Source organism: Microcebus murinus, chromosome 15 (genome assembly GCF_040939455.1).
Source record: "Microcebus murinus isolate Inina chromosome 15, M.murinus_Inina_mat1.0, whole genome shotgun sequence".
Taxonomy (NCBI): Eukaryota; Metazoa; Chordata; class Mammalia; order Primates; family Cheirogaleidae; genus Microcebus; species Microcebus murinus.
The window spans coordinates 70,124,938-70,269,116 of record NC_134118.1 but is presented as its reverse complement, the minus strand read 5'-3'; the positions used below and the strand labels follow the sequence as shown (position 1 = coordinate 70,269,116).

The 144,179-nt window shown below is 34.0% G+C and overlaps 3 protein-coding genes and 1 long non-coding RNA gene across 6 annotated transcripts in view; 2 read left to right on the top strand and 2 right to left on the bottom strand.

The window, feature by feature from the left end:
- GPM6A (glycoprotein M6A) overlaps positions 1-2,730 on the bottom strand; it is a 313,639-nt gene extending 310,909 nt beyond the window's left edge. Inside the window, exon 1 of one of the 2 annotated variants that reach the window (XM_012770713.2) lies at positions 2,589-2,730. In XM_012770713.2, coding sequence (XP_012626167.1) covers positions 2,589-2,592 — 4 coding nt within the window. In that variant the 5' untranslated portion in view covers positions 2,593-2,730. Of the gene's footprint in view, positions 1-419; positions 2,563-2,588 lie in introns of those variants that run through there. The other variant, XM_012770717.3, reaches the window with a different exon arrangement.
- Positions 2,731-42,134: 39,404 nt separating this feature from the next.
- Positions 42,135-43,434, top strand: LOC142876412 (uncharacterized). Its single transcript, XR_012923313.1, has 2 exons — positions 42,135-42,262; positions 43,242-43,434. It is a non-coding gene; the product is annotated as an uncharacterized LOC142876412 (long non-coding RNA).
- A 14,873-nt stretch (positions 43,435-58,307) lies between these two features.
- WDR17 (WD repeat domain 17) lies at positions 58,308-134,328 on the top strand. 2 transcript variants are annotated; one of them, XM_012770707.3, is made up of 29 exons: positions 58,308-59,232; positions 66,720-66,848; positions 71,028-71,211; positions 75,398-75,628; positions 83,748-83,999; positions 86,681-86,803; positions 89,577-89,761; positions 92,537-92,705; positions 94,645-94,736; positions 97,037-97,119; positions 98,794-98,880; positions 102,640-102,804; positions 105,107-105,309; positions 106,393-106,542; positions 106,630-106,757; positions 107,064-107,189; positions 108,181-108,336; positions 110,302-110,366; positions 114,097-114,229; positions 114,721-114,812; positions 115,914-116,013; positions 116,980-117,119; positions 122,548-122,659; positions 126,795-126,936; positions 127,270-127,372; positions 128,314-128,415; positions 130,358-130,456; positions 130,802-130,985; positions 133,379-134,328. In XM_012770707.3, the coding sequence occupies exons 1-29, from the start codon at positions 59,167-59,169 to the stop codon at positions 133,496-133,498; spliced, it is 3,921 nt and encodes a 1,306-aa protein (XP_012626161.2). In that variant the 5' UTR covers positions 58,308-59,166; the 3' UTR covers positions 133,499-134,328. The 2 variants fall into 2 exon arrangements, with proteins under 2 accessions (XP_012626161.2, XP_012626160.2); XM_012770706.3 differs by having other exon boundaries at positions 106,393-106,551.
- Positions 134,329-137,977: 3,649 nt separating this feature from the next.
- The window catches only part of SPATA4 (spermatogenesis associated 4), an 8,526-nt gene continuing 2,324 nt past the window's right edge, over positions 137,978-144,179 (bottom strand). Inside the window, exons 3-6 of the mRNA XM_012770719.3 lie at positions 144,138-144,179; positions 143,810-144,030; positions 141,275-141,382; positions 137,978-138,212 (exon numbers count right to left, since the gene is read on the bottom strand). The exon at positions 144,138-144,179 is cut by the window's right edge and continues 77 nt beyond it. Of these exons, the coding sequence (XP_012626173.2) occupies positions 138,112-138,212; positions 141,275-141,382; positions 143,810-144,030; positions 144,138-144,179 (472 nt within the window). The 3' untranslated portion in view covers positions 137,978-138,111. The remainder of the gene's footprint in view (positions 138,213-141,274; positions 141,383-143,809; positions 144,031-144,137) is intronic.

The window sequence follows — 144,179 nt, the reverse complement described above, 5'->3', positions numbered from 1 at the left end:
ATTATAGATCTGAGAACTATAAATTATTCAGAATATTTGATTAACCAATTACTCTTCCACAATGCTAGAGTTCAGACTTGTTCTGAGAAAAACAAGAACTAATTGCTACATTCACTCCCATAGCACTATCTTCCTTTCTTTAAATGATAAATTTCATTTGTTATGATACCAGGCAAAAGATAGATTCAGTTTGCTGGCAAAGTCCAGCATCCCCCTACACTCTTTTTCCCTCTTATCCTAGCAATTTGGACTCTAAACTTCTTACTATCCATACTACCACTAAATAAGAGCTTCTAAGTAATGAAGTTCTGTTTTTCACAAGTTAATTAAAAGGAAGAAGAGAAATATGACCTTAAGTGACCAAATGTTTTTGTTTTTCATACATCTTTCCTTCCTTCTTTCCCTCATTTGCCACCCACCTGTTCATTGGCTCTTCCTAACTCATTTCGGGACTGCATTTCTGAATCTCTGTCCGGAGTTCTGACTTCATGCTCTCACTCTCCATTGCTACATCATCTGTTCTTTCTCTACTTCCTTGACCTCTGGTTTTTCACTTGTGTCCTCTACCCACTTGCTCCCACTAGCTACCCAACACTTACATGAGTTTTTGTTGACCTCAATTGCAATGGCAATAATGTAATTCATTCCTGGCAGAAGAATTCACTAGTTTTAGGTATCTATCAGATTACAGATAGGAAAGAGAGCTTTGAAGATTTACAGACCACACTTGTGATTATCCTAACTACTCAGTTGTTAACTCCATCCCATCTCCCACAAGGACACCTCCTTATAATTTGGGATGACAGACAATGTATGCATGGACATTGAAGTAAAATCCAGGAGCAATTGTTTCCATTTTAATATGGAAATGTAAGTTAGAGAAATAAGTAACTTTGAAATTATGAATACCTTACCCTTTGATAGTTCTCTCAAATTTAAGGTTACAACAGTATACTATGTAATTCTTTCTAGATATTTTATTACGTTGGCTCCAAATAGCATCTTAATGCTTTTAATAGAGTTAATGAGTAGATTACATCAAGTCAATTATTTAGGCTTTCCATTTATGAGAGCTTTTCTCCCATGTGGTATTCTAACTAGAGTTTATATGCTCAACCAAATAAATTTTAAGAAGAGCCTGAAATACTCTGTGCCACAGCTGGAAAATTGTTTTATCTTCCTTTTTTAACCTGAAAATATTCCTTCCGTTTCAGAAAACATTTAAAGGCAGTCCATTCTTAAGATCATTTCCAACAGTGCTTTATACAAAGGCCCTAAAATGAGTCTTTCTAACTCTCTTCCAGGGTCAAGCAAGAAGAGACTGTGAATGTCTTGATCACAGCTAACATTCATAGGCAAAAATGTCCCCAGCTTTCTCTTTTTTCCTTTCTTCCAAATTGGCCGGTGTCTATAAACTCCAATGATTAGTAGTCAAATCACCCCCTAACCCTTGAGCCTGTGGGAATATAGGAATTTCAACCCGAGCACGTCGGTCCCAAAGTCCTCCTTTACTCTTGAAGAAATCCTTCACAACAAAGGACAAGGGAACGGCAAGGGGGAGGGGCCCCTGATGGCCTTGGACCGGAAGAAGCCAGTCTGCCGGGGTTTGAATAGCCACCCCCGCTGCGGGCGACGGCTAATCAGTGACCGTGGAAAAGCAGCGCTGCCCCGCGCGGTGTGGACGCGCAGGGCGAACACGGGTCCCGGGAGGCTGGGTCGTTCCTCCCCGCCCCTCCAACTTTTCTCGTGGGACTCCACGTCCCGGTGCCGGGTTTGAATAGGCTATTTCACACCCGGTCCTTCCACCCCTCCACCCCACCCAGTCACATTCCTGGGGCTGTTCCGAGCCGCCGCCGCTAAACTCTAAAGAAGTGGACTCTGTCTAGAAACTCACGCGGAGCTGACCTGCGCCGACCGCCACCGTCCAGAGACCCGAGCCGGTCCGGACGCCCTTGTAACCAGGCCATTTACCCAGGTCGAATTTAGAGTCAGCCTCCAGCGTCAATTTTAAACCTTTTGTGCAAACGGGCACTCGGTTCGGACAGGGGCTAGAAACTGTCCCCAATCTCGCCCTGCCCCTGCACCTTCTTCTACTCAAACCTGTACGAACTGGAAGTTTTATGAAGTTTCCATTTCTCGTACCCCGTCTCAGCTTGCTCCCCAGAAGGCACGCTAAGACGTAGGAACACACGAGGACGGCGATTCCCCCAGGAATTCACTCGCTATTTCCGAATCCTGGGTCTCCTAGCCTTTATTCCTCAAATACCGCCCCAAGCACGGCATCCCGGACTCCCGGGCTTCGGTCCCGGAGCGCTCGCTAGGACTGGCACCCGGGCGCAGCCTCCCGCCCTTCTCGCGCACTGTAAAGAGCCCGGCACCCTCCCCGGCCTCCAGGTGCCACGGGAGCCCCATCGCCTTGCTCCCAGAAGAAGTCCGGAGAAAGGCTGTGGCGCAGGGCAAGGGGGCGGAGAGCCGGGAGGGATGCAATGGGAGGCCCACGAACATTCACTTTCTTTCTGTTGACACCCATTTCCCGTCCCCGCGGCCGAGCCTTCGGACGACGTGTCCGCGCCCGCCTGGGCACTCACCCATGGCCTGAAGTCTCGCTTCTCTGCGGTCCCCAGGGGAATGCGAGTGACCAGGCGCCGCGCGGGGCCAAGCTCTCCAAGCTGCGCTCGGGCTCCTCGCGCCCTGGCAAGTGACAGCCTCGCCCCTCCCAGCCGAGACAACTTGCCAGGCGCCTGGAAACTCTGCGGGCGCACAGACCCCTCCCTCTTTCCACCTGCCTCCCCTGGTCGAAGCCTATTTCTCTCGCGTTCATGGTCGCCTTCCTCCCCTAGAGCCCCCTTTCACTTTCAGGCAAGCCACAGGCAAACGTGTCCTTCCTGAATACCTTAAATACACACCACATACACACACGGTATCTCAGCACCCCACGTATGGCTCGGTATCCAAGACAATGATCCCTGAAGTCTAGTCTAGAAAAAGATTGTTCCAGAAGCAAAGGCAGATTTTATATGATGATTTTATATTCCCTAAGATGCCCTTTTGTCTTTGGTATACGATTTTTCTTAATGCGTTAAGAAAGACAGGAGGAAAAAAAAACAATCATCCTTTAATTTATACTTTGTCATCTCTTCCTTCTTCTATGTTAAATGTGTGTGTTTCTGTAATCTGGCAAAGTTATGAAGTCCTAAAAACAACACATCATAATATGCAGGAATCACCAGGAAAATAAACAACTCAATTCAAGAGGGAGCTGATAAAAAGGATGAAAGAGCAAAGGGCTTTTCAGATGAGAGGTCGAAGTTGTAACCCTGGCTCATTTCCTAATTTGTAAAATGAAGGATCTGGAAAAAGTGATCTCTAAGGTCCCTTCACTCTAAAAACAAATTTAAAAATTATATAATTCTATGGGCCATTGACCTAGTTCTTTCAAGATTTATACTGGAGAATTTATTTTGGTAAGTCAGTCCCCAAAGTGTCTGAAGCTTCTTTTTCATGCAGAGCACACCTTAAAGTGTACAAATCTATGTTGCGAGCAAGTGGAAGAATAAAATAAGGTGGACATGGTTACTAACCTTGAGGAACATTGCTATCTAATGGGGAAGACATGATATGAAAAGCAAGTAAGAATATCTTTAGTAGAATACATAGAGAAATGCAGAGCATATCATTAAATTGGCACAGAAACATTTCCACAGCTATTTCTCACGTAATGGAAGAGGAATACTCCTGGCAGGGATGTTGTAAATGCATTTCAGTTAAATGGGGATAGAAATTTATTCTTGTGGGAGGGTAACAGAAGTAGTCGATAAAACTTAAAAGTGTTCAACATATCATTCAGAAATACATTACCATTCTGGAAATTGACTAACATGAACTGTGATTGCAGCAAAGTATAGCACTGATCCATTGGTTCAATAAAGATAAGTGATGAGTTTTGGAGATTAATTTATAAGCTCCTCTTCAGGATCACTATAGACAACTTACAACCTATTTCCTGAAGACCTATTCTAATACAATATTCTAATTCTAAAAAATTAGAACTATTCTTGGTTTTTTTTTTGTAATTGTACCATGATTCTGAAATATAAAATTATAACATAAACTGAGTACAATTTGCTGTCAGGCACTGTTCTAAGAGCTTTGTATTATCTCATATAATTCTTACTACAAAAGGGAGATCTTGTTATTCTCCTTTTACAGGTGAAGAAATGAAGCCACAAAGAGATTAAGCACTTGCCAAAATTCACATAGATAATAAATGGGAAGGTAAGATTCATACCATAGAAGAAATACTCCCAAGCCCATGATCTCAGTTGACAATACTGTCTCTTAAGCAAGTAGATTGCCTGCTTAATTGGATTTCCACCTGCTTATGAAGGATGGTGGTATTTTTCAACACTGAATATAATTCATAAATATTTTAAACATTATCTGTAAAGTATAAGAATTTCAAAATACACCAAAGAAACAAATTATCATATACTGCCATTTAATAATCAAAATCATAATGTCTCTCTTTTGGCTTATTATATTATTATATAATATATAATATAAGTGAATATATCAAATTTTTGATGTTTACGTAATCTACCTTATAGTGACTATATAAATGGTATCAGTATCCTAAATCTTAGGATCTCAGGTATAGAGAAGCCATTATCTCACCTAAAATTTAATAATTTATATACTTTTATATGAGCATTCAATTAAAATACATCAATTAATATATTATCTCAGTTATTACATTCCATTCATGACTCTAATTCTCCAGTATTTCTGCTTTTTCATTCCTGTCACCTAACTGTCCATCAAGTCCTGAGGTTCTGGCCTCCAAAATTTCTCCTCTCTCATCCCTCGTCTTCAGGCCCATTGCCTAGATCACCTTTTAGCAAGTCCTGTGGAGATGTGATTAGTACATATTTTTTTAAAATATGGAAGTTCTTACCAAACATTGGATACAAAATTGAGACTTTGGCTATAATTCTAAAATCTGAGATGAATAGGAAATTTTCACTACAAAACCTGATCAGGGCCAAGGGAAAACTACTCCTTCACCCTCTCTGAGGGTTCAGTGTAAATCAACTGATGAAAAGCAGATTAATAGGAGAAATGCACACAAATTTATTAACATGCACAGAGGAGAATCATAGGGTGATTACTTCAAAACCCCCAGTAGGGTATGGAAGCTAATATTCCATCTTGAGTTTACAGAAAAAAACAGGGCTTTGATCATAGCAAAAGAGACATGGCAAAACAGCTATGGCAAGGGGAGAAGAGGAGGTCTGGCTTGCAAAGGTGATCTTATAAAGGAGACGGAACCTCACAGGTAGCAGCCCTCAGAGAATATAGATGGTAAATGTTTCTTAAAGACTAGAGATGTCAGACTTTCTAATCTCTCCCAGATTCCAGACAAGGGAAGGCTCTGAGAGAAATCTTGGCTGCATCAATGTAGATTTTATCTACAGATGCAAATCTTCCTAACAAAAGACAGCTTTTCAGCTATATTATGGATAGCCATCTTGAAATATGTCAAGGAAATATATTTTGGGGTAAAATATTTTTGTTTCTTCAGTCTGCCCTTTGGAACTTTTCATTCAAAAGGTGTTGCATACTAAAAGCCAAGTTAATAGCTTAGGAAAGGTTTGAGTTAGAGACTGTTAGGTAAGAGATAAGCAAAGGAGAGAAAAACATATTAGGATAAGCAGAAAAGGATATATTTAAATATGTCATCCCATATCATCTTGAATCAGTCTCTTAGTCCTGTGAATAGGTCAGTTTGGTTAAGCAGTGTGTCCCATTCCAGCATGTGGCAGTGCAGATGGGCTCGGCCTCTACATATGACGCAGACAAACAGATCTTTGGTAAGAGGGATGTCTATGGAAACTGAAGAAAAACAAAGGTTAATGTCTGGAGTAGTCTATAAACTAGTTTTTCTAGAATCTCCAAAGCATCTATTTATTGCAGTAGCAAACTGGCAGATTTTTCTAGATTGTAGTTGAAATCAGATGTTCAGCTGAGCTTTCTGAGTATTCCATACATCAATGGACATAAAGGGTGTTTTTATATATAGGTTGCTATAGTGATTTCTCCTGAAGTGTATATCAAGTTGTCTAGCTTCAGTTTTCAAGGCCTCAAGAAAAGCACAATTTTAATTTCTAGTGATTCCAACTCAGAAAAATAGGAGAAAAAATTGAGAACATTAGTTTGGAGACTTATAGTCAGGAAAGAATTCAGGATTCAGTCCAAATCACAGACAAATAATAAAAACTTAAAATCAATGGACAGGGCTAGATCATAATAACAGGTGCATTATAGTTTTCTTCTGAAACATAATTTTTCTCTCTCTAGTCCTCCTTCTCTACCAAAGACAAATCATAGTAAGACTAACTTATTTGCAAAATAAGTTTTAGTCTTATTATAATTGGCCAGATTAATTGCATAAAATGCAACAAGAATAGTGTTTGGCTATATAGGCTCTTTTGAAGTTGGTTTTGCTGAAAATTTTTTGTAGGAAATCTTTCGATTAGACTTTTAAAAGCCTCTCAGGGTGAGGAAGCCAAGCCAAGGATTCACCTGCAGACTGTGCCTGTAATACCTGTAAGAAATGGGTGAATTCCTCTCTTTACAGAGTTCTCAAAATATCTTAAGGTTCCTGAGCCTGTCAGAAAGTGACATTCTTTACTTACTAGAAGGTCAAGAACCTTGTTAGGGAAGTAGGTAAAAAAGTACCCCATGGCAGGAAGCACAGCAGGCCAGGGAGAATACTGCCCAGGAACTGCAGGCACATATATGTCTCCAGGCCTCACCATGGCCACTTATCTAGACCCCAGAAGCTAAAGGCTCAAAACCAAAGACATAAGCTCACAAACAAATAAAGCAAGTATCAAAAATATTGCAGAAACAGCAGTGTCATAACTTTTAAAACATCTGGAAGATTTGACAAGTAGACCCAAGCAAAAATGTCTGGATTACATTTAATACTGACAATTTTGAAGATATTCTAATTTTATTTTACCAACAATTTTAAAACTAGCTTTATTTACCAAAGACTACTAAAATCACCTGAACTTGAAAAGCACCGGGATTTGCTCTAGGCATAGAGTGACTATGGGTCATTGAGCATTTTATGTCCCAGGCAGATATCATTTCAACATTGCCAATGATTTGCTTCATTGAGGGAGAATGTTGAATGAGAAGAAGAATAAGAAGGAACACCAATAGTGGGAAATTTGAACATACAACTATTTAGTAACTATGGACAAGAACTCATGCAGAGGGGTGCAAATAAATAGTATTAGGCAGGGGGAAAAACTCAGAGAAACTCCTGTGAGGAAAGTTTCAAGAAGAAAAAAGTGGTCAACTGCCTTAGAAGCCACAGAGAGAGAAAAGATGTTAAGTACAGATAAGTCCCCTTTGGATTGGGAGTTATGAAGTCACAGATGGACTGTAGCAAGCATATTGTCACAAGTTAAGGAGCAGAGACATTCCAATAATAAGGAATCAGGAAATGGGGGTAGGAAAAGAGTGTAGACAACCTATTTACAGCTCATCAGGGAAGGACAGTAAAGAGTGTTTAGAAGTATAGAATCAGGGGAAGTTTATTCAGTCAAGGAGAAAAGAAATGTGAAGATATTTAATATGTTAGTGAATATAAAGATAATGATCTTAGAGAGCTACTTCTGAGAGTAGAAAGAAGAGATGTCATCTGCAACATAACAGGAGGAATAAGCTAGAGAGTGAAAGAAAAATTTCCTAATTCTTTAAGACAGCAAAAGAGGTTGGGAAAGAGTGAAAATAAAAAAGAAGAAAGATTTTGTTTCAATATGGAGCATTGGCGCACAGGAAGACTGACTGGAGGCCTGATAACCTCAGTATTCTGTAGGCACTAGGAATGACATACACTGAGAAAGAACAAATCAGGGCTGCAGCCCCACTTAAGGAAAGTAATGAGTCTTGTTACAGCTGCTGTAGTAAATAGGAGAGGGAGTTTACCATGGTATATAAAAGAAATATCAACCAGCATTGGGGTCTCAGATGGGAATAAGCATAAATTTATAGAGAAACCAATCTATACCTTTATGATTATGCTAACAGTGCTTAGTAACCTGGCTATAGGAGAGGATAAGACAGGTGCCTGGATTAAAACAAAACTGAGAGCTTTTGTGAAGTTTAGGATAGAGAGATAGGAAGAAAAAGGAGTTAATGCTGCAGGCAAAAAAAGTAGTTATATCACTTTGGGTTTAAACTAGAACAGGAAAAAAGAGGACTTCAGGACAATATCAGTGCACTGGGATAAAAGAAGGAGTCAAGATGCTGAAAGTATACATAAAGTTTAAAAGCATATTCAGTGGAAATAAAACTTGAAAGATGAGGATAGAGAGAAGTTGATATTCAGCTGTTGCTGTTTTGCACTCTAAGATTAAAGTGGTTGAAAAATTTGGAGTGACAATGAGACCCATGGTAAGACCAAAGGAGCAGATATATAATGTTAGTAGAGTTGATGGTTTCTTGTGTTAAGACAAGACTTTGAAGACAGGTGCTGGATGAATCATCAATAGGCATACTAATGTACACCACAGTGAAAACTGCACAAATACATGGAAATTATACAATCTGCTGCTGAATGTTCCTTGGGTTAATGAGGAAATTAAGATGGAAATAAAAGATTTTTCAAATTGAACTACAGATAACACAAGCTTCCAAAATCTCTAGGACACAACAAAAGCAGTGCTAAGAGGGAAGTTCACAGCCTTAAATGACTACACCAGAAAGACAGAAAGATCACAAATTAAGAATCTGATGTCACACCCCAAAGAACTAGAAAAAGAAGAACAAACCCAACCCAAATTTAGCAGAAGAAAGAAATAACACCTCCTTAGTTAAGTATATCCCTAGGTTTTTTATTTTCTTTATACCTATTGTGAATGATATTGAGTCTTTGATTTGACTGTCAACTTGACTGTAATTGATGTATAGGAATGTACTGACTTATGTACCTTGATTTTGTAACCTGAGACTTTGTTGAATTTATTTATCAATTCCAGGAGTCTCTTGGTGAAGTGTTTGGGGTTTTATAGATACAGGCTCAAGTCATCAGCAAAAAGTGATAGTTTGATCTCCTGTTTCCCGATTTGGATACTCTTTATTTTTTTTTCTTCCCTGGTTGCTCTGGCTAGAACTTCTAGAACTATGTTGAATACAAGTGGTGACATTGGAAGCCTTGCCTTATTCCAGATCTTAAGGAGATTGCTTTTAACTTTTCCCCATTCAGTATGATGTTGGCTATGGATTTATCATATATGGCTTTTATAACCTTCAGATATGTTACTTCTATGCCTAGTTTGTTGAGGGATTTTTGTCACAAAAGGGTGCTGAATTTTGTCAAATGCTTTTTCTGCATCTATTGAGATAATCATACGGTCTTTGGTTTTGCTTCTGTTTATGTGGGGAATCACATTTATTGATTTACTTCTGCACAGCTAAAGAAATAATCAACAGAGTGAATAGAAAACATACAGAATGGAGGAAAATATTTTTAAGCTATACATCTAATAAAGGGCTAATATACAGAATTTACAAAGCACTCAAGCAAATAATCAAGGAAAAAACAAACAATCCAATTAAAAAGTGGGAAAAAACATGAACTGAAGCTTTTCAAAGGGAGATAGACAAATGACCAATAAACATATGAAAAATGTGCTCAGTGCTCAGTGTCACCACTTATCAGTGAAATGAAAATTAAAACCACAATGAGATATCACTTAACTCTAGTGAGAATGGCTTTTATCAAAAAGTTCCAAAATAACAAATCCTGGCATGTCATGGATGCAGAGAAAAAGGAACATTTATACACTGCTGGTGGGACTGCAAATTAGTATAACCTCTAGGGAAAACAGTATGAAAATTTCTCAAAGAACTAAACATAGACTTACCATTTGATCCAGTAATACTACTATTGAGTATTTACCCAAAGGAAAAGAAGTAATTTTATCAAAAATATGCCTGCACTTGAATGTCTGTAGCAGCACAATTCACAATTGCAAAGAAGTGGAATCATTCCAAGTGCCCATCGTGGATTAACAAAATGTGGCATATCTATATTATGGAATACTACTCAGCCATAAAGAAAGATGAATTAAGACCTTTTGCAACAATTTGGATGCAACTGGAGACCACTATCCTAAGTTAAGTATCTAAAGAATGGAAAAACACATGTACTCACTATTAAACTGGAACTAACTGATAAGCACACCTGTGCACAGAGGGAAATAACACTCAGTGGAAAGCACAGAGGGGAAACGGAGGAGGAGGGGATGGGCAAAAACATACCTAATGTGTACAATAAACACTATTCTGGTGGTGGGCACACTTATAACACTAACTCAAGCATAACAAAATCAATATATATATTACCAAGAACATTCACACCTCTATAATATCTTCAAATAAATTCAAAAAATCAATAGTAATATAAAAATGGAAAAGAAATAACAAAGCTCAGAGCAGAACTAAATGAAATGGAAGCCAAAAAAAGACCAATACAAAGGATCAACAAAATTAAAAGTTGGTTCTTTGAAAATGTAAAAAAAACTATAGACCACTAATTAGATTTACCAGAAATAGAAGAGAAAGAACTCAAATCGGCTCAATTGGAAATGAAAAAAGAGACATTACACTGATACAACATAAACACAAAAGATCATCTATGACTACTGTGAAAACCTCTACACACACAAACTAGAAAATACAGAGGAAATAGATACATTTTCAAAAACATACAATCTCCTAAGCTTGAATCAGGAAGAAATAGAAATCCTGATCAGACCAATAATGAGTAGTGAGATTGAAATAATAACAAAAGATCTCCCAGCAAATGAAAGCCCCAGACTAGATAGATGCACAGTCAAATTCTACCAGACCTCTGGTACCCATCTTACTGAAACTGTTCCATAACATCAAGAAGGAGAGAATCCTTCCTACCTCATTCTATGAAGCCAATATCATACTAATATTAAATTCAGGATAGGACACACCAAAAAAGAAAAACTACAGACCAATATCTTTCATTAACGTAGATGTAAAAATCCTCAAGAAAATACTAGCAAACCAAATTCAACAGCACAACAGAAAGATAATTCAAAATGTTTGAGTTGATTTCATCCCAGGGCTGCAAGGATGGTTCAATATATGCAAATCAATAAATATGATTCACCACATAGAATTAAAAGCAAAAACCATATGATCATCTCAATAGATGCAGAAAACTAATTCAATAAAATCTAGCACCCCTTCATGATAAACAAACAAAAAATAACCTCAACAAACTAGGCCTAGAAGGAACATACCTCAAAATAATAAAAGCCATATATGACAACATACAGCCAACATCATACTTAATGGGGAAAAGTTGACAGTATTCCCCCTAAGAACTGGAACAAGACAAGGATGCCCACTGCCACCACTTGTATTCAACCTAGCACTGGAAGTCCTAGCCAAAGCAATCGGGGAAGAGAAAGAAATAAAGAGCATCCAAACTGGGAAAGAGGAAGTCAAACTATTCCTGTTTGTTGATGATCAGATCTTATATCTAGAAAACTCTAAATGCTTCACTGGAAAACTACTATAATCAATAAATTCAGTAAAGTCTCAGTTTACAAAACTAATGTGCACAAATCAGGAGCATTTCTATGTGCTAATAATAGTCAAGCTGAGACTGAAATAAAAAAACTCAAAAATACCTAGGAATATACTTACCCATAGAGGTGAAAGATCTCAACAAGGAGTACAAAACACTGATGAAAGAAATCATACACATACACAAATGGAAACCATGACACAAACAAATGGAAAAACATCCCATCCCCATGGATTTGAAGAATCAAGATTGTTAATATGTCTATACTACCCAAAGTGATTCACAGATTAAACACAATTCCCATCAAAATAACAATGTCATTTCTCACAGACATAGAAAAAAAAAAGTCCTAAAACTCACATAGAACCAAAAAAGAGCCTGCATAGCCAAAGCAATCCTAAGCAAAAAGAACAAACTCGGAGTTATCAGTCTACCAGACTTCAAGCTGTACTGCAAGGCTATGGTAACTAAAACAGCATGCGACAGGCACAAGAACAGAGACATAGGCCTTTGGAACAGGACTGAGAATCCAAAGATGAAACCATCCGCATATGGTAATCTAACCTTTGACAAAGCAGACAAAACTATACACTGGGGAAAAGAATCTTTTTTCAATAAATGGTGCTGGGAAAACTGGATAGCTACATGCAGAAGATTGAAACTGCATCCCCGCCTCTCACCTCTCACAAAAATCAATTCAAGATGGATAACAGATTTAATCTGAAGGCATGAAACCTTAAGAATTCTAGAAGAAGATGTCAGGAAGACCCTTTCAGACATTGGCCTAGACAAAGAATTTTTGAAGAATACCCCCAAAGCAATCACAACAGCAACAAAAATAAATAAATGGGATTTAATAAAATTAAAAAGTGTATGCACAGCCAAGGAAACTATCATTAGAGAAAATAGCCTACAGAATGGGAGAAAATATTTACTGTCTACACATCCGATAAAGGGCTGATAATAAGAATCTACCTAGAACTTAAAAAAATCAACAAGAAAAAAAATCAAACAACCCCATCAATAAATGGGCAAAGGAAATGAACAGAAACTTTTCAAAAGAAGACAGAATAATGGTCAGCAAAGATATAAAAAAAAATGCTCAACATCTCTAATCTTTAGAGAAATGCAAATAAAAACCACAATGAGATATCATCTATCAGTGATATTGGCCTGAGTGAGATTGGCCTCTATCAAAAAATCCCAAAACAACAAATGCTGGCGAGGATGTGGAGAGACAGGAACACTCTTACACTGTTGGTGGGACTGCAAATTAGTGCAACCTCTGTGGAAAAGAATTTGGAGATACCTCAAACAGCTAAAAATAGAAATACCATTGGATCCAGCAATAGCACTATTAGGCATCTACCCAAAAGAGCAAAAGACATTCTATGATAAAGACATCTGCACCTGAATGTTTATGGAAGCACAATTCACTATTGCAAAGATGTGGAAACAACCCTAGTGCCCATCAATTCATGAGTGGATTATTAAAATTTGGTATATGTATACAATGGAATATTACTCAATTATAAGAAATGATGGTGATCTAGGACCTCTTTTATTTTCCTGGATACAGCTTGAGCCCATCCTCCGAAGTGAGGTATCACAAAAACAGAAGAATAGGCTCCACATGTACTCGACATCAAACCGGCGCTAACTGATCAACACTATGGTGCTTACAAGGTAGTAATATTCTCCAGGGATTAGGGGGTGGGGGTGGGGCGGTTAAACTCACAACTAGTGGATGCGGTGAGTGTTGTAAAGGGGAAGGGCATGCCTCTAATCCTCGATTGGGCAGGGCAAAGTCATAAAATGTAACCCAAATATTTGTACCCTCATAATATCCTGAAATAAAAGTTTTTAAAAAATAAAAATAAAAAGTCAAAAACAAAGTAGATATGGCATGAATGTGATGAAAAGGAAGTGCTTATATATTGTTGGTAGGAATATAAACTAGTATAACTGCTATGGAAACAGTGTGGAGATTCCTCAAAGAACTAAAAGCAGACCTACCTTGCAATCCAGCAATCCCACTACTAGGTATCTACCCAAAGGAAAACAAATTGTTTTATCAAAAAGACACCTGCACCGAAAGGTTATCGCAGCACAATTCACAATTGAGAAGATATGGAATCAATCTAAATGCCCATCAACTGATGAATAGATAAAGAAAATGCAGTGTGTTTATACACACACACCCACCCTCCACACACAAACCATAGAGTTCTACTCAGCCATAAAAAAGAATGAAAGAATGCCTTTTGCAGTAACTTAGATGGAACTGGAGACAGTTATTCTAATTGAAGTATCTCGGGAATGGAAAGACATAAACCATAGGTCCTCACTTATAAGTGGGAGCTAAACAAAGGATATATAATCATAAAGCAGTATAATGGACATTGAAAACTAAGAAATTGGAGGGTATGAGTGGGGTAAGGGATAAATATCTACCAGCTATAATGTACACTATTCAGGTGACAGTTATATTGTATGCCCTGACCTTCAGCATGCTATAATTCGCCCATGTAACAAAAAACAAGTCCTCTCTCCCTCCCTCCCTCCTTCCTCCCTCCTTCCCTCCCTCCCTCCTTCCTTTCTTCCTTCCTTCCTTCCTTCCTTCCTTCCTTCCTTCCTTCCTTCCTTCCTTCCTTCCTTCCTTCCTTCCTTCCTTCCTTCCTTCCTTCCTTCCTTCCTTTCTTTTTCTCTCTTTCTCTCTTTCTTTCTCACTCAACAGACTTTATTATTTACAGCAGTTTTATGTTCACAGCAAAATTGAAGGATGTTAGGGAGAGTTCTCATATACCCCTGCCCACACATGCATAGGCTCCTTTACTATCAACATATCCCAAAAGAGTGGTGCATTTGTTACAATCAATGAACCTACACTGACACATTGTTATCTTCCAAAGTCCATAGTTTTCATTAGGGCTCACTCTTGGTGTTGTACATTCTATGTGTTTGGGCAAATATATAATAACATGTTATCTACCATTACAGTATCACGCAGAGTAGTTTCACTACCCTAAAAAGGCTCTGTGCTCAATTTATTCATCCCTCTCTTTCAGAACTCTTGGCAACCACTAAACCTTTTGCTGTCTCCATCGCCTTTTCCAGAATATCAAGTAGTTGAAATCATACAGTGATTTCAGAAGGACTAAAAGTGCATGCCACCATGCCCAGATAATTTTTTTTTATTTTTTGTAGTGACAGGGTCTTGTTATTGCCTAGGCTGGTCTTGAACTCCTGGCCTCAAGTGATTCTCCTACCTCAATCTCCCTGAGTGCTAGGAGTACAGTCATGAGCCACCATGCCCAATCTCTTAATGTAGAGTTTTAAGAGTTCTTGGTGTATTTTGGATAGCAGTCCTTTACTAGGTATGTTTTTTCAAATATTTTCTCCTAGTCTATGGTTTCAGAATCATATTTTAATGACTATTATTTAGCATATTTTGGTGATTAAATGTTAAATACGAGTGTACATTAAACTACACCACATAGAAATTGTATCTATAAGTACTCTTTTGCTATTAATAAAAGCAATTGTCACTGAAGTTTCTGTGATGGTAAAAATTAGTATTCACTGATCTCCTTAATAGAAAGGGAATTGGCATGAATCTGTAAAGGTGTATGCATGATACATAGGTCTATCAGTTTTACAGTTTCTGCATTTTGGCAAGATGTTATGATATATAATCATAAACGTAGCCAAAATATACATGTGCCAAGATTGAGGACTTTACGATAATTCTACCAGTAGCTTTGCATTTAATTAATTGAGTTAAAGACTGGGTTCAAATATATGTTCAATAATTGAACGCAATCCCCAGTAGAGTTGTAGGAAATCCTGTATTTCTTCCTCAAGAACCTTGGCTCCTTTTCAGATACATTAATTACAGCATTCAGATATCTAACTGGGGAAAAGAGTTTTCCAACATCTGTACCCATGAAGATATTTTTAGACAGATGTAAAAGCAGATTGATGATTTCACTGGATTTGTCATATATATTTTTTTTACCACAGAGGGATTTATAGTCTTCCTCTTTGTTAAACAGTGTTAATAAAACCATCTCTGAGTTAATGGATTTCTTATGATTTTCATTAATGATATTAGCTTCTCCTTGAGATTTTCACAATTGCTTTTAAAATAAAATTTTTATTATTCTTCACTCTTCATACATCTATTCTAGAAAGCAAATCTCTAATTGGAAAAGTAAGGGCATTAACAAAAGCTAATGAAAAAATAGCCTTGTATGTTTTGAAAATAAGTGGTTGAAAATTTAAGTAGCCTCCCTAACACTCCTTTCATGCTACCACTCACCGTTCTTTCATGTATTGTGCCCCATAAATTACAGACCACTTTTTTCATGCACTAATATGTTTATGAAATGAGTACTGTAGCTAAACATAAATGTGTTGGTAGAAACTTATTTAATCTGGGCTTTTGTCTAATATTATAAAATATGTCTGAGAATCTTAACTTTCATATAAAGCCTCACTGCAGAAATGTTACTCCTCATGCACCATTGGCTGTGCCAATGGTTCTCAACCCTGGCTATCACCCCACCCTGGAACTTTTGAAATTATACCTGGTTCCCACCACAACTTAAACGTATTAAAATGTATGGTGATGGGAAGGTAAACTGTCAGGGCTGAACTCTGTCATTGGCTTCCAGTCTCTTTCTTCATCTCTTCTTTTGTTTTCCCTTGCATATTGTATTCATCTGCGGAAAGTCTCCATTTTCTACAGGTGATAGGGAAGAAGGCACTAACATTCCATTATCATCCTTTCCTAACATAGCAACCCCGTAGCAAAGAAACTTCTCACTCCAGATTTCTGTATTTCAGTGTATTGGGGAATCTGATTGACCCTGCTTGCGGTCATGTGACCACCTGTTACCAATCACTATTGTCAAGACCGCAGCACACTATGACTGGTTTGGATGGTTCATGTACTTCATGTACCACTCCTGAGCTATGATTTGAAAGACAGAGGAAAGGGTAACACATAAAGTTTTATATTTGACAATCCCATCGAGACAAAATGGATTAAGAGAGACAGTTCCCCTAAAAAATTAAAATAGCAGTGTTGGGAAGATGTATCCTATGGCTTATTGATAATTATTTAGAAGAAGAGATGGAAAAGACAAACGTATGTTTATGGGTAATATTAGTACATTTCAATTGTCCTTAAAATAAAAAATAACACCTTCCAAATTTAGTGTCTTTCTTCACAGACTGTGAGAAACATTTTTTTAAAACATCTTTCTTGAGTGCTTGCTGTTGACTGACAAGAAAAGTTGGGAAATAAGATCATGATCTGTAATTTTATCAAAAGTGTTAGGTTACACAGTCCATTATAAATTTTCACATGTTCCTAGTATAAATAAGCACAACCAACATCATTTTTCAAAGTCACATAAAAATGTTTAAGAAATCACAGAGGCCCTCTGGATAATAAAAGGAAAATGTGAAAGGCAGGAGTTAGAATGATTTGTTAGAGAAGAACTGTAGGTTCTGCATATAAAATAGGCTCATTTAACAGTATGCCATTCTGTATGCCCCAAAGGATATACAGAAAAGTTAAGAAACTTCACTTTAAGTGAAATGTGGTCTAACTACCACACACAAATGAGACATATTTTTTCCACCAATAAAGAAGTTTTAAATGTTGTTCATTTTATTTTAGATATTGTAAGGATAAAAATGATTTGATAATGCCAGAAAAAATTTTTGAAGAGTTTCCTGAATTTAAACATATTTACACTATAATAAATTATTTCAAGGATATCAGAAACACAATAGCTAAAATATAATTCAAATGAGATTTGCATTTCATGTATAAGAAGCAGACATCCCTTATCTATACCAATTCTAATATCACTGCTACAAACTATAAAGTAATGAGCCTCATTTTGTGTGTGTGGCCATGGAGCCAGGCTTCAAAGCCCCATGTAAGCCACATCACTTCAGTCACACCTCATATATTTCTTTAATGAAGATAACCATTTTCAATTCTCTTTATTCAACTGCATCTTTTAAATTGCTGGATATTACATTTTTACTGCACCATTTGAGTTATGATTCTGTCTTTCATGTTGATAGACCTAAATATGGTTTAAAGTTGTTTTGATCCCATTTATATATTTACTTTAGGCACGTAGGGGAAGAAGTTATACTTACATGAGGAATTCTTTCTCCTCAATCTCTTCTCATTAAGGGACTTAGACGTTAGGCCACAACAGCCAAAAAAAATTGAATTGTGGACAATTTTATTAATTGGAACTCTCTGGTTGCAAGTCAATATACCCCCAGCCTTGTGCATAAGATAAATGAATTGGTCACAGCACTGAGAAAACCAAGATGTAGTTTTGGCTTCCAGCAAGCTGGATTTTAGGGCTCAAATTATGTCATAAGGGTCTAGATTTCCTCTACTTAGCTTTCAGCTCCATTTCTGTCATTGAATTTTTTCCTCTGACCAATTCTCTACTCATTATCTCTGGTTGGCCCCACCATCTTAGCTCCAAGTCCATTAAGGAAGAGAATTAGGGTCTCTTTCTCAGAATGATCAGAAGAATAAACTTTACTGTGCCCATTTGACTTTGATTAGATCACATTTTCACTCCTCAACTCAATGACTAGGGTAATATGATACACTGAGTGACTTAACTTCACATCCCATATTTTTTTTTTTTTTTTTTTTGAGACAGAGTCTCACTTTGTTGTCCAGGCTAGAGTGAGTGCCGTGGCGTCAGCCTAGCTCACAGCAACCTCAAACTCCTGGGCTTGAGTGATCCTTCTGCCTCAGCCTCCCGAGTAGCTGGGACTACAGGCATGCGCCACCATGCCCGGCTAATTTTTTATATATATCAGTTGGCCAATTAATTTCTTTCTATTTATAGTAGAGACGGGGTCTCGCTCTTGCTCAGGCTGGTTTTGAACTCCTGACCTTGAGCAATCCGCCCGCCTCGGCCTCCCAAGAGCTAGGATTACAGGCGTGAGCCACAGCGCCCGGCCAACATCCCATATTTTTTACTTGAGCTAGGAACAGGACTTCACTCAAAGCCTGTGAGCTGAAAGCAGGAGGAATAATTTCCTCAAGGAAAATGGATATATTAATAATTACTCGAAAATGGGGAAAATTAATCAGGTTAGCATAATAAATATGCTTTTTTTGTATATAGTATCAATAATCAGCTGCCAACTATTCCCCTCCTCCCTAAGTGCACATGCTCAAGAGGTGCACATGCACAAGTCCATTTCCCTCCCCTTGGATCAGACGAGCCTTGTGACTTCCTTCGCCCAACAGAGTGAGACAGAAGTAGCACTCTGCCAGTTTGGGAACTAGCCCATAACAGGCCAAGAAACTCCCACTTGTGCTCTCTTAGATCCTTGAGACACTAGGTGAAATATCCAGGAAGTCCTGACAGAGAGAGGAGTTAGGTGGAACTGGACACCCTGTGGAGGATGAGGTGCCTCAGCACTAAGGCCCCATACATGTGCGAGAGGCCTGCTGAGACCTCCTAGCTCAGTAGAGTGATCGACTGAATGCTGTCATATTACAGATCCCAGCCAGCACCACGTGGAGGGAAGAACCACCCAGCCAATCAGTAATCAGAAAGAGTAAATCATTGCTTCAAGCCACCAAGTTTTGGGGTGGTTGGTTATACATCAAAAGGTAACTGATAGACTTCTTTTTACCCTCCGCATGAAAACCCCTCAGACAAAGAAGCACAGCATGTCGCCTCATAAAATGTGAAGGAGAACGAGAAAACCAATGGGTCAGTGTTATTTATCAATCCACAATACTTAGAAGCTCCTGAGCTGACACCTGGATCCTAATTTAGTGCTCTTTCCATTACGGGACCACACGATTGTCCGTTCCCTAACATTCAGACAAGCATACAGAGTTGCTATGTGTGAATCAAATTGGATAAAAAGGTACATGGGCAATTTACATTCTGACCAAAGAATAAATTGGAGAGCTAATAGGAGAAAGAAATAATTCAAGACAAAAAATCCTGACCGTAGTGTGATAAACATTGTAAAACTGAGTTGATTGTTTGTGCTGACCACAGCAAACTGCTAAAATTATATGCTGGCTTATCCTACAGCAAATAAATAAAATCAAAACACAGTTGAGAAGTTATAGAGCCTTGTCATCATCAGTATTTTTCTTCTGCTCCCATTGATCCTTAAATTATATGAAAATAGCTTCAAGCTTTACTAATGTATCATTTAATCAAAATGAGAGATGTTTTACTTATCTGTTGGCTGTGGGCATGTTAAAATTACATTGACTGAAGAACAGCACCTAATTTATTAAATAACTTACATGTTTATTTCAGGGTCAGTATTATACTTTAAGACGAAGATTGTCTAGAGTTTGCAAAATGTGATTGTAAAAATAGACATTTTGAATCCTTACACCTAAATGTATTTAAGTTTTTTGGTCAATTTTGAAAAGTCCTTGATGATTAGAATAAAGATTCAGTATTCTACTCCATAATTATATCCAATCTATGAAAATTACATACTTTAAACATCCATTTCTAAAAATAAAGCTAGTTCTGGTTAATTAACAGAGTAAAAAGGCAACCTACAGAATGGGAGAAAATATTTGCATTTCACATATCTGATAATGGATTAACATCCTGAATATAGAAGACTCTTAAGACTCAAGAACAAAAAACCAAACAACCTGATTCAGAAATGAGCAAAGGACTTGAATAGACATTTCTACAAAGAAGACATATTAATGGCCAAAGAGCACAAGAAAAGATGCTCAACATCACTATTCAATAGAGAAATTCAAGTCAAAACAGCAACGAGGTAACAACTCATACCTATTAGGATGGCTGCCATAAAAACAAAAACAGAAAAATCACAAGTGAGCGAGGATATGGAGTCACAGGGACCCTTGTGCACTGTTGGCAGGAATGTAAAATGGTACAGCTGCTGTGGGAAACAGTATGGCAATTCCTCAAAAAATTAAAAATAGAATTATCATATGATCCAGAAATTCCACTTCTGGGTATATACCCAAAAGAATTAAAAGCGGGGTGTGGAAGAGATATTTGCATAGCAGCATTATTAGCAATAGCTAAACCATGGAAGCAACCCAGGTGCCCATTGATGAATGAATGGATAAGCAAAATGTGGTATGTACACACGATAAAATATTATTCAGCCTTAAAAAAGAAGGAGTGGCTGACATATGCTACAACATGGATGAAACTTGACGATATTATGCTAAGTGCCAGTCACAAAAAGACAAATACTGCATGATTCCACCGATATGAGGTACTTAGAATAGTCAAAATCATAGAGATGAAAAGTAGAATGGTGTTCTCCAGGGGCTGGGGGAGGGAGTAATGGGGGAACATTGTTTAATGATTATAGAGTTTCTGTTATAAGATGAAAAGGGAGGAAAATCGTGGTGATGGTTACGCAACATCATAAATGTATTTAATATCACTGAAATGTATACTTAAAGATGGCTAAGATGGTAAATTTTATGTCGTGTGTACTTTACCACAATAAAAAAGTTGGAGAAAGGGGAACTAGTTCTAGTTCAGCTCTATAAGAAGAGCAGGTGAGTAGGTCAAGAATGGTTAGGGGTTGAGGGCATGGGAACAGAGTGAATGAGGAGCTGAGATGAGACGGGGCAGGGAAAGGAGTAAAGGTTAGTAAAAAGATAAAGCTATAAAGGAAGGAAGAGAATGTATGCATGATTTGTATCTCCCAAAATTATGATTCTTTCTCTTTGCTACAAATTTTATTACTTAATTGCAATGTAATCCAATCTCATCTTGGATAAAAAAGATTGCTAACATCATTTCAATAAATTTATTTCCTCAATCTTTGCAAAGCAAAGTAAAAGAAAATAAAAAGTAAGTTAAATTTGAATTGTCATAAACCACAGAATGTATATAGAAGGTCTTATTAATTTAAATCATTATCTGGCCGGATTCGGTGGCTCACACCTATAATCCTAGCACTTTGGGAGGCTGAGGCGGGCAGATCGCTGGACGCCAGGAGTTCTAAACCAGCCTGAGCAAGAGCAAGACACCGTCTCTACTAAAAAATAGAAAGAAATTAATTGGCCAACCAAAAATATATATAGAAAAAATTAGCCGAGCATGGTGGCGCATTCCTGTAGTCCCATCTACTTGGGAGACTGAGGCAGGAGGATCTCTTGAGCCCAGAAGTTTGAGGTTGCTGTGAGCTAGGCTGATGCCACAGCACTCTAGCCGGGGCAACAGAGTGATACTCTGTCTCAAAAAAAAAAAAATCATTATCTGATGAGTTTATATGAAGCACACATTTATGGTAACAACAAGGTATAGATACAAAAGTACAATAGTTAGTTACAGATCTCTGAATTACAGATTCAAAACGTATAGGTCTGAAAGTGCTAATCAAACATTCATATGGGCATTATTTAATGATAGTGTTAATAATAAAATGGTTGTTATACTTGATTAACAGCAAACCACCAAGAAATATCACTCAAGAGTTCCACAGTAGAATTTTTCCCAATTTTATCAAAAATAATTTTCAAATTCTCTTTGTACTATCACCAATTTATATAATTTTTAAAAGATGAAAACCTTTTCAATTTCTTTTAACTGGGTCACTAAAATTTAAGCAATTCTCACATTTTAATATCCAGAGATAAAGTATATATAAATTTAAAGGTAATGTTTGTGAATTGGTAAACATTATCTTCACCCATCATATTCCCATATTATATGTCTATGTAAAGAAAAATCTCTAGGATAAAAGCAGAATAGCATTTTAGTTTGTATGTCTACTCAGGTTGGTAAATTTAAAAGCTGCCATTGTGAAGACTACCCAATAATATATAATTTTAAAATTATTTTGCATAGTAGTATTGCTGTTAAAGTGACATTTTCTTTAAACTAAGATTCATAATATGCAAGTTACAGAAAACTCTTTGCTGTATCACATAATACCACCCATGTGGTGCCATATAATTAAGAAAAAGAGGTGAGTTAAAATGAACATCATTTATGATTTTTAAAAGTCTTTCTTTAGCTACTGCTCTCTGCTGCTGATATAAGAGTACTGCCAAAAAATTGTCCCATACCTGGTGAATTTAAGCTTTTGTGAAGATTCTAACCCCAAGTCAGTGAATGTAAAACATTCATCTGTCTTAAGAATATCTCATTCCACATATAAAAAAAAAAGTCATACTCTTAAAAGGTTCAGCATCATTACTTTTAAAATTATCGAAATACTATGACTAATGCAAATAATTACTTATTATAAGAAGGAAATGAACTATAAAATCAGTAGCTTTTTACCAAATGACCAATGCAAATTTTAGAGAACTTTTAGATAAAAGTAGTAATTGGAAAAAAAATGGTAACATAAAAATCCATTAAGAAAATAATTAAGCTATGAAAGATAAAAAGAATTATAGAATATATTTTACTTCTGATTAAAGCAGAATTACTATCAAATTAGATAATCACCATTTGGCAACCATCATATTAATAATGGATTCCAAAAGAATCATCAGCAGATGCTAAAACTAGTGGATGAAAGTCTAATAAGTATTTACATACCTTAGTTTCAAATGATCTCTCATAATGTTCTTACTAATTACAAAGGAAATATAGCTTTACATGAGGACAATGGCAGATATCACCTTAATAAAGTGATTAGAGTTAATATCACTATTTAACAGACAAACTGACATCACCTGCCTCCTGCTATGATGCATGTGGAATACAACATGCTTCTGCAATATGCCTGTCCAAAATGCATAAACCGAATCATGTCGAAGTGCCTCCTGCATGCAAGTTTAAGGACATTCTTCAAATAACTGGCCTACTGTATATTCTTCAAAAAGTTTGAAGGTTATGAAAACAACAACAACAAAAAACCCTTGATGAATGTTCCAGACATATACTGGTAGACCAAAAAGACATACAACTGAGAGCAATGTGTGATCCATGACATTTTTTTGCTATAAACGATATTACTGGGACAACTGGAAAAATTTGAATGTTTGTAGATTAGATGATATTATCAATGTTAATTTCCTGATTTTGATAATTGTACTTTAGTTATAAAGAGAATGTCTTTGTTTTTATGTAATAGTCATTGAAATGTTTAGGAGTAAAGATGCATCATGTCTGCTACTTAGCCTCAACAGATGAAAAAATATGTAAAAGAAAATTTTATACGCTGTGTGTATATGTAATGTATATGAGAAAGAGCAATAAAGTATAACAAAGGTGACAAATGTTAATATTTGGGGAATCTGGATAAAAGTATATACAAGTTCCTTTTAATATTCTTGCAACTTGCCCATCAATCTGAAATTATGTCAAAGTAAAAAGTTGAAAAAATTTTAAGCACTATTTTTATCTTTTTTTCAAGTGCTATCAGATGTTATGATCTTCTCAGATGTGGTTTCAATCAATCCAAAATTCTATAGCTCCGGTCTGCGTAATCAAAGCATATTGACAAGAAAAATCGTTCTGTCCAATATTGAAAGCATGTGCCATGGATTACTCTAAATTCTGTTTGCATGTCCTCATGTCTAACCACCAGGTAGTTTTTGATATGGGTAGTGGCAAATAGCTAGAATAAAAAAGAGCATTATTGTTAATCTCTGTGAGATAAATATATATATATATATATATATATATATATATATATATATATACATTTTTTTTTTCAGACAGAGTCTCACTCTGTTGCCTGAGCTAGAGTGCCATGGTGATAGCCTAGATCACAGCAACCTGAAACTCCTGGGCTCAAGCGATCCTTCTGCCTCAGCCTCCCAAGTAGCTAGGACTACAGGCAGGTGCCACCATGCCAGGCTAATTTTTTCTGTATATTTTTAGTTGGCCAATTAATTTCTTTCTATTTTTAGTAGAGACAGGGTCTCGCTCTTGCTCAGGCTGGTTTCGAACTCCTGACCTTGAGCGATCTGCCTGCCTCGGCCTCTCGAGTGCTAGGATTACAGGTGTGAGCCACTGAGCCTGGCCAAGATAAATATATTTTGAATGGCAAAACATATGTGCCTATTAATATTTTAGGCTACTAAAACGTTTTAAAATTGATTTAGTATCAATGGATGAAAGAGAAAAGAATCTTTTACTGCTCTGCAATTATGCTACAACTTGATTTGTAAAAGAAAAATAAAAACAACACTGAAAAATACAACAACAAAAACCCACTTTTATCAACAAAGTTAAATTCAGAGCCCTGATAGTACAAAAGAAGACTGACCTTTGTCATTGTTCTTAACGAACTTTCCAATTGAGTGAGGTAAAATGTATTCCTAAAACATAACAACAGCAAGTATTAATACAAATCTGTACACAAACATTTAAAAAATAGTATGAAAAAATAAATATTGCCTCATTTACACATCTTTATTAAAATATGAGATTTTCTATTATGCTGATAGTCAAGCTTGTTCCATTAAAATAAGTTCTAACAATTGTTGATTAAAATATCTCCAAGAGACATTATTTGGCTTAATAGCAGATTTAGGACCAACCATTATTTCTTGTTCTCTGCAGTCCTATAGGAGGTTTGGTTCCTGTGATTTTTCTTATATATGATGTACAATTTACTGATTCTTCCAGCTTTCCCCATTTCTGAGTACTTCAAATGAGCCAGAGTTTGATAATTAAAATGATTGTTAGAATTGCTGATAATTTGGAATTAGTATGCTCTAAATGGGTCTACAGTCTTTTGATTCAAAATAAAATTGTGCCAGCTTTAGTGCTTATAACTTCAAATGACACAGAACCATTTAAAAGTTATTTTATGATTCTTGGTTAAAGTCTTAGCTATACATAAATTTTATATTACTATGATTCACATCACATTTAAAAAAGATAAAATGTCAGTGGACTGAAAAGCAGTTTTTTCTTCATGAGTGTGGCACTAAACAATCAACATAATTGGTGGTGAGGAATATAGAGGATAGTTCTATAAAGAGAAATTTCATTCAAATGACAAAAAACATATCTATGGATTATGAGATAGGGAAAAAATCTATTTAACTTTATTATGGTGTTTTGATTTTGAATAATTGAAAGACAGGAAATACACATTGATTTCCTACTCTTTTTAAAGAGATTCAGTAAGAGGTAGTAAGATGATGAAGTCCCTGTATTTCAAAGTCTGTCTCTGCCTTTCTATTCTTGTGAGAAGAGTGGCAAATAGATACTAAGGTAGATGACTGATAGATGTATGGATAGATAGATAGATGACAGATACACAGATGGATGGATACCAGATGTTGCTGACTACTCTACGTGGGATTGAAGCAGGATAAGGATAACAAACTATCAGGGAAAGGGTTGCTATTCTATTGATAAATAGTGTGTCCAGGAAGGACACTTTGATAAGGTAACATGTGATCAGAGATCTGAAGGAAGCAAAGGAAAAACATACATGGAAGCCTGGGAGAAAAGGTATGTTAAAGCCAAGGACACACCAGATGAGAAGATTAGTGCTTAAAGACTCAATTTTAAATTACCTGTCTGCTTACAGATTTCATAGTAAAGAAGATTCTCCTTACTAATAACTGAAAATGTGGGTGCCGGTAGCACCAGTGGGTGATAGTTTCTCTACTATGTGATTACATAGCACGGGCCCATAGCATGCATGATAAAGTACATCTACAACATAATTACAGAAAGCCTCCTCCATAGGTTTAATATCAAAGGAGAAGCACATTTCATTCCTAATAGAAAAGGAAATTTAAAAAATGAAAAAGAAAAAAAAAAGAAAAAATCCAATTCCCTTGAACTGTTTTCAGATCATTGTAGTTAAAAGCACATTCCCACCAGAGGTCAGCCTAACCACAGGAATGGATTAATTGACACAGCAAACTGGCCTTAATTCCCTACAAACATATTAGTCAAATTGTTACTTAAATCTATTTCTTTCTTGTTTACCAAAATGCTTAATTAAAATGCTAAGGCCTTGCAAACATTATGTTGTTTTGTTAAGTAGCTAGATCATGGTAATGTATTTTACTTGTAGGATGACTAACCATCCTGGTTTTCCTGGGACTGAGGGAATTCCAAGGATAGGGAGGTGGATCTTTTCAGAACTGGAACCTGGAAAGTGCTGGGCTAACCAAGAGCAGTTGTTCACTCTATTGCAGTGACTCCTACACTTTTGTGTTTAGCGAGATTTTTTTTTTTTTTAATTTAGACATCTGGGCAACACAGATTTCTGATTCAGAAGACATAGGAAGCTGAATTTTTAACAAGTTTCTTGTTAATTTGATACAAGTAGCCCTTGCTTCAGAAACATTGGTTATAAGATTTTCTATTTAAATTCTCTGAAAAGGGTGTACGTGATATTAGCTTAAGAATAAAAACACACACAGTATTGAACAGAACAATATATTACTGTGACCTTATTTTACTTTTTTCTCAAAAAATTTGCTCTTACTTGGTAACAAAGAAATTATTTATCCCTTACTAAACTTGAGTTACATACAAAAGGTATTTCGTCCACCCTTTAGAAGTAAAAGTCAGTTTTAGAAAGTATATACTATTAAGTTATAATCATAATATTGATTATTTATTTTTTAATTTTTAATTTTTAATGATTATGGGTACATAATAGTTGTACATATTTATGGGGTACATGTGACATTGTGACACAAGCATGTAATGTGTAATGATAAAATTAGGGTAATCGGGATACCATCATCTCAAGCACCTATCATTTCTTTGTATTAGAAACATTCTAGCCGGGCGCAGTGGCTCACACCTGTAATCCTAGCTCTCTGGGAGGCCAAGGCGGGCGGATTGTTTGAGCACAGGAGTTTGAAACCAACTTGAGCAAGATCGAGACCCCGTCTCTACTATAAATAGAAAGAAATTAATTGGCCAACTAATATATATAGAGAAAAAATTCACTGGGCATGGTGGCGCATACCTGTAGTCCCAGCTACTCGGGAGGCTGAGGCAGGAGGATCGCTTGAGCCCAGGAGTTTGAAGTTGCTGTGAGCTAAGCTGACGCCACGGCACTTACTCTAGCCTGGGCAACAAAGTGAGACTCTGTCTCAAAAAAAAAAAAAAAGAAAGAAAGAAAAGAAACATTCTAATACCACTCATTTATTTTGAAATACATAATAAATTATTGTTAATTATAGTCACTTGTGATTATTTTTTTATTGCCTTTTATATACTAGTCATATTCTAGCACTTGTACATCCTTTTCTCATTTAATCCTTAAAATAATTCTGTAACGTAGGTTCTATTTTCATACTTTACAAATTAAGATACTTTAGCTCAAAGAAATTAAGTAAGTTTCTTGTATCACAAGACTAGAAAGTGGCAACCTGGAAACTAAACATAGGTCTATGACCTGAAGACCATTTTCTTTTTTCTAAAACAACCATGTCACTCCAGACTTTAACCTTTTCACACTTTTCAATTCATCCCTCTCCAGGTGTTGGTGGAGAAGTTAAAGAGGCCATATTTATTACTTACAAAATGAATCTCTGAAAATATTTTTCCCTTTGGAAATAATTAACCAGATGTAGATTCTGTACCTTTGAGCAAGAGCCTCAATCCAAACTCTCAAACTTGCTCATTATTTGTTTCCATTGATCTAAGTCCAAGTGCTATCACCTTTGAGATTTCAGTCTTGAGGTATAAATTATCTCATTATTAGGCCTGCAAAGGAAAAGTTAAGACTAAAACTGAGCTGAGTGAGCTCTAAGTCAGCTTTGGATCTTTACAGAGACTGTTGTCTAATTAGGATTGACCCATCTACTGAAGTTCCTCAGTACCACGGAGAAGTGTGACTAAACTAGGAGGCAAGTGCAAGTGGATCCTCCCTGGATTCTGTCCTCATAGGTGGCCACTTTATCTATGATATCTCTTTCCTTTTTTAGGTCGCAATTCTCCTAGCACCCCACTTCTTCATTTGCTGCTGCTACACTCTCTGAGTCTGACTTCATCTGTGGTCTATTTTCACTACATGGGAGCTCTACTCCACCCACTCTGGGACTTGACAGTTTACCTTAGTCTTGTTCAGTTATGTTGTGGCTAGGGGGAGTCACCATACGCTGTATTGTATACGGGTATATGTCTCCATGAAAAGGAAATCTGGAGACATAGTGTTTTATCCATTCTAACCATGCAACTAGCCTCTGCACCTACCTTGAGACTTCTTCAAACTCACAGAGAAGAGCTGAAGAAGTAATATTTTGTATTCCCTACCTCTGCAGGCCTTCCATTGGAAGTGGGCAGGAATTTGGTGGCCCATTCTGGGGATCAGGTCTAAGAGTTGGGTTGACAGTGGTGATGGGATGAGTCTACAACAGGGTGGTGAACCTGCAGCCTTAAGGCCATGTGTGGCCTTCTAAGTCCTTAAGTGCAGACTTTTGACTAAATCCAAATTTTACAGAACAAATTATTTTTCTTAATATATTTTTGTTCATCTTTTATATTTTTTAAATGGATGTTTTTAAAATATCAAAGAATAAAATAAGTTTGAAGAAAATAATTCTCTCAGATTGACTGGCACAATTAAAGCATTAGTAAAGCATAAGGGTTAAATTGAAGGCTGCTAAACTCATGATTTAGTTCTAACTTCCCCTGCCTGACTGACACCACTACTGCATGAGGCTGGTTGGCAAGAGTTTATGGGGTGGAGTATGCCAGTCTGTTATCAGTTTTTGACAACAGTGCACTGTGTTTCTGTTTGAAGTGGAATTTATGAATAATTGAACAGCTCAACGGTATTTTTTTAATTCTGTCTAACAGCCCATCATTTCAAAAAAGACCAAGAGAACACTGAAGACTTTTTAGTGAGGATTGGGAATTGCAATATTATCTTGCTTCTGCTAAAGTTAAGATGATTTGCTTGCTTTCTGATACTACAATATTAACATGAAAGAAATTCAATGATCATCAGCATTATAACACTCTTAAGGACCACAAATATTTTAAATTAGAGGGATAGGCTCAAAAGGTTGTAATGCAGAAATTAAAAGATGAAAAGCAAAAGCAAATACAATTCTTTCAAGCAGCAATAAGGCCTGGAAATAATGCCACTGAAGCAACTTATAAAGTAGCTAATATACTCAGGGGGAAAAAGGGATGCCATTCAGTGATGTTGAAATTGTGAAAGAATGCATTGTTGAAGTTGTAGGATGCTTAGACCCCGATAATGTTCCAAAGTATAAACAACTGCCTCTTTCAAGGAGAACCATAACTGATAGGCAGCATGGATTAGCCTTCAATTTCACAGAACAACTTCATTCAATACTTCAAAAGGAAAACATATATTATTCAATCACTTTGGATGAATCAACTGATACTGCTGACTCGGCACATGTTTTATACTTCATTGGGGTATTAACAGAAGATTTTCTTTGCTACAAAGACTTGCTTGCTTTCGGCACTCTTGTGAATAGAACACGGGAACTAAATGTCTTCAACTTTCAAGATAAATGTCGAGAAGTTAGACCAAATTTGGTAAATTTAGTCTAATTTACCAGGAAGGAGACGGTGCACCTTCCATGGCAGGAAAACATAAAGGGTTTATTGCACAGATAAAAAAAAAAAACTATTAACAAATCCCTATGCTCTCATTTCCTTTCATTGTATCTTGCATCAGCAAAATCTCTGTGCTAAAGCTACTATTACAAATGACACTTTGCAACAAGTTATAAGCATTGTTAATTGTATTCCTGCAAATGCAAATGCAACATGGCATGGTCAGTTTCGTAGCATGCTAAAGTTGAACAATGAAGTATTCAGTGTGGATTTGCCTTGTAATTCTAACGTGTATTGACTATTGCAGGGACAGGCGTTGCCCAAAATTTTATCTCTTTGAGAACAGATAGTTAAATTTTATGAAGAACAGATTCAGCAATGTGAATTATTGAAAGAAGATTTCTATAGGAATGCAGCATTTCTGTGTAATATCATGTCAAATCAAAATGACTTTAATATTTATTTGTAAGGTAAAACTAAGTCTATATAGGATATGTGGCCAAAAAAATCCAAGCATTTCAAAAAAAGCTATCTTTTTTTAAAAACACTTCTGGGATGAATATTTTCCCCAGTTAGCAAAGGTCATTGATGAGCAGGATGATATATGCAAATCATTTGAAGAATACTCAGCTGTTATAGACCTATTAATTGGAAAATATAATGGAAGGTTCACTGACTTTGAGAATCATGACATCACATCACATCACTCAAATTAGCATTTCAGCCTCACCTAGTTGATATTACCAAGGCATCTAAAAAACTACAGATGGAATTGATTGGGCTCTCAGTAGATGACATTTTAAAGTCATTGTTTGATGCTAAGAAAGATCAATTGAAATATAGCAAAATCCAGAATACCCACGCCTTCGGCAACATGCCCAAAAAATGCTTTCTTGCTTTTCAACCACTTATTGCTGCGAATCTACATTCTCCTACCTAACCCAAATCAAGATGCCCTTACGGTCACAAATGACTGATCCCCATCTAAACAATCAACTGAAACTGGAGACCTCTATGCTGCAGCCAAATATTCCAATACTTTCCAACAAAAACCAGACAAAATTAAGTCATCAAAAGGTTAACTTTAAAATTAACAAATAGTTTTCATTTTTTGAAATTATTAAGTACATAGTAGTTAGATTTTTTACAACATAATGTACATTTTAAAGTATATCTAATTAAAGTTTCATGATTGCAGCCTTATTTGATTATAGCTAAATTAATGTGGCCTTCCAACATGAAAAGTCCACAGAGTAGACCAGTCGTGTGCAAAGTGGGACCCACGAATTTCTGGGATTCTGGAGATAATTTCCATAACTTCAAAATTTTCACATGAAAATACTAAGATATTATTTATCTGTTTTGTCTTCTGTTATTCTTTCCCAATATTTTCCTAGTGGGGAGGAGATACTGCAACCCAGTAGTTCACTTCCTATTAAGCCATTCATTAGAGAGATTTCAAAACTGGTAAATAATGTGATTCTTCTCACTAAATTTTTTATTTTGGCAAATATAGCTATTTTTCATAGTAAATATTTATGTTTATGTGTAATTGGTTCATTAGTGTTGTTTTTTAATATAAATTGATAAGTAATTTTTTTTAATTTTCAGTTTAATTTCTAATACCATAAATTGCAATAAATAGAAGCCACACAAACACAAGCTCTTTGGGATCCTCACTATTGCTTCATAATTTAAAATACGGATTTTCTACTAAGAAAATTAAACTTCAGCTTCCCTGAAAATAGAACCATCTAGACTTGGGAACCTTGCAATGGTGTATTAGTCAGGGTTCTATAGAGAGACAGAACCAATAGGGGAGAGTGAGAGAAGGAGATTTGTTCTCAGGAGATTATAGAGACTGAGAGATACCAATATAGGCTATCAGCAAGCTAGAGAATCAAAGAGGCTCATAGCATGGCTCAGTCTGAGTCTGAAGACCTCAGACCAGTGAAGCTATAGGTGGAACTATCAGTTCCAGGCCAAAAGCTTTAGAACCCATAGGGCTGCTGGTGCAAGTCCTGGAGTCCAAAGTCTGAAAAACCTGTAGTCTGATGTCCAAGAGTAGGAGCAGAATGGGGTCCCAACTATAGAAAGTAGGGTTGGGGGAGAGAGAGAGAAAAAGAGAGACAGATTGCCTTTCCTCTGCCTTTTTATTCTATCTGGGCTCCCAGCCCCATTGGATGGTGCCTGCCCTAACCCTAACCCTAACCCTAACCTTAACCCTAACCCTAACCCTAACCCTAACCATTGAAGGTAGATCTTCCCTATTAGGTCTACCAATTCACATGCCAAACTCCTCTATGAATACCCTTACAGACACACCCAGAAATACTGCTTTACCTGATATATATATATACATATATATATATGTATACATATATATATAATCCATTCAAGTTGACATCTAAAATTAACCATCCCATGTGGGGTAAATGTGGTCTCACTGGTAGATAGATAGGGAGTGATTAAATTCTGGAAAACAATTTCTAGAATTGCAAATACGAAATGTCCAGATCCTAGAGAAGCTTACAGTTTTGTGGGGGAATACTACATTTATTTATAAAATTTTTATGTAAAATAAAAAATTTATAAAGTTTATGTAAAATTTGCCATCATAAATTAAAGTGAAATGAGTAAGTTCAATTGTGTGATCTTTTTCCCCCAACAACATTCAAACACTTGAATGCAGGCAAAGAGAGGGCTGGATTGAAGTATTTTCAGGATGGAGAGAGGAACAATGAAATTTGAGATATTTATAAGTGAGAAATGATGATGATAAGACATTGTATTTAAGCTGTTTTGAAAGGGAAGGGGAAGATAGCAGATAATAGATTGAATAATTGCAAAAAAAACCAACCTCTAAAAATATACACAAAACAAACAGACATCCAAGTGAATTAGACACCTGAAAGAAGATAAGAATTGTCGAAGTCCAGGTACTAGAATAAGTGAGCTCGAAAAACAGGCGTGAGTGATTAGAATGTGGGATGCTTGACATGGAGATTTTAGAAGCTGTGAAGGTCTTGATTGTGGCACGACAATCTTCCCTGGATTTCTTCATGTTCCTACATGGTCAGGATCTTTTGAGCAACGGAAATTGACACATTGTGAAGATAGAGGGTGTCTCCTCTCCCCCAGAGGCAATTGCTCACATTTTATGAATAGTAAAGTCTGAGGACAGCTTTCTTACTTCTCCAGAGGTCAACTGCTTACATTCCAGGGCAAAGAACTTCCATCGTCCCCCAAGAGAGGATTTGTTAACATTCCAGAGTAAAAGATAAAGTCAGTCAGTCTCTCTCTCTCTTTCCCCCCAAGTGCAAAGCAGGTAAAGCCCACAATTCTTACAGGGACTATTAATTTTTCATATCTTAGGTTTTACTTGTTTCTCTCTCTTCCTTGAATTCTCCTTCCGTGAGTGAAACAGGTACTCAAATTACTTAAGATTCCACAATGACAGTCATTCCTCCTTTTTGACAAATGGTATTATTATTAGGCCAAGGCTGGAGGGCTTAAACTTTCCTTCCTCAGAATGATTCTCACAAGTCTTGCAGGGGGCCAGTCTTCTAAAAGTCTGTTTACTTCTGAATACAAGGATAAGTAAATTGTGATATATCACTTTGTAGATGAGAAGGCTGATCATTAAAAATGTTGGTTAATTTATCCAAGATCACAGAAACCTATGGTTGTATAACCACAAGATAAAACATTCCCTTTTCACTTCTGCTCCAACATCCACAGGATGTTTATGTAGCTACGAGAAAAACTTTGTGAAATATGTCACAAGTGCTCAGCAGGGGGCTTATATTTTAGTTTTACAGTAAAAGGACGTTGGTAACAGTCACATGACAAGGGGAAGAGAAAACATTTGTTCAAGGCCACTGACTTAGGGGACTGTCACTTCTGACAATGGCTGGGATTTTTGCAACCATGCCAAGACACCAACTCATTATGTCAAAGCATCACATGAAAACTGAAACAGAGGTCCAGTTTGTAGAAATCAGAGCAGGGAATAAAGGAAAAGAGCCAATGGTACTTTCCAAAATACACAGTGTAAATTATCAAGTCTATTGGGATTATGAGACAAGAGGCCTTACAGTTTGGAAAAAAAATAATTTTTCTCCTTCATGGTTTAGATGAGGGCTTGCAAACCTAAATGTCCACAGTTGCCAAGCAAGTATTATAAATAGGTTAAGGTAGTAGGGTGTGAAAAGAAAGGGAGGAGCAGTGACTGGCAAAGAGGGTTCACTGAATCATCCAGAGGGTCAATAAATTCTCAGCTCTGGCTGATTTCTGCCATCAGGATTAAGGGCCCATGTTGCCAGTGCTCGTGGTTGTGTCAAAATGCTGGAATAATGAAGTTTTACAGTGAAATCTCCTGATTTTTAAGTGTTGGCTCATTTTTAAACAAATCATGTAAGCCTATGAGCCGAATACAATACAAATATTGGTCAGAAATGGCCTGATTAGTTTGCAACCTCTATTTACACTCTGCTGACTGTGCTAATTGCCATTTGTTTTCAGAGATGTGAATATATCTTCCAAATATGCATGCTGTATGTCTGTGTTTAATTTCTCAGTTACCCATTTGGCAATCTCAAGAAAGGAGCATGCCTACAAACAGTACTGGGAGACCTAGAAGGGAACAGGCCTGCATATCTTATGTCTGCTGATATCATCATGATGGTCTTGGAATGCCGAAGTCCACAGTAGCACACCAACTCTGCCATTGCAGCCCCTCCCCAAATTCTCCCTCCTCCCTCTGCCCTTGCACTTCAACAAGATGGTGTTTTATTTAGGAGAGCTATTTCTAACTTATGGCAATGTTCTTCTAGCAAGAAAGTGGATCCTGGGATGAAAATAACTTTTGTGGGTAAAGGGTAGACCCTCTGGATGAGGGGACCCCCAGGTGCAGAGTCTAATGGCAGAATCTGGAAGAAGGAGGGAGTTTTACAAGACAGTCATTACTGAGGAAGGAGTAACAAGATTAGGCATTTCAGTGTATCCATGAAGCAAAACCCTAACCCTATAAAACTTTTAAGTTTGTAAGTGGTTTTGCATTCGATGGTAACAAAAGGCATATTGATACTAGCATGGTTTGGCTCCAATAACAAGGTGGAATTACGGCTGTCACAGTCGCGATTACCATTTCAGAGATGGACAAGCAACAAGTTGTAACTGATTAGAACTGAGAAGAAGTTTATGAAACAGGATTCCAGGCTAGGAATCAAACCTGGCCTAAGAGAACTGGCATGGCCTTCATGTCTACAAATAGAAATCAATGGCTGCATTTACATCTACTAAGGATGCAATAGTGTCATCTACTGGCAATAAGAGTTACTACCTAAAAATCACTAGGAAAGTTAGGATTGTCCTGCCAAGAAAATCTATGCAGTATTTCAGATATTATCAGAAATCTTATTCTTGAAGTACCTTAACCAAGCAAAGAGTACAGTACACTCTGTACCTTAACCAAGCAAAGAGTCACCACAATATTTTATTAAGGGTTGATATTTTCCCCATTATATAGAGAGTAACCATAATGCAATCCTCTCTGCTCCCTCATCCCTCTCCCCCCTCCCTCCTCAATCTCATCTAGGAACCACTATAAATTTGATAATAAATATTTTGGAATAGCAGTAATAAACAAATAGACCAAAATCCTCCTTAATGCCTGGATAGCTATTAGATGATTCTATAATAGTTTACAATCATGCCAATATGCTATTTTAAGCTAAACCTCAAATGCTATTTCAATCTTATACCTTGAGATTAACTTTTTCCCCCCTAGTGAACCTACATGCTATATTTGTTAGGAACCAATCAAGTCAATTAAATTTAAAGTCTACCTATTTGCCACCTCAATGCGCATGCTACGTGTTCCAAAGCTAGAGCCCCCACGTATCACCACCGTTATCTGTCGAACAGGCAATGGAATTCTATGCCTTGACCACAGCGCACCCTGCTGGCTATCTGATTCCAGCCCTATACATTGTCTTTAAGCTGTTCTCGCACTTTCTAAATTGTACATAAATGATATGTAATTTTTTTTCTGTCTGGTAAAGATTTAACTGACATGTTCCCTTTCCCACCAAAAACTGTTTTTTCCTCCATTTGAAATTCATTTAAATATTTCTTTACATGCCATATAAATTTGTGAGGTTTTTAATTAATTCATTCGAACTATGTTTGATTTTCCTCACATACGTGTGAAATGCTTATAACCATGGAAATGACATATTGATTGAACACGAAAGTCCTCAAAATGTAACCATGTTTCATGACCTAGAGGGAAAAGTCCCTTTGTACAACAAAAACCATACAAAAATGCTCTAGCAATTAAAGAGTTAAAGAATACTTATAAATTAATCCCCAAGGATCTTGCCCCATGATCACCCTCTACATTTCAACTTAAAAACAAATTATCACTTAATATAAAGGTTTCAAAAGCTAAATATAACCACCTCTTTAAGCATTAACTTATCAAATGTAAGGTTAAAATTTGTAACATTCATTTAACAAGGCAATTTATGTTAAGTGGTAAATGTTAGATAGTCACTGAGTGACTTGCTTATTTACTTACTCAGGCCACGCTCTCCTTCTGAAAAAGGAGTTTTTTAGAATTTCAATAATAACTTCTACAGAAGAGAATTTGGATCAGCTAACTTTCTTATTTCTCTTTCGTTCCTAAAAAATAATAAATACATAAAATTTAGTGGTGGGATCAGGATGGCATAGGAACAAGGTAGTATGGAAAGACACTATGCAAGAAAACATGATGTTTTTATTAATTTAACCTCTGGTGCTTCTTTAAAGATATTTCTAGGCCTTAAAATTCATCAGTCTATCATTTTGCCATCCAGAAAAACAGTATAACATATATTGCTTTCATATTACATAAAGTACATATTCAGGGTTTTTTTTAAATTTTCTTTTTGGTAAAATGGCTGAGTTGGGATTATAGTAACACAGAAGAAATCTCCTGAGGTTTAATTTTACAAACTGCTTTCAAAAAGCATAGCCAAGGGAAATTTAGCCATGCTCTGAACAAGAATGTTATGAAGGACAGATTTTTACTTACTATTGTTTATGATCTTAATAACCTTTTTAAAACATGTGAAAAAATAACTGCTCTTCAACCTGATGTCACTAAAAGATTAAAAGTTTGTATTAAAAATAAGTGCTGGCAGTCATCCTTAAAGTAAACAAACAAACAAACAAAATCTTTGTCTTTGGGGCCCAAAGTCTTCTGAAATATTTTCAGCAAATTGCTTCATATGGGACTCCCATTCATAGTAACAGCATCTTGCCTTGTTTGCATAGCAAAAGGGCCTAAGGCATATTTTCTAGAACCAGAAATTGGAACTTTGCTTTATCTTAGCTGTTGAACTATTTCAGTCTATTGTATATATTAATACTTCTTCAATTCTACTTATAAGGTTTTAATCAATTTTATTTAAACACATAGATAGTAATATAAATACACACACATATATATGAATTGAAATCCTCATAATGGAGGATTTTACATTTAGGGAGTCATAATATCTACCTCAGATAAAAATTATCTATACCTTTTACCAAAAAATACTTCTATTTGGGATATAATAAGCTGAAAATACACTACTATTATTTAAGATGAACTTGGTAAAATTAAGAGTGTAAGTTCAGATGGCTGCCCAAGTAAATGAGAATAATTAAATTTGCCATTGTTTCTATTAATTCTCAATATTCAATGCAAATATTTGCTCAAATACCATTTTCCATGCTTTTTAAAGAAATGGATTCACATAATTTTCCTTCAGTCTGATGGGCTAATTAAATACTATTGAGATATCTGAGTAGCAACTGGTGAAAATTAATTTTTTGCCAAGGTCAAACAATAATTACTGAGATAAAATTTACACACAGTGAAGTATGGCTTTGGCACAAAATGTGATGGTGATGGATTCAGAGCCAGTAGCTGAAGTGATCCATCCTTGGTGCTCCCCCAGCACCTGTTGGTGCTCCCCCAACAGGTGAGTGGCACAGTTTTAAGGATATGAAAGATAGGTAGGTAGATAGATAAATAGACAGAGTAGGTGGAAACATAGACAGATGGTTTTGAAACAACTAGATTCAAAATGCATTCCTGTGTCACATATTTAGACAAATTTGAGTACTTTCTGGTGATGTGGTAGTAAATGTTTAACAACCAGCTCTCTGGGAAAAAATGTGTACATATATGTATGTAAACAAGCTTATTATGAATTTCATTGATATAAAGTGTGTTGCATGCAATTTATATGTAATACAATATGCCATAGTCTTTATTTCATATTCCATATAGTTAATTGATTTCCACAGAATTCTTTCATTGATTTTTGCCAAACTCTTGTATTTGAAGCCAACGTATGGTTGCAATTGATGAATGAGTATAGTGCTGACATGAATGTTGACTGATATTTTCATTTATGTTAATGAGTAAGATAAACACGAAATGATGAAGGCATATATAGGAACTTCATTTGTTGTCATTGACCTCAGCAACTTCTTTGCAGAATTGGATAATGGTTTTTGAATATTGGAATAACAGTTTCTCATTTTTTTGTACTATTTATAATGTAACAGTTATAGACATGCTTTTCAGTTGAATTGCATTATTAATAGTTTCTCCATCATTTTCTTTAGTTTATTCCAGAGATTGACAAACTATAGCCCCTAGGTCAAATCCAGCTTGCCTCTTGTTTTTGTAAGTAAAGTTTTTTACACATCCACATTCATTCATTTATGCATTGTCCATGATTGCTTTCCACTACATAAAGGCCCTGTCACAACGGAGCTTAGTAGTTGTGACAGAGACTGTACGGCTTGCAAAGCCTAAAATATTTACTATCTAGGTCCTTACAGGAGGGTAATCCAATGACAAAAAGAAAAAGGACAATTTCACTCTATGTATAATATCTTTTTTTTTTAAATGACACAAATATGACAGAAACAATTTTTACTAAATATAGATGTTTACTGTACAAATCTGTGCTTTTCTGTTTAAATATTTTTATGGTTTAAAAAAAGCTATAAGAATTAGATCAATATTGACCTAGAGATACCTCAAATTTTCTGCAATTATTGATTAATTTAAGCCATTTTGACACTGCTTTACTATATTCCATAACAGAAATGTTAATTTTTGATATATTTACATTAGTCAATATTGTGGAACTTGATTATATATTTATTTAAAAGCAATTTGAATTTTAAAAGTGTTTTCACATACAGTAAATTTTTAAGTAAATTTGGTTCTCTATATATTTACTGCACATCAGTTGGATAATTTTGTTGTTGCTGTTATTATGCGTGTTTCTGCTCTCTTACCATTTTTACATTAAAAATAGTGTGAGGGCTTTTTATTTGTGTGAATCTAAAGTTATTTTGGCTAAATTTTCCTAAAATTTAAATTTAAGAAGTTTGTCCTGGTTGGTTTTTATTCAGAATACTCACTAAAGAGGCATTTGCCACATTAACTTGCATTGAACTACATTTTCAAAGCCACTGCTTTCACAGAACCTGCTTAGCCTTGGAGATGAATTGAATAGAATCGTTTGGCTCCCCTAATCACTCTGCTTTTAAATTTAATCATGAAGAACTCCATGTACTGAGAGTGTTAAGAACTAATGATTGCTCTGAAACTGTCAGTCAGTCAAAGTGACTGAATTTCTTTTCCTATGAGATGAGAACATCACATTAAATACGTGCTGAATGAAAGACTGAAAATCAGAGTAAAGAGACCTTTTCTTTAGAAATTATATTTTTTTCTCTAGATCTAACTATAATTGTGATTCTTTTAATCTCCTGTTCAAAACTAATGGACCAAATCGTGGTAAAGGAATGAGTGCTGAAGTGGGAGACTGGAATAATGATATCAATCCTGCTACTAATATGGTTGAAAATATATATATTAATATATATATACACATATATATGTATGTAACCATGGACAAACTCTATACCTTTTCAGGCCTCAATACTTTCATCTTTAAATTGTGAGTACACAACAAGTTAATTTTGGATGTCTCATTCTATTTTATGTTTATCAACTGGAGAGTTGGAGCAACTATTAATATGAGCCAACTAGATCGAAAAGATTTTTGTATCCAAGCAATGGACGAACCTAGACATTTTGTCTTCAGCAATTTTTTCTTTTCATTCACATTATTGATTATTGAGCACTGTACCTAGCAAAATCAATCATAAATGAAAATTATAGTCAATTTTCACATAAATGTTTCTTGTGGTCTTTCTTCTTCTTCACCATTCTTATTTTCATTGTCTGAATTCAGGCTAGCAGCATCTTTTTTCCACAAACTATTGAGTTTTTCTCGTAAGGGATCATGATTTTCATTTTTTGGCACCTTATGTACCTCTGACAATTCCAAAGTATCTTCCTTTAAGAAAAAGCACTCATTGTGTAAATGTCAATGTCTTCCCCTGACTTAGAGATTAAAGTCTAACCTGTATGTGGAATTCTGTATCTTTCCTAACCCAGTTTTCTTATTTTTCTAGTTTAATCTTTTGCAAATTTCTATTTTCCTTTATATCCTTCATAATTCAATTCCAGAGGAGACAAAAAGTCAAAATTAGTTAAATCAATTGTTCATTTTCCCCACTTTGAGCTTTCGACCACGCTGTTCTTGCTTCACTAGAACGTCTTTTCCCCTTTCCTATCAGGTGCAATTCTATTTATTTGTTCAGTCCCTGCTCAAATGTCAATCTTAATGAAAGCTTTCCTGAATACTCTGGAAGAAAAATGTCTCCCTCCCTCATCCGAAATCATCTCGTAATACTTTTATGTAACCCTACTTTAGAACTTAACACATTGAATTATATTTAACTGATCCTTTATACTTTATCTGGTAGATTATGTGCTAATTTATTTATCCATCTCTCAACCATTCAATGAAGACCTGTTATTTATCAGGCACTTTGTTAGAATATAGGGAACAGAGTTGTGAGAACTGTTCGTAGCGCTTAACAAGTTTATTGTTTATGTGGAGAATCAAATTTTAAGTAAATTTTAATTTGCCAAACAGGATGTTCAGTGCCGTGGTAGGCAATGGTCTCTGCAGAGAATACTTTGGAAGAAAAGAGGAATAAAATCTACTGGGGTAGGAACTATGTCCAGGGACTTTCTCTGGTTGGGGTGGTAGACCATTAATTTATTAACTGTTCAGAGCCTGGCATATCATTAAAGCTCGATAAATCTTATTAAATACACTTTTTTCCCCCCGAGTATATAAAGGCTTATTTTCTCTAGTGTGTTGGATAAAGGTCACTGATAGTGAAGATATTTTAGAGATGTGAAGAATTTAATAGGAATAACGGTACTAAGCATTTCCATTCAATCAGATTCCACAGGGGAAATGTCAGTTTTGCTCACCGTGAAGGCAGATAAATTAACCACACACAACTTGACTAATAGAAACAAATCATCTTACCACAGAGGTCTCCCACAGAGCTACTTGGGCCCTTGAGACAACGACGGAGTGCAGGAGAGACAGCACTCTGCACTCAACTCACATTCCAGGCGAAGGCTCAAGCCTAGAGCAGCCTGGCGCCTGAAGGAGGCTCCAGTCCCTCCTCCAAGCCCCTCATGGAGGAGGGTGATTTACTTGTTGTGTATTTGACTCATTTTCCTCGACAGTGCAGACTCAGTATGGAATGTGTTAGGTGGTGAGAACGCTGGTGGGTCACGGTTTTCCACCACTTTCAGCCTGAAGCTTCCCTCAGCGCTCAGCGGCTGCGTCTTCAGCACAGACTCCCCGTTGCCAGGTAACCACTTCTCCCTCAGCCGAGTCTCCAGGGGTCGCGAGCCTCTTCCCCCTCCCTCTCCCAGGCGCTCCAATCACCGGCCGGAGTGGCTGTCATGTGACGCTCCGGGGCGGGACCTGGAGAGACGGGCTCGCGGCCTCCTCCCCCTGGGCCCGCCGGGCAGCCCCGCCCCTGGGAGCCGCGGGCCGGCGGGGCGGGTCCGCGCGCGGGCGGGGCTCGTTCTGTGGCCGCGCCGGCTTCGGCACCTTCCGCTGTCCGCCGCTGCAACCTCCTCCTCCTCCAGGTAAGGAGCCGGTGGGGCCTCGGGTGTGAGACCCGAGCAAGCGCATCCTTGCAGAGGGTGACTCCTGAACTGCTGTGGCGTCGTGTCGGAGGGACCCTGGCAGCCCTCTGTCCCAGACTCGGGTGTGCGCGCCTCCCAGGGCTTTGCACGCGATGGTGCCTAATGGGATAATCCCTGAGTTTTAGAGTCACACACCTGTTTATTGCAAGGCGCAGCAAACAGCCAACATTTGTATATCTGAACTACCACTGTACTGGAAGATATGACCATTTCGAGAGGCACTGTTTTATTTTTATTTTTAAGGTCACTAAGTGTATGTGTGTCTACAGTCTAGATTGTTATTCTCGTCAGTGTGCCGGCCAGACACATCTGTATAAATTTTTAACCTGGTTGCACCAGGAAAGCTTTGAGCAAAAAGGAAAATTGTTCCAGAAAAAAAAAAATAGATGGTATTGGATGTAACAGAGGTGTGTGTTATGTGATAAGTAAATCATAAAAATATAATCTTTCCTCTCCCCCTCCCCCCAAAACCAGGCTATTTTGCATGCAAAGATTAAAAGGAACAAAAAAATTTTAAGCTGACTTTTTAAATATGTTAATCAAAAGCCATTGATTTGAATGAAATTTAGTGAAAAGTTTGATTATTATAAAAAAATAAGTCAGTAAGTCATATTGGCTTTAAATATGTACATATATATCTTTAACAAGGTTTTTAAGAGAGACTGAATCTTTCAGAAATACCCTTTAGAGAAAACTAACAAAGCCAACAAGTTCATTATAAAAAAAAAGGTACAAAATAGAGTCAAAACTCAATAACATGTGATTATAATTGCCACTTTTAGCACTCATAATATTTCTGGGTTGCAAAACAAAATAAATTAAACTGTAGGGAAATTTATAAACTTGAACTCCACAAGGGTTTAAGCATTCTGTGCGTTTGTAGATTTATGAATTGTCTTATCATTACCTTGCTTGACAGGAGCTATGCTGGGCTGGTGATGATTCCAAATTCTATAGAAAAAGCAGTCTCATATCCTTTTTATTCTGCCTCACTGGCCTAAGTGTTTGAGAAAATGAATATAGTTATATCTGACCTGCTTGAATGCAGAAGTCTGAGATAAGTGGTCTGACAACATTTCCTTGCCTATGATTCAATAAAATTTGGGAAAACATGCTTTAGTGGATTGTTTACAGATTAGTGTTACAAATGATAATTTTAGGTCATTGCATTAAGAGTTCCTGGGACGTTTTCTAAATTAGAATAAACCAATGGCCTATTGCAAAGGGTGTACATAGTAAAAACAAAAGCTCTTGAGTGAGCTCTACAAACTTACATTATGTAAAAATAACTGATTGAATTTTATTATTTATGTTGATCTTTCTCCTATTTATGTTAATAGAACTGCTTAAAGAACTGTGGACATCCCTAAAGACAACATTAAATATACTTACTTGAAAGTTTTGAAATTATTTATTTTTTTAATAATTAAATATTGGTACACTAATTTTTTTTTTTTTTTCCTGAGAAAGAGTGTTGCTCTGTTGCCCAGGCTACCTCAAACTTCTGAGCTCAAGGGATCCTCCTGCCTCATCCTCCTGAGTAGCTGGGTCTACAGCTAACAAGTTTTTCTAATTTTTGTAGAGATGGGATCTTGCTCTTACTCTGGCTGGTCTTGAGCTCCTGACCTCAAGCAATGCTTCTGCCTAAGCCACCCAAAGTACTAGGATTACAGGTGTGAGCCATTGCACCAGGCTAGTGTACTGAAAATTTTTAAGTTACCTCTTAGTCACATAATAGTCCCATATATTAGAACGCCACAAATTAATTTAGCTTAGAAAAACAATGTTTTTAATTTCTTCTGCTCCCAGTAGAGGGACTACTAGGGCTCATGTGTTTTGTTGTTGCTATTTTCTGAAGACTCTACTTTGTAACCCTTAGCCTGTATGTAGAGGGGCCAGTGGCAGTTTTTAAATTACAAAGAGAAGTTTAAGAATGTTTTGTTTGTTTTACCTTGCTGTTAGAAGTCCAACATGAATGATTAGGTTGTCACTATTAATAAAATATGTGCAAATTCTCCTGACTACCTAATTTTGTTTGTCTAAACACTGTAATGAAGACTAAAATGAAATTCCAACAATTTTTAAGGATTCGTATTTTCTTTATTACAGAATTTATTTGAAATTTGATGTATGCAAGAAAGGTGCAGTTTATCAGATTATACTGAACAATTACAGTTTACCCAGCCATTCATGGTAATGATGTATGTGCAATATTGCTACTACTTTCTATAACTGCTGTGTTATCTCATTCTATATTTTGTATATCAGTTCCCTCTGACAGATTGAAATATTAAAGTGAAGCCATATAGCTTCCAGTGTGTCTTCAGGGACAGAGATTTCATTGAGAGTATTTTAATCCTAGAAATCATACTACAAGATTGAGAAGAATTTCTTACTCAGGCTCCTTCTCTTGTTTTGTATCAGAAACTATTAAACTAGGAATGAGGTGGCACTTTTCCACACTTAAGACCATGTTTTGTTCTCTGATAATAATGTGACGACTGTTCTCTCACTGTTACTGAGACTATTCCATGGTGATTTGTGAGTAAGAAATTAGATGTCGATACCTGAAAAGAATTTTAGAAATTCTCCAAAGAAGCTACTCAGTAGGGAAACAAACACCTAGAGGAAAACTTTTTTCTTATTTGAGTTTTACTTAAAACGTTCAAGAAGACCTGAAGGACTTGTAACTTTGATAACAAAAAGTTTGGTCCAGCTTTGACCTATGCCTTTGTATATTGAAAGAAAAAAAATCCTATCTTAATTACATTTTAAAAGTTTTAAAAAATTTTAAATGTTCACATGGTAAAGCATGAGCTGTCACATAAGAAGACAGAGTTCAGATTGTTTTTGTCTGATTTCAGTTGGGTAGATAAATATAATTGAGAAGAAATTAAAAATTTTCAAATAGGCTATAGGCTATGCCAAAAAAAGAAAAGAAAGGACAGCCTGTATCTGGAACCACAGATGACACCTTACTTCCAGATATCACATTATTATCTGCTGGAGTGAAATAATTTTTTGTATATAATGATAAAGGTTTTACTTTTTATTACTTTAAATGTACTTACAAAGCATGGTTCAGTAGACTAATTATCTTATAAAATTCTGAAATTCTACATTCTAATTTAAGAAATATACCATAGAAATAGGTGATAATATCTTCCATAATAGAGTAAGGCGATATAAGAGTTAATTCATCAATGCTATTTGCCATTATAAGGATAATTAATAATTATCATGTTCAGAGAAATTCTAGCAAAAGGTATAAGAAATAAATTTCCAGGTGTCAATGAGGATGTTATAAGGTTTAACACATAGGTCAGGTGCTGTGGCTTATACCTGTAATCCTAACACTTTGGGAGGCTGAGGCAGGAGGATCCTTTGAGGCCAGGAGTTTGAGGTTGCAGTGAGCTATGATGACACCACCACACTCTATCCCAGACAACAAAGTGTCAAAAAAAAAAAATTCAGTGCTTGTTTATAGATTGAAATGCACAGAGATGGAGAACTCAAAATAGATATCTTTAAACAATTATCCTTATGCTTAGGTTTGTTTTCTTCTTCCAGATTTTTGACACTTTAAGTTGTGAGCATGTACCAGTATCCCAGGCAGGCTCATTTACAATGATGTATAATAAGCTCAATTTCATATCACACACACACAACTGACATTCAAATTGGGAAGTAGAAAATAATTCTTATTACACAGAGCACCCATGTTTACTGTGTTATAAAAAACCCTTCATTTTCCAATATAAACAGCTCCACATGGCGTCTTAAAAATTGAATATTTGTTCCATGAAGTGGGAAGTGAGTATGAATGAAAAAAAAATTGAATATTTGGTTAATGAGAAATAGCTAACTTTTAATTAAGTTTGTTTCTTTAAGATAAAATATTATGAGTGACCCTTAATAGTTATACAACATTATATTTTTAAGGTGAACATGGTAATGAGTTTGAAGGAGCCATTTCAGAATTTAAGCTAGAAGGATCCTTAGAGACCAGTTAATCTAACACTATTATTTTGTAGATGAGAATACTATAAATGCATAAAAATTATGTTTCTCAAAATTAAGAAAGGGAAAGCTGGTCTAGAACCTCAGGCTCTGACACTCAGCATTGATCTGCCCCTCTAAAGAGCTACAAAATATATCACCAGCATCATTTTCTCTTTCATTATATTTTTTAATTAACTAAGTCAAAAGTTTGAATAATTAAGGTTTAAGTCACTTTCATATCATTAAAATAATTATGGTACATAATAAACAATATGCATGTGTTTGGTCTCATAGGGAAAGTTTACTTAAAATATTGCTTTAAAAGTATTTTCTTAAAATTTATGTAATTTATTGATTTGCTTATTAATACAATCTAAGTTTTGCTGCAAAGTCTTTTGTGATTTGGGGTCTGGTTACCTTAGAAATTCTTTTTCACAATGCACCTCATGATATATAAGTATAGACAGCCATCACACTTAAAATTAAATGTTAAGATTATTAGAAATAAGATGCTTTTAAAAGTTATGTCTGAAGCCTAGATTATGGGTACATGTAGGTAAAAACCTTAAAATCAGATACATTTTCAATACAAGCCTATTTTCTAGGCTTTCTTCTACTTTGGTACTAGATGCTATCTATATCACTGTTACTGAAATTGTACTTAGACCAGCACCATCAGCATCTCTTGGGACATGCCAATTCTTAGACTACATCCTTACCAAATCAAAATTTCTGAGGGAAGGGCCCAAGAATCTGCATTTTAACAAGCCTCAAGTGATTTTCATGCACAGCAGAGTTTAAAAAGTGCTGAGATAAGGTACGTTATGCCATATAGACTTGGTCGCCTCAAGCTTGAAGCTTTACTTGGGAATACCATAAACTACTAAATAAATTAACTTATTTCTGAAAATATAATAGTGGATATATTTTATTAACATTGATATTTCAATAGTAGCTTTTTAGACACAATGTTTCACCTTCTAATTGATTACATTAGTTTATGTTTAGTGGGAATTTCATGTTAGCTAAGAGCATAATTTGTGACAGGTGACCTAATACATATTAGGTTATTGAACATGAAATGTCTGATTTCAAATCAAAACTGTACTTTATTATATCTCAAACAAGAAGCAGTACAATTAATCAAAGTATGCACCTAAACTATCAACACAGTTTTGCTGTCTTAGCAGTAGCTTCTTTATGCCAGCAGTGAAGAAGCCTGGAGAGTGAGGTGATGAAATTGTGAAAGTCGTTTTCCACAGCTTGTTGAGAATTGAATATTTTTCCTTGAAGAAGTGTTGCAAAGCCTGGTAGAAGTGGTGGTCTGTTGGTGCAGGGTCTGGTGAATATCATGGATGAAAGAGAATTTCCAAGTCCAGCCCCTGCAGTTGAGCGGTGGTGTTTGTGTGACACGTGGTCGAGCATTGTCTTGCAAGAGGATTGGCCTGTCTCCATTGACCGACCAGTCTCGGATGCTTAATCACAAGCATCCTCATCATTTCATCCAATTGGTGGCAGTAGACATCCACTGTAATTGACTAATCAGGTTTCATAAAGCTGTAGGGGACAATACTAGTGCTGGACCACCAAACAGACATCATTAACTTTTTTTTGATGAATATTCAGTTTGGACTGTGTTTCAGCACTTCATCTTTATCCAGCCATTGTGGTGAATGCTTGCAGTTGTCAAAAAGAATCCATTTTTCATCAGACATAATCATACGGTGTAAAAATGATTCACCTTTATGTTGTGACAGCAAAGAAAAGCAAGCTTCGAGACGACTTCTCTTCTGATGCTCATTTAATTCATACCCATCTATCCAGCTTCTTTCCCTTGCTGATTTGATTCAGATGGTCCAATATTGTTGAAATAGTAATGCCAAACCATATTGCTAACTCATGCATAGTTTGAGATGGATTTGCTTCCACTACAGCTTTCAGCTCATCATTATCCACCTTGGTATCAGGTTGCCCACGTGGCTCATTTTCAACATTAAAAACACCAGAACAGAACTTCTCAAACCATCCACATACTATGCGTTCAATAGCCATATCCTTCCCAAACGCTTCATTGATATTTCGAGCTGTCTGTGCTGTGTTAGTTCCACAGGGAACTCATATTCAAAAATAACTTGAATTTTTGACTTATCTATGCTTTCACAAAAATTGCTCTAAAGAATTCAAAACATAGTCACAAGCCACAAAGCACGTTTGAAAGACTGAGAATGTACCTTCACAATAAATATAAAAAAGAAAGTGTCAAAGTGAAATGTCAGAGATTTCAACTGCCAAGCTTAGTACTTAAGGAAATTGGACATTTCATACTTAATAACCTAATATATTCCCCCAAATAGTAATGATCATGTAATTTGTCATTCAAATTGGCACACTTTGGGGAATGACAATAGGCCCTATTTATGATGGAGCTGGACATTTTTTTTTTAACAAACTGGAATTTATGGTCATTGTCTTAAGTTGCATTTCCCTAGAAACTGACTCTGGTATGGAGGTTTGAGTTTTGGCACCTAGATAAATCTACTTTTAGGATTCAAATCCATATAATTTTCATTTTGGTGGTTAAAAAGTAGGAAAGCATAAAAATAAATATATGTATATGGATGATGAAGATAACTGAATTCACCTTTCCACATTTTTGAATAGGTGTCTTGTTCTTCTGATACACAGTACTTGATCTTACATAGAACTTCTGTGTTTTGCTGACCGGGATGGAATTTATACTGGTATAAGTGGTCATTTTGTGAGCTCAAACTAGAACTGCCTTAATGACCTTATTCTTTTCTACTTGCTACCTAATCTAGGATTTTAATCTAAGCTAATACTGTGCTTGTGACCTATTTTATCATCTAAGCTTTTAAGAACATCATGATTTGACATATATTGGGAATGCTTAGATAAAATGCCCTGCCAAGCATGTAAAAGGTAAAATCAGAAATGATAGAAATTTAAGAGCTTAATCTCAGTCAGTAGAATATACCAGTGGCAGTTTTCCTGCTAACTCATCTTTACCATCATTGAACTACGTCAGTCATTTTTAAGCCCTAAATTATGCATATAAGTCACCTGGGGGTAATGTTAAAAAGCTCCACCCCAAGATATTGATTTATTAGAGTTGGGGTGTGATACAGAAATCTGAACTTTTAGCATGTTTCTAAGTTAATTCTAATGCAAAAGACCTGAGAACCACACTTTGAGGTACACTGATTAAGAGATCTTTAAAATCCTATTTGTCCTTGATAATTTATGACTCTACATATCACAGTGAGAATAGTGGTCATTTAGAATTGTGGATACTGGACACAGGAAGATCTCAAGTTAGTGGGCCAATAACTGATTTTTAAAAATTTCTCTCTAATTTTCTACATTTTCAGATGTTTTCCAAACACTAAGCACATATTGATTATTTAATGAGAAAAATATTTTTTCCCATAGCTCTGAGCATATAGTATATCTAAATTTTAAACACCGATATCCCAACAAGATTTTTTAGGTTTTTTTTATTTTTAGTTATAAAAGCAATACATTTCTATTATAGAAAATTTACACTATTCAGAAGAGTGCAAAGGTGTGCTTAACAAAACTACCTTGAATCTTTGCTTCCTGGTATTTCTCTGACTTTTTAATACACGGTTTAGGGTGCTTTTATTGATTATTCTGTCTCTCAAACCTGCTAGGAACACATTGCAGAGTATTTGCTTTTGTGTTCCCTCTGTTTAGCAAGCTTTTCCACCAGCTATCTTTATATTTTGTCCTTTCATCTCCTTCAGATGTTTGCTCAATACCACCTGTGAGGCCTTCCCATACCATCTTAGAAAAAAATTATAACATGAACTCTATCTCTGCAACTCCTTACCCTCTTTCTCGGTCTTATTTTTCTCGAAACCACAGATTATCTTCTGACATATATACTATTTACTTAGTTGTTTTGCTCATTTTCTGATTTCCTGCTACAAGAATAAAAGCTCTGGGTGGGCAGAATTTTATCTGTTTTTTTGTGGGTTTTTTTGAGTGCTTTTTCTTCAGTGACTGCCTGGCATGTAGTTATTGCTCAATGAATATTTGTTGAATGAATGAATGAATTGAGCAGTGATTTTTTAGAATTTTAAAAAATATAAGTAAGTCAAAGGAATATAAATTTTCCATCTTACCACTCAAAAATAGCCAACTATTTACCTTGTGATGTATATTCCTTTTATTTTTAATATTTGTGTGTATATAAATTTTTAAATACAGAAACATAACTTTTAAACATAAATTTTTAAATACAGTAATGTGCCATTTAAATTAATTACATAAACTTTTCAAACCATTGGTTTATAATCACCCTTAGCATATTAAGTAAGATGTTTTTTATATATGTTCATATATTTTTATCCAGTTTTTTTCTTTCAACTTTGTTTATGGTGTATTTTAACTTAAAAATTAAACTTTAAGATTTTTTTTTAATTATAAAAATGACTTTGAGTCAATTTCTCTCTAATATTTTGAGTCACTTTCTCCCTAAATATCAAGAAACAAATTATGTCTATTCGTTGATTACCTTTATAAAATGAGAAATTTAGCATACCATTGTTTTCTTCTTTTCTTTCACTAAACTCAATACCTGGGAAAACAATCTGATTTTGGGGGGTTTCTTTTTTTTTTTTTTTTTTGATCCAATTTCTCCCTCTTTCACCTGGGCTAGAGTGGTACAGTGGTGTATTCATAGTTCACCACACCTTCAAACTCCTGGGTTTAAACAATCCTCCTGCCTCAACCTCCCAACTAGCTGGGATTACAGGCACACACGCTGCCGCAGCCTGCCTAATTTTTCTGTTTTTATAGCAACAGGGCTCTTGCTTTTGCTCAGACTGGTCTCAAACTCCTGATCTCAAGTGATTCTCCCGCCTTGGCCTCCTACAGTGCTAGGATTATAGGCGCGAACCACCAAGCCCAGCCTATGAACATTCTAAAACATGTCTTTTGGTGAACATAAATACCCGTTGCTGTTGACTATACAGTTAGGAGTGGAAATGCTGGTCATAGGGTGTGTATTTGTTCAACTTTAGAGGATTCTGCCAATGAGTTGTCCAAAATGGTTATTCCAGTGTACATTCCTGTGATCAGTATAGGAGAGTTTCAGTTATGCCACATCTTTGCCAACCTATGGTATTGTGCAACTTAGCCTTAATGTTGTGGGAGGCTGAGGGAGGGCATTATTCTATTCATGAGGGATCCACTCCCATGACTCAAACACCTCCCATTTGGCCCCCACCTCCAACATAGTGATTAAATTTCAATATGAGGTTTGGTGAGGCAGGGGAGAAACATGTAAACCCTAGCAATAAATTTGTAACTTTAAAATTGTTCTATATGTCAATTTTTTATGTCTTATGTAATGAATCTTTTCCTATTTCCAGAAAAGATATTATCATTAGTTTTCTTTTAACACTTTAAAATTTTATCTTACATATATAGCTTTCCAATGTCTCCTTTTTAATTATGGTGATTGGTGTCAAGATATTTATATATATATTTTTTCATAATGGTATTCAGTTACCCAGAAGTGTTTATTAAAAGGTCTCTTCTTTTCCTTAGTGCACTGCATTATCACCTTTATCATCAATCAGTTAACAGTATATGAAGGGATCCATTCTAGACTCCTATTCTATTCTATTAGTCATTTTGTGTATCTTTGCATCAATACCACACTGTCTTAATTATTATAGCTTTATAATAGGTATTTCTAGCTAGTAAATAAACCTTCAGCTTGTTTGTGTAAAACCTTGAGTCTTCTTCAAAACTGCCTTGGCTATTCTTGGCCATTTTCATTTTCATATGCAGTTTAGAATTAGCTTGTCAATTTTCACAAAAAAAATCTGCTGGGATTTTGGTTAGAACTCCATTAAATCTGTAGATTAATTTTGAGAGAATTTACACCTTTCCAACATTAAATTTTTTTTTTAATTTTAAACTAGACTCGCTAATGACTGGAGAGTGTTGTTAGCTGCATTCTTTTGTTGTTGTTAAAATGTGAACTTTCAAAGTGTTTTGGGGATATAGCTACCAATACCTTGGAAAGTCTGCTCAAAGTATGAAATGCTGGAATGAGAATTATTTATCTATGTGGATTTCTTCAGGCATTTAGGAACATGCTAGTGGAGATCTGTTCAAATACATATTTCTGGAGAAATAACAAGAATTAAGGATTTTGGCCGGGCGCTGTGGCTCACGCCTGTAATCCTAGCTCTTGGGAGGCCGAGGCGGGCAGATTGCTCAAGGTCAGGAGTTCAAAACCAGCCTGAGCAAGAGCGAGACCCCGTCTCTACTATAAACAGAAAGAAATTAATTGGCCAACTGATATATATATATATATATAAAATTAGCCGGGCATGGTGGCACATGCCTGTAGTCCCAGCTACTCGGGAGGCTGAGGCAGAAGGATCACTCGAGCCCAGGAGTTTGAGGTTGCTGTGAGCTAGGCTGACGCCACGGCACTCACTCTAGCCTGGACAACAAAGTGAGACTCTGTCTCAAAAAAAAAAAAAAAAAAAAAAAAAAAGAATTAAGGATTTAGAGGATATACTGTAGATGTGGCATGAGCAGTCATCCACTGTGGATGGCCATGGCAAAGTCATCAAATTCCCTGTTGATATTCCTTTGGACCCCAAACACATGTCCTTATTCGAAACCATCTCAGTCTCCTTCAGTTTATTTAGGTAGACACCAGTGTTAACTTCTGTCACATGATGGGGATTATTTATTTTTTGTGTCTCCCTTCCTCATTTGCATGTCTCTGACATTACTTCTAATAATACTTGTGGATTAGAGAAGTATTAGTGCTGTATCCCAGAGATATACTTAAGTTAATTTGTTCTGAAATACGATGTCTGAGGTGGTGGGCAGAAAACTCTAGTGGAAAAATAAAAAAGATAAATGAAATTGCTTAAGTGAAGTTAGAAAATATAATCCAATTATATAGTATTTATATATGGACAAGTTCATTTCAGCATTTTTCCCCTCTTACTTTTGTTAATATTAGAAAGCACTGCTCTAGATTTTTAGTGTATAATTTCTTTTTATTTAGATTATATACCTAACAACAGAAATGTGTAATCTAGTGTTTTATAGTAGCAAATGTACTCATTAACATAATTAGCATAAAATAAATATTGTAAACTCCCTAGAAAACCTCCTCTTGGCTTTTTCCTGTCACTATTAACTTTTACCTAAAGAAAACTCTGTCATAAATTCTAATAACATATAATTAATTTTGCTTATTTTAAAACTCTTTATACATGATGTCAATGGAAAAGAAGCCAAATTCTGTAAAATAATTTTAAAAAGATTTATTCTGAGCCAAATTTGAGAACCATGACCCGGAGCCATGCCCAAGAAGCCTTGAGCAAATGGACTTGCTGTGATTGGGTTACAGTTTGGTTTTATACATTTCAGAGAGACAGGGATTACAAGTAAAGTCATAAATCAATATGTGGGAGGCATACATTGGTTTGTCCTGAAAAGGTGGGCTCTCTTGAAGCAGTAGCTTAAAGGTTATAGGTGGGTTTAAAGATTCTTTGACTTGTAATTGGTTAAAGACATGAAGCTTTGTCTAAAGGGTTGGAATGTTTTGAGATAAGGAGCTGTTTATCAGAGATAAGCCACCAGACATAAATTGAGGACCTGCAGGTTTGTCTTGCATACCCTTAGGCCTGTAAATGGGTTACAAAGGATGTCTCCAAGAAGGGAGTGGGGCACAATGAGGCATGTCTGACCTCCCTCCTCATGGCAGGCTATTTAGTTTTAGGATATCCCGTTGGCCAAGAGGGGGTCCATTCAGTCAGCCGGTGGTGGGGAGCCTTAAGATTTTATTTTAGTTCACAATGGAATCATGCAATATGTATCCTTTTATGTTTGACTTTTGATCATCATAGTTCATTTTAATTATTGTATAGTATCCTAAATGTAGGATTTATACTACAACTTTTATCCCAGATTGTGAGATTTGGTTCTTGGGGAGACTTTTGGTTTTTCCCTTATCTCTAAACCCCCTTCTGTGGTAGCCAAACTTGTTTACATGGTGGATGTTGAATAGCTGAGAAATTTTTTTGCTCTTCTTCAAGCAGTTGCAGATCTATGCTTTGATTTGGTACAGGAGTAAGAACTAAAATGTTTCTCTTCCCACCCGCCCACCACCACCTGGGGCTGACACAATTTGCTTCTCCCTTTCTCAGAAGCAGTGATCTTCTCCTGGTTCCTGGGTCATGAAGGAGGGTTTTCTATACCTCCCCAGAGGCAAAGGAGGTTTGTTTTTACTCCTCCTCTGTTCCCAGAAGGGAGGGTGTTTGTTTCTTCTCTCACCACAGCTGAAGGATTTTGCTTCATATTATAGGAACTCAGGAATGCATACAGTTTTCATGCCTGTCTGCCATCAAATGCCAGTTGTCTTCTATATGTCTGAGCTGCCGAGGGGAACTCTCTGATCTTCCCCCAGTCTTTCTTCTAAGTACAGTTGAGGCCTATGGAGAAGCTCTTACAAGTGAGTGTAAACTCAACTTGTGACTGAGACCTCCAGTTATTCTAAACTGCTACTTTGGTTCACATTTGGCCTTTTGGAATTAGTTACTCTTTTAGCTGAGTTTCTCTTACTGCCTTTTATGACAGTCACCTCTTTTTACCATGCTCTGTCAAGCATGAAAAGATTAATATGCCTTGTCTCTTCTCAGTGGAGTGCATCACTCTTTGGAATTCCTTGATTGCTTTGCAACCTCAACTCTTTAATGGGTTCAAGAAAAGTTATGATTTTTAGATTATCCTTTCTTTTTCTCATTGTAGGATGTGAGTAATGCTTGTAGCTTCCAACATTATAAGTTGAAGCAAGCATAGATCCTGATTTTTGTATTTTTGCTGAAAATTTAATGTTAGCTTCCTCCAGGGGGAATATACTTTTGCTTTTAGAAGGTACTAGGGAATGGCAGTGATATAGTTTGGATGTTTGTCCCCTAAACCTCATGTCGAAATTTGATCCCCGATGTTTGGAGGGGAGGCTAATGGGAGGTGTATGGGTCATGGGTGCAGATCGCTCTATTAATTTACAGAAGAGCTGATTTTTGAAAAGGGCCAGGCACCTTCCTCCCTTCTCTCTTGCTTCCTCTCTTACCATGTGATCTCTGCATATGCCAGCTCCTTTACCCCTTCTGCCATGAATGGAAGCAGTGTTGATGCCCTCACCAGATGCAGATGCTGGCACCATGCTTCTCCTACAGCCTGCAGAATGGTGAGATAGATAAACCCTTTTTCTTTATAAGTTACCCAGCCTCAGGTATTCCTTTATAGCAACATAAATGACTAAGACAAGTAGGTCATCTTCATCCAATTAATGAGTTAATTTTTGTAAGTTGACCTTCCGTATTTGTGAGGGATGGCCTATTTCCATTTCTTCCTCATTCTTAAGGTGTAGACCCAGATGGTCCTCACTGAATGGACATCATTATCCGGTCACATTTTCCTTGACAGCATCTGAACTCCAGTTTTTGCTCCTCTGGCCCTTGGAGATTACCAAAAGCGCTTCTTAGCTTCTCAGTATTTCAGCTACTACTTTTATATAAGTAGATTCTCTTGGGGGAAAAGTGAACAACAACAACAACAACAAAAAAAACCCACAAAACAGTAGTGATAAATTGTTCATGGCATCTACCTTCCAGTAATTCTGATTCTTCAAATGGGGTATCTATTCATAGTAAGAGTAGAAAGACAGGTGATCCTGCATCCATATCAACTTACACAACTAATGCCTTCACCATGAGGGACAATTAGGCTTCCCGAGTCTCTTTCACAACCCTTCCCCCTCTCCCTCAGCCCACCCAACCATGATTCTAAACAGGACCAATATAGATACATGAGAGGAGATGCTTTCAAAGAATGCCTTATATTTTATACTTGATTCTACCCTGTTTGATTGGACAAGTGATAGCCTGTGTTTATTTTACATGTTTATCTAGTTAGGAAGTTTTAAATTAGTATCATTGCTGTGTTATAAGAAAGAAGAGACAAGGGCTAAGGTATTAAAAACTACAGATAATACAGTAGTTAAAAAGATGTAACTTGGAGGGAACAAAGGATAGTCTGCAAATACCCAATTTCAGAGTATTAAGCCAATATCTTGGTCTGAGATATCAGGTAAAACTGGATGGAAAATATATGTTGAAACAAAGCAGAAAAGACTAGTATCAAGCTTTAGAGAATAGGCAAAAAAAAAAAAAAAAGTCATTTTACTTGGTTAAGAATTTTAACCAGGTATGAATGAATAAAATGATTATCGAGTTTAGGCAGACAGAGCAGGAATAAACTTTTCAGAATATGGTACAAATAGATTCACATAAAATTACAACAGAGTACTTTTAGTACTTTCAATTCTAGGACAGGGCCTTGCCCACCCTGTATCTTAATTTTATTTTATTTTATTTTATTATTTTGAGACAGAGTCTCACTTTGTTGCCCAGGCTAGAGTGAGTGCCGTGGCGTCAGCCTAGCTCACAGCAACCTCAAACTCCTGGGCTCAGGCGATCCTCCTGCCTCAGCCTCCCGAATAGCTGGGACTACAGGCATGCGCCACCATGCTCGGCTAATTTTTTCTCTATATATTAGCATATAGAATTTTTTCTATATATATTAGTCTATATATATTAGTTTCTATATATATTAGTTTCATATATATTAGTTGGCCAATTAATTTCTTTCTATTTATAGTAGAGACGGGTCTCACTCTTGCTCAGGCTGGTTTCGAACTCCTGACCTTGAGCAATCTGCCTGCCTCGGCCTCCCAGAGTGCTAGGATTACAGGCATGAGCCACCACGCCCGGCCTGTATCTTAATTTTAATTCCCATATTTATAGTTGGTTGTTAATGATTGGTAGATATGACCAGCTTCTTTCTCAGAGTGAGAGCAAGGTAATTTTATTTGTTTAAAATTTCTTGTGGCCGGGCGCTGTGGCTCACGCCTGTAATCTTAGCTCTTGGGAGGCCGAGGCGGGCGGATTGCTCAAGGTCAGGAGTTCAAAACCAGCCTGAGCAAGAGCGAGACCCCGTCTCTACTATAAATAGAAAGAAATTAATTGGCCAACTGATATATATATAAAAAATTAGCCGGGCATGGTGGCGCATGCCTGTAGTCCCAGCTACCCGGGAGGCTGAGGCAGAAGGATCACTCGAGCCCAGGAGTTTGAGGTTGCTGTGAGCTAGGCTGACGCCACGGCACTCACTCTAGCCCGGGCAACAAAGTGAGACTCTGTCTCAAAAAAAAAAAAAAAAAAAAAATTACTTGTATCCCCTAGGTAGTCCTAAAAGTTCTTATACAAAGAATTACAAAGCACTACTTGAAAAAGGAAGAGGAATAACAAAATGGAAACATCACATTGTGTGAATGGATCACATAATATAGGCCAATATATATTTTCCTCATTGTAAGAAGACTCAACTATTTTTCAATGATTGATTGTTAGAGATAGAAAAAAACCATGAGATAACTCAGGTTTTTAAATATATATTAGTATATCTTGCTATATTTAGTTAACTTTAAAAAATCTTGTATTTTAATATATTTTGCTATAAGACAAAAATTGTCATAACACCTATAAATCTTATAAATCTTGCTTATTTCCTGTAATCATTAGACCTCAATTTCTGAATATAGGCAAAGTAATAATGTTGACTTAGCTAACTAATCTTCACGGAGTGTGCATGTGTTCCTGATTTCAAGAGTACTGGCTCTCAGTTTCTAGGAATGGTGTACCAGTTAGCTAATGCCACAAAAATACTTTGTTGTAAAGCACTCCAAAACTCAGTGAAATATGACAGTAAGTATTTATTATGCTCATAAGTATAACACCGCAGGTTCTACATCTGGGGATTCAACCAACATGGATTAAAAATGTTTTTTAAAAATTAAAAAATAAAAATATAACAACAACAATAATGCAACTTAATACAGTATAACAACTATTTTCACTGCAAAGGAAAGCCTCTTCCAAGGGCCTGTTAATCTATCTCTAAGGGCCTGTAGTGCAAAATGCTGTTTGGGATGAAATTTCCTGAGCTCCTTCAGTAGCAAGGAATCTCTTACTCACCATAGCTAGTAAATAATTTCTTCCAAAAGTGAGTACAACTAAACTGAAATGAAATGTATGCGATTTTGACTCTGTTGAACATATTGGCACTGTACTGAGTGATACGGTGTCTTTAAACTTTTTTAGGCATTTAGATGATTAGCAGTCAGCTAACTGTAAATGATTTAGCTTTAAAGTATGGAGCTGGAAGCAAACAGAAATATAGGATTGCCTTGGTCATTGTGCACATTTTAACTTAAAAGCTTTCTATATCCAGCTTTATGTCCAATTCCTGAGCTTGAAAATAGAACGGATCTTCTTCCTATTTTGTGACTACTCTGATGCCTTATTTTTAACTTGGTAACCTTAGAAATTATTTGCCTATTTTCAAGTAAAAGTTAAGTCTAAGGTTTATTTTAGAATGTACACTGAAAGTCTCAAATGTTTGATGTAGCACTCTCTGGTGCTATCGAACAACATAATTATTATTTGACTTTTTTTCTTATTTGAACATAAGCTTAGATTTTCCAACTTAGTATTCTTTTAACAGATACTATTATTTGTAAATTATTAAAATAGTTTCAGCTGAAATATATGTGCAGTTCTCCCATTTTGTACTAACATACTGCCACAGGGAGATTTTGGTAAACCTTGTTTGGTTGAAACACATTGTTGTTACTTTAGGTGCTGACTATTCTGATGCCGAGTTTCCAATTGCCTTGATTAAAGTAGAAACAATCTATGGCTTGGATGACTTACATTTCACATTGGTTTGAGCAAGATGATTGGTATGAAGGACTACAAAGAGTAAGATATATTTATGTTGTAATTATAATTTCCTGTAATTTTGTTTCTTGCTTTGTTGCTCATACAGTTGTATTTCTGTGTTATTTATATTGTGGACATTTCTGCATTGCAAAATTCTGAGGATGAATAAGTCATTTAATTGCTAGGTTTTAAAGCAGAGGTAAGAATATAATATATAAGGATAATTATAGTTATATATCAGAGAAAAGATATTATTTTCCTATCTTGATTTTAGATGAATTCTTAATGTTTTCAGGAAGTCTTTTAGGCTTTAAATATAAAATAGCATTTCATATAATGAGATTAATATATGCAAATGGAAATAATTTCAAGCATTTCACATAAAGAAAAGGATTTAATGAAATAGAATATAAATGTATGCTAATATTATTTGTTAAATAACATGATAAAAGAAAAGGTACTCAAGAAGAGTACCCTGTTGCAGCTGATAAAATTTTAGGTGATTAATTACGTTTCAAGAGGAATTGTATTGTCACTATGGCAACTTTTGCCTAGTATTTTGAAAATAGTATTCAGATCTATTATTGCAATAGATTTTAAATGTACTCTGTCAAAAGGGTTTTAGTTTAGCATAATGTATTATTTCTCTTTTGTTGTATTATTTTCACGTTTTTAATGGAGGATTTCTTTTTTTTTTTTTTTTTTTGAGACAGAGTCTCGCTTTGTTGCCCAGGCTAGAGTGAGTGCCGTGGCGTCCTAGCTCACAGCAACCTCAAACTCCTGGGCTCGAGTGATCCTTCTGCCTCAGCCTCCCGGGTAGCTGGGACTACAGGCATGCGCCACCATGCCCGGCTAATTTTATATATATATATCAGTTGGCCAATTAATTTTCTTTCTATTTATAGTAGAGACGGGGTCTCGCTCTTGCTCAGGCTGGTTTTGAACTCCTGACCTTGAGCAATCCGCCCGCCTCGGCCTCCCAAGAGCTAGGATTACAGGCGTGAGCCACAGCGCCCGGCCTTGGAGGATTTCTTAATTATTTAAATGAAGACAATTGTGGATTTGTGGATTTTTATTTTCATTGATTAGTGGAAAAAAAGACCCAGAATATCTTCCTGCAGTTTGATGAAATTTTTCCCGATTGCTGTTCAAGGGAATATGCTGTTAAAGATATGCAGTACTTTATTTTTCTTCCATCTTTTTCAGATTCCTATCCTAATCACACTGTCAGTATTTTATTTTTAATTATAAATACTCAGCAGTGTAAAGCCTCATGGGTTTTTTTCTGATATATTTTTTTATAAGCTGTGAAACAAGCTGGTAAACATCTCTGGAGCCTGTGAATATCTAAGTGGAGAGTAATATATTGTAAATCCTAAATAAAGCATTCTTCAGAAAAAAGATTGATAGTTAAAATGAGTAGCTTTCCTTCCTGAATTCCAGCCTTAGCCATAAAGGATGGAAATATTTCAGTTTATGAGTTTAATAGTGGCACTCCAATCCCCACTCTCTCTCTCTCTCTCTCTCACACACACACACACACACACACACACACACACACACACACACTACAGTGCCAGCATCCTTGTATAATTGTGTGAGTGCATTTTCGATATAATAACAATTACATTTCTGATCTTTTAAAATAGAAGAGTTTTTTTTTACAGTGTATCCATATGTTTTTTAATAGGAGGGGATAGGGATTACAGTCTAATTTAGGAGGCAAGGTGGATTTTAAGAAACATACCTTTTACTAAAATAGATGTTTCTTTAAAGTTACTTCAGAGCACCTCATAGAGATTATCAGTATTCAAAATCTTGCCCTCCTGGCCTTGTAATACTATCATGGGCATTTGTAAATGAATTCCTAGTTCTGAAACATATTAAAGAGTAGCTGTATTTAAATATAGATATATATTGACCCTAAAATTACAATATCAGCTTTGTGAGTTTGAGCTCCTGGTTCAAGTTTTGACCAGTTCTTATGAGGGACATAGATGAAAACAAAAGATCTTATTCTAAATGAAGAAAATCGGCACATGAATATTGACAGTAATTTCTTTCAAAAATCTAGCTTACTACTTTTCACATTATTTGTAAAGGCATATATAGCCTATATAATCAGCATCCAGCATATCAGAATTTTTTTTTTTATTTCAGGAAATTATGGGGGTACAACCATTTTGGTTACATGTTATGACTTTGCCACATCCCAACCATGATTTGAGACATGCCTCCCCCCTCACAATGCTCACCATGTCCATTAGTTGTGAGTTTATTCACCCCCAAACCCCCACCCCCAAAGAATATTACTGTGTGAGCATATCAGATTTTTAAGAGTTAAATTTTTGAGTTAAAAATTGTAAATTAGAAATGTAGGGTTTGAAAAAACACAAGTGTAAATTTGATATTTAGAGCAGTAATGTTGCATTTATATTTGGACATAATTAGTATTTATGACAAATATATGTATTTACATAAATGCACAGATATATAAACTTGATTTTAATTTACTTTTATAATTTTGGTTTTACCAGTATTGTAACTGTGTATTATCAATATTTTAAATCTTATTATGATTATTTCATATCATAATAATCTTGATATTCAAAAGTAAGCTTTATTACTTGTACAAAATTAATATAGATATACTCCTATCACAATTTTTTCAACAATTGGTTCACTTACCGTGCAAAGCATCTTCACCACATATTCCCTATTGGACCCGAGAGTAAATTTAGTATAATTATTTTTGTGTGTGTGTTTTATATGAGATTGAAACTGAGAATAGAATTTAGATTAAAAAAATAACAATAATATCACTGCAAAGGCTACAGTTGGTTACTGAGACTGTCAGTTGCATATGGGGTGACAACAACGTTCAGGCTTTCTTCCTGAATCCATTATAAATCTGCATTATTCAGTGAGCTAAAACCTTCAGTGCTTCATTGGTAAAGTGTGTGTTGTTTCTGGGCCTAAAAGATTCTATTTTCTGAGGCAACAAATCTTTGAAAAAGACATGAGAATGTTAAGTGATTCACATAAAAATGAAAAATATTCTAAAGTAAGGATAATAAAGGCCTGGTAGTATTTATCTGATGTATGTTACCTACCACAATCAAATATGTTTATTTATCTTTATATGTGACATGTTTTGTAAGATTTATATTTAAAATATTAACATATATTTTGAAATGGACCTTCAGTTGAATATTTTCTATTTTCACTAATACAGAATCATTAATTGAGTAAATAGTCATGCTGACTACACAGATTAAAAAAAGCTTCTGGACATTTTGTTTTATCTCCTTGGCAACTATGGAGGATACATAAATATTATATATATTTTATAATCCTTTTGAAAAATAATCTAGAAGTTTCTAATATTAGTAGTTCTTTGAATATATAATTCAGATTTTTAAATTCAGTAGTATTTATATGTTTAATGATACATGATATATTTTTATATTTTAATCAGAATCATAGATTCTTAAAAATACTATTTATTATATTCATGGCTGGCCTGGACAAGTTATTTGATTCTAAATTTTAAAAGGATATAATTTGTTGTACTCTTCCAACCTGTATAAGCTATTTCAGAACAAAGGCATACCAAATTTTATGTCAACATAGAAATTCTTATATTATCTAATTTTGGAAAATAAAAATAATAAATCAGTGTATACTGTTAGCTAACATAAAAGCATTTTGGCATAAATTTAGAAGTAACTTTTTGGTTTTAATAAGTAAAGAGATTGCTTGTTTCCAGTTCTGTATGTAAGGAGCTTAGGAAGTTGCCACTCTATTCTAATAACAAATAAACAGTTGAACAAAATGAAAAATCAACAACTCTTCTTAGATCCATTAGAGAAGTGAAGTCACAGGGCAAACCACTGTCCCCCAAATTACAGAGATAGACGGGCAGTTATGTGAGAATCACACCTTACCAGAGCAGAAATCCATGAGCAGAAACTTCTCTGGGAACCGTTGCCAGAATAGGAAAACCTGAACTGGAATTGATGAATTGACGTAGGGACAGTTTGGACAAGTCTGAGAGATAAAGCCTCAGTAGGACCCAGTACTGGGGAAGCCCCATTTTTTTTTTTTTTTGAGTTTTATTTCTAGAGGCTCAACCAGGTGCTCACAGTGAATATTGGAGAAAAATCTCTTGCTTTCTAGCAGTAGGAGAGGAAAAGGACATTTGAATTACACTAGGGTATTCCATTCTTCTTAACAAGACCTACCCTCAGGAGAAACTGTTTTATCAGAACCTAACATGCTGGGGTTTTATAAGAACCTGACCTTATTATGGGGGAAGAAAAATGTTCAATTTTGGCCTGCTCTAGCCTTCCACACTGGGAAGGGGAATGCACAACTTCTTGATCCCCTCCAGCCATCTTCCCACCTAAGGGAGGGGGACTGAGAAGCACTGGTCAGGGGCGCAGGCTCACCAAAAGACTGAACTCTAATCACAGGACTACAGAGTGCTTACCCTGCCCCCGTATCTTACCACTGCATTACTGAAAGCCTGTTTAAAGCACTTTATTTTATGTAGTTCTCTTGTCCACCTTTCACAAAAAAATTTGGCCGCATATTAAATGGCCAAAAACACAGTTTGAAGAGACAGAAGGCGCATCAGAGCCAGAGTCAGATATAGCAGGAATGTCAGTATTATCAGGTATGAAAAAAATACAGTTAGTATACAAGAGCTTTAATGAAAAAAGTAGACAACATGTGAGACCAGATGAACAATATAAGCAGAGAGATGGGCATTCTGAGAAAGAATCAAAACGGAGAACTAGAAACTAAACACAGTGTAACAGCAATGAAGAAAGTCTTTGGTAGGCTCCATAGTAGACTGAACATGGCTGAGGAAAGAATCTCTGAACTTAAGGATCTGACTGTAGAAACTTCTAAAACTGGAAAGAGAAAAAAGACTAAAAAAAAAAAAAAAGGACAGAATATCCACAAACAGTGAGACAACTATAAAAGGTATAATATATCTATAATTGGAATACTAGAATGAGAAGAAAGAAAGGAATAGAACCCAATAGTTGAAGCAATAATGACAAAAAATTTACCCAAATTAATACTAGACACTAAACCACAGATCTAGGAATGCCAGAGAACATCAAGCAGGATAAATGGCAAAAAATTTATCAAATTAAAATTTTAGAAAATAAAAAATGAAGAAAAATATTAAAATAAATTACAGGAGGAAAAAAACCCCTACCTGTAAAGGAACAAGGATAAAAATTACTCTGATTTCTCAGAGACCATGCAAGCAAGGAGAATAGAGTGAAAATATTTAAAGTATTGAGAGAAAAAAACCCACCAACCTAGAATGCTACACCCTGCACAATTATTCTTCAAGAATGGAAGAGAAATAAAGACTTTTTCAGATGAACAAAAATTGAGGAAATTTGTTGACAGTGGACATGTATTGCAAGAAATGTTAAAAAGTTCTGAAGAGGGAAGGAAAATGATATAGATTAGAAGCTCTTATTTATATTAAAGGAAGAGCATAAGAGGGTGAATAGGTGAAGATGAAATAAAAACTTTTCTTTTTCTTGTTCTCAACAGATAAATTTGTTAAAAATAATAATAGCAATATTTTCAATTATATATGCTTATGTAAAATATATGATCATGTATACTTATACATAAGTAAAATTAATGACAGCAGTGATATAAGGGATGAGAGGGAGAAACTAGGAAATTTGTTTTGGTTATAAGGTACTTGTACTATCCCTGAAGCAGTACGGTATACTGTTATTTGAATGTGGACTAGGGTTTAGTTGTAAATATATATTGCAAACTCTGACAAAAGTAAACAAAGAAGTATGATTGATATGCTAAGAAATAAGAGAATATGGAATCATACAAACTACACAGTTAAAACCACAAAAGACAGAAAACATATGGAAGATAAAAATAGGAAAAAAAATAACGGCAACAAATAGAAAGCAGTAACAAATATAGTAGGTATTAATCCAACTATATAATAATCACTTTAAATGTCAGTGGTCTAAATACACCAATGAAAAGATAGAGATTCTTGGAATGGATCAAAATACCCGAGACCTATAGTATGTAGAACACTTAGAATGAACTTTAATGTAAACTATGGACTTTGGAAGATAACAATGTGTCAATACAGGTTCATCAGTTTTAACAAATGTGCCATGTGGTGCTGGATATTGATAGAGGGGAAGCTTGTGCTGTGGGGTTGGGGAAGACTATAAGGGATATATGGGAACTCTCTGTACTTTCTGCTCAATTTTGCTGTGAACCTAAAATTTCTCTAAAAATCAATTCATTAATTATTAAAAATTTGACAAAAGTTGGCAGAAAGTGAAAATTTTAAAATGACTCCATTTAACTGTGTTTAAAGATTTTGCTTTCTAATTGTTTCTTTTCCAAATATAAACTCAATGTTTGGTTAAACAGAAACCAATTTTTATTTAGACACAAATGTTATAAATAGTAATCATAGATCCCCAGCATAATCTACAAACCTATGTCACTTACATGAGGCTGAAATAATTTTTATTTTTAGTGAATAAGAATATTGTAACATAACATTACTAATTGTAAAAAAAAAAAAAGTGTGTATCTTTTTCATTTATCCTGAATGCTAATGTTTGAGGAAATATCAATTTCATTAGAGGAAGAAGAAAAGATATTTCTGTGGAAGGTTCTAAATATTTAAAAGCACTAAAAGATATATAGCACTATTTCTTTATCATACCAATTTGCCTTCAAATAATTTATTTACTTTTTTGTAAATCTGTCACTAGTACTGCTCAGTTTCCCTAGGACGTTCCATAAGTCTTGCTATGTGGGGTGGCCTTCTCCGGTGGTACTTAAACCCTTTAGATAAGATATGCACTTTTTTTAAATTTCAGAATGTTACGGGAATAAAAACATTTTGGCTACATAATTTGCTTTTATATAGTTTGAGTCAGAGTTGTAAGTGTGCCCATCACCCAGATAGTGTGCATTGTACCCGTTAGGTGTGGATTTTTCCAATCCCCTCTTTCCCCCTCCCATCTGCTTGATTTCTGTCCATTAAAAAAAAACATAGTGAACTAATACTTTTTGTAATGATCTGGATGGAACTGGAGACCAACCATTCTTCTAAGTGAAGTATCACAAGAATGGGAAAACAAACACCACATGTACCCAATACTAAATTGGAACTAATCAGTCAACACTTATGTGCACATACGGATGCACGTTCTGTTTCACCATAGTCCCAGTCATTCCTTACAGGCCAAGTGGCAGTTGTCATTCATTGTTTTATGATCTCTTGCTTTCCGAATTTAAATTACTTGCCTTGATGTCTACAGACATTTAGGGATTTCAACTCCTATACTCTGAAAATGTAAGTTGAAATTAATAGTACTAGTAAAATTTTTGCAAGGCATAAAGGTAAGGGTTGTAGAAGACAGATGTAAAACAATGATGGGAAAGTTTATCAAGTAATGGAAATGACTGACATTTCTTCATATTTGTTTTTCAAGGCAAACATGTCCCAAGTGAGGCAAGTGGGATTGCTGGCTGCTGGGTGTCAGCCGTGGAACAAAGACGTGTGTGCTGCCAGTGGAGACAGGTTTGCATACTGTGCAACCCTGGCTATCTATATTTACCAGGTAAAATTGTAGTATTTCTTTTCAATTTAGTAATTCTTTTTAATTTTATCAGGCAAAATTAGTGTTTAACTAATACTTATTTTTAATACTGTTACGTGAAAAGCATAATGCTATAATTTTATTGATATATAATTGCTATAATGATATTTTATATAATTTACATATGATAATTTAGTATAATGATTATTATAGATAATTATATTTTCTCTTCTTTGCTATTTATACTAATTGGGTTTATAAGTTAAACCTTTAGAAAATGCTTATATCATAATATTAAATTATTACTAAATTTATTGTGAGAAAATTCTCTTGTCAGTTAAGAATGTGGGTAGTCCATCAGAGATCATTATGTTAAAACTAGTGCAGATGTATCTTCAGATATCACTGGGAGAAACACTACGTAACTATTTTTTTTATGTCTTAGCTCCATTCCCACATCTATTATCAGTTCCCAGTATATAGAGCTAATGGCCTTCTGAATTTCTCCGTATAGAGGTGTCATAAGCATCTTAAATCCAAGTTCAGTCTTTCTCCTTAAACCCAGAGTCAATATCTCAGTGTCACCAGCTAACTATTCATCTATACCAGAAATATGGCAGTTATTTTTGACTCCCTCTTTTACTTATATCCCATATCCTTGGTAATGAAGACTGATTCTAGTATTTTATATCTTTTAGTACCTTCTATATATCCTTCTCATCTGAACTGTTATAATAATCTCTTAAAAATCTCTCTACTTCTGGTTTGCTTCTAATTTATGCTACAGTGTAATCAGTCATCTATAATGCAAATCTAAATTTTAAAATCCTTCTTTGCTTCTTATTTCCTAATATTAACATCCAAACTTCATATTATGACATTCAAGGTCTTTTGTGATCTTCCTACGCTCTCTCACTCTGTGTCCCAGATATACCAAACCGTTTCATTTTCTAAAATATCTCAGACTCTTTCATATCTTATATTAATTTTTCAGTTTGCCTACATTGTGTTTAGAGAACACTTTATTTTCTCTTCTTTCAAATCTCAGCTGAAGTGTACAAACTCGTTTCCATATTCTGCTTTTCCCCCTTTCTTAATGGTGAATGGCCTGTAAAATGGGCTGCCTCTCTACATGCTTCGATTTTCTAGAAGTGAGTCTTCCTCATATTTGAATTCTCAAATTTTTGCACACTTTCTGGCACTTAGCAGACGTTCATTAAATGTGTGGAATGAATGGGTTTTTTAAAAAATCTTAAAACTCCAACTCATCTCAATTAAGGGTAAAAAAATTATTGTTTTATTATAGAATAAAAATCCTTTTCATTACTATATGTTAGTTCATTATTAATAGTGTTATGGTATATTGGAAATTTAAGAAATAATAGCATTAATCCATAAAAATATTCATTTTCCACAATATAGAGTAAAATTTTATGTAGTCCTGTTCCTCAAGACTGTGAAAATATCTACCAGTCAAAATGTAATTTCATTATAACTCACATTTCTTCATTTTTCCCTATACATGAGATAGTATCAAGCCTTCTAAGTGCCTCCTTTTTTCTCCCATTTACCTCCTTTACACTCTGCATACAATTTCTGACTTCCAAATTCTTCCTGCAAACTTTTCTCCTACTCTTAACTCCCTATCTTCTTGTCATATATTTCCTTCTAAAGAAGAGGAACTTAGGCAAGGCAACCTATTCTTTTTAAAGGTAAAGATGGTAAAGAAACTCAGTGGATAAAAGCAGAACTTAATTTTTTTCAAGTTTGTATGTCTTCAATTTTGTGATGACGTTTTATGACAAATATTTAGGAAGATTAAGCTAAAATTATTGATATAAAAAACCTACAAGAAAGTTTGCATGTCATTAAGGACTAAAACAAACAAAAAATTACCCTGATTTAGAAATTCATGCAAATAAACTCAGGTGACAGTTCATTACAGTGTCCCCTATAAAACCTGTTCCAAAGTATGCCAGTAGAAAATTACATTATTAAATGATGACATGTTAATTAAACATATACTAATAAATGTTTTAAATGTGATTATCTAAATTAAAGTGCTTTGAAAATTATGCTACATAAATATAAAATGTTATAATTGTTTTTAGAGGGAATATTTATTAAATAACACCTAGTGCCAGTGTTGAGTCAAAGCCTGTTAATCTGTCACACTCTGGATAATGACACTGATGTATGACACAGTTTTTTCTGAACTATTAAATAATATTCCTAAATGGCATTAGAATTTTTCTTTAACTGTTGAGTTGTAATGCACTAATACATTGTATTAAAGTAGTCTAAAAGTAGAGTAATTTAAGGTCCATCTCAATGTAATAGTATAGTGCAATAATACTGAATTGTAAATATAATAGTAATGCATTAATAAATTAATCCCTAAAAATGGTTCAGTATTCGAAAGTGTGCTTATACTGTATGCATAATTTATATAATTATGTCAGTGAAGGTCACTGATGTGCAGCATAGCTTCTTCATACATTTATTACATTATAGATTCTTCTACTGAATTTTTAACTTACCTAGCTGATTTTTCAATTAGCTGCATTAGATATACTCACAATATCTACAATAAGTAACTTAAATTGCTGAATAATTTTTAAACTTAAAATCCTATTTATTCCTAAATATACAGTAAATAAAATTGTATACTTAAATAAAACAATTTAAAATTATTATTTCTGCAGTACTAATTAGATGAAAACTCCATTGGTACTGGTTATCTTTAATAATGTTTTCATCCAAAGTTGGCCAAGAATAGTTGAACATAGAGAAATTATAGAAGAGAAAGCATTAGGAAATAATTAGGTCATTGATCAAACTTTTACATACAAAAATGTTCACTGCAGCATTATTTGTGATGGCAAAAATTGAAAGTTACTTAAATGTTAAATAGTAGCATAAGGGTTTGTTATTTCAATAATATTAACTAAATCTCAATTAACCAAGCATTACTTGGTATTAAGAATGCATCTATGAACAAACCAAGCAAATTCTTCTTGTGGGACTTATATTCTTAGTAAGGGCAGGGAGCAGGGAGAGGTCGCTAAATAACTAAGTAAACAAATAAGTAAATGTTTCAGGAAGAAGTCTGTTCTAGAAAGGCTGTGAAAACAGGTAATAAGATAGTCATACGGGGATGGGTTCTGGAGAGAGTTATGAATTTAGATAGCATGATCAGAAAACATCTCTCTGAAGAGGTGCTTTTAAAGTCAGACCTCAACAAGAGAATGAAAAACCATGAGCCTATCAGTGGGGAGAGCATTTGAGGCCAAGGGAGCAGCAAGCATAAGGGCATAAAATGGAAATGATTTTGCAGTATTACAGAAGCAAGAAGTTCAGACTGATTTCAGATTAGTTTGGCAAGATATAAAAGATTTGATCTTGTAGGGCATTGAAGTCCATGTTATCAGAGAGGATTTTGCTGCAAGTATATGATTAAAGAAAGGTTGCTATAATAAAAATTTAATATAATGATGATTTTTAAAACTTATAATAACACTGAAAGGCTCATTATGTGTTAAAGGACAAAAAACAAAAAAACAACTCCAACAGAAGTACATAGAAAATATAATCCAAAACATGCTAAAAATGGAGAGATTAATTCACTAACTAATGGAGGCACATTTACTAATGAAATAGGAAAAATGAAGGCTGCTCGTTTTGTCCACTTTATATAAAAACACAACATAATGCCCCATCTGAAAAACAAGAATATGAAAAGGGTCAATGATACCTTTGGAAACTTTGGGTATCTTAATTATATAATAAGGAGCAGTTGGTTTTCTTAACCTAAATTTTATTTTATTCAAGTATAAGTGAAAAACTGCAGGGAAAAAATTCCAAAACCAAGGACTTTTCCATCTCATAAATAGATACAGCTATGGAAAATATAATAAAACTCTGAATTATTATGCATATTAAAGGTAAAACATTCATTTTTACTTATATTTAAAATTGATATGTTTTATCTCAGTTCTTTCATTTTTTTTAATATGGTTTCATTCAGCTAATTAAATACATTTGACTATAAACCAAGACTTGAAATGTGTTCATATCTTTATTATTAGGTGAACTAATTTTCATATATGTAGCTTTTGTTTTGTATACTGAGATTATTAATGGATAGTGTATTATCTAAAAAGTAGCACTAAAATGTTTTATTTATATATTTTGTTTTAGTTGGATCACCGTTATAATGAATTCAAACTTCATGCAATTATGTCTGAACATAAAAAAACAATCACAGCAATCTCTTGGTGTCCACATAACCCTGATCTGTTTGCAAGTGGCAGCACCGATAACTTAGTGATCATTTGGAATGTTGCAGAACAAAAAGTCATTGCTAAACTCGACAGTCAAAAAGGTATATTTATAACTTGGACTTGTTTTATTAATTAAAATATTTTTATTTCAACAAACACTATTAATATTATTAGTTAAGGTTTTAAAGTAGAGTTTTCAGACTTCCTTAATGGTAACCTGTATAAGAAATACATTTTACATAGTGACTCATGTATGTGCCTGTGTACAAAATTGAAACAAAATTTCATGAAGTAATTATACTTAGAACATATGATCAACTAAAAACATAGTCCATAATAAATAATTTCACTAATGTTTAAATATAATATAAAAATTTCCAAAATAAATACAAAAATAATAATCTGAAAAAATTTTCTTAATGAGATAAGAGTAACAGGCTTTGCCTGTTTATCATTCTAATCTTTAACATACAAGGACAATATTATGCATAAATTTGATGCATTTTTGAGCTACTTTAGTGACTTAATTTTTAATTTGGTCAAGGTAGAAACTCCTAATTCACACAAATAGGACTTTATGAATTTGAATAATCCATTATACTCTTTCTACTTAGTATTGGGAACTCATATTTAATTTTGCCCCATCATGATAATACAGTTATAATTTTTGTGTTAAATGTCACAATAACTTATTCTCTTTTTGAGCATGACATGTAGCTCAATTCTTTTTTTTTATTTGCTTTTTGTAAATTTCAGCATATTATGGGGGTACAAATGTTAAGGTTATGTATATTGCCCATGCCCCTCCTCCCCCCTCGAGTCAGAGCTTCACGCATGACCATCCCCCAAACATTGCACATCTCACTCATTATGTCTGTATATACTCATCCCCTCCTCCCCCCTCCCACCTGCCTGACACCTGATAAATGTTATTCCTATATGTCCACTTAGGTGTTGATCCATTAATACCAATTTGCTGGTGAGTACATGTGGTGCTTGTTTTTGCATTCTTGAGATACTTCACTTAGTAGAATGGGTTCCAGCTCTATCCAGGAAAATACAAGAGGTGCTATATCACCATGTTTCTTAAAGCTGAATAGTACTCCATGGTATACATATACCACATTTTATTAATCCACTCATGTATTGATGGGACCGTGAGTTGTTTCCACAACTTTGCAATTGTGAATTGTGCTGCTATAAACATTCAAGTGCAGGTCTTTTTCATAAAGTTATCATTTTGAAAGCTGCTGTTGGATATGTTTTCCAGCTTCTTCTCTAAAAGATAATTATTATAATTTTGAGATGGAACACAGATATGAAAATTTCACTAACTTTATTTTGTCAAATTTCTTTATTCTTCTAAATATGTAGCAACAATACTAGGAATTCATAAGCAATTATCTTTAAATTTTGTTTCTATAATAATAATAATGCCTTTTGGAACCTTTAGATGTAATGAATATATTTAGTATATTTGTTTTTCTTTGTCTTTTCAAATTTAGGTCATTAAGAATGCTGGAAATACCTCTAAAATACATCATGTTGTTACTCAACTATCACCTTTAAAATATTTGTCAAATGAGGTTAATTGTCAACTAAGAAATTGTGAATCTCATCCCCAAGTTCATATGCTCTATTTTTAATTTTTACTTACAACAACCAATGTATTAGACAGTGAGTAAAGTTTGCTGTGATTTATGAGTAAAATATTTTTAAAAGTCAACTATTCAGGGAGCTTCCATTAATGTAATTAACAGTTTTCCTTAAGGTTCTCTGTATATCAGTGAGAAAAAGCCAAATTACATTTGGTACAAAGCTTTGTGATATATAAACAGTGATTGGTAGCCTCAGTCAAGATTTTTCATATCTCTCGATGTTTTCTTATCACACCTATTTCTCCACCAGCCACAACTTCTGTACGTTATTCCACTATTGCTTATATTGATCAATAATGCATTTTCCCAATATTTTAAATCCAACTTTGTGTGAGATTAATGTTAAATAACACAACAAATCCTCTTTCCACATTTTTATGTGCCTTAACCTAAAAAGGTTGCATAATATCATTGTTCTCATAAAGTTGTAATGCAAAGTCAATACCAGGATGTAACTGCATAATAAACATATTTTCTAGATGTTATGCAAAAGTACAGATTTGTATTACTGAGTTAGCACTTAGTTTATCCATGGATTTATCATCAAACGCTATATACATCACATCCATTCATGGTGGAAGACTTTTTTGTGCACCAGCTGTGTGCACCATAGTTTCTTTTGCCACTGTATATATAATTAAATAACTTTGTTATTTAAAATCATATAGTAGTTAAATAAGTGTGATAATAATTTTGGTAAATTTTACATCTTTTTCCTTTTTTGAAAATTGTAAAACACTTTTCAATAAATTCCTCATGGTATTTCCATATATCGTCTTAATTTGGAAAGCTTTGATATTTTACTGCAAAGAAACTTTGAATATTGTACTAATTTTCATTGTAAATAATCCCTTTTGAAATGTTTTAGACCACATTTTCTTTTTAGGATCCAGCTGAAGCAAAGTAGAAATTTTTATTAATTGATCTTTTTTTAAACTTCCATGTACGATAGTCAAACTTGATCTTGCCTCTGTATTTTGCACTTTATTATTCTTTTTTCTGATAAACAACTCATCTAAGGAAAATGAGTATTAGTTTGTTCAAGTGGAAATGTTAAAGTTGTCAGCAACTTAAAAATGGCACACTTTGTAAAGCACTGGATAAATACTTACCTACCTCAGAATATTGTTGGGAGAATTAAATGTATTCATATTTGCAGAGCTCTTGAAAGTGCTCGTACATAAAAAGCCATTGTAGGAGTGTTCCCTGTTATTTTTACATGGCATTGTGTCTGCTCCCTTCACTTTCCTTGCTGCCTTTCTCTAAAGATGCACTGAGAGAGGTAGCATTCTGTTGTTCTTCAATTGTGCTGTGGTGATTTGATCCATACAGAGTTCTTCCTCCCTTTTTGGGGAAATTCTATTTCTGTTAACATATCCTAAAACCATGTCAGTTTTTTTATTAGGCTTGTTCATGTATATATCCATTCAGCTAATATTTATGGAATTCCCATTATTTGTCAGGATCTAAACTAGGCATTAGGCTTTCAGTTTCAGCCTCTTGGAGAAACTGTCAACATAAACTGAACTTACTGTCAACCATTGAGTTTCAACTCTGAGTCTTTGTGCATATTCATTTTCTCTTCCTGGGAAATACTGCTGATTTCATATATTTAAACTCTACCCCTCCTTCCAGGTATAATTCAAATCCAGTTTCTTTCTAAGGTAATATCCTAGTGATTCCTAAACCTTTCTGCATATCAAAATTATTCCCAAAAAGTTTGTTAAAAATAACTTCTTAGGCCCTGACTCTACATGATCTGAGATGTTATATTCAATTTGCTGATTGTGATGCAGTCAACTAATGTACCTGTGTTGGCAGAATTATAATCTCTCTCTTGAATCACAAATTTCCCATAACACTTATTTTATATATGATTTTTTTGATCACAACAATAGTGGGAACATTAACAATTAACTTTTTTATTCCACCTGATAGTTTAAAAGGTACTTTTACATACAATATTTCCTTAACTTTCATGTGAAATAAGTGGTCAACTATTTTTATTTTTATCTCCATTTTATAGATGAGGAAACAGAGGTTTAGAGAAATAAAGTGACATTGTTAGTTCATTTGAGGCAGAATTACAATTTGAATATAAAATCCTGATAAGACATGGATTGTAACAGTAAGTCCACCGTTAGGAAATCCTTATAGTAACATGTATCTTTTCATGCGTATAATCCCTATCTCCTCAATTTACATTTAGAATCCTTTAAAGCAGAAACTCCTTTAAAACAGTATTCCATATTACATTGTGTACCTAGAATGCCTAGAGAAGGTCTTTTATATGAATACATGAGTATTTATTGCTTTACTATATAGTGTACTAAAATAAGAATCTCCATAAATTTCTTTGAATATATGAAACATATGATCACATCGGTAGTATTCAAACCTAACCTAGGTATTTTTTCCTTTCATCATGGAAGCACCCTACTGTGTTCTCTGTAGTCTTTTGGATTTCTTTATAAATCCGATTCCCAACTAATAAAATAATGTGTTTTTAAAATAATGAACATGTTCTTGTGTTTTAATTTGTTTTAGAAATGTACAATGCAAACAATATTTAATGGCACAAATTTATGCCATGTCTCTCTGTTATATATTTGTGTTTAATGTATTCCAGGGATACCTGCCTCCCTCAGCTGGTGCTGGAATGCAGGTGATGCGGTGGCATTTGTTTCACACAGAGGACCACTGTTCATTTGGACCATCTCAGGACCAGATAGTGGAGTGACTGTGCATAAAGAAGCTCATAGCTTCTTGTCTGATGTCTGTATATTCAGATGGCATACTCAAAAAAAGGGGAAAGTTGTGTTTGGTCATATTGATGGAAGTCTATCAATTTTTCAGCCAGGTAAGAATTTAATTAGTCAGGTTTCTTAAATTATATTTTTCCTATCATATATAATTTTTATTTATTCAGCATAAAGACAGAAGTAACACAACTTTAATTTCAATATAAATAGTTGTTAAAATGTCATCCAGCATTGTGCTGATTCCAAATATTCATTTGAAGTAAATTTTATTTATAGACATTGTAATATATTCATCACAGCTGTGCAGATTTTATTTGGAATTAATTCAAATCAGTTATTGGTCCAATATTTGTATTTTTAAAGTCAAGTCTTTATTTCTGCCCATTTAGCAAGAACATAACCTGAATGAACAAGGACATACATACAGCTAAAAGATATAATGACTCATTAATGCTACACCAAAATATTAATATTTTCTCATTTGCTTGTGAAAATGCCATTCTGATGCCATAGGTCCTTAGCAAAGGCTTTGAACCTGGCATAAAAAGGAATGATAACCCTTTGAATCCTTATCAGTTAATTAATCTGACTGACTGAGTCTGAAAAATTAGTTTATCTTCATTCTTAAAGTTTAAACAATAACAAAAAGTACAATTAAAAAAATAAAAAATTACTTGAATTGCTGTCCTCTCGTAAGTAAGTATTGTTAATATTTGTGAAACATACTTTTAGCCATCTGGCATCTCTGTTGACATAGTCGCTTAGTGGCTAGATGGAGGGATGAAAGTGCTTTTTCAGGAACAGGGTAACTACTTTCACAAAACATATTATATTCAGTTTATCTGATATTTATAGAAGAAAAAAGAATTTGAACAGAAGAAATTGTGAAAATTCAAACAGATCTTATGGAAATAATCTTTCTAAAATTTAAGAAAGAATTATGTAAAACATTGATCATTGGGGCCACCGTATCTTAAATATATTTTAAATAGGAGCTATTATTTACATTAAAATATTTTTATATTTTATATTTCTTATCACACCTATTTCTCCACTAGCCACAACTTCTATACGTTATTCCACTATTGTTTATATTGATCAATGATCAATAATGCATTTTCCCAATATTTTAAATCCAACTTTGTGTGAGATTAATGTTAAATAACACAACAAATCCTCTTTCCGCATTTTTATGTGCCTTAACCTAAAAAGGTTGCACATATCATTGCTCTCATAAAGTTGCATTACAACTTTATGAGAGAGATAAAAATAAAATTACATATATTTCTTTACCACTTTCCCTCTTGACTCTTTGCACACATCCTCGGTTTTTCCTTCTGGTTTTACTGATTTGACGTGGGAACCGTTTCATCTCTTTGTTGGAGATTCGTATGAGGAGGGATGGATGAGTATTGCTTTGTTTGAATTTGTCGCAGCCGCCCGCACCGTGACTTCCTCTGTTACGTCCTCTGCGTTGGGAGCAGAGTCTGTTTTATAGTTGATCATTAAGGCTCATCGTTAAGTGACATGATTCATAGCTTTCTTTTTTTGATGTGGCGAATACCACTTGCCTCTCTGCACTCTTCATTTCTGGCAGTCTTCTTAGTTTTAGACCTGTCATTTATGGACAATAAAGATGGCTGTATGCTGTGCGTCTCCTCCTCTCTTGGTTTTGTTCCCAGATCTCATGAGAGATATTCCTTCCCTTCTCCTCTGGCTGATCTGCACCCAGAGATGTCATCAGGACTGTGACACTTTGTTTTCAAGGACTCTGTCAGCTGCCTGAGATCTGAAGATGATTATACGTGTGTTTTTACTTCGATCTAAATCGCATTTTAGATATTTTTGTATTTTTTTTTATTTATCACTGTAGCCATTTCCTTTTGCACTGTCTAGAACTGTCTTCTTTCTTGCTTTATTGTTATTAGGCATCTCTGAAAGTTTTAAGCCATAGGATAGGATATTGAGACATCGCATTTTGTATAAAAAATATGAAACGTTGAGAAAGTATAGGGAAGAATAGACATAGAAAGTATAGGGAAGATAAAAGGCCTACCTTACTTTTCTCTGTCTTAGGTTTTCATTGGGATAGGAAGTATAATATTTGAATAATCTGAGCTATGTGTCTTCTAGAAGAGGCCATTTTTTCCCTAATAACTCAATTTTCCAGTTGTTAAACGGTAATTTGTGCAGCTATAGTCAACAGGTGCTACTTTTCTGGATCCATGTGTTAGTTTACGAGGGCTGTTGTAAAAATGTATCACAAACTGGATGGCTTTGCAAAATAGAAATTTATTGTCTCACAATTCTTGAGGTCAGAAGTATAAATAAGGTGTCCGCAGGGCCGTATTCTTCCTGAAGGCATCACATCTTCTTCATGTGATCATCTGCCAAGACCCTAATTCAAAGTAAGGTCACATTGACAGGTACTGGGGGCTAGGACTTTAACACTTTTTTGGTGGGAGGAGGGACACAGTTCAACTTGTAGCAACCCTTAGCCTTATTTATTCTGTAGGACTTATTTAGCAATTAATATACACAAACTATTATGAAAGGTACAGCCTTCTAGGTGTTTTCCCTTTGTATATACATGAGCTAATGGATCACGAAGGAAACACTACTATTTAATTCTGACACTGCATTCTGGATTGTGAGTTTGAAACTCTGAGACTGTTAACATTAATACTGACATTGTTAGGATTCTTTGCATGAGAAGTTGTTAACTTTACCTTCTTAATGACGTATTGGTACCACACATGGTTTATTTCTATGTTATGACATAGGATTTCTGTCCTCCAGGTTTTTGCAGGAACCTATGACCTCAAGCTCTTTGTTGTCTAGTCTTTCTCTCATGGAAGAAAAAATAAATATTCGTGGAGAACTGCCCACAGTAATGCCACTCATCCATCAATTTTAAATCAGCGATTTTTAAACTGTGCTTTGTATGCTCCTATATTTATGTGTGTGTGCTTTGAGGATAGGAAGGGCTCCATAGGTGATCTAGCTGGGCTGTAAGCCTTCTTTTCCCTTTCAGCCTGAATTGCACAATTTTATTCACAATTGAAATTTCTGTTTTCTGTATTACATGTTGGATTTTCATATAAATATTCTCATATGGAGAGAGGATTCCAAGGCAAAAAAGTTAAAAAACTGCTTTAGCTATTTCAAATTATATTCTCAGACCAAGTTCATCAGAGAACTTTTAAAAAAATCTTCATTATAGAAATGTTTAAATTGAATTGATTTTGATATTATCCCATGATTGTGCATTAATAAAATTTGCATTGTTTTATTTTAGAAATGCTGCTGATGACATTGTCCCTGTGTTACATAGTGGAAAAAACAAACTCACTTTTTTCCCACTATACTCTTCATAACACACTTCTGACACCAGATGTGTGGGCGTTTTTCCCCCACACAAGCAAGCAATCACTTGTGCAACAGACGCCAGCTGGGTATCTTCCAATTCAATTCTGATACTGTCTACCTGTGTAGTGTCTGGTCACACAGACTGAGGGCTCAGTCCAACAGGACCGCCTCCTTCTTCTAATGCTGATTGCAGGCCCCTAATGCTGATTTTGCCTATGCTTCTGAACAGCTGGCTATAAATTGGGGTCTGTTCACACAGCCTCCTCCTTAGGTTCGATTAGTTTGCTAGATGTCGCACAGAACTCAGGAAAACACTTACTTACATTTACTGGTTTGTTATACAGGGTATTATGAAGGATATAGATGAAAAGATGCATAGAGCAAGGCTTGCAGGAAAAGGTGTGGAGGCTTCCATGCTTTCCCCAGGCACGCCACTCTCCAGGAGTCTCCAAGTGTTCAGCAATTTAGAAGTTCCCCGAAGAGTGTACCTTTTGGATTTTTATTGAAGCTTCCTTATGTAAGCATGATTGGTTAAATCATTGCCCATTGGCAATCAGCTTAACCTTCAGCTACTTTCCCTCCCTGGAGGTTGAAGGGTGGGGCTAAAGATCCCAACACTCTCATTCTGCCTTGGTCTTTCCAGTGACCAGTCCCCATCCTGAAACTACCCAGGAGCTGCTGCCACCGTCAGCTCATTAGCCTACAACAAGATACTTTACACTTTGGAGATTCCAAGGATTTTAGGAATGTAATACCAGGAAATAGAGATGAACTCCAAATATATATTTCACAATATCGCCCGTTTTAAAAGCACACAGGGAACATTTATTTCTGGTCTCAGTTTGTTGCCGCCCAACCAGATTCATTTGCGTTTACAGCAGAGAAAGAGTTTATTTCGCATAGCGCCAAACAGGGAGATGGGAGAAGCCCGCCTCCTTCTCAAACCGGCCACCCCAAGAATTTGTGAGACAAGGTTTTTGAAGACAGTTTGGCATAGGCGATTGAGTCTGCTAATTGGCAGTGTTCGGGCAAAACCACAGGGTTGTAGAAATTGTCTTCTTTGCTGACCAGGTTCTTGGGTGGGGAGTCACAAGACCAGTTGAGTCAGTGGTCTGGGTGGGTCAGCCATTCCACTGGAATGCGGGACCTGGAAGATACCTCGAAACTACCCCTGGATTTCAAAAAAGTAACGTTATCTATGGAAAAAGCTAAGAATCTTTATGACCACCAGCTATGTGGCTCCAGGGTGGCAATTATAGAGAAGCAAAAAGGGGGACAGTAGCTAATTATTATCATTATTTTTAGCTAGGCCCGTACCTTATTTTTAGCTAGGCCCCTACTATATTCTTGCCTTGCACCCCATTATTAATTTGTGTAAAGGGTGGTTTCAAATTCTAGAAAAAGTTGGCCTTCTCCTGAGCAAATTGTTGGGTTTTTTTTTTTTTTTCATTTTGCTTTGTTTTTATCCTATGGACATTGTGAATTGTGTATCATTTTATGATTTCATAACCTCAAAATCAAAATTTTAATAGCTATACAATGACATTGTTAACTTAAATAATAAATAACTGAAAACAAGAGAGTCACATTCAGTTGAGGCTATTTAAGCCAAGATTTTAAGGAGCACCCAGGAAAAACGTGGCCCACAAAGTATCTGTTGTGGACTGGGATCTCCAAAGAAGGGTTGAGAACTTCTCATTTAAAGGAAACAAGAAGTGCACAGGAAAAAGGGAGGGGTGAAGGAGGTGAGCAGTGTGGCAATTGATGTTATTCTTGTGAAGTTCTATTTGGTGCTCAGTAAATCTACATAAGATTAAAAGAACTTTCAGAAAGAAGATAAGCTTATAATCAACATTTAAGAGTTTATTTAGGCTCCAGTCCTAAGGTTATAATTGGCATGCACTCATTTTATAGGGGCTATATATTTTGAAGGGTTTTTTTTTTTTTAGGGCTAAAGGAAATAAAAAATATTTTAACCCAAAATACATTTATTTGTCATATTTTGAGATGGCTGTGGGCTAACAAGAGTACTGCTGCTACAAGGCTGTCCAGGTGAGGAGGCTGGGAGACAAATTGTATTTGTAGAGAATCTCTATTAAAAGCAGCCATGCCTTGCCTATTCGATCTGGGACAGGTTTGCTGAGTGTCTGACACCCTTTTAGGGTCTGAATAAAACATTTTCTTGAGGGCTGTTATTGAGAGTTACCTGCATAACAAGACCATCTTGCCAGCCAGCTTCCTTTCTCCCCCCCCATACCCAGTCCACGAAAAACAAAAAACAAACAAACCTCTGTTTAGTCATTTTCTAAGTCCCTTCATTTCTTAAAAGAGGACCCATGTACGTCACTGGGGAGAGGATGACCGCGCTTCTATGACTCAGCTCTCAGGCTGGGTTCTCCCTTTTGGCATAATGAATTTTGGGAGGTCTTGAGATTTTTATTTGGCCCTGCCTCAGGTTTTTGTACATAAGCTTTTGTCAATATATTGACAACACAAGTTGCCTGATATTTGTTTAATAAAATAGAACATAATCATAATATTTTGTATAATATAAATATTATCAGCTATTACAGATGATATTATAGCTATCAGCTGTAAAATTTTATAGGTTCATTTTTCTATCTCTTATAATAAAAATATGAGAAAACCAAATAGAAAAGTAAATGATGAATATAATTTATGATTTTGGCTGTAAGTATGGGGCTTTGAAGCAACATGATTTAGATGTTCTAGCATTACCATTGCAAATTTTCCTATGTTTCATGTTGCAGTTTGAGTTTTTTTTACATGTTGGAATATTTTTAATAACCTATGATTAATTTCTGGCACATGGAAATACCTGAAGATTACTTAAGAAATAGCAAGTAAAGCTTTGGTTAATAAGTCATTTTTATAACTCTCTCAACCTTGTAATGATTAGCTATATCAATATGTATCATTATTTATTATACCAAGTAGATTTGGCAGATGCTTATATTGGGAAAAAAGTAAACAAACTTTTCCTGATGGTTATGTAGAAAATTTAATAAAGGTAAATAAATCTCATATCCATTTTCTATGATTATATATGCAAAAACTTTAAATAAAATGCCTATTTTAAATCAACATTTTAAAGATTAGCATATCCTGATGAGCTTAATCCAAAACCAGAAATGACAATATTTTCAATTCACTTTACAAATATATATCCAAGGAAAACTATTTTCTTCTCCTTTGTAATCTGATATGCCAAAAAGTTATGTAATTATGGGATTTCAGCAAAAGCTGTAGTATTTTTCAATTGTGTTATTAAAAACAAACATTTCTTTAAAGTTTATAATACTTAGGACTAATTGGTACTTCCTGTTAAGGTTGTAGTCCCTAAATTTTGTTGTTTTACTGCCTGTTTTTTGAGAACGGAAGGACGGGCTCGTTGGAGTTTCCTTGTGGTACATCAGTAATATTAATTTTTTCTATATTTCCAGTTGTGTATATATAATTTACAAAGAACAAGAGGATTATTTAATGTTCCTTTGCTTTATTTAATTAAACATGCTTTATCTCCCTATTTTTCTGGCTTCCCTATTTTTACTGGTAGTCAGGTGTGAATTATGATTATGATTTACGGTAAACTGAATGAGGAAGGAATAACAGTAAATATTGATATGCTGTTTATAATATATCACACTGTTCTAAGCATTTTTGTCAGGTCATAATCTGTTCTCAGTTCTTTGTGTGCTCTTGGCCAAAGAATGACCAGACACATCAAAAGCAAGGCAAATGCGAAATTAAGTTGAGGAAGGACAAAATAGATTTTGTAGAGCAAGAAAAAGATACAGGTTCACAAAGTGAAAGCAAGATACATTCTCCATAGAGAAGGGACCCCTCTGTCATAACAAAAGGGCTTTGGTTATGGTCTGGAGTCTTGTTTTATAGTGTCTAGGCTGGGCCTCCTCATGGTTCAAACGTCGCCATTGAACCATTTTGATGGACAGTTGGGAGTTACATAACCTGAGTCTTACTACACTTGTGGATTTCCCATAAGCCTCTCTGAAAGCCCATTTGTGGGGGTGAATGTAGATTTAAACTAATGACATGATAATTAGCCTTACATTGTTCTAGACCACTTTCCAGACCTGTTCTACCTGTGCTGCTTGACCTGCTGGCTAGGGAATCCTCTGCACACTAAGTTCAGATTGGTAGAATGATAGAGTGTTCCCTTCCCCCCCATGTGTAGCAATTGCTTGGGGTGCCCACCTTTGTCCCTAGGAGGGTCTACCTAACACTTTAATCAACTAACTCATTTAATGTTTTTGAAAACCCTTTGAAGTAAGTATTGTTATGTTCTCCATTATAAAAATAAAATAAAAAAAAAAACAGAAACAAAACTGAGGCATGCAGTGATTAATTATTTTGTCCAAAACCACAAAGCTAGTAAGTGGTGGAACTAGAGTTGGACCCAGGCAGTCAGCCAGGTCCAATGTCTATGCTTTTTAATCACTACATGATATTCTACATTTCCATAAGAAATCCCTATTCACATAACTTCTGTGATTCAGTGAAATTTGTAATTGTTGACAAGATAGAATGTATTATTTATGTGTCTTTTTCTTACAGTTTTTCAGTAAAAAATAGGAAAAACATTCAAGCCACTAGAGATTGCCGAGGCAGAGGATTGAGTGTGACTTTCATCATTAGGACAAGTAATTCACCTACATTCACATGTCAGTTATGCCTTCTGCATAAAAATCCCAGATTTGTATTCTCAGTACTCTCATAGATAGGTAGTATGTGAGGAGAAAATTAACATCATCTAAATTATGAATCTTTTGCGAATTTTTTGGAAATATTTTATTTGTATTTTAATAGGTAATAAAAATCAGAAACATGTTTTGAGACCCGAATCTCTTGAAGGGACAGATGAAGAGGATCCAGTTACAGCCCTAGAATGGGACCCACTATCTACTGATTATCTTCTTGTGGCTAATTTGCATTATGGAATTCGCCTAGTGGATTCTGAATCACTTTACTGCATAACAACATTTAATCTTCCCAGTGCAGCAGCTTCTGTACAGTGCTTAGCCTGGGTTCCCAGTGCTCCTGGAATGTTTATAACTGGAGGTGAGCTCACCCCCTCTCCCCAGAGTTTTAAATATGTGTGTATTCTTTCGTTGAATGATGGAAATTATAATCTTTTATTGGTTAATTTTGTGTAAAACTTATTATAGTAAATGTAGTTTACTATAATGTATAGTGTAGTTTTATTTATACTGTATGTCATTGACATAAATACAAATAGAAATGAAATTAAGGCCCATTGTTCCAGGTTTCTGCAAATGCTTAGGAATATTTATGTGTATACATGTGAGTATGTCTGTGTTTGTTTGTGCTCTAAAGACAAAGACTGAAATTGAACTCTAAAGTTCAATTTCAGAGGAGGCTGGATGACAATGAAGGTACTGACCAGAAAAACAATTAACCTGGATGGGACCTTTGTTATTCTCACTGTCTTAGTCTGTTTTGTGTTGCTATAACAGAAGACCACAGGCTGGGTAATTTGTAAACAATAGAAGTTTATTTGGCTCACAGTTCTTGAGGCTGGGATGTCTAAGAGCATGGCATCAGCTTTTGGTGAGGGCTTTTGTGCTGCTGAAGGCAAGAGAGGGTAAGAGGGAAAAAGCAGGAGGGGATCTAACTGGCTTTTATATTAATAACAAAGCCACTCATGATAAGTAACTCACTCCTGAGAGATAAAGGACTTTAATCCCTTCACAAGAGTAGAGTCTTCGTGGCCTAATCACCTTTTATTAGACCCCACCTCCTAATACTGTTGCATTAGGCATTAAGTTTCCAATACATGAACGTTGGGGGACACATCCAAGCCATAGCACTGACTGATAATTTTGGCAACCCATGACAGATCTGCCTAGTTAGATCCAAATTGCTTGAAAATAAAAATGGAATTTGATACCATGCTCCTTCCTGGTTTCCTAATCATGAGAGAATTAGCAAAGGTTAGCTAAGTAGTGATAGGGGATGGGAATATGGGAGAATTTAGGAATAGTAATTAGAAATTAAATGATTCTCTAGATTTACCATTTGCTTAGGTTCAAAGAGAAAGTCCTGTGAAGAAACAGTACTTTCAGCTACTGTATATATATTTTTAATATTTCCTTAGTGTAAAATAATAGACAAATATTATTTATCCTATCAACATTTTTTTAAAAAATTCTTTACTTCTTTAGTACTTAACATTATACAGTTGGCCTTTTGTATCTGTGCTTCTGAATCTGTGAATTCAACCAACTGTAGATCATAAACATTCAGAAAAAATATTCCACAAAGTTTCAGAAAGCAAAACTTGACTTTGCAGTGGACCAAGTTGAAGTCACATGAATGAAGTCATGTGTAGGCATTGTATTAGGCATTTAAGTAATATAGAAATGACTTAATGTGTAGATGAGGGTGTATGTAGGTTATATGAAAATATTACACCATTTTATATAAATGACCTGAGTATCCATGGATTTTGGTATCCATGGACTAAAATCTATGGTCCTGGAACAAATCCCCCATGGATAAAGAAGGACAACTGTATGTGAAAGTAAGTGGATTATTAACTTGTATATCTTAATTGCCTTTAATTTTACAGGATATAATTAATAACAGGCATGGAAAATTTTAAATATCTATTATTATTATTGAGATATACATCACATATCATAAAATTCACCATTTTTAAAATATAAAGTTCAGTGTTTTCTGGTATATTCACATAGTTGTACAATCATCATCATTATCTAATTCCAAAACATTTCATCATTCCCCCAACAAACCCTGTACCCATACCCATTGGCAGTCACCTTCCATTACTCCCTCCCACAATCTCTGGCACACACATGTGCATACATAAACTGCTAATCTATTTCTATCTCTGTGGATTTCCCTATTCTGGATATTTTATATAAATGGAATAATTCAGTCTTTTGTGTCTGGCTTCTTTCATTTAACATAAAGTTTTCAGGATTCATCCATGTTGTAGAATATATCATATTTCATTTCTTTTTATAGCTAAATAATATTCCATTATATGACTATGCCAGATTTTGTATATCCATTCATGCATTGACAGACATTTACATTGTTACCACTTTTTTGCTGTTATGAGTAATGCTGCTATGTACAAGTTTTTGTGTGGACTTACGCTTATAATTCTGCAGAGTATCTACCTAGGAGTAGACACTTGCCTCATATGGTAATGCTATGTTTAATCATTTGAGGAACTGCCAGACTATTCTCCAAAGCAATTATTAAGGTGGGATTTTTGGAAGAAAGAGGACTTTCTAACTGGTCTTCAAGTATATTTGACAATACTTATTTAGCTGAAAGTGGACAATGGAGCAGTTTACAAACATTTCAAAAGAGGAAGGATTATTCAACATTAGAAGTAGAGTTTTCTGTGGCTGGCCATTTCCTAGAACAGGTGTGTGTCAATAGGGTACTTTTTGTGTGGTCAGATTCTTACAATGGTCTTTATTGGGGAAAGCTGCCAAGATAGGCAGTTTCTAACTCTATAAAAAGGTTTGGAATAGAAAATAATAAAACATGCCAAAAATTTAAAGGTTAAATAGCTTTTCAACTGTTTCTTTGATTATATTACTGTATGATGTTATTGATTGAAAGATGTCAATAATTAGTACTAAAAATCCTACATGTTGAAGTTTTTGTCATTACTTTTGTGTCTAGGCATTTTAGTTTCAAACACATTTTTTTGTGTATCCTTTGTTTCCTGATCTGCCTAGATTCTCAAGTGGGTGTTTTGCGCATTTGGAATGTTTCAAAAACAACACCTATTGACAATCTTAAATTAAAGAAAACAGGATTTCACTGCTTACATGTACTTAATTCTCCTCCAAAGAAAAAATGTAAGTAAAAAATATCATCAAAGTTTTAATTTGTTGTCAAATTGTCTATCAAATAAAATGACTGATACAGTGATATAAACGTATCAAACACTACATGCTATTGCAAAACAACTTTTGAAAAATAGGCTTTCACAATATATGTGCTGGAGGAACCATCAAAGCCATGCAATAACTAATATTACTAAATTGAAAACATTTAGACCCAAATTACTTTTGTAAAATGCTATTAAATGAGAATATTCAGATAATCTCAAATTATCTATATGGGGAAGATAGAATAATGATATTGGTGAAAGTAAGTTAGAAATATCAAGAATGATGGGATTAAATAAGATTTATCTGAACTAGAATTTGTTTTAAATGTGGCTCATTTACAATCTGCACAGTTTATACAAAGTTAAAATAATCTGAATATTCAAATTATAGGATCTAGAACATATAATATGTTCCATGTTTGAACATGAGTTGTCACTGAATTAGTAGTTAAGTGTTACGGATCATCTGTATCTTTTTTGTTTATTTTTGTGTATTTTTTCTGACTATAATTCATTGCTTCTGTAATTAGGAAAAATAATAAAGCACACTTAAGCCATAAAAGAAAAATTCTCGAAGTTTGGGGGAGGTTTGGAATTAGAATGTTTCTGAAATAGAAGGGAAAAGAAATTGACTTCCTGTTCAGTCTACCATGATTACTCTGCATGGCTGGTAGTGTTCCCACTTTGTGTATCATAAAAAATGTGGGATAAGGAGTTTAGTGATTCAAAAATCTAGAGTCATTGATGCCTCCTTACTCGCTGCTCTCTATCTTTATAATATATTAAGTAATTAGCAATGGCTATTCAAAGTAATGGTATTTTTGTGTCTAATTTAATGAGCAATGGCTAGTGGGAAATCTATATTTGAACCTCCAGCCTTTCCATAAATTTAAGCTTTTCTGTAAATTCCTAATGCTTCTAAAGCCTGGAAACTGGAGTGTCTAGAAATATTAGGACTGGAGAAATAATATGCTGGAGGCTGGCATATTGTTTAAGTATCATGCATTTTTTTGGTCATTGTTAACTTCTTTATTTGTTCAGTGCCTATAAATTTCCCTATCATGGAATGACTGAGATATCACAGATACTTTTCCTTCTTTTTTTTCTTGTTACGTGAGTAGTCCATATCCATTAGATAAAACTCAGAAAATATAAAGAAGCACAGACCAATCTTGTCATTTTTGAGTAATTCCTTTCAGGTTATCTATTGTTAGACTTCTAGGTTCTCCCCCCCCCCCCAATTTTTTTAGTGTAACAGAAAGTATAGAATAAGAAAAATTGTGAAAATGAAAATTTTAAAAGGTAGGCATACTCACCAAATTCTAAAAAACATGAATTACAAATAAATTGGTGTAGAAAGATTATCAAAACCACTCATGATTTCAGCTAATTAAAATATTAGAAAAACCAGTCATGGATAATATTAATTTTTAATTGATTGAAATGAAACTATCAGCAAAATTTCATTGAACCAAGTTGATTGCTACCAAGTTCCTCTTTTGTTATTAGTAGTTCATTCTAGTTTGGACTTCTATCATTCTCAGATTCTGAGAAGTGAGTATTATCCATAATGAATGCAATAAGAAAGACTTTATATTTTAATCAAAAAATCAGGGAAATATTTTTGTATATTTCAGAATGTAATTAATAGTAGATTGGTCTAATAATTTACAGTGGTATTATTATTTTGGATTATGTTTGCAAGAAAATATTCACATTCTAAGGAAAAAATTTCTTGAAAGAAGACAACATGTAGGATAAAGAATATACAAAAATTAATTAAACAAAGGGATATTTACGTAATTGAAAGGAGGAGAAATGGAAGTCTATGAACAGTAAAAAAGAAAGAAAGAAAACCTGAGGAAGAGGAAAGGAAAATTAAGATGCAATTGTATGTCCAACAGTGTTGTGATTCCTAATTGGAGCGCTAAATTAAAATGAATTATAAATAATCTGAAAAATAATTATTTTCATTGGCTTGGAAGTTAGTGGCAGAGAGTTATTTCTTTTAAAAGAAAAAAATTTATATGCATATGTTTGTGTGTTTGGAAGGAGGAAATAAGCTATTATATCAGTATTTTGAAGGAAACTTGTAATTCAAAAATAATCATGCTGTGTTTTAATTTATGGAGAGATAATAAACCAAATATTCACAACAGATTGTAATTCCTCACGCACTAATTTTCCATTTTCTCCATCTGTACTTCTATACACCTCTTCAAAATAATATCTACCTTTGTGCGTATATTTCCACATCTTTTGGCAATGCTGAAAAAGTGCTCATGTCGCAGAAAATGTGATCATTGCCTTTCAGTTTACTGATGCAGGCTGGGTGTGGTGGCTCATGCCTGTAATCCTAGCACTATGGGAGGCCGAAGTTGGAGGATCGCTTGAGTCAGGAGTTTGAGACCAGCCTGAGCAAGGGCGAGACCCCTGTCTCTACTAAAAATTAGCCGGGCGCCCTGGCACATGCCTGTAGTCCCAGCTACTGTGAGACTGAGACAGGAAGATCACTTGAGCCCAGGAGCTTGAGTTTGCTGTGAGCTAGGCTGGTGCCATGGCACTCTAGTCCAGGCAACAGAGTGAGACTCTGTCTCAAAAAAATAAAAATAAAAAGTTTACTGATGCAGATTCTGGATTTTTTAGGAAGTGATGAATCTTTATAAATTAAACACTGTTGTTTTCTTCCAGTGGGAAGTTATTGGTATAAATGTTTGTGTTTTTTTCTTCTTTTTTAGTTTCAATCCAATCTCCAACCAAAAATCACTATACATCCTCAACGAGTGAAGCAGTTCCACCCCCAACTTTGACACAAAATCAAGCGTTTTCTCTTCCCCCTGGTCATGTAGTGTGTTGTTTCTTGGATGGTGGAGTTGGACTTTATGATATGGGAGCTAAGAAGTGGGATTTTCTTAGGGACTTGGTATGTCTGTGATCATTCCTTCTATTACAACACTTAGTTTGTGTAAGCCCATAATGTTTACTTTTACCTGTATATTAATATTATTAAAATTATTTTTGTAAGTAATGATATATTAGGAGTTTATTTTAGTTGAATGAAACTTTTTAGAAAAATGTATAGCATGATGGCAAAACTATTACAATATATTTTAAACATACTTTAATATATTAATGTCTACTTAGCTTATATTTTATGTATAATAGAAAACTGCATAGCTAAACAATATTTTGAAAACAAAATGAGAATAGAATATTCTTTCAGGAGAAAAGACAAGTCAGTCTCTGAAAATGATTACAAGTTTTATTCTCATTTGTGAATTGAGTAAGGTTGGATTGTGTGCTTTCTAAGATTTATTTCTATTATTGAATCATAATAATTCTATATCATTCTGTGAGTTATGTTCTTAAGATAGTTAAGCCTCTTGTGTAAGGTAGAATATAGCCTCTCTGAGGTTCCACATTTTTGTCTGGTTTTGTTCTGTGTTATATCCCCATTGCCTAATATAGTGCCTGGCACATGGCAAGACTTTATTAAGTTCTGTTGAATAAATAAATGAAGACATGCAATAATACATATTGTGTTGTAATTAATTATGTCAAGAATTATCCTCCTTAATTCTCCCCAGGTTAGAGTTTATAAAAATGCCTCTGGTTTTTTCCATAGGTTTGAATTAGACTAATCTAATGTAAACATTAAGACATTTTTAAATGTTGTTTTCCTGTGATCTTACTTAGAAAAGGATTCTAGAGCTGTAATTGTCCTTGTAAGAGAAGAGGGAGAACGAATGATATGGTATCATTTCAAGACTGCTCATTGAATTTTGTCCTCAAATAAAAAAATTAATAGCAAAAATAGTTTTAAAATAATGTATAGCTTAGTTATTTTGAAATATTCCTTTTGTAGATATTTATTAGAAGATGATTTAATTTTCTTTACACTTAAATTTTTTTCATGGAAACTCTTTTCCAGTGTGGTAAACTTTTTATGTATTTCAAATTAGCCATTTATTTTCAAACAAATTTATGAAAAGGTAAGGAGAAAAATACACAAGAATACTTTTAAATCTATAAAAATTTATATAAGTAATAGAGAAATCATATAGTCTGAATTCAATAGAAATTTATTAAGCTACATATTAAAATATGTTTTATTTAAAATCTATGTTAAATTTATAATTCTAATAAATACTAAAAAAATACTCATTTATAAATTATTTCTGTGACTTTTCTTTAAAAAATGTCTGTCAGTCAGAAGAAGATGGTCATTTTTTTCCTTATACTTTCTGTTACCTTAACATAGCCCCAAATTTGAAATTACTAAAAGTATTACTAGAAGAAACAACTGAATTGCTATGTATAAAGCATCTCCGAAGATTTCAAATTCCATAGGATAAGAAATATATTAATTACATTCTAAAAGGCATACTTCCTTATGAATGTTTGGTTGATTAAAATTGAGAAAAATACTAGAGAGTTTTTCTTCTTTATCCTACCTTCCTCTTGGTAAGGAGAAAACACAGAAGAAAAATTTACAATTTTGTTCTCGCTGTGTGAATTTTCAAATTTCCAAAAATAAAATTTGAAGGCATAGCAGTGAAATAACATTTAAAAATGCATGTACAGTCCCTGCCCTTGTTAAGTATGTTCTTAGCTCTGGAAATGACCACCTGGAACAACTCCAGCCAGATGAACTGGTGGCTGTAATAACCTCTCTTCTTTCCCTCTTGCTAACCCTTGAGATTTTTCTTTCCTCTACCTTCCACCTAAAGGAGAGACTTTACAGCACATATGCAGTTTCCTAAGGCTTTTGATTTCAGGTATTCATGGAAGTACATAGAGTTTAAAGAACATCCTTCTCTACTTTTACTAGATTAGTTGAGAAATAGAAAGCCCCATCCCTATACTTTAACTCCGTCCCTAGAACCCTACATGTTATAGTTTCTGTTGCTTGAAGTAGGAATTTCAGTTCCCGCTCCCCAATATTTAGAAGAATGCAGATTATAATTTGAGCTATTTAAGTTGGACTCTTAACAGATTTTGCCATAGACCACAGTGATTAAGCACCACTTTACATGTATCTGTATATGTACATGTATGTGTACATGCCACTTCACAGCCTCATGGGTGTTTGGGATCCAAATCATTATGTAATAGGAACAAGTATTCCAAGATCCAACGAATAGACTTGCTAGAAAATTTTGGAACAAGGTTCATTAAAAATTGGAGCCATGCCTGATTCTTTTATTTCTGCCAAAATTATAAGGTGCTTTTAGAATATGTCATTAGTATTTTTTTAAAAAGGGTTATTTGCATTAAAGGATTCTAGTTTCAGTTTCATCTTGGTCTTCTATTATACTGCCAGAATGGCATATAGTAACTTAAGAGTTTACTACTTTATGGTTTTTTAGCATAGTTTTCTGTATATTTTAAAAAATCAGAAACATATTTTGTATTGAATTGAAATTGGAAAATGAAACTTTTGAACATCTTTGAATTTCTTTGCTGATTTAACAAATTGTGGTTGAGTAAAATCCAGGTATTTGCAAAATAATATAGTAATAGCATGGAGAACATGCAGCCACAGTGGTGATTCTATTTTTCTATGTTTCTTGCTTACCTGTATATTTTTGCATTATTATTAATATTTGTAAAATCATAGTGCATGTGATAATCTGAGTATACATTACGGTTTGTGAATTTTTCTTAGTTGTTGGACCTTTTTATGCTACATTTGTAGGGACATGTGGAGACTATCTTTGACTGCAAATTCAAACCTGACGATCCCAACCTTTTAGCAACAGCTTCATTTGATGGCACTATAAAAGTCTGGGATATAAACACACTAACAGCAGTGTACACTTCTCCGGGTAATGAAGGGGTTATTTATTCCCTTTCATGGGCTCCAGGTAAGAGCTATTTTATTGAAATTGGGAATACAATTAAATGACTTTCCTAAATTTTATTTTCATTTGAATTATCTTCTTCCTTTCGATGCTATCCTGTTCCAAATGATTGTAGAGGCAAATTAGTATCAACATATTGGTTGATTTAGTTTTTGTGAGGTTTTAGGATAGACTCCCTGCAAAGGCACTTTGATTCCTGAGCCCTTCTGTATGACATAGTCATGTAGAAAAGCCACAGTAAATCACGATGCTCTCGACCCACTGAATTTTAGTTGTATTTGTGTAGCTATTCCTTTAAAGGTATAACACATTTTAGATGACAGAAATGCTACTAAAATTTTTCATGTAAATCAAATTTATGAAAATAAAAAGAGAAATTTATTTTCTAAAAATTGCAATAGATAACTTTCCTTGATGCATCTGTTTTATAAGTGTGAATGATTATGTATCAAATAACTTCATTTGTAACCTTGTTATTCTATTAATATATAAATTCCACCTTTGTAATATTGAAGAACTTTTATGCCATAATAGAATCTTTTCTTTGATCTCAGAAAGATGCTACCTTATGCCTCCCTATACAAAAAGAGAGAAGAGGTGTACTATGAAACCTCTTACATTTTCTCCCCAAACATTATTTCCCTATAACAAATAATTTTATATACCTAAGTGGACTTTTTACTTTATAAAGTATATATAATGGTTTACTTATTTGTCCTAATAGTAATGTATTAATTTAATAACCATCTATGACAAGGATATAGCTTATTCTTACATTTAAAATTATTTCTTTATACACAGTAATTCTTAACCTTGAATTTATGGGCCTTCTAGGGTTTTAGATGCCTTCAGAAAGTTTGGGAATCTCTTGGAATTTCATGAATAATTTTTAGTGTATGTGTACATATGCCTATATCTGTCAAAGAGTATTACAGTAATCAGATTTTCAGAGAGATCCATGTCATAGAAAAAGTTAAGGACCACTGCTTTAATGTATCCCTCATCTCCTACAGTGAAAAGTCTGGAAAAAAATTTTACTTACACCTCTCGATGATAGTGTTTCTTCCTTTAAGCAGAGAATACCTGAGCCTGTGTTCTTTATCATTACAATACGCATCTTCACAGGGGTTACCTTGGCTAGCGATACAGGAATTGGAACGGCCAGTACATTAACATTGCACTTTAGCTCCTACTAGTTGAACACTTTGGCTCCTACAAAAAGAATGTATCGCAAACCTAAAACTTAAATAAAAATTTTGACTATAAAAACCATTTTTCCAAGTCATAACGTGGAAGACCTAATCTCACTTAAAGCATTCTTTTACTTTCCACATTGAAAATTTGTATCAAGAAAGTAAAAATTTTATAAAATGGAAATTTAATCATTTCTGCTAGTGATAACTGATGAATCGTGATTTTTAGGTAAGTGGGGGTGAAATTTAAAAGATTAATGAAGATTGACAAGGATGGAAATAGAGTAGGATACAGGTAATTGCATAATTTCCTCTGTATTTTAGAGTAGATATCACAGGAGAAGGAAAAAAGTGCAAATAAATATGGGAACATATACCCAATAATTTAAGAACCACAAAAGGAAAGCAGAATGGAAATACTAGAAATATGGTGAGGACTCTTTTTTTTTTTTTTTTTTTTTTTTTTTTTTTTTTTTTTTTAGTGTTTATAGTCATTTATCACGTATCTAGGAAGAGCTATGGACAAAACAAGATTGGCCGTATCTTGCTAATTGTTGAAGCTGTATGATGGATATATTCATTTTATTATTCTCTATATTTACATACATTTGATCATTTCCATTGCAAAAAATTTTTATAAAGAGCTCCTTTTCAAGTATCAATTCTTTCATTTTTAAAAATTAGATTTTTGATAAGAATTACATTTGTGGCAGATATTTAGTATAATTTCTAATAAATTGTTTCCTAAGGTGATTTAAATTGTATTGCTGGAGCAACTTCCCGAAATGGTGCTTTTATTTGGGATGTTCAAAAGGGCAAAATAGTTCAACGTTTTAATGAGGTAAGTTGTATTTATTGCTACTGAATAACATAATGTCTTATACTGTTTTGTATTTTGTAAGTGTTTAATAATAAGGTGGTATATATGATCTCTCAAGTATAAGAAAATCCAAGAGGATAGTCACATGCTAAAATGAATTCTGGAAGTTATAGCTGAGTATAAGATATAAAATTTCACCTTAAGTTGCATTAGAGAGTCAGAGGAATTTTGAGTCATCTTCCACAAAATCTAGGCAGATACTAAATAATGGAAAGAAGGCTAAACTTAGAGCAAGTCCCAAATTATAGTCCTGGTTCTGTTATTAATTAGCTTTTGATATAGGGAGAATCATTTTATTGCCTTTAACCTATTTCTTCACCTATAAAATGGTCACATTGAATTATATAATTACTTAGATTTTTTTCCCAGTTCTCAAATTCCATTATTCCATGACAAGCCCTAAAGCCTGCTCTCTTCCTATTTGTAGTATCACAGATTATATTTATCCATCAGTTTAGAGTTAAATTATCATCCCATGTTTTACTGAATTCCATTAATATTTGAGAAATGCAGATGATCTAATTACAATATTTTAGGTATGAATTGGCAGCAATATGATCTAGGATTTTCTCTCACTGGCTTGAAATTTTATTTATTAATATTTTAAATGATCGCTGCTAAAGCTTATTAAATATATAATTTCTTTGAAAATTACTAATATATTTGAGGCTTTAAACCATTTATACAGAAAAGACTGTTATCCCTTTGTGGATGTTCTTCGGTAGCCTTGATTTCCCAGAGGGTACTGCAGTAGTGTAGCAAATGAAGAGTTGTAGGGAAACTTTAGCAACCACTAGTGAGCAGCTTTGCATTCAACAGAGGAAAGTCTGACCGAGGATTATAAAGGTTACATCTTTCCCTTCCTCCACGTACAACACAACAATACTCTTTCAATTCAGCAGTGCCCCCAACCTGCCCCCTTCCCTCCCATCACCAGAACAGCAACTTATCTCATAATAAATAATGGGATATAAGAAGAAATAAGCCTAAAAGTGAAACTTTTGGCCTAGATTTTAAAAATGTGTCCTTATTAGATCTGTTGATTTCTTCTTATGATGTCTTGGCATCTTGTAACCTAAAACATCTGTCCATTAGCACTTAAACAGTTCCAGCCTGATCCTAGCAACCCAGCATCTTAGTATCAAGGACATCTCTTACAGTCATTTATGTCTTTCCCAGCATTCAGTAGCACAGTTAAGATCACTATAAAAATTTCTTAAATCCTATATAAAAAATCTGGAAAAATTTAGCAATGCCAGCTTTAATTAAGCAGTGTGTGCCCTCCAAAAGGAAATGCAGGGTAGCAGAGAGCCATGAATGCACTTTTCCTGGAATGGTGAAGCTGATGGAAGGCCTCCACCCCTTAAACAGAATGAATATGGGAACTAGTCCCATGTGTGTATCTACCTGTATAAACCTACCCTTCTTGACCCCGGAAGAGGGGGTAAAAACAGCAAACTAGACATTGCCTTAAGAAGTTGAAACTGTATGTTTATAAAACAACCTTAAAATGAAAGATAAAAAGTCACTCTAGTTTCCCCTTAATGATTAGGCAGCCACAATTTAAGTATTAAATAAAATAGACATATTTTTAAATATAAAATTTAGAAATGAGTTGATTACAACTTTCATTCACCTATCACACAGTTGATGAATGACATTGCCATGTATAATATATTCCTTGTGTTTTAAAAATTCTCATCATATGAGCTGTAACTATACACTTGACCCTTCCTTAGTCCTAGAAGATGGAGAAACAAGTAAAAATAGTGATTTCTTATAGGAATAAGCTTAGATCTGTTTTGATCTTTTTCATAAAAATAAAACTTTGAAACTTAGAGAAACAACCAATAATAACAATTGCTTGCAACATTTCTTATATTGTGGTGGTGGTAACACTGGTTTGAGAGCAGATAGATAACTATATTCATCTCCAGACTGGTGTTCATGGGAAAAGGCATTAAGTAGAGCTTAATTCTACAGATGGCTGAAGAAGCAGATTTTGACTCTACTTTGTGTCCAACAAAAAGAAATAGAGCCACCCAATTTATGTCTTAAAACAATGGATTCATTTCTTAAGCACAACAGCTTTAGGCATTCTTAAAATATGTATTCAGGTTTCTGCTATTGACAATGATATTTCTGTTAGTATTATCTACAGAAAGTTCCTCATAGGAAAATGAAACTTAGAAGAGGTAAATAAATAAGAGAAAAAAGGGGTGAATTATTTCTTATTGATAGGTATTTTACATTTTTTGAAGCATGGAAAGAATGGAATATTCTGCATTTCCTGGAGTCACAAAGATTCCAAAAGAATAGCAACCTGCAGTGGTGATGGTTTCTGGTAAGTACTATGTCTAATATGAAATTATACTATTATAAAAAAACATATTTTATTATTCCAATTGTGTATCAATGACACTTTGTTTGTACAGCTCTGCCAACTATCATAAATATTATTTATAAGACCATATAGTCATATGTTACATTGTCATGATATAACATTAATAAATAACAATGCAATGGTGTTTAAAAAATAAAAAAATTAGCCAGTCATTGCTTTCTAAATGAAAACATTACCTGAATTATAACTAAAAGACTGAATTGCCTCAAGTAAACTTTAAGGACTTTTCAAAAAGTCTTAAAAATCCTCATCACACTTTGTGTGGAGTAGTATTTCAAGAGATATCAAGTGCTCTAGAAACTTGTTCACGGTTTTGTAGACACTGTTATTTATAAAGGCATAAGAAACCTTTGTGAGGAGGAATGAGGTATGGGAAATGCCTATCTTTAGGAACTAATTTCACTGATCCTGTGTTTCAGAAATATATGCTTTCTTAATTCTTTTAAGTCCAAGAATAAGGATTTCAAGAAAAAATATGTAAGGAAAGAATTGCCTTGGTTTAAAAAACTTTTTAAAACCAGTTGTTGCTACCCTTGTAGTTATTAAGTATAGTCATTTTCGACAGGTAGTATAGACACCCATGGTTCTTGAGATCATAGACGTTTGTCTCTTGTTAGGTTTTACTAAACCAACTCCAATTTTCTCATCCTCACTTTTTAATTTTAGTAGAACAGCTATGGAAACCCAAAATCCTCACCAGGAAGTTAAAATTTTCAGAAATAACATGAGTGATTTTTTTCCTCGAAAGGCACTATTTGCTAATTGATAAATACCAAAATGCATAAGACATGCCTGAGTTTTTTTGATTAACTGTTACATATAATAATTAGCTTTACCCTGTATTTTCAGGGCATTATTTATTTGATAAGTACCACATTTAGTGTCCAAACATTTGTAAGCATACGTCACCACCATTTCCCTGTAACCTTAAAAATGGACCTAATAAAATTTAAGAGAGTCTTTTCCAAAGACTTTTAAAGCTTCATAATAGATTAATTTATACACAGCTTTTTATTTCTAATGGAAGCAACAGCCTTGCACTGTGGTAATAATAAAGTAGAGGAGTAGAGCTTCTTTTATTTTGCAGTTAAATTAATATTAGGATCTTTCTTTTGGGCAGCAGGGGGTAGGGGCTGTTTTCTGAATTTTGAGTTATATTACTGAGACCATATAATGAAAACTTTATAACTTATGTGTCTTGGTCTTGGTGTGATAGCACATACAACCAGCTTTATAAATTAGTTTTAAATACTATAAATTTTGAGCTACCTAATTTTGAAGCTGAAAATCTAACGCATATGTTAGTTATATCATTGTGTTTTAAGATATATTAGACTATACTTTTCCTGAACTACAAAACAATTTTAGAAATTAAGTCAAAATTGACTACCTTTAATTTGACTTAAATGGATTACTGTAATTAATATTATGTGATACAAATATACTCATAATTGGTAATGTCATGTATACAATGCTTTTAAATGTTCCTTGCTCTTTGCAGACAAGGTCTCTATCCTGAGATATTTATTTTTGAAATTTACAATTCTGACCATGTTCCTTTGAATAATATATTAGAATGTTGCCTTTCTATTAACATATTATAATTAATTTTAGTATTATTCGAACAATTGATGGTAAAGTGCTACACAAATACAAACATCCAGCTGCAGTGTTTGGTTGTGATTGGAGCCAAAACAACAAGTACGTATTTTTTTCTAAAATAAATAATAATTACTTTTGGAGATTTTAAATAACCATAAAGTTTAGTGTCATTCCTGTAGGTAGTACTCATCACTCTTGTTAGGTAATATTCCCCTTGCCTGACAAATGAGGAGGAGCCTTGTAATTGCCCATTTGTTTTAGCTATTTTTATTCCATCACATTTTTACTTGATTTAGAAATATTGACTTCCTCTTCTCAAAACAACTTTGTTATACTTAGGAAAAAATCATACTGTTAACTAATGAAAAATGGAAATTAGTCCATTCTATGTGTAGCTTCTACCGTAGAAACGTGGATTTGTTTAATTTCTTTTAGGAATCTATGCAGTGATATTGCGCCACCATGACTTTCCGTTGTCTCCTAACTGATGATGTTAGTGCCTCTGCACTGGATAATTTCCCAAGCTGTGGAACTTAAGTGGATGGTTTTGAAAAGTCAACCTTGTTTGAAAGCCAGATATTTACCATGTAAAAATAAGCTTAGATTTAAAATTAAATCCAACTCAAATCTCTACTAAAATTGGACCTTTAACTCATTGCATTTCCAAGAATTTGGTGTTTCAAACCTCTCTTAGATGGGGTATAAATCACATTTAAAAATTCAAACTTTCTTTAGATATCATCAAAAACAATGAATTATATTATGATTTCCCATGCTACATGTGGGAAATAGATAGACTAAGATATTAAAACCTTATTATATTGTATTCTGAGTCAAATCACATATAATACAAAATGATGGACCTATGTATTTCTTCCAGTAAATGTAGAAGAGTTTATGACACACTGTTAGGGTTATATGCAAATGAGTTCATGACCCGCTCATTGTCCAGTATTTCCTATACCAGTGGTGGATACTGCTAACAGCAATAATTGATAAAACCAGACTCCTTGGCCTTTCTTTTATATCTTTTCATCTCTCCATTTCTATTTCCAGTCAGCCACCAATTTCCAGCCAGCCACCAATGTCATATTTTCTTCTTGAACATTCTTTTATATCTAACCATCCTCCTGCCACCAAACCTATAACATTTGTTTTGTTGTTGTTGTTGTTTTGGTTCCTGTAAAACTCTTCTTAATCAATTTCAGAATCTATGTGCTTTGTCACCACTTCTTCTCTCCCTACCCCACTTCTCTATGCTGCAGAGTGAACACTTAACACGCAGATCTAAGCACACCATTCCACTGCTTAAATCTATCAAGAGTTTCCCGTTAATTGTAGGATAAAATGAAAATTCTCAGCAAGCCCTACAAGGAAGTCCTCATACAATCTGGTTCCTTCTGGCTGCTGTCTGCTTTATTCATCTCATTCTCAGCCGGGCTCCCCATGCTCCTTGCATCCAGCCACACTGGCTTTCCATTTCTTGAATTAGCCAGTTTTCACTCATGCTGTCCCCCTTTATCTAGGATTCTACTTCCCACCCTAAACCATACGCCCCATCAGGGTTGGACATAGATAACAGCTACCTATCCTTCAGCTCTCAGCTGAAAACTCACTTCCACAGAGAAGTCTTCCTTGACTCCCACATTAGGTAAATTTTACATATAAAATGCCTTTAAAGCACTTAATATAATAAAATTAAATATTTACTTATATATTTGGTTGCATATTGGCTGTCTTACCTTCTAAAATGTAAGCCCCTTGAGATCATAACCTGTGTTATCTGTGGTTAGCAGTATATTCTTAGCAAAACACTGTGTCACTAACCCTCACTGTGCCTTGGAAAAAGTAGATGTTCAATAAATATTTGTTAAATATACAAATGAATGCAATTACCTTCTATCTGACCAACAAAACAATTCCATGTTCTTATTTCTCTGTTTTGTAGAGTTAATAAGCATTTGGCCAGTTGAAATAAAAATTAGATATTAATTAATATGTTTGGCTGATTAAGAAAGCCGTATTTTAAAATGACACTGCAAGTCCTTTAATTATTTAACTATTTGTATTTAACTATTAGGCTTGTTACCAAACATACCTAACAAACTTCATTTTTAAAATTTTCTAATTGCTACATTCATTTTACACTTAACATCTTAGTAGATAAGTGAAAGTATCTTGAACTTATCAAAGTTTATTCATAAACTATCTCTGAATTTATAATTTAGATATCTTTATGTACATTCTTTGAATGTTTATAATACCATTTCTGAGATTTTATATTTCTGTATCAGCATATACGTTGTTTCCTGGATAATAAGATAGGGTCTTATATTTATTTTTCTTCAAGAAGACACCCTAGGGCTTATTTTCAGGGGATGTGTTATTTCTTTTAAGTATGGTACAACAATCTACATTTATTCAAATACAATTAAGTCGTCTTCTTCTGAAACATCATCATAACTCTCCAAACCCCGAATTCCATCCTGAATTTCTTGCGACTCTATTTCCTTTAGAACCATTGGCCCCAATCTCTCATGTCGAGCCATAGAGCTCTCATGGGGCATATAAGAAGGGCTGCTCGTTGTCTTTACAGCTCCAGGACGAAATACATGGGTTGTGCAGATAGGCTGCGTAGCCACGCCCACCGCTAGGTCTTATTTTTGGGGTAGCATTTATATTGCCCAAATGCTTAGAAATCCTGCTAGGGCTTATTTTATGGGTAGGTCTTATTTTTGCAGAAACACAGTACATACATAAACAAATATAGTCATGTATACATGTAAATATATATATGTATACAAAATATATTTTCCTAAATGTGGAAACTGGCTTGTTTGCCCGTGGGCCCTGGAAAGATGTAATCTGTATATTTTCAGATTGCCATGCCAGTTTGCAAACTGGTATATTTCTACATGTAGGCTTAAAAAATATAAACATTATAACCCATGACAAAATCAACAATTTGTAGTTTGGGAAGGGTTTTGATGATAGTTGGGTTCCAAAGTGCATAACTTCCCCTCTTTATCTTGAGAATGTAGAGACAGTTTATATGATAGAGTAGATGTTCCTCAAGTAGACTATGTGCTGGCAGGTGTGTGATTTCCCCAGGTCTGCCTAGTACTCATACTTCCTTTCCTAGCAGTATTCCAAGTGTGACCACTAGGGTACAAGTAGTTGCTTAGTTTACCTCTCACTTTTGTGACAATAATGAGCAAAAGACATTAAAAGATCATGCTATATTTCCAGGAGATCCTTAGTTGCATCAAGTAGTTAAAGAATCTCAAAGAGGAGAAACCACCAAAAAGGAATGGAAAAACAGACTGTGAGTTACTGTCCAGTGAGGCAACCCTGGCCACAGGGAGATTTTCCAGCACACTTCCAGGGGGAGCTCCGCTGTTTGTACCATGCCACAAAAAATTTAATAAATGGCTACAGCATGTAATAATAATTTGCTTACCAGCAAGTAAGCAAACTTCATCACTCATCTTTTGACACTTTCTTAAGACTCACTAGTTGCAAAATACAAAGTTTGAGAAACATTCAGAATGGACATTTTGAAAGGGAACTTATAGAAATATAAATACCATTATCTCTGATCTAAGGTAAATAAAATAAAATAATTCAACTCATTAAAAAGTAACACAGAGAAAAACTCTTTCCATACTGGGGCAGTTTCTGTAAATAAGCAATAACATGATTATACATGTTTTTACATATGTAAGTTTTTAGTCTAACTTCATTAAGGAATCAAAAAAATTCTACTTTTAAAAAGTTGAACTTTTATTCACTTTTAATTGTTAGTAATAAATAATATCTAATTTTTCATGTTTAAATGTTCCATTGATGATATTTCAGAGACATGATAGCCACTGGCTGTGAAGACAAAAATGTTCGTGTCTATTATGTAGCCACCAGCTCTGATCAACCATTGAAAGTATTTAGTGGGCATACAGCAAAAGTATTTCATGTTAAATGGTCTCCTCTGAGGGAAGGAATTCTTTGCAGTGGCTCTGATGATGGGTATGTATTTTTGGATTCTAATTTCCAGTCCTTAAAATCATAGCTTATACTTTCTTAGAAATGTACATATTTATATGATCAAATTATTTATATGTGTGGAAACATTTTAAATATGGACTTAACAAGTACGCAGTTAACAAGTACCTAATTGCATTTAACTAAAACTAAATTAAATTCTGCCATGCTTATCATTATATTCATGATTTTTATTCCTATATTCATTTTGCTTACTATGGATGCTTATTTCTAGCTTATTAGCAAGAACTAAACAAAAATTTTAAAAGGGTCTGTGGGGAAAGGAAAAAAGATCTGAAACAAATAAAAGAAGAATTTGTTTTTAATAGTGTTCTTATGTTTAATATGGAAAACAGCTGTACTCTGGAATAAAATATCATCATAAATTTTAACATGAACAGAGTTTAGAAATGAGAATGATGTAACATTTTTCTGGATTTTTGAGAGTTCCTGAAATCTTATCTATATTCTATATTCAAACAAGATAGATTTACATAGTATAAGTTTTCTAGTCACTATTTGAAAATGGGAAAAATTTAGGTAACAAAAATCTTAACTTTATGCAAGTAAAATTCAGTGTACCTAGTAACTACAAGTTTAACATTGAATAATTAAACATTTTCATCTTGAATTTTTTATATAAATCCCAACTTCATAACAGAAACAATTATGAGATTTTTGGAGTTATCACTTGAAATGTTACTTCTAATACCGTCATCATGTGAAAGTGAATGTGAGTTCAGTTATGAGATTATTCAGTCTCTTAACATAAACTTCAATGTCTAAATTTTATTCTACATGAAAAAGGTATAATTTTCAATTACTGTCTAAAAAATATTTTCAGAAAGATACCAGTAAGCATTCTACTAACTTATGATAATGAAATTGAAAGGCTTTGCTAAATACTGGTTATTGGTCCCTTTAGTAATCATTGTTAATATAGATGAAAATCATATGTCCTTTAAATAAAAGTCAAACATGTAAGGAAACCATTAATTATTGAAGTACTCATGGCATACCTTCCAGATGCTATGCTTCAGCTTGGGAAGCCTGAGACACTCCTTATATGCATGGGGCATATACAAGCCTTTCTTAGGTTTGACCAAAAAAACACACATTGGCACTTCAAAACCCAACTATTAATAACTTATATCATAAAAAGAAAGATACCTGTTCTAGTGGCCCTACAATTACATTAAATTATTTTGATAAAAATCACTTTAATATTTCTTATTTATAAAAGTATGATATGAAACTTAAAATATTTAAATGTTAACATATATAAGAAATAGCACCAGAAATTTAGATTATAATATATTTGGCTATATTGTAATGTACTAGGATAATGGGAAAAAGAAGAAAGGAGTCTTTTTATATGAAGCAGAAAGAGATATGCCTTAAAGACATAAAAATATATGATGTGGTTCCTTTATGGTGCAATACAACCTTTGAAGTATTAATATTTTGGTATTGTCAGGTTGGTACAAATCTGTGAATAAAAGATTATTGTAAATTATCTAAACAAAATTGTCATTTGGGGGTCTAAAATTGATTCTGAGTTCAAATTTTATTTTTAATAACATTTGTACTTTGTATAATCAATAGATCTGGGTAATATCATGGATCTAATTATATTTAAATTTTTTAACTTAGTCTCAGGTTCCACACTGACCAAGCAACTTACTTCACTGACAAAAACATGAAGGAAAGATATACTGTATTGATAAAAGCATAAATATGAAGTGATTTTTCAAATAATACCATCATAATATGTTACACTTTAATGATTTACAAATAATTTGAATGCTCTTAAATCATTGTACCTATGTTGTTAATCATATTTTCTCTTTGGTTATATCTATTTTGGATATTTCATTTTAAGAAGGCAATTTTTTCACATATAAACTGTGAAATAGTACCTTTATTATTGGTAATAAATGACAAGTAAACATCAGGAAAGAAAATATGTTAAAATAGACTAGCACTCACCCAGTTAAATATTAATTTCCATGTGTTATAAGGAGAAGTATGTGAGGTGATAGATTTTTTAATTAGCCTGAGTTAATCTTTCCACATTGTAAACATAAATCAAAACATGACGTCACACCCCATAAATATATACAATTATTATTTGCCAATTAAAAGTGAAAGAGAATTTTAATGTATCTTGAACCATAGAATGCTTTTTAAATATGCTAAGAAATAATCATTATGTTCTATTAAGGATATGTTAATACAGATAAATTATAACTTGTATATTATTACATACACAATATTCTGTTTTCAGTTCTGTTCGAATCTGGGATTATACTCAAGAAGCTTGTATAAATGTTCTTAGTGGACATACTGCACCTGTGAGGGGATTGATGTGGAATACTGAGATTCCGTACCTACTACTGTCTGGCAGCTGGGACTATACTATAAAAGTATGGGACACTCGAGAAGGAACTTGTTTGGATACTGTGTATGATCATGGTGCAGATGTATATGGTAAAGTATTTTTCATGTATTTGTTATATTGATATATTAATGATGCTTATAATTTCTGAGCAATACTATATTTTTTAAGAAGTCTTACAGTGTTTCATTTAAAAATAACATTTTTCTCAGAAAATATACATCTTTATCATTGAAGTATTAGAATATACAGAAGATAGAAAAAGTCATCAAAAATTATCAGAAGATGACTATTGTTAGCACTGTGGTATCTTTCTCTCCCTTTTTCTCTGCAAGCGTATGTGTTTTTGTATACACACACACTGCACAGCTGTACCTATGGACAAACATACATGTATGGCGTAGATTTTTCTCCTTTCCTTTACCATCACTCCAGAGGTAAGTTGTAGAACAGGAAATCCATAATAATGTAGATATAACTTATCTAGCCATGTCCTTGGATATTTAGGACATTATTTTGTTTTTTAATATAATACTTAGTTTTTTGATATAATTGAGCTCAGTATGGAAAATCTGATTATATATCTTTTGCACAACACTTTACTCTCATATTTATTTGTATTTATTCTTATGATTAAACCTTGATGAGAATTAGTGAGTAGATTAAGAATGCAAAAATGATTTCTTAGAGAAAGAAGCCCCAGTCCAGCCATTCAAATACATATTTTTTGGATATGGATTTACCCCAGTGGCCTTTTAGGCGAGGCAATGTAGGACTGCATGTAGAAGAGAACCCTATTTGTTAATATCGAAATTGAAAGGTCTTCAACTCTTTCTTCTTGTAACTAGAACTTCAGTCTATCCACTAACTCATAGATACCGTATACACTATTGGTGTTACAGTATACGTGCTGCTGCTTAACCTCATGAAATATAATTTTAACATTTTCATCCGGGACCATTTGCTTTTTAACAATTATTCAATTTTATATTTATATTTACAGAATCTACTCAATAATTTATTACATTCTTATATTATTGTCTTGTGTTAAATGCAAATAGAAGATTGGCTCTGAGAACTTTTCAGTTATTCACAAGATTTCTTCATAACTTCAATTCTATAGAAGTTTTACAAGGTACATATAAATAAAAAATATTTTTTGTTTTTTCCATCAGGTTTAACATGCCATCCAAGTCGCCCCTTCACTATGGCCTCTTGCTCCCGTGATTCTACAGTGAGACTCTGGTCATTAACACCTTTAATCACACCTTTACAAATAAATATTCTGGCAGACAGATCTTGGGAAGAAATTATCGGGAACATTGGTATTGAATGTATGCATTAATCAGATTTTATTTTTAAATAATACTTTATAAGAAGTCTTTTCTCACTCAATTATGTCTGTTCTTCAGATTCTGCTGTAGAACAAGGCACTCCTCTGTTGTGTGGTAAAATGTCAAGAGACATTAGACAAGAAATAGAGAAACTAACTGGTAATCCTCGAGCAAAAAAACTAAGGTGGTTTTCAGAATGTTTATCAGTAAGTATTATGGGACTTAAGTGTGAACATTTCCCCTTTCACCAAAATGAACATTACAGTGGTTGTCATTAAGTCATCACATATTTACATGCACCATCCTAAGTCATTGGATCCCTCTTAACATAATTTGTACCAGAAACAGAAATGAGAAAACAATAAATGAGAAACCAGAAACAATAAATGAGATAATGTATAGTTATTTTGTTAATTTTTTAATTTAGATATGCCTGCATTATGTGTTTGAAGATGCAAAGTACCATGGGGTTTCACTATTATGTCTTTGATTATTTTGTATCAATATTTTAGCCTCCAGGTGGCAGTGAGAATTTATGGAACTTGGTTGCTGTGATAAAAGGGCAAGATGATAGCTTACTCCCTCAGAACTACTGCAAAGGAATAATGCATTTGAAACATCTCATTAAATTTAGAACAGTGAGTAGTGTATGCACTATGATATGCTCAAGCTAATGTTTTTGCATTTTTAGTCTTAAAGTATAAACATGATTTTAAAAAACAATAAAATATATATGATTAGATTGGTAGACTGAAATAAGTAAACACTGAGGAGATAAATCTTTGGTAAAACCAATCATGAGGGTAAGAATTATTTTAGAACAGATTAAGTCAGTCAGTCATGGTTTTCATAGGTTGAATCTCATGAAATTCTTTAAAGGTCACTCAGAACTCCCTGAAAGGCTTGATCTTTACCCTGTTACCAGATGATTGTAACATATGGACTACTCTAATTTTAGTTTGGGCTGTATTCTAGCTTATGTTTTATTAAAACTGATCATAACATAGCTCATAATGAATTTCAGTGCAAAATTATTTGTTATACCTGGGGTAATATTCAGCACTTACCACAAAACCTACCCTGGCACCAGAAAGAAGAAATAGCTTATATATTTTTGAAATATCAATAGTTAACTGTTAGAGCATGGAAAGATTTGTGCCAGGGATTTGGCTGTAATAGTCATAAGTGACAGTTATTTTTATAAAGATGTACTTTAATCATAAACTTAACAACTATCGACTATAACTGCAAGCTCTACTGACAGTATAGGAGCCAATTGAAGTGAGCCAGTAACTCTTAACTTTTATTAAAGGCCTTTAAGCATTTTTTGACTGTTTGTATATCACTTTATCACTACCTTTTGGCATCTGGACTCCTACATAACTACAACATCTGGAGAGTGTCAAGGACAATGGGATTCAATCTCTGCTCTCCAATCTCCATCCCCACATACACTAAAACATTATGTTTAAGGAGGTATCATATTTTGTAGATAAAAATATTTTTTAATATTTAATTTCCATGGCTGTATGTTTATAAAATATGTATCTATATAATGTTCTTATGATCATCCGTTATCATCGCTCTTGTAAAACAAAATTTTTTAAATTTTATTTTCTTTTTAACCAGTCTGAAGCCCAAGAACTAACGACAGTCAAGATGTCTAAATTTGGTGGTGGTATTGGTGTCCCTACTAAAGAGGAAAGACTAAAGGAAGCTGCTGAAATACACTTGAGATTAGGACAAATTCAGAGATACTGTGAACTTATGGTTGAACTTGGAGAGGTAAGCCATTATTAAAGTAAAATTAATGCATTAAACAGAGTAGTCTAAGTATAAAGTAGAACAAAAGAGAAAAAGTATGGTATATTCAGTAAAATTAATGAAGGAAACTTCATGAAGAAAGTTTTTATCAATTATTTTAAGGAGAAAAAATGGATTAATGAGGAATAAAGATAGGGTGTCCTATTCATTAAAAAAAGCAAGAATATAATTGATTCTCTGCCAATCTCATACTAAGTGTACACCCTAGGACAGTAGTTATCAAAGTGAGGTCTTTTTGAAGAAGTCTTACCATCTTTCAGGATAGCAGTGTCAATATAACTTGGTACCCTTTTAGACATGCATGTCCCAGCCTAGACCTCCAGAATCAGAAACTTTGGGGATGGAGCCCAGTCATCTGTGCTTTTATAAGTCTTCCTGGCTATAAAAGGGCTGGGATGGATTTTCTCTGTTAAATAATAGGATTTTACGTATTTTATTTTAAAATACATTAATATGAGGGGGACTTCAGAAATTTGTGGAAAAGTAGAATTAAAAGATAAAAATAAAAGATAAAAATATTATTTCTCAATGTTAGTTCCATCAAGTTCAAGACAGTTTTGTAACAGATGATACTAGCCATTTAGTCCATCCCTTAAAGAACTGACTGTCCTGGAAATTTAACCATGTCAATACAGTCTTTTTTACATTTTTAACTGAAGCAAAGTGGGTACCCTTTAAAGATATTTTAAGGCTAGGAAATAAAAAGAAGTTAGAAGGAGCCAAATCAAGACTGTAAGGTGGGTGTCTAATAATTTCCCATTGAAAGTCCCACAAAATTCTCCTTGTTTGATGAGAAGAATGAGCAGGAGCATTGTTGTGGTGGCAATGGACTCTCTGGTGAAACTTTCTTGGGTGTTTTTATGGTAAAGCTTTGGATTCATTTCCCAAAACATGCATAACAAGCAGGCATTACCATTCTTTGGCTGGCCAAAAAGTCAACAAGCAAAATTCCTTGAACATCCCCAAAAAATGTTGCCATGACCTTTGCTCTTGACTGATCTGTTTTGCTCTGACTGGACCACTCCTACCTCTTAGTAGCCACGGCTTTGATTGTGCTTTGGCTTCAGGATTGTACTGGTGAAGACATGTTTCATCTCCTGTTACAGTTCTTTGAAGAAATGCTCCAGGATCTTGATTTTACTTGTTTAAAATTTCCTTTAAAAGCTATACAGTTGTCTGCAGCTGATCTGGTACAATAGTTTTGTCACCTATCAAGTGGAAAGCTTGCTCTTCTTTAATTTTCAGTCATAATTGTGTAAGCTGAACCAATTGAAACATACATGGTGCTGGCTACTGTTTGTGCTATTACTCACCGGTCTGCTTCAGTTAGGGCATGAACAAGATGAATGTTTTCCTCACAAATTGATGTGGATAGTCTGCTGCTGTGGGCTTCATCTTAAACATCATCTTGTTTGTACCTTCTTAAAATGAGTTGCCCATTTGTATTTGTAAACTGCTGATTCCTTTGGGAAATTGTCCCTATAAACTTTTTTGAAAGCATCAATGATTTCACCATTCTTTCACACAAGCTTCACCGTAAATTTGATGCTCTTGCTCCAACTTTAACAGAATTCATGTTACTCTGACAGAGGCTCTTTTCAAACTGATGTCTTACTCTTGTTAGTGCCTCAAACTAGATGCTGTTCAAACATGTTATATATAACAAGTTAGTACTGAGTTCATTTTGATGCAAAAAAATTTGGAATCTATGTATTTTTTCATAATGTGCATTTTCCATGAACTTTTTGAAGATCCTTCATATTTATACTATATGGAATGCATGAGATAGAATACAAAAGTATTCTTGAAAATCCAAAAACTCTAAAATTTCTGTATTCTAAATATGAATTCATTAAAAAATATTTTAAGAATGACACAGTGCAATCAAAACAGATATGCTTCTGCTCTTTTTGCCTTTTCTTCTAGTGGGACAAAGCCCTGTCAGTTGCACCAGGGGTCTCTGTGAAATACTGGAAGAAGCTAATGCAGAGGTAAGGCGGAGAGTCTGTTTTCAAATAGATGTTTTCAAATCATTTGTTAAAATAGAAATGGTATGTAAATATATGAATAGCTCATGGGATTTTTTTATAATAATAATTATAAATTTTTATAATTTTTAAAAAATTTTTTCTTATAATGCCTTAACTTATTAATAACTGAATTTTGTATTTACTGATACAATAAATTAAACAAATCTGTTACCAGTCATTTTGGTGTTCTGATATTTTATTTGAACCCTGATGTAAACAATGGAAGGCAAATTTTCCCATGTCAGTGGGGAAAAAGATCAGCAAACATATTCACTGATTACTATATTGCTATTTGAATACAAGTAATTAGATTTTCTGAATATTACCAAAAGTTCATAGAATACTATTTTATAAATAATCTCAAAAATTCTCTCTGTAGACATTAATTTCTGCCATTTCCTCCCCATGGATATGAGGGAGGTACTGATGATAGAGAAGGGTCTGGCCGCTGAGGACACTAACATTTTTGTCTTAGAAGGCACTAAACCAATAAGAATATTTTTCTCAATTGTATTAGCTTCCTAGGGTTATCATAACAAAATTACCACAAAATGGGTGGCCTAAAACAACAAAAATGTATTCTCTCATGATTCTGGGGGCCAGAAGTTCAAAATCATATTGTCACAAAGTTGGTTCCTGCTGGAGGCTCTGAGAAGGAATCAGTCCCCTGCTTCTCTCCCAGCTTCTGCTGGTGACCAGCAGTCCTGGGCACCTTGTGGCTTGTAGATGCATCTCTCCAGTCTCTGCCTCATCTTCACAGGGCATTATGCCCCTGTGTTTCTGTGCCCAAATTTCCTCTTCTTGTAATGACACAAGTCGTATTGGATTTAGGGCCTACCCTCATCCAGGATGGCCCCACGTTAATTTAACTAATTACTAAGGTTACAGTCACAGTACCATGGGTTAGGACTTCAACATATCTTTTTGGGGATACAGTTCAACTCACAACGTAACAATTATTCTTTATTCTATTCTATTCTGTTATACTCATTCATTTAACAAATATTATATTTATTTAGTGCCTGCTGTGTGCCAATCACTGTGCCAGGCTTGTGGAGTACTATGTAATAAATAGTTACCTTGCTTTAAAAGAGAAATTTTGAATTTTTTATAAGACATGGTTAAGAGGAAAAAAAAAAAAAACAACTGCTATTCACACATACAAATAAAAATTAATCAAGGGCTAAGCGTGAAATTCAGACGGATTAACACATTTGCCATGGGAAAGTAGACTGTTCCCAACACCGACTTGCCCAACAATATGTTAAGCAGGCTGTAGTCCTCAGACTGCAGGCTCCCTATCCTAAGCTCTAAGAATCCCAAATACATCTAAGTTCCTGTACCCTCACAGCATAATTGTGAATGGTTTTGCTCCCACCGAATCCTTAATAAAGTCAGGTTAGCAGAGAATATTTATTTCACAAAACATTGTTTCAAAGTCAACAAAAACTTAATTGAATGCCAGTTAGGACGAAGGTATAGTCACTCAGTGTGAATAATTTGCAGAATAAAAGTAAAACTATTTTGTATTCTATATGATTATTGATATACTTTTCTATATTAATATGCTACTACATTGCTTTTATGATAGTTATGAGTTTTAAATGTTGTGTATCCTCAGATATATTGTAACAGAGTAAACATTTTGTAAACTAGTGCATTTGGACTGAGCTATAAAGGATACATAGGAGATAACCACGTGAAGGGGCTACAGAAATGTTCCTGGCCTAGGAAGCAGAGAGTAAAGGAACTCTGGAAAAGGAGGCTTCTGTAGCTGGAGTACAGAAGCCGGGGGAAGTGATGCCAAGTGAAAGTGGAGCCCAAGCTAGATGTTTTAGGACTTTATAAACACATTAAGTTTTTTTTCTCTATCCTAAGAGCAATGGAAAACATTCAAAGGTTTTAAATAGGGTACAAAATAACCTGACTAGTTCTTGATTTCAAAAGTTTACACAAACTGAAGTACCAAGAACAGATTAGAGAAGGTCCATAGCAGATATGAAGAGACCAGTTAGAAGACACTTAGAATAGCCAAGTCAAGAGGTGAGTAGCATAGAGGCATTATATGGTGGAGGAGATGGACAAAAGCAGACACATTTGATATATTTAGGAGTTAAATTTCATGGGACCTGGTAATAAAGATATGGAAGGTGTCATAAATAATTCCTAGGTTTTAGGTTTGAAAACCTGGATAGAAGCTGTTGGCATTCACTGGGATCGAAAACCAGACCAAAACAACCACAAAAAAAAAAAAAAAAAAAAAAAAAAAAAAGAGAAAAACCTTAGCAAAAGATTTGAATCAAATGGGACATAAGATCATGAGTTCTCTTTAGAGATCTTGAGCTTGAGGTTCCTGTGTGATTTTAGTGACAATGTCAAGTAGCCAATCTTGATTTTATAGCCTGAAGAAGAAATCTGGACAACATGGAGGGTATTGTTGACCTTGGTAAGAGGTGTTTTGGCAGAAAGAAGAAGAAGGAAGCAAGATTTGAATAGGTTAAGTGAGGCTGGGGAGGAAAGGAAGGAAGCAGATGGAAATAAAGATGACTCTTCCACCTCTATTTCATTTGTCTTCAAAAGCCAGCACCTGCCTCTGCTCCTTAGTCCACATAGTGGCCAGCAGTGGTCTCCTCACAATTCTTGTATTTATATTTTATACCCAGCCATTCATAAAGGTTGATTGGTGGTCTCTCAACCCTAGTTCCAAATCCCCAAGAAGGTATAATTTTATTTCTAAACAGCTATAACAAGGAAACTAAAGTCACATAGTAAAATCATAGCTTCTAAGGAGTACTCCCATGAGTCTATGAATTGAAGACTCTGAGCAGCAAGCTGGGCAGACAGCATGAAATGTATCTTCTATACCTACCCAGAGATTAGAAATTGAACTCTAGTTTAATGCAAATGCTAGCATAAATATACCAGGATATTTTTAAACAAAACTGAGAATAAACCTTAATACCTAAGTTGGTCATTGAAAAACTACCTGGGACTTGGATGGGAAGAGAGACACACAGACAGACAGTGATGGGTGCAGAGAGAGGCAGAGACAGATATACAGAGACAGATGTATGTACACCCTACACGCCTCCAGTGTCCTGCTCCTCTTTTCCACTTCACACATCTGTAACATTAATCTTCTCTAAACTTCCTTGCTTGGGGCACTTAAAGTATTCTGCATTTTATTATCAAGATTTATGATCCTGTATTATGCTTTTTAATGATTTTTAAGCTACCTTAGTTTAGAGGCTTTCTGTTTATTGCCATGCTCACTGGAAATTCTCTGTCTTTAACAGTGTAAACACTCATATATTTGATTAATCCAGTTCCATTACACATAGCTGGTTTACAGCTTATTTTCAAATAAATACATTGCTAATTTTAATAGATAAGCTACATTGATTTTAAGAATTAAAATGTTCAGGGCATTTAAAATGTGAAAATATGTTGTATTCTAAAGGCAAACAAGTTACCTGTAGTATTTATTATCTTATTAAACTTTTATTTGTCTTCCATATGTGATTTTATTATAAAATCTAAATCTTTTCTAAAAGCAATACGCCAAAGGGCTTAATGAAATCTGCTGCACATTGTAGCTGTGTTTTCAGAAAAATCTCAGTCCAACTGAAAACCTTGAAACTAGTATATTGTGAAAATAATAATAATAATAAAACTATCCTTATTTTATTAGGAGAGCTGACCAGTTAATCCAGGAAGATAAGGATGATGTCATTCCATACTGCATAGCCATCGGTGATGTGAAAAAATTAGCCAATTTTTTTATGTCAAGAGGTCAGCTTAAAGAAGCCCTGCTTGTTGCACAGGTATAACTACATAATTATACAAGCCATGGACATTAGTGGGTAGGCATGTGGAAGGGAGAAGACTGCGTTGACTGGCTCTCCCTCACATAATTGATCAAGTCATAGATGGCTTCGCTTCTACCCACCTCCTCAGCCCTCTGTCTCAATGTTTCAGTCATACTGCCTTTGTTCAGGTCACACTGAACTTACCTTAGATTTTTAAGCACAAGCATTGTATCTACAAACTCTGAATTTTTCAAACTTTTCACATGCTGCTGAATCTTATATATCATCCATTTGAACAACTTTTTTTAGTAATCGTTTTCTCGAAAGTTTGTTTTGGTACTCACAATGGTGTTAACATTTTATTTCTTTACAAATTTTAAGGCTATCTCAAAATATACTATAAATTTCAGCCATGATTGGTGTACTTTGCTCAAAAATAATATTCTGAAATTGGTCAGTTATCGACAATTAGCTAAAGATTAATTGAATATTTAATCAAATTCTAGGCTGCATGTGAGGGAAATATGCAAACCATACATGTTTCTACACCAAAAGGAGCCTCATATTCTGGTGATACCTACAAGGAAGAATTTAATGAGTGAGTGATTTGTTCTTTGTTTTGGGTCAATATTTTTTATAGTTGGTTTCCCTTTAGGAGTTTTTGAGGGGTTACATACCAGGAAGGGTTAATCTTTCTTTGTATACTGAGGACTTGGCTGACTCATGTCCTCAACTGCATTTCTCACCATGATCTAGTTCCATTACAGCATCCATCCCTAGATGAATAGGGAAATGTCAGGCATACAGATACAGCCTACACACATTTTATATAGCTTTCAGAGAAGCAAAATGCATTTCAGTGGAGAGATTGCAACTAAAGCACCTAAATACTTAAAAACTGATCAAACCTGTTGGGGAGGACCATCTGTGAAAATAAGGTGGGCTGCTTAGTGATATTTCCCTATAAAGTCGGCAGGTATAACATCGTGGTAATGTAGTTCACAATCCCATAGCCCAGTATTAGTAACTGGAATAACATTTAGTCCTCTTTTAAGGAAGAAATCCAAATAGTTATTTTAAAAAAGAAATAGAAATTTAAATTTTCAGCCTTTTTACCTTTTTTTAAATGTAGTAGTCTTTCTTCTCCCACCCATTCTATTGGCTCCTATTATTGCTCTGAAAAAAAATATGATATTTAAACTCTTAAGACATTCATCAAGTAGAAAAGGACCATGAAATATTAAACAAATAATGTGTTGGGAATAACATATTCTTTTCTGTATCTCTACTGATGTTCTCCACCACTTCTAAACTTCGCATTTTAAAGATCTAACACAACCCCAACCGTATTTTTGACACCACTTGAATTTTGAAAAATTGCAGTTCAACTCATAATTTTCTTCTAAGTTTATAACTGCCCCTAATGCTGAATATATACCAACTGAAATTATTCAATGCAGGATGGTAAGTTTTGAAATTTAGGCTTTTCATCTGACAATTGTGGGGGTGGAGAGATCATATACTTAAAATGACTGCTTTGTTGATTTTTTTTTCCAAAAAAATAAGGCTTTGTACCTAAATCAAGGATGTCAAACTAAATCATATTTGGTCCCTTAATCACCTTTGTAAAAGGGCATTCGTTTTGTTTTATGATGGAATCCTTGCATTTACATAGCATATATACTTTTTTTCTTTCCAGACTCTTGCACAAAGTCAGTAAAGAACTGGCAGAATGGTATTTTCAGGATGGTCGAGCAGTACTAGCCGCATGTTGCCATCTAGCTGTAGATAACATTGAGGTACAACATTTCAGATTGGTTTATGTGAATGAAAAGCTCTGTAGTTGTGTCCTTGTGTTTGAGGAGAAAAAATATGATGACTTTCTGTGTGAGGTCTGGTTTTGCATGTGCTTCCCAAGCCTGAATAATAGAGTAATTACATGCCTAATAAGTGCACATAAACTCTACAGACTATGAGCTCCTCTGTTTCATTTTTATCACAAGATACATATTTGCAAAAACCTTGTTTTAAACATTTTTATCATCTGTTAGAAGCAGCAGTATGGTAAAGGGAAAAATCTCTGGATTTAGATCCAAAATATCTGAGTTTGAGTCCTGTTTCTGTCACATACTGACTTTGAGCATGTCACTTAACCTCTCAGAGTCTCAGCTGTCCTCCAAAATTAAAATATGGATACTTGCCTTGCATTTCAAAAGCAGTTGTTAGAATTTCAAGAACTAATACAAATGAAAGCACTTATTTTTAAGTATACTTTAATATATTCTTCACAAGGTATATTTTTAAGGTATTTTCCACTTGACCCATTAATATAATAAGGAAAATATTAAATAAAGGTATAAATTCTGTTTTGCATTTATCCTTAGATATATCCGTTTTAGGGAATAGTTGATAATTGTTGTATAATCTTGAAGAAGTCTCTAAAAATTTACATTTTTTTCTGATAGGGAGAATGAAGGACATGTTAAGAATATTATAGAGTGTTATTAATTACAAGAATAGGACCAAGGGTTCTAAACTCTTAAATTCTGTCCTGATAAAATTTTCTATATGTCTCATTAGCTTTTCCTTCTGAAAATTGCAGTTACTCTTACATAGGTACTTTATAGAAATATTGCAATCAATATTTTATAAGAATAATTGATTTATAGGTTAATACTACTTTATCTACTTTATGAGCTTGGAGGGAAATGATGATCCTACCCAGCATCTATGCAACTGAAGACATTATTTTCTTATTGAGCAAGCTTGCTATGGCATACCTGATTCGTGGAAACGAGCTGGAGCTGGCTGTCTGTGTGGGCACAGTACTGGGAGAGTCTGCAGCACCAACAACCCACTATGCCCTAGAATTATTGGCAAGAAAATGCATGATGATTCCAACATGGTAAGAATAATTTTATAGCAATAAGAGCACATTTAAAAAAATATCACATATTGTATTTGATAACATGTGTGTTGGGAGAATACAGGATCTCCTTTTTTATAAAGGATAATATTATGGGGGGAAATGGTGATATGGTTGTGAAGTACCATGGTTATATAATGAGATCTACCATGACCCATTCTGAAGTAGCCCAGTTGTAATTCTGTAATGTTTCAAGCACCTGAAGTATCATGAGACAACAACTGTGTACTTCTTATCAGAATTACATATTCCCACATCTTAAAATTCTACATATATACACTTATTTTTGTCAGATCTCAAGTCCTAGTTTAGGATTTGAAAAATAAAGTCACTTTTCTAATGAAAAGCAATAACCAAGATGGTTTTGCTGGAGACTTGCAACAGGCCTTCTCCCTAGACTCTGGCAATAACCCTAAGAGTTAGACCCTGGGAATTCCCTGGGGTAGCCTGGAACTCCAGTTCGTAGTAATTCTAGCTCATATCTGTAGAGCCTTGCTCTTAGGTCAGATAATAAATACATCATTATGGAGGCACCTTTATGAAAGATACAATTCTGTCATTTAATAGATATTTGTTAAATAAAGATGATTTTAGATTTTTATCTTCTCTTCCCTCAGGACCTCAATAAGTTTCTAAATAAACTCGTTTCTCAGGACTTTGACCTCTCCTCATTGCATATCCTATGCACACATTCACCACCCTTAATAAGGTAGAGCTATACAGATGACTGTAACTATTAAACATTACATGTGGTAATAATAATAATAATAATGACAGCCAACTAACACCTCTGTACTGCTTACACTGTGCCAAGCACTATTTTAAGTACTTTACCATAAAAACTGACTAGATCCCATGAGGTAGGTTTTCATTTGTCTAAGGTCTCAGTAAGTGGTAGAGCCAAGATTGTAAGCTACATAAATTGGCTCTAAAGTTTGTGCTCTTAGCTACCACACTATTATAGGTTGAGTATTTCTAGTACAAAAATCTGATAGCTGAAGTGCTCCAAAATCCAAAACTTTTTGTACATAAACATGACACTATAAGCAGAAAATTTTATATGTAAGTACTTAACACATAACTTGTTTCATGTAAAAAATTAGTTAAGATAGTATATAGAACTATCTTCAGTATATCTGTACAAGCTGTATATGAATATAAATGAATTTTGTGTTTAGACTTGGGTCCTATCCCACGATATCTCATTATGTACATGTAAATATTCCAAACTCTGAAAAAAAAACTGGAATCTTAAACACTTCTGGTCCCAAGCATTTCAGATAAAGGATACACAACCTGTGCCACCTTTTTATCTGGGGCTAGCTCAAAAAAAGAACAATTCATTTACATTCTCCTTTTCTGTCTGGATCTGAAGGCTTCAGGGATCTCAAAGTTCTAACTTTTACACATATCTTATGGTGATATAAGAGCTCCCTCTCCCCCACCAAAAGGTACCCCACTGTCAGTCTTGTATTTAATGCTGACTATCCTCTGAGAATATCCAATTATCCCTCTGTCAAGAACTTTAACAGTCAATTACAGAGTTACTAGGACTTGCCCTAGCATGTCATGCATCTCAAAGCATGAAGTGTAACTCAAGTTATTTATTCACAAACGTGGCTGACTCTATGTGAAAATCATCATCTAATCTAAATAAAAGGGGATTTGCTTTTAAAAAGTAAAGTTTAAAAAGCAGCAAAACATAAATACTGTATACAGTTGACCCTTAAACAATGCAGGGGTTGGGGCACCAACCCCTGGTGTAGTAGAAAATCCAAGTATAACTTTGGACTCCCCAAAAACGTAACTATTAATAGGCTACTGTTCACCAGCAGCCTTACCAATAACATGAATTGTCAAAACACATTTAGTATGTTATATGTATTATATACAGTATTCTTACAATAAAGTAAACCAGAGAAAAGAAAATGTTATTAAGAAAATCATGAGGAAGAGAAAATATATTTACTTTTCATTGAGTGGAAGTGGATCCTCATGAAGTTCTCCATCCTTGTTATCTTCATGTTGAGTAGGCTGAGGAGGAGGAGGAGGTAGAGGAGGGGTTGGTCTTGCTGTCTCAGAGACAGAAGAACATCTGCACATAATTGGACCCAACCATCTAAGTCAAACTGGTGTGTTTCAAGGATTCACTGAATATTAAATTAAAAAGATGTTTAAAAATCTTTGTACTAACTATATGTTTTTAAATAAAAAACAAACTTCTATTTCCTTGTAACTTCCACCTAAGAGTTCTTCCTTTATATATCCATAGACATGTGTATTAGAAACTAGGAAAACGTTCAAATTCTGAAACATATGGTGCTGATTGGGTTTATTTTATTTCCAGGAGAAATCTATAATCCTCATGGCTATCAGAAGAGCACCACAGATTAAAAAAAAAAACAAACCAGAATGTTTATAATCTTATAAACTATAAATACATCATGTGTTTTACATTTCCTTGATATTCATTGTATAGTCATGGTATTCATTTTTAATATTTTCTTTGTAGCTTTCCATCTGTTGGATACAGGTATTATCTACTCTTGTTTAAAAAAAACAGGTTTATTAAGAATTTATAAACTAATTTGTTTTATTATTTGCATATCATCTCTGTATTAAGAAATAGTCACTATTTTCACTTGGTTTTGTGGTATGTCAGTTCATATATATATAATTTGTAGCACATAAAACCTAACTACAAAGTAATGAGAACCATTCCTATAAGCGATGTACAAAATCACTCATGGTTTTATACTTAAAACTTGTATAATAAATGAACTGTGGCTTTCTACAATACCAAATGATAGGTATCTCAGCTAAGCAAAATAAAATGCCTGTATTGATAATGAAATTTAAGAGTTTAGGTCATTTGGTTGGTATATGTAATTTTACATATATGTATACACACACACACTTTCCCCATTTGTTTGCTGAATTTTTTTTTAAGAAATGAATTAGATTAAATATTTGAATAAAATTAGCTGACCTAGCTATAAATTTTCACTGTATCAGGATATGATCCTACATTAAGAAAGTCAGATTTTATCTGTAGTTCATACAAATTTTAATAGTATTTTAGCACAGCTATCTTATAAACAGTAAAAGCAAATTATAATTTATATATTTTCTGGACATTATTTAAAACTGCTGTTAAATTTTGGTATCAGAAAGCACACAAAGTCATTCATACTTTTTAGCAAGAAGAGGTAAACTACTCTAATTTGCAACTTATAAAAACAGTCAAAGGTTTACCTGCTTAACATAATGGAAAATCTGGCAGTTTTGGAAGGCATTATGTTTAATTATTAAGTAGCTAGGGGAAAATAATGTGAACGATCATTGTACTATTTTAGCATTTCTTTATTGACATCATCTAGAAAATTATTTATTAATAAAATGTTGAATTATTAGAATGTTTTGTGAAAAATTTTATGATGCTTCACTAAAATGTTTATAATTCTAAAAACCTTAAAGTAAGCCTAATTTAAAATTCTAATAGTTTGTGATGTGTGTGTGTAGGGGAGGGTGTATTTTTTGTCTATTTGAAACATTTGTTGTATTGAAAAATAAAGCCCAAAAATTATTTTTTAAAAATAAGCACAAAATACAGGACTTCTAACTGCTGGGTGACAATGTTAGATTTTTACTTATTATTGATGCCTCAACATAACCTTAAATTTCCCAAAAGCATGGTATTTTAAAATTTGACAAATGGTGCTTATAGTAAATTAATAGTAAATTATAGTAAATAGTAAATTAAACAGCCTTTACATATGCAAAATAACATATATACAAAGTTATTCATTTTAGTATTGTTTATAATAGTAAAAGATTGGAAACCATCTAAGTTGCATCAATAGAGGGGACACACTATGTTCCATCAATACAATGAAATGTTATGCAGAAGTTCTAAAAAATAATGAAACAGGCATAGTGTGGTACTACTTATGTAGGAAATGAGGGGGCATTGGAAAATATGTAAATTTATTTGGTTGTATAATACATGGTTAATATAACTCCAGAAAGATACTTAAAAAAAAACCTAAACACCACCAGTTGCCAATGGGGAAACAAATGAGGGTGAATGGGGCCAGGATGGGAGGAAAACTTTTTAATAAATATTCTTTTATGTTTTTTGACATTTGAGCCATGCAAATATTTTACTTATTCTAAAAAATAAATTGTTAAAATAAATGACATTTTATAAAAGTAAAACATGTATAAGATTATTTTAAAAGAAATGAATACTTTCAAAAATGTATTGCTCACTGACTAGGTTATATACAATCACACAGATGAAACCAATTTGTAAAGGAACTACTACAATTATGTGTAACCTTAAAACTTCTCAATATGTGTCCCATTGAGTTACATTGCATATCGCCATCTTAGAGTCAATTTCATCTCACATTTTTTAAAATAAAATTTTTGTCTGATACCAGATAATTTTGCAAATTATCTGTATGCCTATGATATATTCATTGTATTCTTGATTAAGCAAGTCTTAAGTTTTCAAAAATAATTGATACCATAAGTAACCAATGTAGATTTTACAGATGTCTACAGGAAAAGTTGAAGTAGGGTTTTACCCTTAGAGGCCCCAGCACATGGATTTATAAATTTTCATTTGAAGTATCACCTATTGTAAAGTCATACCGAATGCCTACATATCAATTTTTTAAAAACCGAATATCTTGAATCATTAAAAATTAGGGATTTTCTCAGTTACAATGCATGCAAGCAAAACTCCTTACCTAGTGATTTGAAAAGAGGATCTGATAGAAAATATTTTTAATGTAAAGTTGCTGAGTTCATACCATTTTATGTTTTTAAAAGCCTTAAATGATTTATTATACTGATTGAATCTTTAAAAAGTAAATAAGAAAACTACCTTTCTATCTTTGATTCCCACCTAAAGTTTAAGTAGTATGCAAAAATACCCAAAATTCTAAACTTAAAATAGCTCAGTGTCCTACTTATTTCAATGAGTTGGCTAGTACAATTTTCCATTGTTGACAAGCATAACAAAAATTGATAAGACTTAAATTTCACAAAATTTGCTTTATAATTCACTGCAAAGAACATATCCAAACTACTTGATTTGGTTAAGGAAGTATTCTTTAATAATAAAACTGATTATAAATATATGAATACTAACGTATGTAAAGTTTATGTTTTTAAAAATATTTAGGAATTTTATAATATATTTGTCCTTCATGTAGATTGGTTTCTATAGTCTGCATTAAAGTAGTTTCACAATTAAGTAGGAAATTAGTACTGTTTTTGTAAATAAGTAGAAAAGCAAGGACAGTGTATTATATGAATCCCCTTTCTTGGAGATAGTTACAAATTTTATTTTTGGATCTTTTCCTCAATGAATTATCCCCTTTTGTTATGTGAACAGGAATTTGGCAGCTGATCTTCTCCTGATGATTCCTGATAATGAACTACATTTAGTAAAACTCTGCGCTTTCTACCCAGGGTGTATTGAAGAAATAAATGATCTTCATGAGAAGGTATGCTGATGATATTAAATATTCTAGTTTGGAATGCAGTGCTATGATTTAACTAATTATAGGTTCAAGCAAGTAGAGATACATGGAGAGAAATATATGTTCCCTTTGGGATACTTATAAGTATAGCCAATATTATAACAATAAGAAGTAACATTTATTGAGCTTCTACTATGTGCTTGGCACTGTTCTAAAGTTTTACATATATTTGTATCTTACTTAATTCTCATGAACCCCTGAAAAGCAAGGGATATTGTTCTATTTTACAAAGAAAGTAAAATCGGAGAAGGTAAGGAACTTGCCCAGATTAGTTAATGCAGGAGTGAGAGTATCAACTTCAGTAAGTCTAACTCCACATCCCAAGTCCTTTCCACTTAACACTTTACATCTTGAGGTATGTGTATGATAACTTTTAAAAACAGATAATTATAGAGGAAAATGTAGGGAAAACTCTTCTAGATATCAGCCTAGGCAAAGAATTTGTGACTAAGACCCCACTGGCAATCACAGCAACAGCAAAAATAGATAAATGGCATTTGATTATACTAAAAAGCTTCTGCATAGCTAAGGAAATAATCAACAGAGCAAATAGACAACCTACGTAATGGAAGAAAATATTCAAAACTATACATCTGACAAAGGGCTAATATCCAGATTCTACAAAGAGCTCAAGCACAAATCAGCAAGAAAAAAACAAAACAGCCCATTGAAAAGTGGGCAAAAAGCACGAACAGAAGCTTTTCAAAAGAAGATAGACAAATGGCCAATAAACATATGAAAAATGCTCAACATCACTAATCATCAGGGAAAAACAAATTAAAACCACCATGAGATATTACCTTACCCCTGTTAGAATGGCTTTTATTAAAAAGTTCCAAAACAACAGATCCTGGTGTGGATGCAGAGAGAAAAGGAGCACTTATACACTGTTGGTGAGACCACAAATTAGTACAACCTCTATGGAAAACAGAATGGAGATTCCTCGAAGAAGTAAAAGTAGAACCACTATTTAATCCAGCATTGCCACTACTGGGTGTCTACCCAAAGGAAAAGAAGTCATTTTATCAAAAAGACACCTGCAATCAAATGTTTATTGCAGCACAATTCACAATTTCAAAGATGTTGAATCAAGTGCTTATCAATTAATGAATGAATGAACAAAATGTGGTATATGTTTACTGTGGAGTACTACTCAGCCATAAAAAGGATAAATTAATGCCTTTCGCAACAATTTGGATGGAACTGGAGATCATTTTCCTAAGTGAATTATCCCAAGAATAGAAAAACAAACACCACATACACTGGCTATTAAATTAAAACTAACTGATGAGCACACCTGTGCATAGAGGAATGTAAAACTCAGTGGAAATCAAGCAAGAGGGAGAAAGGAGGTGGACAGTAGCAAAAACCAGCCTAATGGATACAGTAAACACTATCTGGGTGATGGGCACACTTACAACCATGACTCAAACATTACAAAAGTGATCCATGGAACCAAAAACATGTATACCTGCTTAATACCTTGAAATTTAAAAAAAAGACAACTTAGGATCTTTAAAAGAATTAATGAAATAAAATGAAATTTACTTGCATTATTCTAAAGTCCTTTAAAAACATACTCCTTTGCAGAATATAGGAAGCTATGTACCAATATTATATATAAAAGTAACCAAATATGTTCAACAATAGGGAGGTTATTTAAATTACAGTACATTTCTATATTTCAATGCTCTTAATCCATTAAAAATTATAAAGATCTATTTTTACTTACATGAGTAAATCACAAATCTATACATATACCATGTGATTTCATTTTGAAAATAACTGAATGTACATATTTATTTTGTTTATAGCATATGTAAGAAGATACCTGCAGTTTTACTAAGAAAAAGATAAGATATAAGTAGAACATTTTCTCATCTTTAACTTTCAAAATAACAAAGTTTTGTTTCACTTATTTGAACCTTTATTTTTCCCCTAGTGGGTGAGTGGCCCTGTGCATTAAACAACAGATATTTATTGAGTACTATGTTAATGCAGATAGACCAAAAGTGTATGTGAGTGAGCATGCATGGGTAGATATGTGTATGTTAGTGTGTGTGTATGTGTATGAGAGACAGAGAAAGAGATATCAATCAGGGCAAATACTTGTGAAAGGATAAATGTTCAAAGTTATCAGTGGCCTGTTAAATTATGGGAGATTTTAACTTCTGTACACAATTTGTTGTCTGTAAACTATTGTTTAGCTTTGCTTTGCTTTTATACACATGGCACCTAAAAGCTATATTTATGTTGAAATTAAAATGCACATGGATGGAAGCAGGAGGGGCTTTTTCCCCCAATTATTCTTCACAATTACTGTGTAGTGCTTAAATGTACACTAACAGATATCCTCTGAGAAAAAAGGTGCAGATGTTAATATCAAGTAAAGTAAGACTAAATGAGTTGTCTAAGCTTACATAGCTTTTTAACAATAGGGACAAGAATATTATTCACCTGGTCTTTTCATGACATATTCAAAAAGGATAGAATTGGACTCTCTGGTCAGATTTCATTAATAATTTTAGAAAGACTAGTGAGTATATGGAAAGGTTTAATAACTTTGAACAGTTTTACAAGTACAGATGCTCCTTGACTTACAATGACTCGAGTTGCAATAAGTTGAGAATATTGTAAGTTGAAAAATGCATTTAATACACCTAACATACTGAACATCATAACTTACCCTAGCCTACCTTAAACATGCTCAGAGCACTTACATTAGCCTTCACTTGGGCAAAATCATTTAACACAATGCCTATTTTATAATAAAATGTTTTATATCTCATGTAATCCATTGAATACTGTACTGAAAGTAGAAAACAGTATGGTATACAACATACAGGGTACTTGGAATATGGTTTCTATTGAATATAGTATTACCTTTACACTCAAAAGATGATAAGTCAAAGCGTTGTAAGTCAGAGACCATCTTTAATATTAAAAATTATATAATCAGATATGATATTAACATATTAATTTTTGGAATTTTAAGATAGGACAAGAATTACAATGACTTGAGAATGATCATCTCCCTCTTCTTATTATTCTATTTTAAGATAACATTTCAATGGGAATCATTTTTTATTCTCTCTATGCTTGGGCATGTATCAAGATGAAGAAACCATTTTTCTATCCAGCCAAGTACAGTACCTAGCACATATTAGTTGCTCAGTAGATAACTGGCATTTTGTAAGTATTGAGAAACAATATGAAATATCATATATATAAGAGCCCCCTTAATTCAGTTTGCTGTAATTTTTTTGAGAGACAAATTGAGATCCAAAATGTTAAATTTGCTTAATTTTTAAAGAACAGGAAATATGAAATGATTCATAAAGGCATTAAATAAATTGAAACAGAGCATGAAACTATTTATCAACATTGTTTTGAAACAAACGTTAACACTTAAGCTTCAGAAATCATAAACATATCAGAATTTGATATAAAAGGTAACTTAACCCTTGCCCACATTATGGAAGCAGACCATCTCACTTGTGGGATGATCAGACTCTCTCAGTTTTAACAGAAAAAAAAAATTAGAAAAAATGGGAAGGTGACTTTTTATTTTTAAAATCTCCACTTTGTGGCATTTCAAAATGTCAAAGCTAAAAACTTTTAGAGCTTTTACATATTTTGTGTCTCTGAAATGTTGCTTTGGCTCAAAGGCCAAGTGAAAGTAAATTACAGTGTAGAGGATATGTAATAATGCACCTTTTTTATGTTTGTTCCTTTTAATGTAGTTTTGACAATGGTTAGTATATTTGTTCTAAAATAATCTCATCATTTTTTGCCAAATTGCATTTTTGGTACTAATTCCAAAATTACAGCCAGGACAATTTACTTCCACCTGTTTTGTTAAGTATTTGTATGATGCAAACTACTCACTCGTTAGCTAATGAATACCACGTACTGTTTTTAGACCTTAAAGACATTTCCATAAATATATTCTCTTAAGCCAAATAATTTAATTTACATCTATTTAGGCAGCTTTAATAAGAAAAGCATACTAAGAATATTGGAAATATTTAATACTCATATTATTGCTTTTATCTCTGTAAATTTTAGTAACACTGTTGCCGAATCAATTATTTTCCAGTGCAAGCTACCCACAGCAGAAGAATGTATGCAGTTAGCTGAGACAGCCTATGCAGATGGCAATATATTTGAAACTGTAAAGTATTACTTGCTAAGTCAAGAACCTGAAAAAGCCCTTCCTATTGGTATTGACTTTGTTAAAGGTAAGTTTTTAGTTGGTAGTATAAAGCAAAATCTACTCATTTATTTGATCTTTTCATTCATATTGATGATCAGCTTTAATTTAAATCTTCAGATCAAGGAGTAGTCATCTTAAATTTTAAAAGGAGAGTGATTACTAATGTGAAATGTGATCTCTCTTCTGATTTCTTGGTATTGGGTCCTGAGAGAGGGTAAATAAGAAAATACTTGTGATCTAGAAAATAAAGAGTTAGGTAAGACTGACTGACAAAGAATTAATCAGCTATGTTAAAAATTGGATGAACAAGTATGATACTATTATTTAGAGAACTTTTCATTTGGTTTTATTTTGTCAGAATACATCAGTAGTTCAAATTGGACGTTGGATACCATTTACCCCGTTCTTGACCTTTTGAGTTACATTCGTACTGAAAAATTAGTCTTGCATACATGTACTGCGTGAGTACTTTTTCTCCAAAATATATAAGTGGTTTTATGCAATGTTTTCAAATGGCTCCATTGTTCTTGATGTTCAGATCAAGAAATAGAATCATCTTGGACAGGTAGCTATACTTGCAGAAAAGTTACATTTTTATTTATTATAGTCTTATGAAAATATATAGAGGTCAACTTGAAACCAAATATTAAATATTAGTGGTCCCAGTTCGTGCATGAATGTTTACATATGTGCATATACACACACATACCTGGTTCAAAGAATGCTAGTCCAAAGCCTGTGGATGGTTTTGGACCTCATGAAACTAGTGGTCATATTTATTAAGTATTCATTGTATGCAAAACACTATATTAGGCCTGGGGGAAATAAGTAAAAGTGCTAGAAAGTAGAAAATAGACACCATCCCTGAAGACAAGCACCATTTAAGTTATTGTCCATATAACTAAAGCCCTCAGAGACTCAATTTACAAGAAAGGCTTAGGGCATTTTTTAGTTTAATGCTTATGTGGAAAAGATGATGCAGCAGCCTGGGAAATTGGCAAAATTATCTCAGCAAGAAATGCAGTCGATATGCTTTACCCTTTCCTAGAGTCCACACAGAATTCCAGGAACTCCTACAGCTGACCAAAGCAGTTATTTAGAAACTAATCACAGGAAGATATAGACAGGGAATAGAGAAAAACAAGCAGGCAACAGTTAGATACTATTTAAAGACTTTTATTTTGAATTATATTTTATGGTATAACATAAATGTCTGAATAGCAATTATTAATTGATGAATAAATCATTATTAACTGATGCATGGATAAAATTTTCTAAACATACATTGCTATAAATGTCACCCATCAAAATATAGAGATACAAGTACATAAACTATATATGAAAATAAAATTCTATGCCTCAAATTGTGGAAGTTTAAAAATATAAATATTTTTTCTTTTAGAGCTCGAAATGAGTTGCTAATATTATGTGGTTATATTGGTGCATTATTGGCTATCAGGAAACAGTACCAAAGCATTGTTCCAGCACTTTATGAGTACACAAGGTAAAAAAATATTTTTCATCTATCATAAAATTATAGAGAAATTCCTTTCACTGAAGTAGATGGTATCTAAGTGGCTTATCTAAGGCATTAAATGTATGATTACATACATCCATTATTTGTTCAGCATGTACTTTATAATAAAGCAGCAATTAACTATATGAATTAAGAATGCATTAGGCTGTAAATAACAGAAATCCTAATACTAGCTTAAACTCATAGAGTTTATTGATCTTGCATGTGAAGACATAAGATAGGCATTCTAGGGGTGTTACGGCTATTCAGTGATTTAAAGGGCCTGTGTTCTTCCCTTCTTTCAACTCTGACGTTCTTGGCTTCTTTCCTCTTGCTTGAGTTTCCTGTTACGAGATAGGTGCTAACCTCCATATAATGACAACCTTCTAAGCAGGAAAGAGGTAAGGGTGAAAAATAGAGACCACAAATGGCTTTTCCCTGGCAAGATCATTTTATCCAGGTAGGATAAAACCTTAGGGTTTTATGCCTACATCCATTGGCCAGAATTGCATAACCTAATTTTCAAAGAAGATGGGAAACTGAGCATTTTGGCTTTCTAATTTCTACAGTAGAAAAAGGCAAAGTAAAAGGGGTTTGTGAGCAGCAGGTAACTTACTGTTAATATTTAATATTCAGGCATAACCTAACAGCCAAACTCCTACATTTTCTAAAAGCTTACTGAACTTCAGCCATTATGCTTCAAACTTATTATACTCAAAAAGAAAATTCACAGTGCCTTTTTCCCATAAAAAACCATTTCCAAGTCTACTAGTTTGCTAAACAGCATAGTAGGTGAGCTTTTTAACTCTTAACAAATGCTGAGAGTCTATGGGTGCACAACTTTTCTGAGTACCCTTCATATGGGGCAGAGGATTCTGAGAAAAACAGGCTTTCTCATTCCTAACTTCTCTCTATTGTGTCAGTGAAGCAGTAGCTGCCACCTAATGCAAACTGAGGAATAATATGGAATAAATACTATGAGGGCACTCAGGGAAAAGTCTGTTTCTACGTAGGCAGCATAACCCAAATTTGAAAGCAACTTTTAACAGTATTAAAATATAGGAGCAATAGGATGTATCACATAGAATTAAAATAATGTTTAATCAAATATATTCAATTATATATAATGATGAAAGTAAAGAAGAAGAAAATAATAATTAAGCATAAAATTAATATCAAGAATAAAAAGAAGGGTTTAATTTGAAGACAGAAGAGACTTGAGAGAGTATGTCTAAGGGCAACATGTTAGTTGAGAAAGAGAAATTAACAATTCCCTAATTTTAAAGAGCGTCTCCTCTCTGACAATTCCATCTTTGCTGTCTTGTCTTGCTGCCTATATTTATTTTCCTAACCCAATAAATATATGATCCCCCAAAGTTTTATTCTCTTTCATTCTCTCCTCCTCTCCTTCCCTTTTTCCTGCTCCACATCTCTACGTGTGTGTATATTCAGGAGCTTGCTAAACTCCAGCCTTGCGAAACTCAGTATGCTCAGAATTAAAATCATCTTCCTTCCAAATCTACTCTTTCTCCTGTGTGGGTGTGTGTGGTTTTTTGATGGTATCATTATACATCTGTCATCCAGGATTAAATGATCAGGGTCATGGTTAAGTGTTCTCCCTCACTATGGCTATTATCCAACATTGCTTGATTTGGCTAACCATTCTCTATACATTATATAGTTCATTTATTCATCCACTCAATCATTCAGTCACTCATACAAACAGTGTTTACTGAATATCTTTGACTTACCAGGGACTTTGCTAAATACACATGTAAGCATCTGTATCTATACTACCATGTATAATACATGTACACACAAATATATTTTTGAATAATAGTTGTTAATTCTAAAATTGCAGTTAAAGTTCATTTGCATTTTCTCGTATCTTAGTTTTTGATGTCATGTTAATTTTCTTTCACATGTTCAGTCAGCTGTTAAAACGTCGGGAGGTGTCAGTACCTCTAAAACTTGAACAACTTTCCGAAGAACTGGATGCATGGAGAGCTTGTACACAGTCCACGTATGAGTGAGTTAATATAATATAAAAATTGGAATGCAGAGATCTTTAATTTCATAGACAAATCTGTTGGGAATGTGCATGGTCTCATTATAAATTTTAGCAGAATAATGAATCTTGATTTGTTTAGCATATATTCACTTTATGCTAACAAATCAGTAACATGCAGTAAGAATTTACAATGCTGTTCTTTCTGCCTTTTTAAAGACTTTTGTTTTATTATAAATTAAGTCTAAAATTAATTTGCCTCCATCTATAAAGAACTAAATCATCATCAGGGATTATTTCTAATCTAAACCTCAGTAATTCTATGATTCTACAAAAATGAAATTTTAACATCTGTTGAAAACATAGATCATTGGAAGACTCTCCTTATACACCTCCTTCTGATTCACAAAGAATGGTTTATTCAACTTTACTAAAGAGGCTAAAGGAAGAATCACTCCAAGGAATTATTGGACCAGATTATGTGACTGGATCAAATCTTCCAAGTCATTCTGATATTCACATCTCTTGTCTAACAGGATTAAAAATCCAGGTACAGGCTAATGTCAGGTATAAATTGTATATTTCCATGATTTTTATATGTTTACTTTTTTGAAATATGATCTTAAAGCAAGCATAAACTGAATAAAAGTAGGTAACTATAAAGAAGTCTGGAGTCTAGTAAGGAGATATTGCCCTTACTGCTTTTATAGTTAGTATAAATAGTCTCTTTCTCCTTAAAGTAAATTCAGCGAGACAGTCATTATACTATTACCATAGAAGCAATTCATGTAATATGTATACTTAATAATGAATAATGTGTATCCTTAGGAACAAATACAATTAAAAATACATATAGGTTATATCCTGAGAGAAATTATTATTTGTTTTATTTTTATTTTTTTTTGAGACAGTCTCACTCTGTTGCCCGGGCTAGAGTGCCGTGGTGTCAGCCTAGCTCACAGCAACCTCACACTCCTGGGCTCAAGTGATCTTCCCGCCTCAGCCTCCCAAGTAGCTGGGACTACAGTCGTGCACCACAATCCTGAGAGAAATTGAATAAGGGAGCAAAGCAACAATCAGCACAGTTACAATGATTATATCACAATAGATTAAATGTAACTCTCTAGTCTTTATTTGTGTTGTATGAAAACAAAGCAATTAAAGACTGAGGGTTGTATAATATATTGTTTAGATATTATGCATGTTCTTACATCAAGTTACTGAGCTTTTAAGCAATTAAAATTTATTAGGATCAATCACAAGGGATGCCTAATTGCCAAGGAATGGCCCCTAATGTACAATCAAATTAGTGAGGACAAATGATGCCAGAGCCTCCCAGTAGGGCCCAGCAATGCCCTTATCTCAAAGAAATAGGAAGTCATCTAAGAGCCAGTACTAGTTGTAGGAGTCCCCAAGCAAACAAAGCCAGATCTCCATGAAATGCTAATTGACACTACAGAGTAGACTAAAAGAGCTCCACCTCCCAGTAATGTACATATTTTACTGAGTAGATTCTAATTATTTCTAATGTAGTGTAGAAAATTACATTTCTGATGCTGACATGCAAAGCCAATGAAGAAGGTATTTTTTGGCACAACCACCCAAAACAAATATCTGGATACTAATATAAACCCTAACTATAGCTTAGCTTGCCATTGCAAGGTAGTGAAGTCTCAGAGCACACCAGTATATTCCAAAAAACAAACAGGTCTCATAGTTGTATATACCTTTATTACCCACTTATTTCAGATATAAAAAAGCAGTAAATTCAATAGCTTATAATTAAGAGCAAAAAATATGAAATTTTTAGAGTATGTCCTCAGTGGCACTTACTGCCCTTTATGTGCCATTTCTAGTACTTAGTACCTTTGTGTTCCTTTTCTCCTTAAGATTCCTTTTCCCCCTCTGGGATAGCCAAATGACCTAATAGATTTAACCTCTCTATTTAACTATTTAACCTCTCTGTACCCAAAATTATGTCTACTAATTATCTCATATACACTAAGGTGCACATGACTAATAAAAATGGAGTGCTACCCTCTCAGGATATTTCTATGTCAACAGAACATTAATATGCTTGAGTTATAATTGTGAAATTCCAAGTACCTATTAGCAGGAAGTTGTCAACTTTACCTGCTCCTATGACGGGCTTTCCATTATCTAGAAATAATTTGCTAGTAACAAGAAGTATCGTTTGAAATTATGACCAAAAACCTGTTAGCCTTCAAACCTAATTAAGAAAGTAAAATTTTTATTGCATTTTGTACTTTTTAAATCATGTTTTCCTTCTAAGAGCTGAGTAATACAGATTGAAAAGTATTTGCATTTGGTTTTTCCTAACTACCCTTGGTATACATAATACCTGATGCAACTAAATTATAAATATGCTAGTAATCACATGACTGGATATAATTTAAATTACATATACAAATATAGAGCAATATATTCTTCATCTTCTGGAGAGCAGGTTCAAAGTTTCTGGCTTAAATAATTTCTCCAGCTGTATTGAAATAGGCTACATGATTAAAATAGTTAAATATATTTGTCTATTACTAGACATATAAAATAAATAAATAAACTTTTTATAAAATATATAAACTTTATGGCAATTTATTTATAAAATGGATAAACTTTGTGGCAATTAATAGATTAATAATACCTATTGTATTGTTAGCACTACTGTATTTAAAGAATTCAAATTATAAAACTGAATTCTATTTGGACAGACATTAGGGAATAATAACATAGTGTCAAGATACTTAAAAATGTTTCTATATTTGATGGCAGTTCAGAAATACTAATTTTTTTCTTAGTCTTAAATTTCCCATTAGCATTGCCTAAATGTCATCATTATTTCTTTATTAGTGGTTATCTTTCTAAAAGTTTAAAAATATCTTGCAGACTTATAATTTCATCTTATCTTTCAACTCTCACCATATACAGGGCCCTGTATTTTTTCTTGAAGATGGGAAATCTGCTATCTCATTGAATGATGCTTTGATGTGGGCAAAGGTGAATCCATTCTCACCTTTAGGGACTGGAATACGACTCAATCCATTTTGATAGAAGATTTCTCTCCATGATTAATTGTTTTTTTAAAGAAGAACTTCTGTGGGTTAGTATTACCTTCATCTTGGTTGTCCAAGAACCAAAGGTTGGGGGGAGGATTAGGGGTTGGGAAAGGTAGAGAGTAACAGTTAACTTTATTCATTCACTTTAAAAAATAAAATGTTTATACAATTTAAAGGAAAATTTGTTGTCTCCTTTATAAAATATAATAGCCACATTTGGGAAGAAGGAAATATATAAATTATAAAGGACTGAATAAAAGCATATAAAAGTTTCACAAAGCATGAAAGATATCAATCAGAATACTATCTTGTTGAAACATTGAAACATATAAAATAATGCAACACTTAGCATCATACTTGACATACAATAAATACTTAAAGAATATTCAAATGACTGAATATCTTGAAATATTGAAATGTAAAGTGTGCATAACTGATCTTCAAGTTAACAAAACACCCATATTATCCTTTATAAAATGTACCATAAACAACTAATTTTGTTTATATTGAATAAAATTTTTCGGTTATAAGTTTAGTACATATCAATAAATGGATACACTGTCAAAATACATTTTTTTAAAAAATAAAACATTATCAAGTTTTTTATGTGAAGTTCAACAGTTCAATTATAAATACATAAGTTATATAGGCATGAAAAAATTTGGGGGTGAAAAACACAAAGTCCAGTCAGATATATCTGAGAACTGTGTTAGATGATAATTGACTGTTTTAAAAAATATTTGGTATGCATAGATATCAGTTTGTGATTGATGCATTTAATACTTGCATAATAAACTTGTATCAATTTATATTAACTTTATCTACAGCACAATTTATTTGATGAAAATCAGCTTCAAATAATTTCTATAAGAATACTAGTTGAAATTTTGGATATATTACATAAATTTAATTTTAGAAATACTTATTAAAAGTATAAAGCTGTGAAAAGCCTGATATGTAACTATAAATATTTCGATTGGACTAGAATTCTGACTTTGAAATTTATGAAATTAGTGCATGCTAGGAAGAATAGTACTTTGATACTCAAGTTGTTTTACAGGATTTATAATATAGATGTTTTTGCCTGACTAAAGAGCAAGCTCATATAACTAGAATAATTGTGGTTTTTATTATCTATAATTTATTATTTTATAAACTTTTTGCATTTAAAATATATATATATATTTTTGAGACAGAGTCTCACTCTGTTGCCCGGCTAGAGTGCCGTGGTGTCAACTTACCTCACAGCAACCTTAAAGTCCTGGGCTCAAGCAATCCTTCTGCTTCAGCCTCCTGAGTAGCTGGAACTACAGGCACATGCCACCATGCGCAGCTAATTTTTTCCATATATTTTTAGTCGTCTAGCTAATTTCTATTTTTAGTAGAGACGGGATCTCGCTCTTGCTAAGGCTGGTCTTGAACTCCTGGGTTCAAACGATCCTCCTGCCTCGGCCTCCCAGAGTACTAGGATTACAGGCATGAGCCACCATTACTGGCCCCATGTTTAAAATATTTTTAAAACCTTCTTAAACAATCTTCTTAAAACTAGAAACAATATATATTATGTATCTATGTATTATATTTATCCCATGGACCACCTCTAACTTCTCAAAAAGATATTACAGGCTTAAATTCCATTTATAAAAAAATTAATAAATATTGTAGAAAATAATATATGTAACTCAGAGATACAATAGGTAATATGAAGAGTACCTGAGAATTAATTTTCTAACTCCTAGTGATATCTGTAACTCAGATTTTTCTGAGTTACAGGTGAGGAGAATTATTAATTGACACATATGTATTGAAATCCCCTCACTTAAAGATGGCTCAGTCATTCTTGTAATTTTATTTTAAAATAGATTAATAAGGCTATCTTTTTTGGGCTTTAAATACTTTAAAGGATATCAGTAAGTTATACATATATAAATAATTATTACCTTCTGTATGTTTAATGAATGCAGGAAAATAATATTATATATAAAATATGAAGAAAAGTTTCATACAACTTTTTAACACATGAATAAAACCAAAGAGTAACTCAGTTTCTTTCTAAAATCTAAATTGGTCTAAATTGGATATATTCAACCATCATTCTATTATTACCATCTTATTATGCTTCTCTACAATGTTCTATGCCTTACTATTAATTATATAACTACTAATTCTTCATAGAATTATAAATATGCCATTTATCTATGTCAATTTGTATATATTGTGCCTTAATATGAAAAACAAAAAAAGTTTAATTTACAAAAATGTTTTTATTGTTAGATTTCATATGCATGAAAATCCAAACAAATAATATGAATTTATTTTATTATTTGAAGATGTTCATATTATCAATAGTGTGGACAAATTATTTTGCAGGTTTAAATATGCCTTTATGAAGGAAGAATCTCATTAGACAATGATTTTTGAAGCATTGGGAAAATATTTTACCTAAAAGTTACCAGTTACCAGGGGGTTAACATAATTACATCAAAATGAGTTTACATTTTGTGAAAATATGATTTTCATGTCAATCAAGATAAATTAAATATATATATTTCCATGAAATTTTCCAAATGTTTTCAGCAACATGGTTGCATTAGAGCAATGGCTGTATTTCATTGTCCTTATAACAAGAAAATTTACATATTTTGGTTATAAATCAGAAAGTATTCTGAATATAGTAAAAGCCTCACTAAGTATTTGTAAAATTTAGTCTTTCATAATTTGTGTATCACTAATATGGAAGACATCTTTATAATCAAGTCTTAATAAATGCTGATCGTACCAAATCTTTGAGACATTTGTGCCTAATAATTAAAATATGTACTTTCATGCTGAATTTATACACCTGTGCTATTTAATATGACAAATCCTAATCTAGATTTATATGTATGTATGTATTTCAGGTCTCCTAAATTTTAATAAATACTACAATTAAAGCCTGATATGATGTAGTGAACTGCTTAGATGAGCAGTAGTCTCGTCCCTGAAAATACCATTGAGAGACCACTGTTTCTCCATAAATGCTGGGTCAGAAGCATTAGAGGAATGAAGGGTTAAGCTGTCCAACTGAGTTGTTACTCTACCCAGAAACCTAGGAAAATCACTTCAATGGATTGTTACAGAGGCTGATTCTCCACTTACGAGAAACACTGACTACATTATACCTCAAAATAAGTGTAAAAGGGGAAAAGCACATACTATTTAATAGAAACAGCATGTCACAGTGGCTTCTATCCCCACGATAAACATTCTGTCCATTGAAAAGGTTCTGTGCCTATATGGGCTAGTATAACTCCTAGAAATTTCATTGCTTTCCTCTGTCCAAGATCCCATTTGAGGTAAACGGTCTTCCTAAAACAGGCCTGTGTATTGTTAGCTTCTGTTGACACAACTCATCCTTAAGAAGCTCTTGAGATTACCTACTGTGACTATACTTGCTACCGTCATTTACTTATTATGTAATGCAGCCTACACACTATTTCACGTAAACCCCGCAGAGTGTTTCCTAACAATATTTTATGGGTTAAAAAATCATTCTCATGATTTTATAGTTCAGATTGTCCCATTAGAATGCAAGACAACAGGTAAATTACTTAAGGCTGGTTAAGATAAAACTGGATTCTGAACACATTCCTAAGAGGTACTTATATCTTCAGGGCTCTCTTTAAGTTTTATTCCTAAATATTATCTATCCAAAAATGTAAAATTTAGCAGGAAAGTCTCTGAAGGTTGAAATGATAATAAAACTGTCTAAACCTTCAAAAATACAGAAAAGCTGATACATTTGGCTGTAAACTGGCATTCATTTTGTGGGATTCAGCATTAGTTATATTCATCTCGGAAGTCAAATGACACTGTCAATTAGCTAACATTAAAACATGAATAATTCCAGTTGAAATAAGTTTTCCACATATGAATATAAAATTACCAAGAATATATGAAAAATAATTAGTTTTTCGGAATATCAATCTGCTTTTGTTTCCCTTCAATAAAAATATGAAACATAGCGGCATCCAGTAGGAATTTTTAAATTGAACTAAATGGATTGCTAAACACCGGAGCCAAATTCTAAGAAAAGCATGATTTTCCTTCCCCACAACTCCTTATCAATAGGAAAGGTACCTGTTTGTTTAAGTGGTTTAAATTAAGGGTCATAGAGATGATGAATAAGATTTTCTATGGGCCAATATTTAATAATTCAAAATGAATTTTTATTAATGAATATTATATATAAATATATAATAGCAGGCAAAGTAGTAGCCCTAATGAGGAAAACATATTACAAATTAGATTCATCATTCCTATATAATTTATGAGAAAGAACTGTTACCATGGTGAATTATGTTTAACTGTACCTTTAAAATTATTTTTGCTCATTCTGTACTTATTTGATTTTATATTTTCCACAGTACCTGGTACTGGTTTTTACTAAATGGTTATTGAATTGAATTGAAAAGAAATGTTCTTAGCCCAATTATGGATAAGACACCACTTCAATTTATTTATTATTGAAGTACATCCCAGACTAGGTGATAATATCTCTTTAGTATGGCAAGAGATGGTGGTATCAATTCCTCAAAGCCATTTGACACAGGTGCTTTTCAAGTTTTATTTTCCATGTCTTTGGCAGGTTTCAAAACAATCACAAGGTTTTCCAGCTTGGTTCACATAAATTTCTCGATGGGAACTGCTACGGTGACTTGTATTTTCTGAAATATTTAAATAAACAAAATTAAAATCAATTAATAGTTTTTAGATATTTACACAACCATCAGTGTTTCTAATATATCAAATATATGCAGAATGATTGGCAGCAGGCTGAGCACAGGTTAATCTGTCTGCTAAACAAGAATATTTAAATCATGCATATCGTAGTCATAGATAAAAAAAACATCTGAATGTCACCCACCTCCAGAAGTCATCAGCAGTGTCTAAAAATATCCAGGGCTTATTTTGGTTCATCTGATACTGAATATGACTCAACTATTTTTAGATATTGCTTCAAAAAGCAGCTGAGGCAACAGTGGCACAATTTTTGATTTAGATTTGACAAATGTCCATGATTCATAATTCAGTTTATGGAACTCTGATTATACCGAGGCATTCAAGCTGGCCACCCAGACTCTTTAGGTCACTCAGTTCTAATACAGGGGGCCAGTAACAACTAAGAAATCTCTATCCCATTGGCCCATAATTTTGCTAGATACTAGATTTTGATAAACAATTAGAAGAACTTCAGTGTTAAAAAAAAAAAAAGCAAAGATAACCTACCTTAAAATTAATTTTGGTGACCCTGTTTGATAATTATAAGATTTACAGATGAACAGTCTGTGATTTCAGTGCTGTTATGTTCAATCTTAGATTGGAAAATAGAATTAAGTTCCTACAGTCTAGTGTTCTTGCCTCTCCTCCTAGTAACTTTTAAATTACGGTAGCTGATCTTAACTATTCACTCTACCCTTTTATCAGAAACAACGGAAATGGAACACCTTTAGTGAATTTAGAAAAAATGATTTAATCCTTAAAATAGTTCTCACCCATGTAATTACCAATGTCAAATCCACAGCATTCATTAATTTCCTGTGTACCTAGACTAAGAGAATACAAGTACATATCTGGAACAGGATTGAGAGAAGTAAAAAACAAACAAACAAACAAAAAAAGTATGTTCACCTTCCCATTGTGATTTGCCCTGTCTAGGGAAGGTTTCCATAAACCCACCTCCTTTTCCAAGGAGAGATAAAGATCACCAGCGTGAAAGAGAATCATAAAAAAGAGCATTGAGAGAATGAAATGGAAAGAGTTATTTATAGCTGTTTATACACTAGTAAAATTATAAAAGCAAAAGTCCATTTTACTTGGAATCCTGATTTAAGGTAATGACAAATATGCCTTTTCTAAAAAACTCATATGTGAACTTGAAAATTTTCCAAAAAGATAACAGAAATGAGAAATACTCTTGAGCCGTTCAAATGTCAGTAGGCTTCGTTGTTTACATATGGCCTATTTGCATCTGTTCCTTCCACAGGAAAGAAGCCATGCTGTGACACATTACTACTCCCTCCTACCTTTCTTTCATTGCAGGTCCCAAAGCAGATGGCAATGCCCTTGCCCACCCCCAGGCAGATCCAGTTAGCCATAGGGAGAAAGAGACAAGCAAGTGAAAAAAGAAAGAATGAACAAATGAAGAACCTCCCTTCACCCTCCTTGCCATAGCCCTACTCCCATCATGACCCCCTCCTCCTATGTTCACCCTACTGCCCTGGCTTCAGCTCCCACCCTGCTGGAACTTTTACTGCAAATATCAGGAACAGAAGAAGGTTGAGGCAGGTTGAAGGAGAGGTTGTATTCCCAGAATCTAAAGGTGAAACTATGCATACATTTTTTTTTCATTGAAACATTGGTATTCACTTCTGTTGGATTCCATCATTCTAACCACTATGCCCCAAGTGTATGATGAGTTAAAGGAGTTTTGATAAGCCGGCCTGATGTCTGGATATTAAAAAGTGTGCTCTGAGGAACACTAAGTTCTATAAGGCCATTAGAGCAAAAGCTAAATTAAATAGTGATGTGTGATCAAAGAGAATTTGGAGAACACCTTATTCTTTATCTCTCCTCTTTAATATTTACAATGCATATTAGCATTTTAAAGGTTCTAAGAGGTCATAAGTTTTCAAAAAAGGAATCTGTTGACATTGATCTCCCCAGGTTTTATGTAAACAAGCAACTTTTACCCCTAGTGAAATCCCTCTTAACATTTTAGGAAACATGCCCTATAGCAAAGATCCACAAACATTTTCTGTAAAGGGCCTGATGGTAAATATTTTAGGCTTTGTGGTAGGGTTGCCAGATAAAATATGGAACATCTAGTTAAATTTGAATTTCAGATAAATAACAAATAATGTTTAGTAGAAGTGTGTCCTAAATAGGTCCTCAAAATTATTTGCTGCATTGCCTTCTGTTTTCATATATATATATATATATATATATATATATATATATATATATATGAAATATATACACACACACACACACACACACACACACACACTGTGGTACACATCCATACAACGGAATACTATTCATCAGTAAAAAGGAATGGACTATTGATAACATACAACAACTTGAATAAATCTCAAGGGCATTATGTTTAGTGAAAAGAGTCAAATTTTATGCAAGTATAATTCCTCTTATGTAACATTCTCAAAATGCAAAAATCATAGACAACCAGTGGTTTCCAGGGGTCATAGGTGGGGAAGGTGTGTACAGGGAATGTCTTTAGGGTGATGGAATAATTCTGTATACTGATTGTAGTGGTGGTTATACAAACCTATTCATGTGATAAAATTTTATAGAATTATATACCAGAAAAAAGACTGCATGTAAAACCTGGTGAATCAGAATAAAGTCTGTAGCTTAATAAATGGTACTGTATCAATATCAATTTTTCTGGTTTTTGATACTGACACACAACAATAATGGTACATAACTATTTTTGTGTTCTGTGCTGTCATTGTAGAAAGCTGGATGACAATGCAAGAGAATTCTGCACTATTTTTTCAATTTCAATGTAAGTTTAAAAATTATTTCAAAATAAAAAGTGAGCATGTGAAACATATAAACAAAACCATAGCCCAGCCACATACCAATTCTATGTAAAATTTAAGGCTGAATGTCAGCCTAGACCAACATTTTAACTAATTCTAAAACTTTGATGGAACAAAGGAAAAAAATCTATTTTAAGAGGCAAAAAGTTAAAACAAGAACTTACGTAAAACAGGGGCAACTTTTTCCTTTAATTTAAACCTTTGACCAGAGGATTGGGCAGGAAGATGATTAAGAGTAGTTTCTCCCACTGTTGGTTTGACATCAAACCATTCTAAAAATATAAACACAAAAGTTATTTCTCAAAAAAAGTCAAATGACCATTGTCAAAATAAGATACCATCATTTAAAAATTAATCAAATTATTTAAGTATCTGCTTTATCATGTTCCTTGGAGTGGTGTGAATACGTAGGTTAATAACCCCTCTCTACATTGTTCACAGTATCTTTGATGCACAAAATAGTTACTTTAATGGCAATATTTAGATGTTCCTGTAATTAGTTTTTATTCAGTGATAACATGTACAAAAAAGGTGAACAAATTATAAATGTAATTCACTTCAATGAATTATTAGAGTGAATACACCTGGAATAACATCACTCAGATCAAAAATGATATATTACCAGTACCCCAAAAACTCCCACTTGTCTCTTCCAGACAGTATCCTAAAAGGCAAAGGCTATCCTGACTTCTTTCATTATAGGTTGGTTTTACCTATTTTTATATTTCATATAAATAAAATCATACAGCACCCATTCCATTGTGCAAACATTTTTATACTATTAAAAGTTGTGTAGGCCAGGACTGATGATAGGAGAAAATGAAAGGAAAAATTTTTAAAAATATTGTGATTTAAAATTGTTTCCATATTTCCATTTCCATATTTCTTTTTGAACTACTCCTATAAACTACAGTACTTGGGCAATTTCCTTGTGCTTCTAAAGATCTCTTCCTCCTCTGCAGCTCGTCTTTCTCTGAGGCCTGAAGAAGTACCTAAGGAAATTTCTACTCATCAGCCATGCTCCCTTAACGCTAAATACAACTCTGGTCAGTAACTGTGGCAGAACTATAATTATTGCCATTAATTACTTTGGCAACAAATAGGAAACCCTTAAAAATCAGTAGTCTCAAGAATTAATATTGGAGATAGAGTGTTATTCAAGAATTGGAAGGGCCATAGTAATCTGTGGTGAAAGAGAAGGTGTGTTCAAAAGCAGACAACAGATACAGGTTAGCTTTGTGTAAAGATGAACTTTTATACAGAAGAATAAAAATAATGATGTGTGATTTGTGGTGTTAAAAAGTAAGTTGACAGACTTAAAGTAACTAAAATGCTGGACAACAAAAGAACTTAAGTGAGGTGTCCCCATGTAATTAGATTGGGTCCACCTGAATAATGGAGCATATACTCTCTGTCTTAAGGTTCATAACTTTAATTACATCTGCAAAGCTTCCTATGCCTTGTAACATAAAATATTCATAGGTTTCGGGGATTAGATCATGGATAACGAAGGGGCCCATTCTGCCTACTGCAAAGTTTGATGAAATTAACTAAAGTTTTAAAATGTGTATAAATAAAAAGAAGAATAACATATAAATAGTATGCTTCCCTAAAACCATTTTTTTAATCAAGGAAATTATAACAAAAGAAGCAGGACAGTAGTTATCCTGGGAGGGGAGTGTGGAGAATGCAATTAGAGAAGGACACACAAGGGAAGGTAAAGGTATTGACAATGTTCCATTTCTTAAACTGCATAAGGATATATAATCATTTTTTCATTATTACTTTTTAAAAATTGTACATATACATTATATACTTGCATGTGTAATAAATTTCACAGCAAAATTTTAATATTTAAAAACATAAAAATTTGAATATACAATTCTATGAAAGTATTAACCTGAATTCTTTCATTACTCACAAATTCATGAGCCAGAGATGATAAAAGGAAGAAAAACAAGAAATATGCAAGATGGAAGAATGAACAGAGTAAGAGAAGACAAAACCCAAAATACCTATATCACAATTGTAAGGCGGTTTTAAAGTTGGTGCTTTCCTCTCCCTCCAGAGACCAGAGAGAAAATGGTTTTTTTTTTCTTCAGAAAATGGAGTTCAAAAGGGAGAGAAATCCTAATGACTGATCCTCTATCTGCCTCCTTTCCATAATGGGAGTCTGATGGCAAATGCTTTGGATACTTAGAGAATGATTTTAGTGATACCTCTGGAAAGTTGCTGTGGCTTGCCCCAATCTGCCCTACCATCTACATACCAATAAGGCTCCTACGGAAAGGATAACACTGACCATACTCTGGACAGCGTTTACAGTGAATCGTGGTAATCCAGGCTTTTCCAAAAAATGTATATCCTGATTAACTTTTAAAACCTTTCGTTACTTGAGTTGATACGTGAACTTCTTATTTCCCACAAATGTTTTACATGAATAGATACTTAAAACATTTTTCTTAAAAAAGGAGTCTATACACTGTTAAACTATGCCTTCATCAAAAAGAATGAATTATAACATAAACCACTCCAATGATAATAAATCACTCCACTGCTAGCATTAGAGAAGGTTTTTTCTCTTTAAACCAGTAACAGGAGAAAGCAGAAATGAACCAGTGCAGGCTTTTCTTTCGTATGTGCTCAACAACAGCCTCATAGAGCCTGGAAGAACTCAGCCGTTTCCAAGGAAAACTTACTTGGATTCAATTTTCTACTTATTTTTCTTTGCAACATGTGTAAAAGGAAGAGGAACTCTATCTTAAGTTCATTGTTGAGCGTGTTGGGATTGCTTAGTAATTCTGTCAACCTAATGTTATCTTTAATTGACTTTGAAGCTGTAGACCTGGGAACCAGGGGTAACCGCATCTGGTAACTATAGTCTGTGAAATTCACCAAGTCATCCTGGACACTTTTAATCCTGGAAATAAGAAACAACATACTGTTTACAAGCCACATTTTAGTGATGATATTTATATTATCAAAAGTTTCACATTAAATTGTACTAGGAAATTTTAAATAACTTACTCTCGATGTGTTAGTAAAGTATAAACCTCTTGTATCAGTATT

Excerpts from the sequence above, each read along its gene's own strand:
- WDR17 (XM_012770706.3), top strand. The coding sequence starts at position 59,167 with ATGGCTTGGATGACTTACATTTCACATTGGTTTGAGCAAGATGATTGG. Across the intron at positions 92,706-94,644 it reads TTCCCTTTCATGGGCTCCAG|GTGATTTAAATTGTATTGCT; the intron begins GTAAGAGCTATT and ends TTGTTTCCTAAG. Across the intron at positions 98,881-102,639 it reads GATTGGAGCCAAAACAACAA|AGACATGATAGCCACTGGCT; the intron begins GTACGTATTTTT and ends ATGATATTTCAG.